At 46.1% G+C, this 144,179-nt stretch overlaps 2 protein-coding genes across 3 annotated transcripts; both read right to left on the reverse strand.

Annotated features, from left to right (window-relative positions):
• Positions 1 to 3,810: 3,810 nt before the first annotated feature.
• FRMD7 (FERM domain containing 7) lies at positions 3,811 to 67,687 on the reverse strand. Its single transcript, XM_044268948.1, has 11 exons — positions 67,517 to 67,687; positions 53,948 to 53,990; positions 51,927 to 52,005; positions 50,130 to 50,227; positions 30,111 to 30,225; positions 27,290 to 27,437; positions 26,645 to 26,740; positions 24,203 to 24,366; positions 5,609 to 5,677; positions 5,450 to 5,525; positions 3,811 to 5,022 (listed from the first exon to the last, which is right to left on the reverse strand). The coding sequence occupies exons 1-11, from the start codon at positions 67,685 to 67,687 to the stop codon at positions 3,928 to 3,930; spliced, it is 2,154 nt and encodes a 717-aa protein (XP_044124883.1). The 3' UTR covers positions 3,811 to 3,927.
• A 26,886-nt stretch (positions 67,688 to 94,573) lies between these two features.
• Positions 94,574 to 116,112, reverse strand: RAP2C (RAP2C, member of RAS oncogene family). 2 transcript variants are annotated; one of them, XM_044269204.1, is made up of 4 exons: positions 115,979 to 116,112; positions 108,746 to 109,245; positions 104,829 to 105,146; positions 94,574 to 99,878 (listed from the first exon to the last, which is right to left on the reverse strand). In XM_044269204.1, the coding sequence occupies exons 2-3, from the start codon at positions 109,016 to 109,018 to the stop codon at positions 104,868 to 104,870; spliced, it is 552 nt and encodes a 183-aa protein (XP_044125139.1). In that variant the 5' UTR covers positions 109,019 to 109,245; positions 115,979 to 116,112; the 3' UTR covers positions 94,574 to 99,878; positions 104,829 to 104,867. The 2 variants fall into 2 exon arrangements, with proteins under 2 accessions (XP_044125139.1, XP_044125138.1); XM_044269203.1 differs by lacking the exon at positions 115,979 to 116,112 and adding an exon at positions 115,837 to 115,940.
• Positions 116,113 to 144,179: the final 28,067 nt, after the last annotated feature.

The raw sequence follows: 144,179 nt of genomic DNA on the forward strand, positions 1-144,179 counted from the left end.
CAGGCCTCGTTATAAAGTGGGTGAATCCTCTGGCAGTCCATGAGATTAAATCTACTGCAGCTCGGAGCTGCCATAAATGAGCTTTTATTTGCACCAGAAAACTGGTGCAAATGAAGATAAGTGTGCTGGGCTCACTGGCCCTGTCCCCTCACTCCCCTTGCTACACCCCCTTTTTTGGAAAGTGGACACTTTTATTTTTTCCCCCCCCATAAGAAAACTGGCATCCTTAATCTGTGGGTCAATACAAATACGTTGTTACCAGATAGTTTAGTTTACTGCTAAATTAAATTTTCTTTGCTTTACCATTTTCTAACAGCCATAACTTTTTATATTTTCGGACACATTATTTTTTTTTTCTTGTACCCATAGAAATGAATGGGTCTGTGTGAAATTTGCAAAAACTGCATATCAGACATGGATACAAAATATGTTAATGAGGCTTAAAGGAGTTGTGCCATGACTAATGGAAAAAAAATTAAAACCAGACAATATACAGTACATGTCAACCTCTTTTTAACAAAGCTAGAACCAGCCCTGTACCTCACATGGATCCAGAGATCCTCATTCATTGCTCTGTTAGATTGATATCAAACAAAAAGCTCAAGGGGAGTGTCTTTTCTGCTGCAGCTAAGGGGGCGTGTCTCAGCTCTCCCTATCACAGCTCGGGAGGCAGTTGAAGGATGAAACTGAGCATGTGTGGCCTTCTCAGTGAGCAGGTCAAAGAAATAAAAATAAAAAACAGCAGGGGGCGCTATACAATACATTTTATTAAGTGGCTATGCAAAATTTTTAATTACATGCTATTACAAAAGTATTCAGATCCAGGGGCTGGTTTGAAAACTGTAGAATATTTTTCATGGGACAACCCCTTTAAGTGTTCAATATCTCTGCAGTAGCTGCACCACAGAAAGCCCGTTGAAATCAGTGTGTTGTCCGGTTGACTTGTTACCCAGGACAGTCCACGAGACTCTGTAACCACTCTCGCCAAAGAATAAAGATCCTGACCGACCGACCGACCTCTCCCCCCCCTCCCCCAAATTAAGGGGTTGTCCGAGTTATGGGGGGAAAAAAAAGATATAGCCCTGTAAATCTGATGGTCAGCGATATATAACTAAGCTAAGCAAGTTTTAGGCAAAAAAAATAAAAATCTATTTCCTCATTTCCCTGGTTCTCTTCTGGCCCTTTGTTTACATGCAATAAAAACTATCTCTGCCCCTCCCCCTCCTCTGCTAAGGGAGTGGATACAAGAGCTGCCTTGAGTGACATGTCTGCCTGCTGGGAGACTTAGCAGCATGTTGTATGTGTAGGACTACAAGTCCCAGCTGTATAATGACACTGCTAAGGGAGTTGATACAAGAGCTGCCTTGAGTGACATGTCTGCCTGCTGGGAGACTTAGCAGCATGTTGTATGTGTAGGACTACAAGTCCCAGCTGTATAATGACACTGCTAAGGGAGTGGATACAAGAGCTGCCTTGAGTGACATGTCTGCCTGCTGGGAGACTCTGCAGCATGTTGTATGTGTAGGACTACAAGTCCCAGCTGTATAATGACACTGCTAAGGGAGTTGATACAAGAGCTGCCTTGAGTGACATGTCTGCCTGCTGGGAGACTCTGCAGCATGTTGTATACGTAGAACTACAAGTCCCAGCTGTATAATGACACTGCTAAGGAAGTGAATATAAGTACTGCCCTGAGTGACACGTCTGCCTGCTGGGAGACTCAGCAGCATGTTGTATGTGTAGGACTACAAGTCCTAGCTGTATAATAACACTGCTAATACACACAGGATCTTCCACCTACCTGCAATGCTCTGCAAGACTTCTCTTTCAGCTCCTGTGCCCAGCATTTGTCTCCTCACTGCCTGCAGCTACACTTCAGCCCTGAGTCTGTGCAGCTGAAGGGGTTAAGAATCTTGGGAGAAAGCAATAAGCAGCAGCCAGCAGTGCAGGGGTGTGTGGCCAGCACAGTGATCATCACAGCTGACATCACAGGTCATGTGACCCTAAGTGAAATCTGAGAAAGGAGCCACTGCAGATAAAGTGAGTTAATTGGAAAGCTGTTACATTTGCCCAGTTAGAAACCTAGAAAGAACTAAAAAAAATAACTCGGACAACCCCTTTAAGGTCTTATCCCCACCAACATAAAGGCTCCGCACCCATATTGTGGACTGCAAACGGCAGGTTTGCAATATATGGGCACTAGCTGTATGCACTCTGTGCTGCAGATACAGACCCATTGACTGGAATAGGTCTGCGATCCGCACGATACAGCGGAATACAGGACATGTCCTGGTCTCCTTCACTCGGCAGTTCCCATTCTGGAGCCAGAGATGATTTATGTGGTGGATTTCTGGGCAGAATACGCGCAGTGTGTAGAGTGTACAGTACAATCTCATTCACAAAGATTATTATTATTTTATTTTTTTTAAACCTGCAGCTCGCAGACATTAAAATTCCCTTCAAAATCCACATGTACCTACTTACCCGCACATACCCTAAATGTTACAGCCTACAACAATGGCATTCGAGAAGACTATGAGGTGCAAGAATTTAATCGGAACACAGAGCCCCCCAACTTCAGTTCTCACGGCACATAACTGGAGCGGCAGGACTACTCCGTGTCCTACTTTTCTAAGACCTCATTCATGGGGCAGCACGGTGGCTCAGGGGTTAGCACTGGTGCCTTGCAGTGCTGGGGTCCTAGGTTCAAATCCGACCAAGGACAACATCTGCATGGAGTTTGTATGTTCTCCCCGTGTTTGTGTGGGTTTCCTCCCACGCTCCAAAGACATACTGATAGGGATCTTAGATTGTGAGCCCCATTGGGGACAGTTGGATGCTAATGTCTGTAAAGCGTTGCGGAATATAGTAGCGCTATATAAGTGCATAAAATAAATTCACATATACTGTGTTTTGTTTAGTTAAAAAGCTACAATATAAATCTGCAGCCTAAGGGCTGTGTTTTCTTACCTAGTAGAAAGTTATAGTAGGATAGTGGAGGCCATAGAAGTGAAAAAGAGAGAGGACAGCTTCATATTGATGAGAAGCTCAGCATTCACTTTTCAAAATACTGACTAGTGCCTACAAATAGCCATATATATTTGGGCAGATTTACTATCCCTGTATGTTGCATAAACGTAGACCGGCTATCTAGACCTCCACCAGATTTATCACATGGTCTCTGGCTGGAAGAGACACTAATTGCGGATTTACATGGCCCAATTTTTGGGAACAAATGTTTGTAAGAACGCTTGTTTCCAATAATCAGCCTGTGTAAAAGTGCGGCAGGTCATCCAATGAACGAGCCAAATACTCGTTTATTGGGTGAAATGACCTTTTGTGCGGACACCTCAATTATTGTTTCTGGGCAGCCATTTAAAGTCAGCATTTGTAAATGTGCCTCATCTCTAAACCAACTATTGTTTGGTTTGTTTGCAACAGAATTTTATGTCAAAATTGTGGCATAAAATTATGCCCCTTGTCAAGCCACCTTGGCAACCTAGGCGCTGTGGATTTTTCTAAAACTAGAAGTGACAAATTGCACTCAATGTGCCAATTTGTGCCACATTTTTACAAAATTATTAAACCTAGGGGCACTCGCTTTAGTAAATGTGGGCCACTCACTGTGTGCAGATGAATCTCTTATTTTGATGATTTCCATGTGTTGGTGCAGATGAAAATAGTTTAAAATACGAACCAAGGTTTTAGAAAACACTTTTATTACTGACTTCTTCTTGGGAAACTTTACCTTATGTAGAAACACATTATAGGAGGAGATCCTTTGCCTGAATTTATCTGAAACGTGGCAAATATCAAATGTGCTATCACAGTTTTCAGGGAGCAGCACAACTAGATAAATGAATGGCTTAACTTTTTAATAGATTATATACGAAGTTGTAAAATGGTGTTTAAAGGTGGACATACCCTTTAAGTGTGGAAATGTTTCCACTCTGGTTTAGGATTCCTGCTTTCCCATGCACAAATATTTAAAGGGACCTCCTCCTCTTCTTCTAACTGGAGACTACCTGAGGACAATCTAACTCTTGCCATGGGATGTCTTACATTTTTCCCAAATACAGCATAGTAATAGGGATTTATGATCTCTGATTCAGAGTCACTCGATTCAGTCCCACTGTATACATATCTTTCTGTGACTTGTGGACCTTTCTTTGAGGTTGATGGAGGAGGAGGTGGTGGTGGTGGTAACGGTGGCGGTGGAAGTGGTAATGGAGCAAGCTGATGAGGTAGTGGGCTCCTTGAGACACTAGATGTTCTGGTTAGTATAGGGTAAAGACCTAGAGGTCTGAATTCTGAACCATGAGGGAAACATTCTGATTTCACATCTGAATGACTCAAAGATCTCTTAGGATAAGGTTCTTGATTATCTTCCACGCTTGTCATTTGAGTATCTACCTGGGATCCCATGCCTGAACTACTTTTGCAACTGGTCCGTGGGTAAACTGGTTGATACCTTCTGTCACTTGGACTTCTGTTTGCTAAGTGCCCTGTAAAAAGCTTAGATTGACTGGTAAGTCGTATAATTTCCTCAACCACAGCTGAAGTTTGTGCTGGTATTGGCGATATGCCATCTGTATAGCAGTATATGTTGGGCGGACCTTTGTTGAACTTCTGTCTTGCTGAAGAGGACCCAGTACCCATTTCAATATATGTCCTTGGTGATGCAGGAATGGTCTCCCTCATGCTGCCTTCAGAAGAACTTTTGCGATTGCCAGAAAAATTGTTACTTTCCTCATAGCAAGACAATGGTCTCCTGTGTGAACACTGTCGAGACATCCCACTAGCCATGTCACCATAGCTATACCCAGGGAAGGAAGAACTGCTTTTTGATTGCTGCAATGAAATTTGCTCTACCTCCTCTGGTTTGGAGTGTGCCATCTCTGATGTAAAAATGACTTCAATGGCCGAGTTCCTTCGATTCCTATCTCCAAATGGGTCCCAGCCCACACTGTTGACACTTCTAGAGCAAGGTCTGCTGGTGTATACCAGACGCAAGTCATTGGGCTGGAAGACAATACGGCCATAGTCAGTATCTTTTCAGTGATTTTCCATTACAAAAAACATGATCTTATTTCATTGATATAGTGCTCTTTAAAGGGCCTTTTACACTGCCCGATATTCAGGCAGATTATCGCTAACTAGTGTTATTGATAATCTGACCAGTTAAAGGTGCCGCCGATTACCCGTTGAACGATGGTTGGTGTGGTCACCTAAAGGCCCCTTTACACTGTTGAATTTAGCAGATGATTGTCGGTAAAGGAAGAGTTCCTTCACAACAATAGTTTGCTCCATCGGGCCAGGTAAAGGGGCCTTTATATACAGGTGAGGTAGGTTGTCTGTAGACCATTTTTGTTTGTGCCATGACAGTATCATTGTGAAATATATACAGTAAGCACATTATGGATCGGTATGCATTTTAGAGACATGTTACCTGTTTTGCCACTTCAGTCAGGAGGTCGGGGGAAGATCTGCATTGTCTTTCATGGAGGTTTGCCTGTAAGTGTTTTCTAGAATTACAATGGAAGATAATGTTGTAAAGTGCAGTAACCAGTGACCCATTATATGTGATACTAGATATGTAGCACATTACCTCTCAAAGGGAAGATTCTTCGCCTTGCCTTTAGTCCAGGAATCAAACAACTGTATTTGGGTTCTCCCACTAAATGAAATTAAAGAGAGGAAATGTACAGTATATGATGAAATTAAAGAATTATTGTTGTACATTAAGACTTCTTATTCATTAGCGGTACAGCATTGTGCATTTAGGAGCCCATACAGTATTTAAAGGGTACCTGACTTTGTTTGCATAATGGCTGTGCTTCATTATAGAATCATAGCTGTGAAGGAGCAGGTCTTCCTTGGGCTGCGACCCCTAGTGGCCATGACTTTACAGCTTTTTTTCAGGTGGATGCAGGCAGATTTTTTTAATGAAGTGATTTAGAAATTTGCTAATTATACCATTCTCTTTCAAATTACATAGTGTGGACTTCCGGTGAGGGAATGTGCTGACGTCACAGCCCAGTTGGCAAAAAAGATGCAGTGAATAAGCTGTGCATATATAAGTGAATACCCTGGAGACATTAATAAACGATCCTTAGATGATTTGTTAAGATATGTGCAAACCTACTCATATTCTCCTGGAGGGATACATTGCACTCAGGGCATTGCAAACTGCACATATAAGGAGTAGTTATCCACGTTTCCTGTCGCAACATTGTTGAGGGGATTAGAAAAACATACAAATTCAGAAACCAGCGCAGTACCTGAGTTTTAACATTGTGGGGTTATGGTTTATTAGAGACTAGGGATGAGCGAACTCGAACTGTATAGTTCGGGTTCGTACCGAATTTTGGGGTGTCCGTGACACGGACCCGAACCCGGACATTTTCGTAAAAGTCCGGGTTCGGGTTCGGTGTTCGTCGCTTTCTTCGCGCTTTTGTGACGCTTTCTTGGCGCTTTTTGAAAGGCTGCAAAGCAGCCAATCAACAAGCGTCATACTACTTGCCCCAAGAGGCCATCACAGCCATGCCTACTATTGGCATGGCTGTGATTGGCCAGAGCACCATGTGACCCAGCCTCTATTTAAGCTGGAGTCACATAGCGCCGCCCGTCACTCTGCTCTGATTAGCGTAGGGAGAGGTTGCGGCTGCGACAGTAGGGCGAGATTAGGCAGATTAACTCCTCCAAAGGACTTGATTAACTGATCGATCTGCAGCTGTGGATCATTGAGCTGCTGATCCTCAATTGCTCACTGTTTTTAGGCTGCACAGACCGTTTGTCAGTCACATTTTTCTGGGGTGATCGGCGGCCATTTTGTGTCTTGTGGTGCGCCAGCACAAGCTGCGACCAAGTGCATTTAACCCTCAATGGTGTGGTTGTTTTTTGGCTAAAGCCTACATCAGGGTGAAGCTGTCACACCAAGTGCATTTAACCAGCAATAGTCTGTTCATTTTTTGGCCATATACAAAATCAGGGGCAAGCTGCGCCTGTCACCAAGTGCATTTAACCCTCAATGGTGTGGTTGTTTTTTGGCTAAAGCCTACATCAGGGTGAAGCTGTCACACCAAGTGCATTTAACCAGCAATAGTCTGTTCATTTTTTGGCCATATACTAAATCAGGGGCAAGCTGCGCCTGTCACCAAGTGCATTTAACCCTCAATGGTGTGGTTGTTTTTTGGCTAAAGCCTACATCAGGGTGAAGCTGTCACACCAAGTGCATTTAACCAGCAATAGTCTGTTTATTTTTTGGCCATATCCCAGTCTAATTCTGTCACTAAATCCATACCGGTCACCCAGCGCCTAAATACTAGGCCTCAAATTTATATCCAGCTAAATCTGTCCCTAGTGCTGTAGCTGGGCGAGTTATTTAGTGTCCGTTCAAGCACATTTCTTGTTCTGGGTTGAAATACAATTCCCAATTTAGCAATTTCATAATTTAGTGGTTTCTGCTATATCAGAGCTATTTGAAATCTATCCCTAAAAGGGTATATAATATTCAAGGTGCACATTGGGTCATTCAGAATAACTTCACACACACCCGCTACTGTGTATTTCCAAGTCTAATTCTGTCACTAAACCCATACCTGTCACGCAGCGCCTAAATACTAGGCCTCAAATTTATATCCAGCTAAATCTGTCCCTAGTGCTGTAGCTGGGCGAGTTATTTAGTGTCCGTTCAAGCACATTTCTTGTTCTGGGTTGAAATACAATTCCCAATTTAGCAATTTCATAATTTAGTGGTTTCTGCTATATCAGAGCTATTTGAAATCTATCCCTAAAAGGGTATATAATATTCAAGGTGCACATTGGGTCATTCAGAATAACTTCACACACACCCGCTACTGTGTATTTCCAAGTCTAATTCTGGCACTAAACCCATACCTGTCACCCAGCGCCTAAATACTAGGCCTCAAATTTATATCCCGCTAAATCTGTCCTTAGTGCTGTAGCTGGGCGAGTTATTTAGTGTCCGTTCAAGCACATTTCTTGTTCTGGGTTGAAATACAATTCCCAATTTAGCAATTTCATAATTTAGTGGTTTCTGCTATATCAGAGCTATTTGAAATCTATCCCTAAAAGGGTATATAATATTCAAGGTGCACATTGGGTCATTCAGAATAACTTCACACACACCCGCTACTGTGTATTTCTAAGTCTAATTCTGTCACTAAACCCATACCTGTCACCCAGCGCCTAAATACTAGGCCTCAAATTTATATCCTGCTAAATCTTTCGTTAACGCTGTCCTGTTGTGGCTGGGAAAGTTATTTAGTGTCCGTCAAAGCACATTTTTTGTTCTGGGTTTAAATACAATTCCCAATTTAACAATTTCATAATTTAGTGGTTTCTGCTATATCAGAGCTATTTGAAATCTATCCCTAAAAGGGTATATAATATTCAAGGTGCACATTGGGTCATTCAGAATAACTTCACACACACCCGCTACTGTGTATTTCCAAGTCTAATTCTGTCACTAAACCCATACCTGTCACCCAGCGCCTAAATACTAGGCCTCAAATTTATATCCTGCTAAATCTCTCGTTAACGCTGTCCTGTTGTGGCTGGGAAAGTTATTTAGTGTCCGTCAAAGCACATTTTTTGTTCTGGGTTGAAATACAATTCCCAATTTAGCAATTTCATAATTTAGTGGTTTCTGCTATATCAGAGCTATTTGAAATCTATCCCTAAAAGGGTATATAATATTCAAGGTGCACATTGGGTCATTCAGAATAACTTCACACACACACGCTTCTGTGCATTTCCAAGTCTAATTCTGTCACTAAATCCATACCGGTCACCCAGCGCCTAAATACTAGGCCTCAAATTTATATCCCGCTGAATTTGAATACAATACATTGGGCCAAATAATATATTTGTTGTTGTGGTGAACCATAACAATGAGAAAAACATCTAGTAAGGGACGCGGACGTGGACATGGTCGTGGTGGTGTTAGTGGACCCTCTGGTGCTGGGAGAGGACGTGGCCGTTCTGCCACATCCACACGTCCTAGTGTACCAACTACCTCAGGTCCCAGTAGCCGCCAGAATTTACAGCGATATATGGTGGGGCCCAATGCCGTTCTAAGGATGGTAAGGCCTGAGCAGGTACAGGCATTAGTCAATTGGGTGGCCGACAGTGGATCCAGCACGTTCACATTATCTCCCACCCAGTCTTCTGCAGAAAGCGCACAGATGGCGCCTGAAAACCAACCCCATCAGTCTGTCACATCACCCCCATGCATACCAGGGAAACTGTCTCAGCCTCAAGTTATGCAGCAGTCTCTTATGCTGTTTGAAGACTCCGCTGGCAGGGTTTCCCAAGGGCATCCACCTAGCCCTTCCCCAGCGGTGAAAGACATAGAATGCACTGACGCACAACCACTTATGTTTCCTGATGATGAGGACATGGGAATACCACCTCAGCATGTCTCTGATGATGACGAAACACAGGTGCCAACTGCTGCGTCTTTCTGCAGTGTGCAGACTGAACAGGAGGTCAGGGATCAAGACTGGGTGGAAGACGATGCAGGGGACGATGAGGTCCTAGACCCCACATGGAATGAAGGTCGTGCCACTGACTTTCACAGTTCGGAGGAAGAGGCAGTGGTGAGACCGAGCCAACAGCGTAGCAAAAGAGGGAGCAGTGGGCAAAAGCAGAACACCCGCCGCCAAGAGACTCCGCCTGCTACTGACCGCCGCCATCTGGGACCGAGCACCCCAAAGGCAGCTTCAAGGAGTTCCCTGGCATGGCACTTCTTCAAACAATGTGCTGACGACAAGACCCGAGTGGTTTGCACGCTGTGCCATCAGAGCCTGAAGCGAGGCATTAACGTTCTGAACCTGAGCACAACCTGCATGACCAGGCACCTGCATGCAAAGCATGAACTGCAGTGGAGTAAACACCTTAAAACCAAGGAAGTCACTCAGGCTCCCCCTGCTACCTCTTCTGCTGCTGCCGCCTCGGCCTATTCTGCTGCTGCCGCCTCGGCCTCTTCCTCCGCCTCTGGAGGAACGTTGGCACCTGCCGCCCAGCAAACAGGGGATGTACCACCAACACCACCACCACCACCTCCGTCACCAAGCGTCTCAACCATGTCACACGCCAGCGTTCAGCTCTCCATCTCACAAACATTTGATAGAAAGCATAAATTCCCACCTAGCCACCCTCGATCCCTGGCCCTGAATGCCAGCATTTCTAAACTACTGGCCTATGAAATGCTGTCATTTAGGCTGGTGGACACAGACAGCTTCAAACAGCTCATGTCGCTTGCTGTCCCACAGTATGTTGTTCCCAGCCGGCACTACTTCTCCAAGAGAGCCGTGCCTTCCCTGCACAACCAAGTATCCGATAAAATCAAGTGTGCACTGCGCAACGCCATCTGTGGCAAGGTCCACCTAACCACAGATACGTGGACCAGTAAGCACGGCCAGGGACGCTATATCTCCCTAACTGCACACTGGGTAAATGTAGTGGCAGCTGGGCCCCAGGCGGAGAGCTGTTTGGCGCACGTCCTTCCGCCGCCAAGGATCGCAGGGCAACATTCTTTGCCTCCTGTTGCCACCTCCTCCTTCTCGGCTTCCTCCTCCTCTTCTTCCACCTGCTCATCCAGTCAGCCACACACCTTCACCACCAACTTCAGCACAGCCCGGGGTAAACGTCAGCAGGCCATTCTGAAACTCATATGTTTGGGGGACAGGCCCCACACCGCACAGGAGTTGTGGCGGGGTATAGAACAACAGACCGACGAGTGGTTGCTGCCGGTGAGCCTCAAGCCCGGCCTGGTGGTGTGTGATAATGGGCGAAATCTCGTTGCAGCTCTGGGACTAGCCAATTTGACGCACATCCCTTGCTTGGCGCATGTGCTGAATTTGGTGGTGCAGAAGTTCATTCACAACTACCCCGACATGTCAGAGCTGCTGCATAAAGTGCGGGCCGTCTGTTCGCGCTTCCGGCGTTCACATCCTGCTGCTGCTCGCCTGTCTGCGCTACAGCGTAACTTCGGCCTTCCCGCTCACCGCCTCATATGCGACGTGCCCACCAGGTGGAACTCCACCTTGCACATGCTGGACAGACTGTGCGAGCAGCAGCAGGCCATAGTGGAGTTTCAGCTGCAGCACGCACGGGTCAGTCGCACTACAGAACAGCACCACTTCACCACCAATGACTGGGCCTCCATGCGAGACCTGTGTGCCCTGTTGCGCTGTTTCGAGTACTCCACCAACATGGCCAGTGGCGATGACACCGTTATCAGCGTTACAATACCACTTCTATGTCTCCTTGAGAAAACACTTAGGGCGATGATGGAAGAGGAGGTGGCCCAGGAGGAGGAGGAGGAGGAGGAAGAGGGGTCATTTTTAGCACTTTCAGGCCAGTCTCTTCGAAGTGACTCAGAGGGAGGTTTTTGGCAACAGCAGAGGCCAGGTACAAATGTGGCCAGCCAGGGCCCACTACTGGAGGACGAGGAGGACGAGGATGAGGAGGAGGTGGAGGAGGATGAGGATGAAGCATGGTCACAGTGGGGTGGCACCCAACGCAGCTCGGGTCCATCACTGGTGCGTGGCTGGGGGGAAAGGCAGGACGATGACGATACGCCTCCCACAGAGGACAGCTTGTCCTTATCCCTGGGCAGCCTGGCACACATGAGCGACTACATGCTGCAGTGCCTGCGCAACGACAGCAGAGTTGCCCACATTTTAACCTGTGCGGACTACTGGGTTGCCACCCTGCTGGATCCACGCTACAAAGACAATGTGCCCACCTTACTTCCTGCACTGGAGCGTGATAGGAAGATGCGCGAGTACAAGCGCACGTTGGTAGACGCGCTACTGAGAGCATTCCCAAATGTCACAGGGGAACAAGTGGAAGCCCAAGGCCAAGGCAGAGGAGGAGCAAGAGGTCGCCAAGGCAGCTGTGTCACGGCCAGCTCCTCTGAGGGCAGGGTTAGCATGGCAGAGATGTGGAAAACTTTTGTCAACACGCCACAGCTAACTGCACCACCACCTGATACGCAACGTGTTAGCAGGAGGCAACATTTCACTAACATGGTGGAACAGTACGTGTGCACACCCCTCCACGTACTGACTGATGGTTCGGCCCCATTCAACTTCTGGGTCTCTAAATTGTCCACGTGGCCAGAGCTAGCCTTTTATGCCTTGGAGGTGCTGGCCTGCCCGGCAGCCAGCGTTTTGTCTGAACGTGTATTCAGCACGGCAGGGGGCGTCATTACAGACAAACGCAGCCGCCTGTCTACAGCCAATGTGGACAAGCTGACGTTCATAAAAATGAACCAGGCATGGATCCCACAGGACCTGTCCGTCCCTTGTCCAGATTAGACATTAACTACCTCCCCATAACCATATATTATTGGACTCCAGGGCACTTCCTCATTCAATCCTATTTTTATTTTCATTTTACCATTATATTGCGATGCTACCCAAAGTTGAATGAACCTCTCCTCTGCCTGTGTGCTAGGCCTAAATATATGCCAATGGACTGTTGCAGTGGTGGCTGACATGAAGCCTGATTCTCTGCTATGACATGCAGACTAATTCTCTGCTGACATGAAGCCAGATTGTCTGTTACGGGACCTCCCTCCTCTGCCTGGGTGCTGGGCCTAAATTTATGACAATGGACTGTTGCAGTGGTGGCTGACGTGAAGCCTCATTCTCTGCTATGACATGCAGACTGATTCTCTGCTGACATGAAGCCAGATCCTCTGTTACGGGACCTCTCTCCTCTGCCTGTGTGTGTGCTGGGCCTAAATATATGCCAATGGACTGTTGCAGTGGTGGCTGACGTGAAGCCTCATTCTCTGCTATGACATGCAGACTAATTCTCTGCTGACATGAAGACAGATTCTCTGTTACGGGACCTCCCTCCTCTGCCTGGGTGCTGGGCCTAAATATATGCCAATGGACTGTTGCAGTGGTGGGTGACGTGAAGCCTCATTCTCTGCTATGACATGCAGACTAATTCTCTGCTGACATGAAGCCAGATTGTCTGTTACGGGACCTCTCTCCTCTGCCTGTGTGTGTGCTGGGCCTAAATATATGCCAATGGACTGTTGCAGTGGTGGCTGACGTGAAGCCTCATTCTCTGCTATGACATGCAGACTAATTCTCTGCTGACATGAAGACAGATTCTCTGTTACGGGACCTCTCTCCTCTGCCTGTGTGTGTGCTGGGCCTAAATATATGCCAATGGACTGTTGCAGTGGTGGCTGACGTGAAGCCTCATTCTCTGCTATGACATGCAGACTAATTCTCTGCTGACATGAAGACAGATTCTCTGTTACGGGACCTCCCTCCTCTGCCTGGGTGCTGGGCCTAAATATATGCCAATGGACTGTTGCAGTGGTGGGTGACGTGAAGCCTGATTCTCTGCTATGACATGCAGACTAATTCTCTGCTGACATGAAGACAGATTCTCTGTTACGGGACCTCTCTCCTCTGCCTGTGTGTGTGCTGGGCCTAAATATATGCCAATGGACTGTTGCAGTGGTGGCTGACGTGAAGCCTCATTCTCTGCTATGACATGCAGACTAATTCTCTGCTGACATGAAGACAGATTCTCTGTTACGGGACCTCCCTCCTCTGCCTGGGTGCTGGGCCTAAATATATGCCAATGGACTGTTGCAGTGGTGGCTGACGTGAAGCCTCATTCTCTGCTATGACATGCAGACTGATTCTCTGCTGACATGAAGCCAGATCGTCTGTTACGGGACCTCTCTGCTCTGCCTGTGTGCTAGGCCTAAATATATGCCAATGGACTGTTGCAGTGGTGGGTGACGTGAAGCCTCATTCTCTGCTATGACATGCAGACTGATTCTCTGCTGTCATGAAGCCAGATTGTCTGTTACGGGACCTCTCTCCTCTGCCTGGGTGCTGGGCCTAAATTTATGACAATGGACTGTTGCAGTGGTGGCTGACGTGAAGCCTGATTCTCTGCTATGACATGCAGACTGATTCTCTGCTGACATGAAGCCAGATCCTCTGTTACGGGACCTCTCTCCTCTGCCTGTGTGTGTGCTGGGCCTAAATATATGACAATGGACTGTTGCAGTGGTGGCTGACGTGAAGCCTCATTCTCTGCTATGACATGCAGACTGATTCTCTGCTGACATGAAGCCAGATTCTCTGTTACGGGACCTCTCTCCTCTGCCTGTGTGTGTGCTGGGCCTAAATATATGCCAATGGACTGTTGCAGTGGTGGCTGACGTGAAGCCTCATTCTCTGCTATGACATGCAGACTAATTCTCTGCTGACATGAAGACAGATTCTCTGTTACGGGACCTCCCTCCTCTGCCTGGGTGCTGGGCCTAAATATATGCCAATGGACTGTTGCAGTGGTGGCTGACGTGAAGCCTCATTCTCTGCTATGACATGCAGACTAATTCTCTGCTGACATGAAGACAGATTCTCTGTTACGGGACCTCTCTCCTCTGCCTGGGTGCCGGGGCCTAAATATCTGAGAATGGACTGTTCCAGTGGTGGGTGACGGGAAGCCAGATTCTCTGCTATGGAACCTCTCTCCAATTGATTTTGGTTAATTTTTATTTATTTAATTTTTAATTTAATTAATTTCCCTATCCACATTTGTTTGCAGGGGATTTACCTACATGTTGCTGCCTTTTGCAGCCCTCTAGCTCTTTCCTGGGCTGTTTTACAGCCTTTTTAGTGCCGAAAAGTTCGGGTCCCCATTGACTTCAATGGGGTTCGGGTTCGGGACGAAGTTCGGATCGGGTTCGGATCCCGAACCCGAACATTTCCGGGATGTTCGGCCGAACTTCTCGAACCCGAACATCCAGGTGTTCGCTCAACTCTATTAGAGACTATATTTTTTAAAGTGATTGAATAAAGTTTATGCTTTTAAGTAGTAATAAGTAGTGCCCCTACAGGGATTTTCGGTCTTGTGACCGGTGGAATATTGAGACTTCCGGTTCCGGCGCTGCCATGTGAAGTAGCAGCGTTCGGAGCTCCCTCTTACCGCCGGCTCTGCAGATCATTTTGTGGTGCGGGGAGACGACTGAAACCCCCGAGGGACGTGAGGCGGACATTGTTTACCAGCTCCTGGATGTCGATGGACCGCTATATCCTGCAAAGTGGTCAGAAACCCACAGGTGCGCAACAGCCAGCCTCTCAGGATGCGGCAAAGATGGCGGACAGCCAGCCGCTGCTGTTTCATGAGGAGAGCTCCCAGAACTTCCAGGGTGCTGTGACTCTAATGGGAAGCCCTGACCTTCTAGATTACAAAAAGCTGGCCATAGAAGTGGCGCTGCGCATTATGCCGGACATCCAAAAGACATTGGAGACCACCATAATGGCCTCTTTTAATTCTCTGAGAGAGGAGGTCAGCCAGACCAGCCTTCAAGTAGAAACAAATTGGGAACTCTGACTCAGTTATTCAATCGCAACAGCATGCTCTGGATTACTTGCGCTCCAAGGTTGATGACCTAGAGAATAGGTCCCGCCGCAATAACCTGAGGGTGGTGGGACTACCTGAATCTATCAAACAACCAGAGCTCCTGGACTTATGTGAACGAGAACTGCCAGAAGCCCTTGGTCTAACCCTAAGTTCACACCTGAGCGTTTTACAGCGCGTTCAAACGCGCTGTAAAACGCTCAACACATGAAAACCAATGCTTCCCTATGGGAATGGTTCTCACCTGGGCGTGTACACAGCGCGTATGATCGAGCTGTAAAACGCCCGACGCATAATCAAGTACTTGAGCTTCTTTGGGGCGTTTTGACGCGAGTTTGTGGCCATAGGACACTGCAGTCAATCACACAAACGCGCGTTTACTATTACAAAAAACACGCGACAAAAACGCGCGTAAAACGCACGTTTGAGAAACGCTCAGGTGTGAAAGCAGGGTAAATTTTTTATGCAGGGTGGAACGCACCCACAGGGTAGGCCCAGACAAAGTCCTGACCAAGGATACTATTGCAACGTCTCCTCGCAATGGAGATGGACAACCGCGCCAAGTTATATTTAAGCTCTTGGACTTTAATGATAAGGTGGCCATGCTTCGCAGCTTTCGCATGAGGCAGCACCCGATCACTCTTAGAGGCCACAGAATTTTGCGGACTTGAGGACTTGATGTTGTGAAAAAAACATAAGGCTTTTAGCCCTATTTGCACCAAGCTTTATTGTCAGAACATTCGCTTTCAACTTCTTTTTCCGGCGGTGCTGAAGATTCACCGCGCCCAGGGAAGCATAGTTACTTTTTGATCCCCCCTCTGAGGCGGAAGAGGCCATCAGCAGGATTCTTGACTCTGAGCTACATGATGTTGCCCTCTCTCCTCAACGGCCTTCACCAAGGTTGTCAGTGGAACCCATGGATCGTCGGCAGAGAGGCAGCTCACGGAACGGCTCGGGAAGGCGTTCCACAAGCAAAAGATGAAGCGGCCAGGACTTAAGTAGGAGTAAACCTGGGGGACTACTGCATTAATCTCCAGGCTGTGGTGGTAGCACACTAACCCGAGTGTGCCTCATTTCTCATGATGTTTACAGGGGATATATTCTTGTTTGTAGTCAGGAGTTTTTTTCTAGTCTACATGGGCTAGATAATCTATCCTCACTAGTTGTTATTATTAGGCAGTGTATTAGGGAGTTCCGCCAAGGCAGAAAAAAAGTCAACACCCAGATTTAGGGTAGGCAAACGTCATCTAGCCTTGGTGCCTGGCGGGTATCACCTGCAGTATTTACAGGCAGTGTTTCTGTCAGTTGCTTTGTGTATTGTGTCCTCCCCACCTTTTTCCCTACTCACCCGTTGCTCTCTGCCCGGGGATCCGTGGTCACTAGAGCTATAATGAAGATTATTTCCTGGAACATCAAGGGACTGCGCTCACCACAGAAACGTTCCAAAATTTGGCAACATGTAAAACGTTTGCAGCCTGACATAGTTCTCCTTCAGGAGACTCATCTTGATGAAAAGGATTTTTTTTTTTAGATTAAAGAAGTTTTGGGTGGGCTCTGTTTATAGATCCTCGGCCAGAGAGCACAGGGCAGGAGTGCTTACACTGCTCCACAAGCACTTTTCAAGATCGGTGATCTCGGAATCTCATGATAGTGACGGTAGATGGCATAGGTTGCTGGTTGAATTTGAAGGAGCTTCATATAGTATTTATAATGTCTATGCCCCTAATGATAACACTCTTTTTTATGCTCTTCTAGAGAACAGACTGCACGCAGACAGGACTCCTAATAGGATTGTGGGGGGTGACTTTAACTCAGTTGCCTCTGTTCTGGAAGACCGGAAAAGAGCTAAGAGGGCTAAGGGTGTGATGAGACTCTGACAGGGTCTTACAACCTTTTTTGGCCTCCACGGGCCTACATGATACCTGGCGTTCCCTACACCCTGATGATAGGGAATATACGTACTTTTCCCATGCACACAATGTCTGGTCTCAAATAGATTACCTTTTTGTGTCTTCACATATGTTCCCTAGAGTAGTCTCCTCCGAGATCCATGAGCTACTCATCTTTGATCACTAACCTATTTCCATATATTTGCAGAATACATACCCAAGAGGGACTGATTTTTTTTGTGGCGTTTTCCTTAGTTTCTGGCCAAGGATGACAACTTCAAAGATATTCTGCGAGGTTGGTGGCTGGAGTTCCAGGGGGATAATCCTCGGGGTGCATCAGATGTTTCGATCCACTGGGAAACTGCTAAAGCGGTCTTAAGAGGTCGGATAATCAGTTATGTAAGTAACTTGCGCAAAGTGGTTGCCCAGCAATATCAGGAAGCTAGCACAGCTCTCCGACTAGCGTACACTCATTTTCTTCGGACGGCCACGGCCCAGCGCAAACATATATGGCTGGCAGCTAGAAGTCATTTTGAATTGTTGGTTGATAGACGGAAGGTCATGTATCGCTCAGAGTACCAGACTGATCTTTTCCAATTTGGGAACAATTCGGGCAAAATGTTAGCGAATTTGACCAGGTGTAGAAGGGTTCCCGCGGTCATTACGTCATTAAGGGAGGAGTTTCGTATACGAACCCTAAACTGATCAACGAACTGCTAGGAAAGTATTATGAGCGGCTCTATCGGGACACTCCAGGAGTGGGGGGGAAGAGGGTAAACATTTTTTTAGCCACGATCAAGATCCCGTCCTTGACGGCAGAACAGCAGGGGATCCTAAACGCCAAAATATCTGCTGAGGAGATTCTGTACACTATACATTCTTTGCATAATGGGAAAGCACCAGGCCCTGATGGGTTTTCAGGAGAGTTTTATAAGGTGTTACAAGACCATCTTGCCCCCACCCTAGTTGAATACTTTAATCGCCTATTGTGTACGGGTAATTTTCCTGCCCATGTTAATGTGGCTTACATTAAACTGATACTGAAGCCTAAAAGGATCCGCAGGACCCGGGTTCCTATCGCCCGATCTCACTCATCAATCAGGATCTTAAGATTTTGACCAAGATCTTGACTGATAGACTGAGCCTCCTGATGCCCACCCTGATGGGTCCCTCGCAAGTGTGCTTTATAAAGAGTCGTTTGTGGGTGGCAAATATTAGAAAGGTGATAGCAACCTTGGATTGGGTTCGGCGTCGCCCCCAACCAGACACAGCCCCTATTTTGTTGGCTCTAGATGCAGAAAAAGCTTTTTACTCGCTTCGATGGGACTGGCTGGGGGCGGTGCTGGACAGATTCAGGATTTTGGGGGATATCCACTCCTCCTTACAGGGGCTTTATGCAAGCCCTGCTGCACGAATCCATACGGGAGGGTTTCTATCCCATATTTTTCCCCTTCAGAGAGCAACTAGACAGGGGTGCCCGCTCTCCCCTCTCCATTTCGACTTGGCTATTGAACCCCTGGCCAGATTCCTAGAGGACTCTGAGCTTTACTCGGGAATCACAGTAGGTAAAAAGGAGGTCAAACTGGCTTTATACGCCGACGACTTATTGCTCTTTATGTCTAACCTTCAGCAGCATCTGGGCCCCTTGATGGATCTCCTCCACCGTTTTGGGTCTTTCTCGAGATACAAAATAAATTCCTCTAAGAGTGAGGTCCTACAGTTACACACTACAAATCCCCCTTATCTTTGGATTTCACATTTATTTCCCCCCACAACTGTAAAACGACATATCACCTACCTGGGGTTGAAGATCGGTAGCCTCCCTGGTTCATTATATCAGTTAAACTACCCACCCGTTATTGTGAAAATAAGATCTGAACTGAAAAGATGGCATTCGCTTTCCTTATCCCTTCTAGGTAGGTGCCAGATCATCAAAATGATGAGCGTCTCTAAATTACTCTATCCCCTCCAAAGACTCCCGATACTATTAAAACATGCTGATGTAACTGCTTTAAATAGAGCGTTTACCACCTTTTTGTGATCTGGCCGACGACCCCGCATCTCTCTTTCAAAACTCATGCTCTGGAAACCAGAGGGAGGGGTGAAATTCCCGAACATTAGAGGGTACAATCTCTCCTGCCTTTTGAGACACATTTCTGATTGGGTATACCACACATACCATTTTTCTAATAGGGAGCTGGAGCAAAATCTAGTGGGCCCCATGGAATTTAGTGTCATGCCTCCACTCAAATCTGGCCTCGCTTCCCAGTGACATCAAAACCTCAATTTTGATAAGAGACACAATGGGAGCCTGGAAGGCAATAAGGAAAACATTTGGCCTGTCCCATTCGATCTCTACGGACGTGTGAATGAACCCTTAAATTGACAGTCCCGCTTTCCCTTTAGCTCAAAGCGCAGAAAAAAGTTTGTGCCATTTGTTATATTAAAGTGATTATCACATTTTGGGCTAAAAATTATTTTTTCAATGGGCCTTTATTAAAAATATTGAGCTGTTCTGTCACAAAGGTTTAACTGTTTTTCTAGCTGTGTGATTGGTACTTTCACTTTCACTTTGTGCTGTCATCTAATAACCCTTATCTCTAAATTACTAAAAGGTCATGAACACATATTTAAAGGGGTTGTCCGGGTATGTCAGAGCTGAACCCGGACATACCTCCATTTTACCCCCGGTAGCCCCCCTGACTTGAGCATCAGAGCAGTTCATGCTCCGATGCTCTCCTTTGCCCTGCACTTGCGCAGGGCGAAGGCAGTTTTTGGAGATCCAGTGACGTATCGGGCTCTCCATGGGGCTGCCAGGAAGCCCGGTGACGTCACCAGCACTGATGGGCGGGATTTAGTGCTGCCCTAGCCAGTAAAACTGCTAGGGCAGAGCTAAAGCCCGCCCATCAGGGTCGGTGACGTCACCGAACACACTGCTCGGCGGAGGTTTACGCCTGGCAGTGTGTTATTAAAAATAAAAGAGACCTTGCCCTGCGCGATTTAGCGCAGGGCAAGGGAGCGCATCGGAGCATGAGATGCTCCGATGCTAGCCTCAGGGGGGCTGCCTGGGTGAAAAGAAGGGTATGTCCGGGTTCAGCTCTGAACCCGGACAACCCCTTTAAGCCACATTTATATCGGTAAGATAAGAACTGAGCAAAATTACATTGGAAGGTAACCAGTCGCAGCTCAGCACCAACTATACTCAAAAATAGCAAAATGCCTATTCCTCAAAATTACGCAGTTAATTATTATGATTTATTCTTATTGTGTATTCTGCCTAATGTAATTTACAGTTTTGTGTTCATGATAGCGGAGGAGTACGGTGGGGAGTAAAGAAACTCTAGCTTTATGTTCCAAAATGAAGGGATGTTATACCATTAATCAGCACCAGTGGTGGCCCCATTTTTTATTTCAATGGGGTCCTTCTGCTTTATACAGTATAAGCCCCTATATCAGGTAGTGAGTGTATATATATATATATATATATATATATATATATATATACACATACAGGGAGTGCAGAATTATTAGGCAAGTTGTATTTTTGAGGATTAATTTTATTATTGAACAACAACCATGTTCTCAATGAACCCAAAAAACTCATTAATATCAAAGCTGAATATTTTTGGAAGTAGTTTTTAGTTTGTTTTTAGTTTTAGCTATTTTAGGGGGATATCTGTGTGTGCAGGTGACTATTACTGTGCATAATTATTAGGCAACTTAACAAAAAACAAATATATACCCATTTCAATTATTTATTTTTACCAGTGAAACCAATATAACATCTCAACATTCACAAATATACATTTCTGACATTCAAAAACAAAACAAAAACAAATCAGTGACCAATATAGCCACCTTTCTTTGCAAGGACATTCAAAAGCCTGCCATCCATGGATTCTGTCAGTGTTTTGATCTGTTCACCATCAACATTGCGTGCAGCAGCAACCACAGCCTCCCAGACACTGTTCAGAGAGGTGTACTGTTTTCCCTCCTTGTAAATCTCACATTTGATGATGGACCACAGGTTCTCAATGGGGTTCAGATCAGGTGAACAAGGAGGCCATGTCATTAGATTTTCTTCTTTTATACCCTTTCTTGCCAGCCACGCTGTGGAGTACTTGGACGCGTGTGATGGAGCATTGTCCTGCATGAAAATCATGTTTTTCTTGAAGGATGCAGACTTCTTCCTGTACCACTGCTTGAAGAAGGTGTCTTCCAGAAACTGGCAGTAGGACTGGGAGTTGAGCTTGACTCCATCCTCAACCCGAAAAGGCCCCACAAGCTCATCTTTGATGATACCAGCCCAAACCAGTACTCCACCTCCACCTTGCTGGCGTCTGAGTCGGACTGGAGCTCTCTGCCCTTTACCAATCCAGCCACGGGCCCATCCATCTGGCCCATCAAGACTCACTCTCATTTCATCAGTCCATAAAACCTTAGAAAAATCAGTCTTGAGATATTTCTTGGCCCAGTCTTGACGTTTCAGCTTGTGTGTCTTGTTCAGTGGTGGTAGTCTTTCAGCTTTTCTTACCTTGGCCATGTCTCTGAGTATTGCACACCTTGTGCTTTTGGGCACTCCAGTGATGTTGCAGCTCTGAAATATGGCCAAACTGGTGGCAAGTGGCATCTTGGCAGCTGCACGCTTGACTTTTCTCAGTTCATGGGCAGTTATTTTGCGCCTTGGTTTTTCCACACGCTTCTTGCGACCCTGTTGACTATTTTGAATGAAACGCTTGATTGTTCGATGATCACGCTTCAGAAGCTTTGCAGTTTTATGAGTGCTGCATCCCTCTGCAAGATATCTCACTATTTTTGACTTTTCTGAGCCTGTCAAGTCCTTCTTTTGACCCATTTTGCCAAAGGAAAGGATAATAATAATTATGCACACCTGATATAGGGTGTTGATGTCATTAGACCACACCCCTTCTCATTACAGAGATGCACATCACCTAATATGCTTAATTGGTAGTAGGCTTTCGAGCCTATACAGCTTGGAGTAAGACAACATGCATAAAGAGGATGATGTGGTCAAAATACTCATTTGCCTAATAATTCTGCACTCCCTGTATACAGTACAGACCAAAAGTTTGGACACACCTTCTCATTCAAAGAGTTTTCTTTATTTTCATGACTATGAAAATTGTAGATTCACACTGAAGGCATCAAAACTATGAATTAACACATGTGGAATTATATACATAACAAATAAGTGTGAAACAACTGAAAATATGTCATATTCTAGGTTCTTCAAAGTAGCCACCTTTTGCTTTGCACACTCTTGACATTCTCTTGATGAGCTTCAAGAGGTAGTCACCTGAAATGGTTTTCACTTTACAGGTGTGCCCTGTCAGGTTTAATAAGTGGGATTTCTTGCCTTATAAATGGGGTTGGGACCATCAGTTGCGTTGTGGAGAAGTCAGGTGGATACACAGCTGATTGTCCTACTGTTAGAATTTGTATTATGGCAAGAAAAAAAACAGCTAATAAAGAAAAACGAGTGGCCATCATTATTTTAAGAAATGAAGGTCAGTCAGTCTGAAAAATTGGGAAAACTTTGAAAGTGTCCCCAAGTGCAGTCACAAAAAACATCAAGCGCTACAAAGAAACTGGCTCACATGTGGACCGCCCCAGGAAAGGAAGACCAAGAGTCACCTCTGCTGCGGAGGATAAGTTCATCCGAGTCACCAGCCTCAGAAATCGCAGGTTAACAGCAGCTCAGATTAGAGACCAGGTCAATGCCACACAGAGTTCTAGCAGCAGACACCTCTCTAGAACAACTGTTAAGAGGAGACTGTGTGAATCAGGCCTTTGTGGTAGAATATCTGCTAGTAAACCACTGCTAAGGACAGGCAACAAGCAGAAGAGACTTGTTTGGGCTAAAGAACACAAGGAATGGACATTAGACGAGCGGAAATTTGTGCTTTGGTCTGATGAGTCCAAATTTGAGATCTTTGGTTCCAACCACCGTGTCTTTGTGCGACACAGAAAAGGTGAATGGATGGACTCTACATGCCTGGTTCCCACCGTGAAGCATGGAGGAGGAGGGGTGATGGTGTGGGGGTGCTTTGCTGGTGACACTATTGGGGATTTATTCAAAATTGAAGGCATACTGAACCAGCATGGCTACCACAGCATCTTGCAGCACTCTTGGCATTCTCTTGATGAGCTTCAAGAGGTAGTCACCTGAAATGGTTTTAACTTCACAGGTGTGCCCTGTCAGGTTTAATAAGTGGGATTTCTTGCCTTATAAATGGGGTTGGGACCATCAGTTGCTATTCCATCCGGTTTGCGTTTAGTTGGACCATCATTTATTTTTCAACAGGACAATGACCCAAAACACACCTCCAGGCTGTGTAAGGGCTATTTTACCATGAAGGAGAGTGATGGGGTGCTGCGCCAGATCACCTGGCCTCCACAGTCACTGGACCTGAACCCAATCAAGATGGTTTGGGGTGAGCTGGACCGCAGAGTGAAGGCAAAAGGACCAACAAGTGCTAAGCATCTCTGGGAACTCCTTCAGGTGACTACCTCTTGAAGCTCATCAAGAGAATGCCAAGAGTGTGCAAAGCAGTAATCAAAGCAAAAGGTGGCTACTTTGAAGAACCTAGAATATGACATATTTTCAGTTGTTTCACACTTTTTTGTTATGTATATAATTCCACATGTGTTAATTCATAGTTTTGATGCCTTCAGTGTGAATCTACAATTTTACAATTTTCATAGTCATGAAAATAAAGAAAACTCTTTAAATGAGAAGGTGTGTCCAAACTTTTGGTCTGTACTGTGTATATATATATATATATATATATATATATATAGTGTGGAAAACACCTCTCAGGAAATAAGTCTCAATAAACTTAAACAATTCTTACCTGTATCTGAAGTTTGAGCCTTTACTACAGAGGAATGGTTTGGGCTTACATTTGGGTTCTTCAGATAGACGGAAGAAGGCATGATACTCAACACAAGTCTTCCAAAAAGCTTTACAGGCATCTCGACTTACCATAGTGAACTCTAAGGTGTCTTTACACAAGGTCTGCACAAGACAAAAAATGAAGACATAATCACAGACAATTAATTTCTGCTAAATTTACGGAAAGATTTTTATTAAAAAAAAATGTTATCAAAAATAAGTTGCCCTCAGCCTCACCCACTTTATAACATTTCTATGTCTCAAAAAGTGGAACTGGTGCTTCAAAAATATGGTTCTCATCCTGAACCCTATATTTCTCGATGTAGACAACAGCCAAAAGTACACTGATAAATCTTCTGATTCACTTTACAAAGCTGTCTGCCTACAGCTAGAGCTAGGGGGAGCTCAGTGTATAGGAAATTATACAGCTACTTTTCTGCAATGGGAGCTGTAATCATCTCTTTGAACTGCGCTCCGCCTAGTGGTGGCTGCATAAAAATGTTTTCACATAGGGGACAGAAGAAGGAGTTCAGCCAGGATGCTGCTCCATAGGGGCTGATAGCAGTTGCGTGGTCTGCTTCCATTGAAGGTAGGCCACTGGGTACAATTTTCCTAAACTTAATAAATTACATTTCAAACCCTCATAATAAAAGGTTAAAATAATGGAACCTAAACTGAAAAAAATATTCAGGCTTATTAAAACAAAATAAATCAGTAAAATTAGAACTAATTGAAAATATTGAAGACAATAGGAATGAAAACGTTTTATTTTAGAAACATAGAAAAACAGCAGAGACCCCGGGCGAATGTATGCGATTAGCCATATGGCTGATCACTTACATTTAACCCCTCAGATGCCGTGGGCAAATGTGACCACAGCATCTGAGCGGTGCGGAGATGCGAAACCTGTTATATGCCTGTGACGGGACAGAGCCTTAAGCATGCTCCGATATCCATCACTGTTATATACCAATACACACCAGCAGATGGCAGCATTGTATTGGCATATAGTAAATCGTGTGTTCTATGATGGCAAGTTATAGTCGCCCAGGATGACTTAAAAAAAAGTTTTTACAAATATAAAAAAACTAAAGTTGAAATCACCCCCTTCGCCCGATAGAAAGATAAACAATAGAAAAAAATCATTACAGGCATTGCCAAGTTCAAAATAAGCTGCCATTTTTTGTCACTTCACCTCTCAAAAAAACCTAATAAAAAGTGATTAAAAAGTCACACACACTTCAAAATGGTTTAATTGACAGATCTCCCCACAAAACAATGAGCCCTCACACCACTACAAATACTTAAATACAAAAAAGTTTTGGGTGTCAGAATATGGCGATGAAAAGAAAAAAAATAAAACACAAGAAAAATTGTACAAGTGTACTATCATTGTAATCATACTGATCTGGAGAATGAATGTAATAGGTAAATTTTACCTCATAGGAAACATCATAAAAAAGAAGACAAACTGCGTTCATTTCCAGCTCCCACTACATCATATGCAATATTAAATAGTGTCATTAGAAAGTACAACTTGTCCCTCAAAAACCATGCCTTCATACGGTTATGTAAATGGAAAAATAAAAAAAGTTATAGCTCTGGGTGTGAAAAAGAAAAACTGAAAAATCGCAAGGTCCTCTAAGGCCTCGTTCACACTTCAGTGTTTGGTCAGTGATTTCCATCAGTGATTTGTGAGCCAAAACCAGGTGCAGCTCTAAACATAGAACAGGAGCAGATCTTTCCCTTCTACCTCATGTCTATGGAGGCTCCACTTCTGGTTTTGGCTCACAAATCACTGATGGAAATCACTGACCAAACACTGAAGTGTGAACTAGGCCTAAGGGTTAAAGGGCTAGGCCCCACCCCTTGGTGCACTGAATCCCATATTGGCCTAAATAGTTTGTCTTCTCTCATGACGAATGCTCCAACTGATTTTAACAAGTCAGTTATCATTTTGATCAGAAGGATCAACCCTACGAGGCAGTATGCTTAGTTTAAAAGGGTTGATTCTGCGGACATACGCTCTTTACATCATTTTTATTATAAGCACGCTTTTGCATTTTTGTTTTTATGTGAGTATCCATATTAAAATGTTTTAGTTTTTGTACTGGCCACTAGAACAGACACAACAGGCTAAAAGTTTCTTACTTGGCATACTTGTCAGCGTTGCTGTATAGACTGAGGCAGAATGAGCAGAGTCATCTCATTTTCATTAGAGAAAGTGGGCAAGATCATGACAGACTGTCGGCAGTACAACAGAGCCAACATTCATGTCAGTTTCCATCATTATACTGATTATACAGGAGGGACCTGTATGTATCCAAGTTTTGGATAAAAACATAATGCATATAATGAATGAAACTAAAATTACACATATGAGACATTTCATTTAACTCACATCAATATGTGGATGAAGTTTGATCAGGAAATTTTTCCTTTTGAAGCTCAGCTTCCTAATAGTGGCCCAGTTAAAGGTATTAATCTTGGTGTTTCCCTGTAATGTAAAAAAATGGTTGAGAAATGCTTTTTACGTAAAATATACAATGTTATAAGTATCCCAAGTATTCTCTGCTACTGGTGGACCATTCATGGTCAGGGCTGTTTCGTAGAAATCACAAAAATACAGTACAATGGATGTGAATGGGCTTTAGAAAACCTCCATTCAGTCACAGTGGAAACAGTCCATACAGATTTTAGAGCACTTTGCAAATTTTGGTATCCGGCCACCCTGGGGCAACCAGAGTGAAGTGCAATATTGTTCCCCGACTGAAGGTGAGACACTTTAAAACGTTATTCATCTGAAGATACCATTGGTACCAGTTTAGGGAAAAGACTACGCCCTTCTTGCGTAAACAAATACAACAGGGAATCTAAGCACAAGGACTAACACTCTGGAATGTCATGTAGATAGAGATGGGTCGGTTTTTTGCAGAAATTTTTGGAATTTAAAATAAAACTTTTGACATAAACGTTGAGTTGTCCTTTGTCAGCACTGCTTACCATTGGACTTGCGTGTGATTTTAATTATTTTTTAACCACTTACCCGTAAAACCAGAACACCCAAATGAGCCACCGCAAGGGTGATCTGCATATTCTCTCCATCAATAGCCTGATGAGGTCGTATGCCATACATGTCCAACTTCCGTGCGATGTCCAGTAGCTGCATATCCGATTCTGCTGGAGATTTTCCCCTGTAATGCAAAAGCTTTGTTATTTAATGAAAGCCTTCAATACGCTCCTTTTCCAAACTTTGATATCTTTGAGAAGAAGCCTGACTGCAACAGTAATGATCATTGTATACTATATCATGCAGATCTTCAAGATGAAGAGAATTCTTACCATCAGCAGCCTATGATCAACACAGGAGAGGAGACTTTGTACAGATATGTCCTTATTGAATAGTGGGTAGGTAAGGCTGACCAGTAGGGAACAGCTTGCTGGAGTTCTCTGGATCCGACATTAATGGATACTGCTACCTGTCTACCTGAGTAAAATGGGATCAGGCACCGCACACCGTGGTTCGTGTCCGACCGATTCCCTGCATTCTCTGCCAAAACTGACGGCCGGATCACCCTGATGTAGATGTGAAACTAGTCTAGGGGTATAGGACTTTTGCCGTTCTATTAACATAAGCAGGGTCGGACTGGGGTTCCTTGGGCCCACAGGAGAAAATTATTCTCGAGTCCCAATCCCTATATCATCATTAAGACTCCAAAGGCAGCCAAATAGTTTTTTTTCTCCTGGATCTTTAGAGCACATTATAGTATCAGACTGCCTTGGCCCACTGGAGGATCCTCTGGTGGGCTAGTCCAACCCTGAACATAACATGTTTCAAGGGTCAATCAACCACATTCAAGTTGCTAAGTGCTCATTTAAAGTACCGTTCATACGGCCCAGTGCAAAGTGAAGAGGGGATGAATGATAATTATTACGATTGCTCCTTCCCCATTCACTTTGCATATTGTGGGCAGCACATCCACTGTTTACCATGTTCCAGCACCAGAGCTACTCGGAAACAGCTAATCAGCGGGGGTCCAGGTGTTAGACTGGCTGACTTGTTATATGTTCACTTGGCAGCTGAAGACATCTGTGTTGGTCCCATGTTCATATGTACCCACATTGCTGAGAAAAATGATGTTTTAGTATATGCAAATGAGCCTCTAGGAGCAACGGGGGTGTTCTGCCAGATTTCTATAGTTTGCCGAAAGTCTATAGCGGAAGTGACGTGGTGCGCTGCGCAAGCGCACAAGCGTACTTCAGCGAAGCATTCCTGCTGCCTCCACTGGAGTAGTTCGCACACCGCGCGTGCGCAGACTTAAGGTTATAGCTTTCTTAAAGTGACAATCATCTCCATTAATCTACATGAATTTGTACCCTCGCGTGCTCGCTTCGCTCGCCACGCATCGGGCTCGGCCTCGCTGCGCTCGGCATTTGGTAAAACTAACTCTATGCCGCCATTGATAGTAAAGAAGGAAACGGATGGTAAAGAAAGAGATGGGTAGTCTCTTTCTTTACCATCCATTTCCTTCTTTACTATCAATGGCGGCATAGAGCTAGTTTTACTAAATGCCGAGCGCAGCGAGGCCGAGCCCGATGCGTGGCGAGCGAAGCGAGCCCGCGAGGGTACAAATTCATGTAGATGCTGTATTTTATTGGAGGTGACTGTCACTTTAAGGCCATGATTCGGATGATTTGTGGAAGTGCGCTTGTGCGCTTGCGCAGCGCACCACGTCACTTCCGCTATAGACTTTCGGCAAGCTATAGAAATCTGGCAGAACAGGGGCGTTCTCTGTAGGCAGTGTAAACATCATCACACTTAGTCATGTCAATAAGAGTGCAGAGGGTATAGCAGTTGCAGAGAAAGTAGAACCTCTAGGTGTAATGGCAACGCCGCCGTTTCTCCTAGAGGCTCATTTGCATTTATTAAAACATCATTTTCTCAGCAATGCCGGTACATATGAAACATGGGACCAACACAGATGTCTTCAGCTGCCAAGAGCACATGTAACAGGTCTGCCAGATTCATAGGTACAAATCTGCTGACAGATGTCCTTTAAGACATGGCCAAAACACATACATTGGAAATCATATTGGGGAAATATGTTGGGAAGATGAGAAGTGAAGATTTGCCTCCAGAAGCGTTCAATTTCATTTAAACTTCTTCCGGAATCGCTCAAATAACTAAAAGTTTATTGCTTAGGCTGGAGCCTGGAAGGCTGAGCCACTAACTTACCTAGTAGGATTCATAGCTGAAATATAAGAATTTAACAAAGACCAACATATTGGCCAAGATCTTATGAACAGATAACGTGGGAATGACTCCTCATGGAGCTTTCTTGAATCACTAATGAAGCTACAGTTGAAGTCAGCAAGGAGGGTGGGGGGCAACATGGTATGGACCACTATTGTTAACAATCACCTACATGGACCTGTTTGGATTGAAAATAATTCTCAAAACAATGGATTTCTGTTTCTTGTACTAGAGGTCATCAGTAATATTCAAGACCTTGATATAAGATGCAAGACAAGATACAATGGTCCATTACATGCATGGAAAACTACAAGAGCATTCAAATACGACTGGCCTGGGCCGACATACAAGACCACAAGACAAAGGGAGTCATTTATCAAACTGGTGTGAAGTAGAACTGGCTTAGTAGACAATAGCAACCAATCAGATTCCACCTTTCATTTTGAACGGATCCTTTGGAAAATGAAAGGAGGAATCTGATTGGTTTCTATGGGCAACTAAGCCAGTTGTACTCTACACCAGTTTGATAAATGAACCCCAGTTTTGCATTCACTGAAAGATTTGATCAATTTTTCTCATGCCATTTGGAATTGACTTTAACAAAGTTACTTACACATGGCGCTGGTAATACTTGAGGATCTTGTTGTCCAGATATTCCTGATTTGGTAGGTATTGATTCTGTTCCACATGTTTTCTAGCTGTCTCTTCCTCATAATCACCCAACTCAGCTACAATAAAAAAAAAAAAAATCTTTAGTTCTTTATAACTCTCCGTAGTTTATATGGCCCCACAAGAGTTAATATAGTACTCCAGAATAGGGAACTGCAAAAGAGTAAATTGTAATGTTAAGTCAAATATTCTGATTTACTGTATTTGTATACCCAATAGTATTATATATATAGGTTAGGGTTAATACCTTCACTCAACCCCCTTAGATTGAAAGGAGATGGACTTGGGTCCGCTGCCTGCATAGGAAGAGGAGTTGTTCTGTGCTAGCGGAGGAAGAGAAAGGACCCGCATGTGCTTACTCCTCAGAATTTGTCCAGAATTGCCGGGCTCATTTGACTATAATGGGATCTGGACGGAAACTGTCTTGTTCCCTTTATGGTCCGGCAGTTAACCGCTGCATTCGGCTATTCTGGATACTGTGAACTCTGTCAGGCTGTTCCTCTGCCGGAGCAGGTAAATGGAGATGTTAAACCAGCGTTAGAGGTGATGGTATTTACATATATACATACATGGGTGGTCAGTACAAAGAACTGAAACAGGATTTATTAATGGGGTTATGCAAAACTAAACTTTTTCTAACAGACCTCTTCAGAGTGCCTGGACCTGTGGTGGGGTTTATACTTACCTGGTCCCCACTGCTGGATTCTGGCTGCATCACCCTATGGCTGCCTCTGCAGCTCCTGTTTCTGGTAGTTAACATCCTGGTGACCTTTCACCCGTATGGCACATGACCAGGGGCGTAGCTATAGGCTCATGGGCCCTGGTGCAAGAGTTCATTTTGGGGCCCCCTACCCTCAATACCGTTTCCTAACACCACCAGACCCCTGCACGCCCAACATGCCCACCACACAGCTTCACCTCCTCCACGTCCGGCCCCTACAACTCTGCCAGACAGGAGCGGCACCACTCCATCTCCTGGCTGCGCCTGCATGCACACACGCTCTGCCTTTGCCCCCACCCTATGTGTACTTAATTAGCCGCCGGCGCCGCCCGCAGCTCACAGGTATTGTAAATCACTCCGGGCTTTTACTCTGTTTCTCCTGGGGAGGCCCGTGGGCAGTGTTCCATCTAAGCCTTGGCAGCTGCTGAGCGGGGTTAGCTCAGAGCTGGGCACAGCACCATCGAAGGTGGGCGATAGGAAAACCTAAGATAATTGTCACATCAAAGAGCATATTGTGTAACCCCTGCACTATTCTGTATAATACAGTATAATACCTGCACCATGCTGTGTAATATACAGTATAATCCCTGCACCATGCTGTGTAATATACAGTATAATCCCTGCACCATGCTGTACTGAATACATTATAATCCCTGCACCATGACGTACAATATATAGTATAGTTCATACACCATGCTATACAATATACAGTATAACCCCTACACCATGCTGTGTAATATACATTATAATCCCTACATCATGCTGTACAATATACAGTATAATCCCTGCACTATGCCGTATAATATACATTATAATCCCTGCACTACTGTACACTATATATTATAATCCCTGTACCATGCTGTACAGTATACATTATAATCCCTGCACCATGCTGTAAAATATACATTATAAGGGTACCTTCACACTTGCGTTGTTTGATTCCGGCAGGCAGTTCCGTTGCCTGAACTGACTGCCTGATCAGGCAAAATGTATGCAAACGGATGTCATTTTTTCTGACTGATCAGGCATTTTTCAGACTGATCAGGATCCTGATCAGTCAGAAAAATGCCTGATCAGTCAGAAAAATGCATTGCAATACCGGATCCGTTTTTCCGGTGTCATCAGGCAAAACGGATCCGTTTTTTTTGTTTTTTTCATTTTTAAAGGTCTGCGCATGCGCAGACCGGAAGGACGGATCCGGCATTCCGGTATTTTGAATGCCGGATCCGGCACTAATACATTCCTATGGAAAAAAATGCCGGATCCGTCATTCAGGCAAGTCTTCAGTTTTTTTCGCCGGAGATAAAACCGTAGCATGCTACGGTTTTCTCTTTTGCCTGATCAGTCAAAACGACTGAACTGAAGACATCCTGATGCAAACTGAACGGATTACTCTCCATTCAGAATGCATGGGGATATGCCTGATCAGTTATTTTCCGGTATAGAGCCCCTGTGACGGAACTCTATGCCGGAAAATAAAAACGCAAGTGTGAAAGTAGCCTAATAATCCATACACCATACAGTAAAATAAGCTGGGCACAGCACCATCGAAGGTGGGCGATAGGAAAACCTAAGATAATTGTCACATCAAAGAGCATATTGTGTAACCCCTGCACTATTCTGTATAAGGCCTCATGCACACCACCGTTGTGTGCATCCGTGGCCGTTGTGCCGTTTTCCGTTTTTTTTCACGGACCCATTGACTTTCAATGGGTCCGTGGAAAAATCGGAAAATGCACCGTTTGGCAGCCGCATCCGTGAGCCGTGTTTCCTGGCCGTGAAAAAAATATGACCTGTCCTATTTTTTTCACGGCCAACGGTTCACGGGCCCATTCAAGTCAATGGGTCCGTGAAAGAACACGGATGCACACAAGATTGGCATCCGTGTCCGTGATCCGTGGCCGTAGGTTTTAGTTTCATACAGACGGATCCGAAGATCCGTCTGCATAAAAGCTTTTTCAGAGCTGAGTTTTCACTTCGTGAAAACTCAGATCCGACAGTATATTCTAACACAGAGGCGTTCCCATGGTGATGGGACGCTTCTAGTTAGAATACACTACAAACTGTGTACAAGACTGCCCCCTGCTGCCTGGCAGCACCCGATCTCTTACAGGGGGATATGATAGTACAATTAACCCCATCAGGTGCGGCACCTGAAGGGGTTAATTGTACTATCATATCCCCCTGTAAGAGATCAGGGCTGCCAGGCAGCAGGGGGCAGACCCCCCCCCCCCCTCCCCAGTTTGAATATCATTGTGCGGCCCCCCCCTCCCCTGTTGTTAACTCGTTGGTGGCCAGTGTGCGCACCCCCCTCCCTCCCTCTATTGTTTTAATACATTGGGGCCAGTGTGCGCGCGCCCCCCCAACCCCCCCCTCCCTCCCTCTATTGTTTTAATACATTGGGGCCAGTGTGCGCACCCCCCCAACCCTGCACACTGGCCCCAATGCTATTATTACAATAGAGGGAGGGAGGGAGGGGGGTGCGCACACTGGCCACCAACGAGTTAACAACAGGGGAGGGGGGGCCCACTGGCCACCAATGAGTTAAAAACAGGGGGGGGGGTCTGCCCCCTGCTGCCTGGCAGCACCTGCCAGGCAGCAGGGGACAGTCATGTACACAGTTTTTTTGTATATTCTAACCTGAAGCGTCTCCATCACCATGGGAACGCCTCTGTGTTAGAATATACTGTCGGAAATGAGTTTCACGATGTAGATCATATCCGACAGTATATTCTAACATAGAGGCGTTCCCATGGTGATGGGGACGCTACAAGTTAAAATATACCATCGGATTGGAGAAAACTCCAATCCGATGGTATAACAGAACTCCAGACTTTACATTGAAAGTCAATGGGGACGGATCCGTTTGAAATGGCACCATATTGTGTCAACATCAAACGGATCCGTCCCCATTGACTTGCATTGTAATTCAGGACGGATCCGTTTGGCTCCGCACGGCCAGGCGGACACCAAAATGACTTTTTTTTCATGTCCGTGGATCCTCCAAAAATCAAGGAAGACCCACGGACGGAAAAACGGTCACGGATCACGGACCAACGGAACCCCGTTTTGCGGACCGTGAAAAAAAACGTCCGTGTGCATGAGGCCTAATACAGTATAATACCTGCACCATGCTGTGTAATATACAGTATAATCCATAAAGCATGCTGTACAATATACATTATAATCCATACACCATACAGTAAAATATACAGTATAAACCATACATCATGCTGTACAATATACATTATAATTCCTGCACCATGCCGTACAATATACAACATAACCCCACAGTGTAGGTGTTATACTGTATATTGAACGGCATGGTGTATGGATTATAATGTATATTGTGTAGCATGGTGCAGGGATTATAATGTATATTGTACGGCATGGTACAGGGATTATAATGTATACTGTACAGAAAATGTATGAAGGTTACACAGTGCTGGACAATATAACCCCTGTGGGATAGATAGATATACCTATATACAGCCTATACCTATATACACGCTATACCTATATACAGCTTATACCTATATACATTCTATACCTATTGTAGGAAGGCGTCATTTACTTAATGTGTGAATAAACACTGAACTGTTTAATTCAAAGACTTTGTTGTTGCCTCTATACTGCGTCCGCTAACCTGCCTACCACAGCGAATCCCCACAATTGGTGGAGGATGCAGGTTTGCAGTGAGGCTGGCGTGAAGGCCGAAATATTTTTGTTTTTACGGGCATAAAATACTGTTTGAGGGGTGCCATATACCCGTTTCTGCCAAATAATGATTGAGGGGTGCCATATACCATCTTCCACAAAATACTGATTGAGGGGTGCGATATACCTGCTTCCACAAAATTCTGATTGAGGGGTGCCATATACCTGTTTCCGCCAAATACTGATTGAGGGGTGCTATATACCCGTTTCCACCAAATACTGATTGAAGGGTGCCATATACCATCTTCCACAAAATACTGATTGAAAGGTGCCATTGCTATATACCTTCTTCCACCAAATACTGATTAAGGGCTGCGATACACCTGCTTCCACAAAATTCTGATTGAGGGGTGCCATATACCTGTTTCGGCCAAATACTGATTGAGGGTGCCATATACCATCTTCCACAAAATACTGATTGAGGGGTGCTATTGCTATATACCTTCTTCCACCAAATACTGATTAAGGGCTGCGATACACCTGCTTCCACAAAATTCTGATTGAGGGGTGCCATATACCTGTTTCGGCCAAATACTGATTGAGGGTGCTATATACCTGTTTCCGACAAATACTGATTGAGGGGTGCTATATACCTGTTTCCGCCAAATACTAATTGAGGGGTGCCATATACCATCTTGCACAAAATACTGATTATGGGGTGCTATATACCTGTTTCCGCCAAATACTAATTGAGGGGTGCCATATACCATCTTGCACAAAATACTGATTATGGGGTGCTATTGCTATATGCCTTCCTCCACCAAATACTGATTGAGGGCCGTCAATACACCTGCTTCCACAAAATACTGATTAAGGGGTGCCATATACCTTCTTCCACAAAATACTGATTTAGGGGTTCTATTGCTACATACATTCTTCCACCAAATACTAATTGATGGCTGCGATACACCTACTTCCACAAAATACTAATTAAGGGGTGCCACATACCTGTTTCCGCCAAATACTGATTGAGGGGTGCCATATACCTGTTTCCGCCAAATACTGATTGAGGGATGCCATATACCTGTTTCCGCCAGATACTGATTGAGGCGTGCTATATACCTGTTTCCGCCAAATACTGATTGAGGGGTGCCATATACCTTCTTATGCAAAATACTGATTAAGGGGTGCAATATACCTTCTTCCACTAAATACTTATTAAGGGGTGTTATTGCTATACCTTTTTCCACCAAATACTAATTGAGGGGTGCCATATACCTTCTTACGCAAGATACTGATTGAGGGGTGCTATATATCTGCTTCCACAAAATACTGATTGAGAGGTGCCATATACCTTCTTATGCAAAATAATGATTGAGGGGTGCTATTGCTACAGTGGCAGAAATAATTATTTGACCCCTCACTGATTTTGTAAGTTTGTCCAATGACAAAGAAATGAAAAGTCTCAGAACAGTATCATTTCAATGGTAGGTTTATTGTAACAGTGGCAGATAGCACATCAAAAGGAAAATCGAAAAAATAACTTTAAATAAAAGATAGCAACTGATTTGCATTTCATTGAGTGAAATAAGTATTTGAACCCCTACCAACCATTAAGAGTTCTGGCTCCCACAGAGTGGTTAGACACTTCTACTCAATTAGTCACCCTCATTAAGGACACCTGTCTTAACTAGTCACCTGTATAAAAGACACCTGTCCACAGAATCAATCAATCAAGCAGACTCCAAACTCTCCAACATGGGAAAGACCAAAGAGCTGTCCAAGGATGTCAGAGACAAAATTGTAGACCTGCACAAGGCTGGAATGGGCTACAAAACCATTAGCAAGAAGCTGGGAGAGAAGGTGACAACTGTTGGTGCGATTGTTCGAAAATGGAAGGAGCACAAAATGACCATCAATCGACCTCGCTCTGGGGCTCCACGCAAGATCTCACCTCGTGGGGTGTCAATGGTTCTGAGAAAGGTGAAAAAGCATCCTAGAACTACACGGGAGGAGTTAGTTAATGACCTCAAATTAGCAGGGACCACAGTCACCAAGAAAACCATTGGAAACACATTACACCGCAATGGATTAAAATCCTGCAGGGCTCGCAAGGTCCCCCTGCTCAGGAAGGCACATGTGCAGGCCCGTCTGAAGTTTGCCAATGAACACCTGAATGATTCAGAGAGTGACTGGGAGAAGGTGCTGTGGTCTGATGAGACCAAAATAGAGCTCTTTGGCATTAACTCAACTCGCTGTGTTTGGAGGAAGAAAAATGCTGCCTATGACCCCCAAAACACCGTCCCCACCGTCAAGCATGGGGGTGGAAACATTTTGCTTTGGGGGTGTTTTTCTGCTAAGGGCACAGGACAACTTATTCGCATAAACGGGAAAATGGACGGAGCCATGTATCGTGAAATCCTGAGCGACAACCTCCTTCCCTCTGCCAGGAAACTGAAAATGGGTCGTGGATGGGTGTTCCAGCACGACAATGACCCAAAACATACAGCAAAGGCAACAAAGGAGTGGCTCAAGAAGAAGCACATTAAGGTCATGGAGTGGCCTAGTCAGTCTCCGGACCTTAATCCAATCGAAAACCTATGGAGGGAGCTCAAGCTCAGAGTTGCACAGAGACAGCCTCGAAACCTTAGGGATTTAGAGATGATCTGCAAAGAGGAGTGGACCAACATTCCTCCTAAAATGTGCGCAAACTTGGTCATCAATTACAAGAAACGTTTGACCTCTGTGCTTGCAAACAAGGGTTTTTCCACCAAGTATTAAGTCTTTTTTTGTTAGAGGGTTCAAATACTTATTTCACTCAATGAAATGCAAATCAGTTGCTATCTTTTATTTAAAGTTATTTTTTCGATTTTCCTTTTGATGTGCTATCTGCCACTGTTACAATAAACCTACCATTGAAATGATACTGTTCTGAGACTTTTCATTTCTTTGTCATTGGACAAACTTACAAAATCAGTGAGGGGTCAAATAATTATTTCCTCCACTGTATATACCTTCTTCCACCAAATACTGATTTAGGGCTGCGATACACCTGCTTCCACAAAATACTGATTGAGGGGTGCCATATACCTGTTTCCGACAAAAACTGATTGAGGGCTGTGATTTACCTTCTTCCACAAATACTGCTGTTCCCTACAGACTTAGGGCTTGTTCACATGACTGTGCCATTTTTTGCGGTCCACAGATTGCGGATCCGCAAAAAACAGATGCCGCCCGTGTGCCTTTCTCAAAACGGACAAGTATAGACAGGACTCAATTTTTGCGGGGCCACGGAACGGAGCAACGGATGCGGACAGCACAGAGTGCTGTCCAAATCTTTTGTGGACCTATTGAAATGAATGGTTCCGTATACGGAACGAGCTCTTAGGCAGAGGGTCATTTAGAAACTGAGAGGCAGAGGAAGAGGCAGACCGTTCCACAGGGATGGTAGGGGTCGGGTAGGTGCACCAGGCCATGAGCCTAAGTGGGAAGTTGGAGAAGGTGTGTGCGATATCTTCAAAGGGCGCACCAGACGTGGTTGAGTGGCTCACTCAGCCTTCCGCTTCTGCAGCCTCCTCATCCTCTGTATCTGCAACCTCCTCACTCTCTACTGTGTGCACCCCCAAAGACAACACCACCACCACCACCATAGCCCCTCTACTCGAGTTAGAGGAATTATTTTCCCATCCATTCCCAGACCTTACCAATGCGCAGACATTCTTGGCATCGGATGAGGAAGAGGATATAGCAATGGCCCCAACCCAGCGGTCTGACGACAGTACCCAGATCAGCCCAAGGAGGGTGTTCCCCGCTGTTGCTGCCTACTCCGAGATCTCTAATGTCAGTTGTGGTGAAGGTGACGATGATAATGTGTTGATGGACGTCACGTGGGTGCCCACAAGAGAGGAAGAGGAGGGGAGTTCAGAGGGAGAGACGGAGCAGCAGATAAGGGAGGAGAAGCAGGCACATGGCTCCGCAGTGTGGGCTTTTTTTTTTTAACATGTCAGCTGCTGATAATAGTGTTGCCATCTGCAGCCTGTGCTGTCAACGCATAAGTCGCAGTAAGACCAACACTCACCTAGGGACAACTGCCTTTAGAAGGCACCTGGCCTCCCATCACCGAGCCCAGTAGGAGCAATGCCGTCAGAACCCACAAAGCCACACTCCTGACGCTCCACGTCCTGCCTCTACTCCTTCTTCTCTCTCCTTCCATTTGTCCTCTACTCCACCTTCCACCGTGCCGTTGTCGCGTTCATCTGGCACAAGGCAGGCTTCTGTGGCCCAAATGCTCAAGCGTAAAAAAATTATGACGCCAGATAATGCTCTTGACCAAACGACTGACCGTTGGCGGCTTGTCGGAACTGCTAGCCCGCCAACTACTGCCATATAAATTGGTGGACTCTGAGGCCTTTAGAAAATTTGTGGCCATTGGAACACAGCAATGGAAGGTCCCCGGAAGGAAATATTTCTCCCAGAAGGGCATCCCTGAACGTTCAGCGGCAAGTTAATATATCTCTCGCACACAGTGTCAGTGCCAAGATACATCTGACCACAGACACGTGGTCTAGCAAACACGGGCAGGGAAGGTACATAACTTTTACTGCCCACTGGGTGAACCTTCTGACGGCCATCAAGCATGTAACCCGTGGCACCTGTGTGGATTTGGTGTTACCGCCACGGATTGCATGCAGGCCTGCCTCTTCTTCTCCTCCTCCTACTCCATCCTCCGTCTCCTACTCGGCTGACTCCTCCTTTTCCACTGCTACCGCCTCTTCCGCTGCACCCCCTCCCCCCCCCCCCTCCCCCAAGCTCCTCAGAACCTATTCGACGTGTCAGGTCAAACGTTGCCATGCTGTGATGCGACTGTTGTGCCGGGAAGCCATGAGCCACACCGGTCCTGCACTGCTTTCAGCTCTGCTGTCACAGGCCAATCAGTGGCTAACCCCACTCAATTTGACAGTTGGTAAAGTGGTGTGCGACAACGGTGCCAATCTGCTGAGCGCGCTGAAAAAGGCAAAATTACACACGTCCTGAATTTAGTCGTGCAGCGATTCGTTGCAAAATACCCCAGGGTCCGAGACGTCTTGCGGCAGGCCAGGAAAATCTCTAGCCATTTTAGAAGATCTTACATGGCTATGGCTCGCCTTGCTGACGTTCAGTGGCGACACCGCTTGCCCATCAGACGTCTGATTTGTGACTGCCCGACGCACTGGAACTCCGCCTTGTATATGCTTGATAGGCTGCTCCAGCAAAAATGTACCGTTAACGACTACCTGTACGAACTCTGCGGCAGGACAAATTCTGGGGAGCTTGGTTTCTTTTCACCTCGCCAGTGGCTGATCATGCGCGATGCATGCAGACTTCTGCGGCCATTTGATTAGATCACCAAACTGGTCAGTCGCAGCCAGGGCGCCTTCAGTGACATCGTACCTTACGCCTTCTTTCTGGAGTGTGCATTGCATCGTATCATTGATCAAGCCGTCGAGGAGCAGGAGCTGGAAGATGAGGAAGTCGCAATGCTGAATGAATTCCCACGGGGGGCTACTCCATCTGAGACAAGTATGCAGGAGTCTGAAGAGGAGTCAGAGGAGAATGGTGGCTGGGGGGGAGGAGGAGCAGGAGCAATAAGAGCAGGCTTTTAACTTTTCGGGGATCCCTGGTGTTGTCCGTGGCTGGGGGGAGATCGAGGACGACATTCTCCTGGGCGATGAGCAGGAGACAGGGTGCTCCACTGTTTCCAATTGAGTGCAAATGGAGGCCTTCATGCTCCAGTGTTTAAAGAGGGACCCCCGTATAAAAAGCATAGGACCTGTCAAGGACCTGTACTGGGTGGTACTTAGACCCCCAGTACAAACACAAAATGGCGGACATGTTACCAGCATCACAGAGGGCTGTCAAAATGCAGCATTTACAGGTCTTGCTGCGAGAGATGCTGCATTCTGCTGTTGCGGGCGCTGGCAGAGGAATTTCCACCCACACCGAAACAGGTGCGGGCACCAATCCTACCGCGCCTGTAAAAAGAGGGCGGTTTGAAGATGTTTTGGTCACTTCAGATATGGGATCATTCTTGCACCCAACCCCATCGACAGCCGCCCTCTGGATCCAACCTCAGGGAACGCCTAGACCAGGGATCAGCAACTTCGGCACTCCAGCTGTGGCGAAACTACAACTCCCAGCATGCACACCTTCTTGGCTGTTCTCAGAACTCCCAGAGAAGTGAATGGAGCATGCTGGGAGTCGTAGTTTCACCACAGCTGGAGTGCCGGAGGTTGCTGATCCCTGGCCTAGACCGACAGGTGTCCGACTACATCGGGTTAACGGCCGATGTGGACGCTCTGAGAAGCGAGAAACCCCTTGACAACTGGGTGTGCAGGCTTGACCTGTGGCCAGAGCTGGCAGAATTTGCCATGTAACTCTTGGCTTGCCCCTCGTCGAGTGTTCTGTCCGAAAGGACGTTCAGCGCAGCAGGGGGGATCTTGACCGATAAGCGCTCTAGCCTAGCTCACGACAGTGTGGACTACCTCACATTTTTTTAAATGAATGAGGCATGGATCTCGGAGGAATTCAACATCTGTGATGACCACGTGTAATTGAATTTCCCCATGCCAGCCCACACATATCCGCCACCACCCAGAACAAAGACTGGTCCTTGCCTTATGTATATACAGCGGCATCAAAGGCCTTTTATGTCAGGTGAATGCCTAATTTTTGGGGCCTTTACTGGCTGACAGTTACATATTTATCCTGTGACCGCCTAATGTAGCTCCAGCCACAGAATACAAAGTTCTGTGCTGTCAGGTGAATGCCTATTGGCTAATTTTTGGGGCCTGTACTGGCCGACAGTTACATTTTTATCCTGTGACCGCCTAATGTACCTTTAGCCACAGAATACAAAGTTCTTTGCAGTCAGGTGAATGCATATTGCCTAATTTTTTGGGCCTGTACTGGCCAATTATTTTTTTTTATCTCTAGCCACATAATCACACCCTTGTCTCACTCCTCTGCCTCTCATTATGGTGGCATATGAACCGCATTCACTATAAGGACCTTCTAATGTCACAGGGTCATGTGACTGTGCCCCCACCCCGTACTGTGCCCCTCACCCCATACTGTGCCCCCTTATACCCTGCATTGTGCCCTCTTACAACAACCTGTGCAGTGCCCCTAGTTATTCCATGTACTGTGCCCTCTTATACCCTTTTATCCGGTCACGGTATGGCCGTGTTAACTGGTCACTGTACAGAGGTGTTATCCGGTCAATGTATGGCGGTGGTATCCAATAACTGGATGACCATAACTGTATCCTTTTCCCTGCCCACGCCATCCTTTTTTAGACCTTCCATGAGCAGGAAAAATATGCAGATTGCGGTGCTAAGGACCTTTGCGCCACAATCTGTCTCAGAAATACGCCTAACATAGACTTAATTCTATATAATAAATCACCACCTAATTGTATTATTATTCGGGGGTAGGGCTAATATCTTTATATTATATAGATTCTAGTGTATTATACTGTGCCCTGTATTTCCCAGTAGAAAATGATCCTTGGGAAGCACAGTCCTCATCCCTGACCACTATCAGTACATGGGAGCCTCCCCTCTCCGCCACGCTGCTCCGCTGTGTACTGGTGTTTATTCTGACGTTAGGGCTGGGTTTACATCCTATTATTACCATCCATTTAATGCATACCAAAAATGTATGCTTTACAGATGCCTCAGACTAATGTCGTACAGTGGCGTCAGTTCACCATACAGTTCCATGGTAGAAAAAAAAACTTACGTTAACATATGCATTTTTTTAATGGACTCTACAGGATACCAAAACGTGGAGTGATGCACATTTGTATACATCAAACTGATAGGAAATAAAAACATTTCTAGGCTCCAGCAGGGCCCATTTTTGAAAGTTTCCCTTTAAGATGCATAAAAATGACCCCTGATTAAAATACATATTTTTTGTGGGAATTTTTGCCGAAGATCCCCCTCTGGTATATCACTGTCCATGTTGTGGGACTATTTGTGTACTTCTAGTAAGTGTTTGCTGGCTGCAAATATGACCTGAAGGTCTTTCAGGTTCGTCTGCCATTAAAATGAATGGGGCCCACCGCGAACGTGCATTCACGAATCGTCCCGGCCGATGTTCGTCCATCACTATTGTTGATGCCCCTGAGTCAGGGGTAACTTCGGCAGAGTGGCCTGGCTCGGGGAGGAGGCCAGAACCCTGGAAACCAGCAGCTGAAGGGCCAGCAATAGGAGTGACCGCCACTTCAGTGGAAGAGGGGGAGACAACCCCGCTGAGTGTGTTGGTAGGAGACATTAAGGACTTGCTGCCGGGTCCTGGATTGGCAGACCTCAATGACTCCGGTAAAAATTTTGGAACCGCACAAAACAGGGACCCAACCTTATCCCGGGCCTGGGAGAATGTGGTAATAATTGATGGTGAACCACAAAAACCTGGGGCCGAGTCAATGTTTCCCCGTTTTGTCGTTCACCAGGAAATGCTGTATCAGGGTAAACCAACTACGGGGTGAGCATATTGAACAGCTGGTGGTGCCCAAGGCATATCGCAAGCTCGTATTGGAGCTTGCCCACCAACATGTTCTTGGGGTTCACTTGGGGTGGCAGAAAATGCAGGACCGGATACTACAGCGGTTTTACTGGCCCAGTGTGCTCAGAGAGGTAGATTTGTAAGTCTTGCCCAACTAGCCAGATAAATAGCCCCCAGCCACATTTTCAGAGCCCCCTGGTGCCTCTCCCGATTATCGAGATCCCGTTCGAGCGAATCGCTATGGATCTCATAGGCCCAGTACCGAAGTCCGCTAGAAGGCACCAACACATCTTGGTCGTCCTCAACTACGCCACTCGGTACCCAGAGGCGGTGCCATTGCGACATACATCAGCCAAACTCACAGCTAAGGAGTTAATGGAGATGTTTTCCCGAGTGAGACTACCTAAAGAAGTTCTGACTGACCAAGGGACCCCTTTTATGTCCAAGGTCATGAGGGAACTCTGTAAGTTGCTCCACATAAAACAGCTACGGACGTCCGTGTATCATCCGCAAACGGATGGCCTGGTAGAGAGGTTTAATCAAACATTAAATACATCTTATAAAGAGTGGTGTCTAAGGATGGGAGGGACTGGGAACTTCTTCTGCCCTATCTCATGTTCGCAGTGTGAGAGTTGCCCCAAGCCTCTACTGGGTTCTCGCCCTTCGAACTGCTATATGGTAGACACCCTCGCTGTCTGTTGGATATAGCCAAAGCAGCATGGGAACAACAACCCACACCGCACAAAAGTGTTATTGAGTACGTTACCCAGATGCAAGGATGGATGGAGACAGTGTTGCCTCTGGTCAGGGAGCATATGGAGGCAGCACAGAGAGCCCAGAGTAGGGTCTGTAATCGGCAGGCTCGTGTCCGGAACTTTAACCTGGATGATCTGGTTTTGGTTCTGGTACCAACCGTAGACAGTAAAGTCCTAGCTAGGTGGCAGGGGCCCTACGAGGTACTCGAGAAAGTGGGAGAGGTAAATTACAAGGTACACCAGCCGGAGCGGTGAAAGCCGGAGCAGGTGTACCATGTAAATTTACTAAAACCATAAAAAAGATAGGGAGTCTTGTACTGAAGACAGCCCACGGCCAGGTTTTGTAGGAGAAAAGGTTTAGGCTCCTCGGTCTGATGTAAGAGAAGCAGTTGCCACAGTAAAAATTGCTGACAGCCTCTCCTCTAAACAGGCTCAGGAAGCCAGGGAGTTTATTAGTCAGAACACGGATGTGTTCTCGGATCTCCCTGGACGCACTTCCATAATCCAACATGACATTGTCACTGAGCCTCAGGCAAAAGTCTGGTTAAAACCATACTGGATTCCCGAGGCACGGCGACAAGCCATCGCGTATGAAGTGCAGCTAATGCTGCAACTAGACGTCATTGAGGAGTCCAAAATTGAGTGGGCCAGTCATATAGTTTTAATACCGAAACCGGACGGGACGTTACGGTTCTGTAAAGATTTTAGTAAACTAAACGAGATTTCCAAATTCGATGCGTATCCCATGCCCCGGGTAGATGAGCTTATCGAGAGGTTAGGACAAGCCCGATATTTTTCTGTCTTAGACCTCACGATGGGCTACTGCCAGGTGCCCTTAACGGAGGCTGCCAAAGAAAAAACTGCCTTTGGCATCCCTGAAGGGCTTTATCAGTATAAAGTGTTACCCAGGGCTTTTTTTTCCTCAGAGAATAGGTGGTGGAACTCACCCCCCTCCCCTGGCCACGCCCCTACCCAGCCCTAGGACCGCCCCCTAAAACCGCCCCTTTAGAGAACAGGGATGCAAGTAAAATTGCCAGTGACGGTCGTGACAGCCAGGCTGCCAGCGCCCGCGGCCGTCGCCGCCCTAGTCCACGCATGGGCAGCGCAGCCTGGCCTGGCCTGGCCTGGCCCCTTTCTTCCCTGTTCCTGTTCCCCTAATTAGCCAATTCAATCTTTTTTAATTTAAAAATGAAATAAATTAAAAATGACCTTTTTCCTTTTGTTTCCTTTTCCTGCCTGGTGCCGCTCTGCCTCCTGACTCCTGCTCGTGCCGACACCCACGACACTAAACTGCCGCCCGTGCCTCCAGCAGCCGCCATGGGAGGTCCCGGGTCTGGGGCCACAGACAGCAATAGAGTCGGCCTGGGGGCAGGGTTTAGGGCCACAGAATCGGCGTCTCCTCTCTCACTCTCTCCCCCGCTGTCAGTGGTGGACGGGAGCTGGACGGGAGCTGGGCGGGCCTGAGCCAGTGGAGAGTCGGAGGTGCCGGAGGCTGCAGGGACTGAGCAATCATGTAAACTGTAAGTAAGCAGCCTAAGCAGGGCCGGTGCAAGGATTTTTGCCGCCCTAGGCAAGATAAAAATTGCCCCCCCCCCCCTCCCGTTATCAGACATCACATATGTTCCACCCCTTTCTCACCTTTTAAATTAAAAGAACTGCTATGCTTCCCTTATGGTTAATCAAGCTTCTTGTAGCTGTCTCTTTTTGCGGAACGGAATTGCGGACTCATACATTTCTATCCGCAATTCCGATCCTGAAAAAAATAGAACATGTCCTAATATTGTCCACAATAACGGACAAGAATAGGCATATTCTCTTAGTGCCGGCAATGTGCGGTCCGCAAAATGTGGAACGCACTATTGCCGCTGTTCGTGTTTTGTGGATCCGCAAAACACACACGGATGTGTGAATGGACCCTAAATGTGAGGTAAATTAGTTTCCAATGTAGTATTAATAACTAAACAATTACATAATAAACATATTGCATTGTCTACTTACCACCAGGACAATAAGATGATCTGGTCTCTGGCTGTAGTCTGGCTCTGGGGACTCCTTTGTCACTCTCTTCTCCCTGGTGTTACCCTTTGGTCTGCATGGTGCCCCCACCACATTCTCATGGACATTGTACTTTGTCCACAGCGTCGGTACGCATCGGCTTACCTGGATGATATCGTCATCCACAGTACCGACTGGGAAAGTCATCTACCCAAAGTGCAGGCTGTAGGAAGGCTGGACTGACTGCTCACCCAAAAAAAGCACGATAGGGTTAGAGGAGACTAAGTACCTGGGGTACGTCATCGGACGTGGAGTTGTCAAACCCCAAGTGAATAAAATAGAGGCGATTCGGAATTGGCCCCGACCTATCACCACTAGGCAAGTAAAGTCGTTCCTGGGAATGGTGGGATATTATATTAGGTTCGTTCCCCATTTTGCCACTTTAGCGGCTCTGTTGACAGGGCTCTTGAAGGGACGGAAGTCCGCGATGGTCAGCTGGAATGATCAGGCGGAAGAGGCTTTTTCCCCTCTCAAGTGGATGAGCCAGGCCAAAGAGAGGAATGCTCGGGTAACCAGATGGTTCTGGTCATTACAGAACTTTAAGTTCTCAGTGGAACACAGGGCAGGCCGGTTACAGGGAAACGTGGATGCCCTGTCCTGGGTACACTCTCTGGCAAGTGTTCACCCCCTCAGGGTTGAACAAAGGGGGGAGGTATGTACGAAGGTGCAAAGGTCCGTCGTTGATGGAAGGTATGTGTCACCGAGGTTCCTGGCCTCAGGTGTCAGCGGCAGCTAATGCTGATTGACACTTGGCTATTTTAGTATGGCTGTATAGCTGATCCGGGACGGCTCTTACTGGGAGTAGCCAAAGTGATGGGTGGGTGACTATTCCCCACTTTTCAGGCCGGGTCTTGACTGGCCTATAAAAACCCAACCAGCCATGTCAGCTGTGAGTGGATTACTCCTCTCTGACAGTAGAGCTCTGTCAGTCTCTGTGTTGGGACCTGGAAGTTTGGGCCTGGATTAAGGCCTGCTACCTTGTTGGTGTAAAAGCAGGTGGATTTTGTAATTTACTTAATGTGTGAATAAACACTGAACTGTCTAATTCAAAGACTTAGTTGTTGCCTCTATACTGCGTCCGCTAACCTACCTACCAGAGCGAATCCCCACACTATATACAGTCTACACCTATATAGTGTCTATACAAATATACATCCTATACCTATATACAGTCTACACCAATATACAGCCTATACCTATATACAGTCTACACCTATGTACAGTCTACATGGTGTAGACTGTACATAGGTGTAGACTGTATATAGGTATAGGCTGTAAATAAGCTGTATAGAATGTATATAGATATAGGCTGTATATACAGTACAGACCAAAAGTTTGGACACACCTTCTCATTCAAAGAGTTTTCTTTATTTTCATGACTATGAAAATTGTAGATTTACACTGAAGGCATCAAAACTATGAATTAACACATGTGGAATTATATACATAACAAACAAGTGTGAAACAACTGAAAATATGTCATATTCTAGGTTCTTCAAAGTAGCCACCTTTTGCTTTGATTACTGCTTTGCACACTCTTGGCATTCTCTTGATGAGCTTCAAGAGGTAGTCACCTGAAATGGTTTTCACTTCACAGGTGTGCCCTGTCAGGTTTAATAAGTGGGATTTCTTGCCTTATAAATGGGGTTGGGACCATCAGTTGCGTTGAGGAGAAGTCAGGTGGATACACAGCTGATAGTCCTACTGAATAGATTGTTAGAATTTGTATTATGGCAAGAAAAAAGCAGCTAAGTAAAGAAAAACGAGTGGCCATCATTACTTTAAGAAATGAAGATCAGTCAGTCAGCTGACAAATTGGGAAAACTTTGAAAGTAAGGGCTATTTGACCATGAAGGAGAGTGATGGGGTGCTGCGCCAGATGACCTGGCCTCCACAGTCACCGGACCTGAACCCAACAGAGATGGTTTGGGGTGAGCTGGACCGCAGAGTGAAGGCAAAAGGGCCAACAAGTGCTAAGCATCTCTGGGAACTTCTTCAAGACTGTTGGAAGACCATTTCAGGTGACTACCTCTTAAAGCTCATCAAGAGAATGCCAAGAGTGTGCAAAGCAGTAATCAAAGCAAAAGGTGGCTACTTTGAAGAACCTAGAATATGACATATTTTCAGTTGTTTCACACTTGTTTGTTATGTATATAATTCCACATGTGTTAATTCATAGTTTTGATGCCTTCATAGTCATGAAAATAAATAAAACCTCTTTGAATGAGAAGGTGTGTCCAAACTTTTGGTCTGTACTGTAGGTATAGGCTGTACATAGGTGTAGACTGTATAGGTATAGGCTGTACATAGGTGTAGACTGTATAGGTATAGGCTGTACATAGGTATAGGCTGTATATAGGTGGAGGGCATGATGCTGCAGAACACAAGGGCCCTTGTCAAGGCAAGGGGTGAAACCACTGGCAGGAACACACCATCCCAGTGATAGAATATCACTGGGATGGGATGGTGTGTTCCTGCCAGTGGTACTTTCACAGTTTCCCCTTGTGTTCTGCATCATTATGCCCTCCAGGACTGTCCTCAGCATACTTAAGTAGCAGGCAGCTCTCAGTCTCAGGAGAAGTCTAGCCGCCGCCAACGCCGCCTCCGCGTTACCTCTCTTTGTGCACTGCTGCTCCTCCTCTTCGGTCAGAAAAAGAAGGAAGCTGCAGTAGCAAGGGAGTATGTGGGTGTCGCCCTGCTTATCACGCACACAGAAGGAGGAAGTTTGGAAGAACTCATCACTAGTGTGGGCAAGTGTGTGGGCATTTTGGAAGCAGGGTGAGCACTGAGCGAACTTATTAAACTTGTGAGCGGGGGCACAATAATTGTTGCGCGGCCGCACACCTGCTCAGCTTAGAGGAACACTGCTCGTGGGCCCCCTTGACTTAGAGGCCCGGTTGCAATTGCGACCCCTATAGCTACGCCACTACACGTGACCCAGTGACAGGTCCCTGCTGTGTTCGCTGACGCCCATCAACAGGATGTTGACTCCCAGAGACCCAAGACCTGTGGAGGCAGCCCTGGACAGATGCAGCCGGAATCCAGCGACGGGAACCAGATAAGTTTGAACCCCACCGAGGGTCCAGCCGTTCTGAAGAGGTCTTTTAAAAAAGATTAGTCTTGGATAACGCCCTTAATTCTCAGGACTTACAAAGAACCAGGGGACATTCATTATGTGTGGAGGAAAGGAGATTTAGTCAGCAATACAGGAAAAGGTCCTTCCCGATAATTGCCTGCTCATCAGAGGAGGTGAGAGCTGCATTTACATGAGTGATTGTTGCTGCCATCACTTGTCTACATACAGATTTGTTGTTTGTGGGCAGCAGATCCCTGTTTTCACAGCACAATCTGCTGCCCAGTAACAGTGATTTATGTATCAGCATAAACGATGAATTAATCTGATGAACAAGCATTTTACATGGGCCGATCATTTGTACTAACATTCATTACCGATAATAATCGTCTCATGTAAAGGCACCATTACAGTATTCAAAGTGTGGAATGCTCTACACAGGGGCGTAGCTATAGGGGTGCAGAGGTGGAGGTCGCTACTGGGCCCAGGAGCCAATTTTTGCCTCAGGCAGAAGGAAGGCTATGTGCTTCCCTACCCCTGGCCACAAAGCACTGAGAGAAGGATGTCTTGCACCGGGGCCCATGAGCCTTGAGCTACGCCCCTGACTCTACAGTAAGCAAGAAGATCATCTTCCAGGTTTATTGTACACCACCCCCTTACTTTTCTTGTCCCAGGGCCTTTTTTAAAATCCCTCCAATCCAAGTGCTTAAGTCTGCGTGACCTCGGGAGGACACTACTCCTAATTGACAGCTACACTTAATAACCACCACCATATTTTTAAGTCATAAACGTAATCTATATAGAATTGCTTAATTTTTTTAACTTGTAAATGAAGTTATTCTGGCTGCACCCAGCTCCCACTCAAGGGGAACTAACTGCCTACAATTTATACAGGTTATATTAAACTCAGTGGAAACTGTATAAATCTGTTTTCAATGAACTCCCCCTAGAGGCAGCTTTAGGTAGTAGCTATGATTTTTATCACAACAAGCAGTTAGTTCACTTTCCATCTACCACATCAGACATGTATTCTTTCGCTATGGCACATATGCCACTGCTGACATCTCCACCTGCATGTCATCTTCCATTTTAATTTGACAAAATATATACTTATTCAGATTCGGTTATAATATACAGGAGCGGTATTGTACTTACCCTGAAGTATGTAAGACATCATTAGGGCACTACTGTTATCATTACAAGGTAATTTCCCAGAGGCTAAATCCTTTTTAATTTGAAGAGCGAAGAGATACCTGCAAATGTAGGACCATTAGTAGACACATATCTGGTGCTGGGATTGGGGGGTTGTAAGGTTTGGAGGCATAAATATTACAATACTGGGCAATCCACTCAAATAATCCCCTGCAAGGGACACAGACCTCGCCATAGTTGCTCTTAGTTCTGCATATGGGACACATTATAGATGCCTATAACAAGGGGTCTACAAGCTAGGTCTCTCCAGCAGATGGCTAACTACAACCTTCAGTATGCCATGGAGTCAGTGCATGCTGGGCGTGGTAGTTACATCACAGTTGGGCAGCTACAACCTGCAGACCCTTTGTCATTGACGGACTGAAGAGAAATTTTGTTTGCAGAGGGATATGTCTGTATATTGGGTGAATAATTGAAATTGTCTCTCCTTAGCTCAGTGCACACTTCATTTTTTTTTCTGTTAGGTTTCCATGTCTTTTTGACATGTCATAACATAGAGCAGGGATTCTCAACCTGCGGACGTTCAGCTGTTTCAAAACTACAACTCCCAGCGTGCTCTAATAGCTGTAGGCTGAGAATTGTAGTTTTGCAACAGCTGGATGGCGGCAGGTTGGGCATCCCTGGCATAGAGGGTTCAATCTTCATCTATTAGAGCCAAGGTCGGCTAGCCGCAGTGTCTCTTATTCTAGAAGACTCAACACATCCACATGTTATAGACAGTCCACTGATTACGATGGACACTGTAATATTTCATTCACCCCAGGGGCAGAATGGGAACTTTAAGTGGCCCTGGAAAAAATAGTAAAAGTGGCCCCGTTTTGCAGTTGGGTCCAAATTGATGAAAGGCAGGGCCAGCCATACCATATTGCAGCACATTATACCACCCCCACAGTCCATCAGAAAATACTGCCAGCAGCACAAAATACATCCCCAAAAACTTACACTGGCCGGCCGTGAGGAGGGCCCAGGCGGCCCCCTGAGACATTTCCCTGTAAGATCTAAGGCCAATCTACCCCTACAGAGAACCTGAAAACTGTTCCTTCACAGATAACTACTGATCTCTGGGGGTCCGGTGGGGATTTCTTTAAAGGGAATCTTCCACCATTTTATGCTAAGAAGCAGGGTCACTTACTTTTCTTGTCCCAATCATTTTCCTAAAACCCAGCAGCTCTGGCATTAGCGAAGTGCTGGATCGACTTAATACATTGCATGATCATACTTACCAACAATTTAGTTGGTGAATTCTGGGTAAGTTCTGCCCCTGAAAAACACCCCAAACATGGCCAGGACAGCCCACTTAGGGACGGTGCTTATACTAGCCCCACCCATTTTTGGCCCAGGAGTCTGAAAATCGAGGCCAGTTGATAACTATGCATGACCACAGGAGTCTTGATATTTATGAGCTCCTGGATTCCACTCCTCCACCACCACTGATTGATAGCTTTCTTACTATAGACAGCGTAGGAAGAAAGCTGTCAATCATCCACGAGAAGGCAGGGGCGGCTGCAGTTCCTGAATATCGGGATATCAGCACTTGCCTCACACCGGAGGTTCTCCCCAGGAATTTTATGAAGACCACTGGGTCATAAATAAAGTATAAGTGACGCAGTATTTCAGTCAGGAGCTCTGATACCAGTTCAGGCTGACCACAGATGAGCAGAACTTTCCATCACACTGGAAAATGTCACTTATATCTAAGGGTGTTGATGGGAATTCACAGATGGAAGGAATGATGATTACCTGGTCAACTCTCCCCGCAGCTGCCCGGGGTCCACCGGGAAGAATTTCACCATGAATTTGAATATTGTTTCTTTAGGGTCTTAAAAAACAAAATCATATATTATTTAGAGAGAGAATTCCACACATCTGTCTGTTTAGATAAACCAGCCATCCCTAACATTACAACCACTGCAGGTGAAGTGAATATTACTGATTTTCTTGCTACTTAAGGGGTATGATACGGTAAAACAGGCAGCGAGTGATTCATCAGGTCTTGAAGTTGATGTGTTGGAAGCAGACAGTGTTCCACAAGTCCAGTCCTCAGGGCCCACCTACCGGCTATGATTTGAGAATATCCCACCGATTAAATACCTGTGGTAAGTCCTGATGCACTGACACTAATTATATCACCTGCTCAATACTAAGGAAATCCTGAAAACATAATGGGCCCTGAGAACTGGAGCTGAGGAACCCTGGTCTAGATGACTTGGGCCCGAATATCTCAAAAGTGGCAGATCTTGTGGGGTGTTCCCAGTATGGTGTGGTTAGTAGCTACCAAAAATGGTCTGAGGAAGGACAAGTGGTAAACCCGCGGCAGGATCATGGCCGTCCAAAGATCACTGATGCACATCGGGGACAAACGCTATTCCATCTGGTCCAATCCATTAGAAGAGCTACCGTAGCACAAATTATGTGATAGAAAGCTGCATATCTGTAGGCTAAGCAACAAAAATTAGTGAAATTAATTTCCTTTAACCATAAAAATACTCTTAATTAAACATGATTAAAAATAATAATTTCATCATGATTCATTTGCAATAATATCCATGGGGAATACACAGCAAATTTCACCACCGTATCACCCCCGATCTAATACGTACTAATATATAACTTGTGCCGTCTACAAAAGTTATACAGATGGGACTTTCTATTCACAAAATGTTGACCTGTTGTAAGTAGCAGTAACATGAACCCAAATACAGTAGATATAGGCGATATACCGCCTCTAACCTCTAACCTATACTGTGCTCTGCTAGTCCTTACCTATTCTATAGCTGTCCGTGATGTGAAAATAACAATACACTATAAAAACTATAATAATATCATACCTAAATGTGATGGGGATGGTAATGAAACGCTCCTCGACGTGCGTTTCGCGGTCTCGCTTCCTCAGGAGGAGAGGACTAGCAGAGCACAGTATAGGTTAGAGGCGGTATATGCCCTATATCTATTTGGATTCATGCTACTGCTACTTACAACAGGTCACCGTTTTGTGAATAGGCAGTCCCATCTGTATAACTTTTCTAGACGGCACAAGTTATATTTTAGTACGTATTAGATCGGGGGTGATACGGTGGTGAAATTTGGTGTGTATTCCCCACGGATATTATTGCAAATGAATCATGATGATATTATTATTTTTAATCATGTTTAATACAGAGTATTTTTATGGTTAAGTGAAATTAATTTCACTCATTTTTGTTAGATGAGTATAAATTATTGAGTGTTCCGATTAGGCAAAGTGCTATTTGATTTTGGGCCTATTGTGGTGTTAATTATATCTGTAGGCTAGTCAAAGGTCTTGTGAAATTCAACCCTCAAAGGGTAAAATTCCCAGAAAAGTCATATAAAAGGGTTCTCCTGGAGTCCCATATTGATGGCCTATCCTCAGGATAGGTCATCAATATCTGATCAGGAGGGGACGATTGCAAGGACCCCTGACGATCAGCATGTGACATGCTCACAGCATGACAAGTACAGTGCCGTTCATTGTATATTGTAGCCCAGGCCTATTCACTTGAATGGAACTGAGCTGCAAATAGAGCATGTGACCCATGAAGATGACATCACTGGCCTAGGAAAAGGCCATGACGGAACCCCACCGATCAGATATTGATCATCTATTCTGGAGGTCAGACCATTAATACTGTACTTCCAGAAAACCCCTTTAATGTCATATGAGCCAGTGATACAAAATAGCCTTATATTACACAAGCCATTGAATGACAGTAGAGCCATATCTGCACAGCGTTAAAACTTACTTTTTACCTGCTTGGTTATTGGTTTCAGAAGTCCCAGCCAAACCTGAAATGTCAAAATTCCACTGTTTTAAACCATGTTGTATGATACATGTATTTCAACTACATGAACAAAGTATCAAATCAGCGCTGTCACTGTCAGACCATTGAACTGACACACCCAGTTACAATGTATTCACCATTTTCCAAGAGGAATAACAGAGGAATAGGGATGAGCGAACTCGAACTGTATAGTTCGGGTTCGTACCGAATTTTGGGGTGTCCGTGACACGGACCCGAACCCGGACATTTTCGTAAAAGTCCGGGTTCGGGTTCGGTGTTCGTCGCTTTCTTCGCGCTTTTGTGACGCTTTCTTGGCGCTTTTTGAAAGGCTGCAAAGCAGCCAATCAACAAGCGTCATACTACTTGCCCCAAGAGGCCATCACAGCCATGCCTACTATTGGCATGGCTGTGATTGGCCAGAGCACCATGTGACCCAGCCTCTATTTAAGCTGGAGTCACATAGCGCCGCCCGTCACTCTGCTCTGATTAGCGTAGGGAGAGGTTGCGGCTGCGACAGTAGGGCGAGATTAGGCAGATTAACTCCTCCAAAGGACTTGATTAACTGATCGATCTGCAGCTGTGGATCATTGAGCTGCTGATCCTCAATTGCTCACTGTTTTTAGGCTGCACAGACCGTTTGTCAGTCTCATTTTTCTGGGGTGATCGGCGGCCATTTTGTGTCTTGTGGTGCGCCAGCACAAGCTGCGACCAAGTGCATTTAACCCTCAATGGTGTGGTTGTTTTTTGGCTAAAGCCTACATCAGGGTGAAGCTGTCACACCAAGTGCATTTAACCAGCAATAGTCTGTTCATTTTTTGGCCATATACAAAATCAGGGGCAAGCTGCGCCTGTCACCAAGTGCATTTAACCCTCAATGGTGTGGTTGTTTTTTGGCTAAAGCCTACATCAGGGTGAAGCTGTCACACCAAGTGCATTTAACCAGCAATAGTCTGTTCATTTTTTGGCCATATACAAAATCAGGGGCAAGCTGCGCCTGTCACCAAGTGCATTTAACCCTCAATGGTGTGGTTGTTTTTTGGCTAAAGCCTACATCAGGGTGAAGCTGTCACACCAAGTGCATTTAACCAGCAATAGTCTGTTCATTTTTTGGCCATATACAAAATCAGGGGCAAGCTGCGCCTGTCACCAAGTGCATTTAACCCTCAATGGTGTGGTTGTTTTTTGGCTAAAGCCTACATCAGGGTGAAGCTGTCACACCAAGTGCATTTAACCAGCAATAGTCTGTTCATTTTTTGGCCATATCCCAGTCTAATTCTGTCACTAAATCCATACCGGTCACCCAGCGCCTAAATACTAGGCCTCAAATTTATATCCAGCTAAATCTGTCCCTAGTGCTGTAGCTGGGCGAGTTATTTAGTGTCCGTTCAAGCACATTTCTTGTTCTGGGTTGAAATACAATTCCCAATTTAGCAATTTCATAATTTAGTGGTTCCTGCTATATCAGAGCTATTTGAAATCTATCCCAAAAAGGGTATATAATATTGAAGGTGCACATTGGGTCATTCAGAATAACTTCACACACACCCGCTACTGTGTATTTCCAAGTCTAATTCTGTCACTAAACCCATACCTGTCACCCAGCGCCTAAATACTAGGCCTCAAATTTAAATCCCTCTAAATCTCTCGTTACCCACCGCTGTACTGTTGTTGCTGGGCAAGATATTTAGTGTCCGTCAAAGCACATTTTTTGTTCTGGGTTGAAGTACAATTCCCAATTTAGCAATTTCATAATTTAGTGGTTTCTGCTATATCAGAGCTATTTGAAATCTATCCCTAAAAGGGTATATAATATTGAAGGTGCACATAGGGTCATTCAGAATAACTTCACACACACGCTTCTGTGCATTTCCAAGTCTAATTCTGTCACTAAATCCATACCGGTGACCCAGCGCCTAAATACTAGGCCTCAAATTTAAATCCCTCTAAATCTCTCGTTACCCACCACTGTACTGTTGTTGCTGGGCAAGATATTTAGTGTCCGTCAAAGCACATTTTTTGTTCTGGGTTGAAGTACAATTCCCAATTTAGCAATTTCATAATTTAGTGGTTTCTGCTATATCAGAGCTATTTGAAATCTATCCCTAAAAGGGTATATAATATTGAAGGTGCACATAGGGTCATTCAGAATAACTTCACACACACGCTTCTGTGCATTTCCAAGTCTAATTCTGTCACTAAATCCATACCGGTGACCCAGCGCCTAAATACTAGGCCTCAAATTTAAATCCCTCTAAATCTCTCGTTACCCACCGCTGTACTGTTGTTGCTGGGCAAGATATTTAGTGTCCGTCAAAGCACATTTTTTGTTCTGGGTTGAAGTACAATTCCCAATTTAGCAATTTCATAATTTAGTGGTTTCTGCTATATCAGAGCTATTTGAAATCTATCCCTAAAAGGGTATATAATATTGAAGGTGCACATAGGGTCATTCAGAATAACTTCACACACACGCTTCTGTGCATTTCCAAGTCTAATTCTGTCACTAAATCCATACCGGTGACCCAGCGCCTAAATACTAGGCCTCAAATTTAAATCCCTCTAAATCTCTCGTTACCCACCGCTGTACTGTTGTTGCTGGGCAAGATATTTAGTGTCCGTCAAAGCACATTTTTTGTTCTGGGTTGAAGTACAATTCCCAATTTAGCAATTTCATAATTTAGTGGTTCCTGCTATATCAGAGCTATTTGAAATCTATCCCAAAAAGGGTATATAATATTGAAGGTGCACATTGGGTCATTCAGAATAACTTCACACACACCCGCTACTGTGTATTTCCAAGTCTAATTCTGTCACTAAACCCATACCTGTCACCCAGCGCCTAAATACTAGGCCTCAAATTTAAATCCCTCTAAATCTCTCGTTACCGCTGTACTGTTGTAGCTGGGAAAGTTATTTAGTGCCCGTCAAAGCACATTTTTTGTTCTGGGTTGAAGTACAATTCCCAATTTAGCAATTTCATAATTTAGTGGTTCCTGCTATATCAGAGCTATTTGAAATCTATCCCAAAAAGGGTATATAATATTCAAGGTGCACATTGGGTCATTCAGAATAACTTCACACACACGCTTCTGTGCATTTCCAAGTCTAATTCTGTCACTAAATCCATACCGGTCACCCAGCGCCTAAATACTAGGCCTCAAATTTATATCCCGCTGAATTTGAATACAATACATTGGGCCAAATAATATATTTGTTGTTGTGGTGAACCATAACAATGAGAAAAACATCTAGTAAGGGACGCGGACGTGGACATGGTCGTGGTGGTGTTAGTGGACCCTCTGGTGCTGGGAGAGGACGTGGCCGTTCTGCCACATCCACACGTCCTAGTGTACCAACTACCTCAGGTCCCAGTAGCCGCCAGAATTTACAGCGATATATGGTGGGGCCCAATGCCGTTCTAAGGATGGTAAGGCCTGAGCAGGTACAGGCATTAGTCAATTGGGTGGCCGACAGTGGATCCAGCACGTTCACATTATCTCCCACCCAGTCTTCTGCAGAAAGCGCACAGATGGCGCCTGAAAACCAACCCCATCAGTCTGTCACATCACCCCCATGCATACCAGGGAAACTGTCTCAGCCTCAAGTTATGCAGCAGTCTCTTATGCTGTTTGAAGACTCCGCTGGCAGGGTTTCCCAAGGGCATCCACCTAGCCCTTCCCCAGCGGTGAAAGACATAGAATGCACTGACGCACAACCACTTATGTTTCCTGATGATGAGGACATGGGAATACCACCTCAGCATGTCTCTGATGATGACGAAACACAGGTGCCAACTGCTGCGTCTTTCTGCAGTGTGCAGACTGAACAGGAGGTCAGGGATCAAGACTGGGTGGAAGACGATGCAGGGGACGATGAGGTCCTAGACCCCACATGGAATGAAGGTCGTGCCACTGACTTTCACAGTTCGGAGGAAGAGGCAGTGGTGAGACCGAGCCAACAGCGTAGCAAAAGAGGGAGCAGTGGGCAAAAGCAGAACACCCGCCGCCAAGAGACTCCGCCTGCTACTGACCGCCGCCATCTGGGACCGAGCACCCCAAAGGCAGCTTTAAGGAGTTCCCTGGCATGGCACTTCTTCAAACAATGTGCTGACGACAAGACCCGAGTGGTTTGCACGCTGTGCCATCAGAGCCTGAAGCGAGGCATTAACGTTCTGAACCTGAGCACAACCTGCATGACCAGGCACCTGCATGCAAAGCATGAACTGCAGTGGAGTAAACACCTTAAAACCAAGGAAGTCACTCAGGCTCCCCCTGCTACCTCTTCTGCTGCTGCCGCCTCGGCCTATTCTGCTGCTGCCGCCTCGGCCTCTTCCTCCGCCTCTGGAGGAACGTTGGCACCTGCCGCCCAGCAAACAGGGGATGTACCACCAACACCACCACCACCACCTCCGTCACCAAGCGTCTCAACCATGTCACACGCCAGCGTTCAGCTCTCCATCTCACAAACATTTGATAGAAAGCGTAAATTCCCACCTAGCCACCCTCGATCCCTGGCCCTGAATGCCAGCATTTCTAAACTACTGGCCTATGAAATGCTGTCATTTAGGCTGGTGGACACAGACAGCTTCAAACAGCTCATGTCGCTTGCTGTCCCACAGTATGTTGTTCCCAGCCGGCACTACTTCTCCAAGAGAGCCGTGCCTTCCCTGCACAACCAAGTATCCGATAAAATCAAGTGTGCACTGCGCAACGCCATCTGTAGCAAGGTCCACCTAACCACAGATACGTGGACCAGTAAGCACGGCCAGGGACGCTATATCTCCCTAACTGCACACTGGGTAAATGTAGTGGCAGCTGGGCCCCAGGCGGAGAGCTGTTTGGCGCACGTCCTGCCGCCGCCAAGGATCGCAGGGCAACATTCTTTGCCTCCTGTTGCCACCTCCTCCTTCTCGGCTTCCTCCTCCTCTTCTTCCACCTGCTCATCCAGTCAGCCACACACCTTCACCACCAACTTCAGCACAGCCCGGGGTAAACGTCAGCAGGCCATTCTGAAACTCATATGTTTGGGGGACAGGCCCCACACCGCACAGGATTTGTGGCGGGGTATTGAACAACAGACCGACGAGTGGTTGCTGCCGGTGAGCCTCAAGCCCGGCCTGGTGGTGTGTGATAATGGGCGAAATCTCGTTGCAGCTCTGGGACTAGCCAATTTGACGCACATCCCTTGCTTGGCGCATGTGCTGAATTTGGTGGTGCAGAAGTTCATTCACAACTACCCCGACATGTCAGAGCTGCTGCATAAAGTGCGGGCCGTCTGTTCGCGCTTCCGGCGTTCACATCCTGCCGCTGCTCGCCTGTCTGCGCTACAGCGTAACTTCGGCCTTCCCGCTCACCGCCTCATATGCGACGTGCCCACCAGGTGGAACTCCACCTTGCACATGCTGGACAGACTGTGCGAGCAGCAGCAGGCCATAGTGGAGTTTCAGCTGCAGCACGCACGGGTCAGTCGCACTACAGAACAGCACCACTTCACCACCAATGACTGGGCCTCCATGCGAGACCTGTGTGCCCTGTTGCGCTGTTTCGAGTACTCCACCAACATGGCCAGTGGCGATGACACCGTTATCAGCGTTACAATACCACTTCTATGTCTCCTTGAGAAAACACTTAGGGCGATGATGGAACAGGAGGTGGCCCAGGAGGAGGAGGAGGAGGATGAGGAAGAGGGGTCATTTTTAGCACTTTCAGGCCAGTCTCTTCGAAGTGACTCAGAGGGAGGTTTTTTGCAACAGCAGAGGCCAGGTACAAATGTGGCCAGCCAGGGCCCACTACTGGAGGACGAGGAGGACGAGGATGAGGAGGAGGTGGAGGAGGATGAGGATGAAGCATGGTCACAGCGGGGTGGCACCCAACGCAGCTCGGGTCCATCACTGGTGCGTGGCTGGGGGGAAAGGCAGGACGATGACGATACGCCTCCCACAGAGGACAGCTTGTCCTTACCCCTGGGCAGCCTGGCACACATGAGCGACTACATGCTGCAGTGCCTGCGCAACGACAGCAGAGTTGCCCACATTTTAACCTGTGCGGACTACTGGGTTGCCACCCTGCTGGATCCACGCTACAAAGACAATGTGCCCACCTTACTTCCTGCACTGGAGCGTGATAGGAAGATGCGCGAGTACAAGCGCACGTTGGTAGACGCGCTACTGAGAGCATTCCCAAATGTCACAGGGGAACAAGTGGAAGCCCAAGGCCAAGGCAGAGGAGGAGCAAGAGGTCGCCAAGGCAGCTGTGTCACGGCCAGCTCCTCTGAGGGCAGGGTTAGCATGGCAGAGATGTGGAAAACTTTTGTCAACACGCCACAGCTAACTGCACCACCACCTGATACGCAACGTGTTAGCAGGAGGCAACATTTCACTAACATGGTGGAACAGTACGTGTGCACACCCCTCCACGTACTGACTGATGGTTCGGCCCCATTCAACTTCTGGGTCTCTAAATTGTCCACGTGGCCAGAGCTAGCCTTTTATGCCTTGGAGGTGCTGGCCTGCCCGGCAGCCAGCGTTTTGTCTGAACGTGTATTCAGCACGGCAGGGGGCGTCATTACAGACAAACGCAGCCGCCTGTCTACAGCCAATGTGGACAAGCTGACGTTCATAAAAATGAACCAGGCATGGATCCCACAGGACCTGTCCGTCCCTTGTCCAGATTAGACATTAACTACCTCCCCATAACCATATATTATTGGACTCCAGGGCACTTCCTCATTCAATCCTATTTTTATTTTCATTTTACCATTATATTGCGATGCTACCCAAAGTTGAATGAACCTCTCCTCTGCCTGTGTGCTAGGCCTAAATATATGCCAATGGACTGTTGCAGTGGTGGCTGACATGAAGCCTGATTCTCTGCTATGACATGCAGACTAATTCTCTGCTGACATGAAGCCAGATTGTCTGTTACGGGACCTCTCTCCTCTGCCTGGGTGCTGGGCCTAAATTTATGACAATGGACTGTTGCAGTGGTGGCTGACGTGAAGCCTGATTCTCTGCTATGACATGCAGACTGATTCTCTGCTGACATGAAGCCAGATCGTCTGTTACGGGACCTCTCTGCTCTGCCTGTGTGCTAGGCCTAAATATATGCCAATGGACTGTTGCAGTGGTGGGTGACGTGAAGCCTCATTCTCTGCTATGACATGCAGACTGATTCTCTGCTGACATGAAGCCAGATTGTCTGTTACGGGACCTCTCTGCTCTGCCTGTGTGCTAGGCCTAAATATATGCCAATGGACTGTTGCAGTGGTGGGTGACGTGAAGCCTCATTCTCTGCTATGACATGCAGACTGATTCTCTGCTGTCATGAAGCCAGATTGTCTGTTACGGGACCTCTCTGCTCTGCCTGTGTGCTAGGCCTAAATATATGCCAATGGACTGTTGCAGTGGTGGGTGACGTGAAGCCTCATTCTCTGCTATGACATGCAGACTGATTCTCTGCTGACATGAAGCCAGATTGTCTGTTACGGGACCTCTCTGCTCTGCCTGTGTGCTAGGCCTAAATATATGCCAATGGACTGTTGCAGTGGTGGGTGACGTGAAGCCTCATTCTCTGCTATGACATGCAGACTAATTCTCTGCTGTCATGAAGCCAGATTGTCTGTTACGGGACCTCTCTGCTCTGCCTGTGTGCTAGGCCTAAATATATGCCAATGGACTGTTGCAGTGGTGGGTGACGTGAAGCCTCATTCTCTGCTATGACATGCAGACTGATTCTCTGCTGACATGAAGCCAGATTGTCTGTTACGGGACCTCTCTGCTCTGCCTGTGTGCTAGGCCTAAATATATGCCAATGGACTGTTGCAGTGGTGGGTGACGTGAAGCCTCATTCTCTGCTATGACATGCAGACTGATTCTCTGCTGACATGAAGCCAGATTCTCTGTTACGGGACCTCTCTCCTCTGCCTGTGTGTGTGCTGGGCCTAAATATATGCCAATGGACTGTTGCAGTGGTGGCTGACGTGAAGCCTCATTCTCTGCTATGACATGCAGACTAATTCTCTGCTGACATGAAGACAGATTCTCTGTTACGGGACCTCCCTCCTCTGCCTGGGTGCTGGGCCTAAATATATGCCAATGGACTGTTGCAGTGGTGGCTGACGTGAAGCCTCATTCTCTGCTATGACATGCAGACTGATTCTCTGCTGACATGAAGCCAGATTCTCTGTTACGGGACCTCTCTCCTCTGCCTGTGTGTGTGCTGGGCCTAAATATATGCCAATGGACTGTTGCAGTGGTGGCTGACGTGAAGCCTCATTCTCTGCTATGACATGCAGACTGATTCTCTGCTGACATGAAGCCAGATTCTCTGTTACGGGACCTCTCTCCTCTGCCTGTGTGTGTGCTGGGCCTAAATATATGCCAATGGACTGTTGCAGTGGTGGCTGACGTGAAGCCTCATTCTCTGCTATGACATGCAGACTAATTCTCTGCTGACATGAAGACAGATTCTCTGTTACGGGACCTCCCTCCTCTGCCTGGGTGCTGGGCCTAAATATATGCCAATGGACTGTTGCAGTGGTGGCTGACGTGAAGCCTCATTCTCTGCTATGACATGCAGACTGATTCTCTGCTGACATGAAGACAGATTCTCTGTTACGGGACCTCTCTCCTCTGCCTGTGTGCTAGGCCTAAATATATGCCAATGGACTGTTGCAGTGGTGGGTGACGTGAAGCCTCATTCTCTGCTATGACATGCAGACTGATTCTCTGCTGTCATGAAGCCAGATTGTCTGTTACGGGACCTCTCTGCTCTGCCTGTGTGCTAGGCCTAAATATATGCCAATGGACTGTTGCAGTGGTGGGTGACGTGAAGCCTCATTCTCTGCTATGACATGCAGACTAATTCTCTGCTGACATGAAGACAGATTCTCTGTTACGGGACCTCTCTCCTCTGCCTGTGTGTGTGCTGGGCCTAAATATATGCCAATGGACTGTTGCAGTGGTGGCTGACGTGAAGCCTCATTCTCTGCTATGACATGCAGACTGATTCTCTGCTGACATGAAGCCAGATTCTCTGTTACGGGACCTCTCTCCTCTGCCTGTGTGCTAGGCCTAAATATATGCCAATGGACTGTTGCAGTGGTGGCTGACGTGAAGCCTCATTCTCTGCTATGACATGCAGACTAATTCTCTGCTGACATGAAGACAGATTCTCTGTTACGGGACCTCTCTCCTCTGCCTGGGTGCCGGGGCCTAAATATCTGAGAATGGACTGTTCCAGTGGTGGGTGACGGGAAGCCAGATTCTCTGCTATGGAACCTCTCTCCAATTGATTTTGGTTAATTTTTATTTATTTAATTTTTATTTTAATTAATTTCCCTATCCACATTTGTTTGCAGGGGATTTACCTACATGTTGCTGCCTTTTGCAGCCCTCTAGCCCTTTCCTGGGCTGTTTTACAGCCGTTTTAGTGCCGAAAAGTTCGGGTCCCCATTGACTTCAATGGGGTTCGGGTTCGGGACGAAGTTCGGATCGGGTTCGGATCCCGAACCCGAACATTTCCGGGATGTTCGGCCGAACTTCTCGAACCCGAACATCCAGGTGTTCGCTCAACTCTACAGAGGAATGTAGAGTCCGAGAAAAAGATGTTCTAGAATTGTTCTTTATGCAGAATGCAAATATTATAGTGTATCCCTAAGGCCTCTTTCACACAAGTGTCACGGATTAGGTCCAGATGCGTTCAGTGATAATAGCATGATTTTGGTTGCGTCTGGCGTCCATTTTGTGTGCGTTGCGTTATTCCCGTGCGGATTGCATGCGTTTTTAACGCGTGTGGAAAAAAACGGATCCATTCTCTAGATTCACCTGTTACTGCAAACACATATAAATACCCCCAGCAGGCACAGTTTTTTATTGACAGCTCCATTTGTTTGGGGAGTTTTTGTCGCGTGGTCGGTGTGTGTTTGTTATTGGATTTCCCTTTGCAGGATGTCCACTTTCACCGTATCATCCACTGACCATGCGTTCTTGCACTGGTTGGTCTTCCGCTGTTTTGGAGAGCGGTGAGAAATGATTGAGGAGGAACCGGATGTGGGTGCATCCTATCATTTCGCAGCGGGCCAGCAAAGGGCAATTTGTTGGTTTTTACTCTGACCTCCGAGCGCACCCTGTTTAGTTCTAGGATTATTGCTGCATGTCGGTGGCTACATTTGATCGGCTTTTGGGGGAGTTGTGGCCTGCCTTGACTTTCCAGGACACCAACATGCGGTGGAGTGTGTCACCGGAAGAACGTCTCATTATTACTTTAAAGGGCTTCTGTCACTCCACTAAACTCATTTTTTTTTTTGGTCTCCCTAAAATCCTTATGCTGCGATTTCTCAATATATAGGGCTATTACTCTGTTTGGTTCAGTAGTTCTATCAAAAAACTGACTTTTATATTATGCAAATTGCCTCTCTAGCAGCAGGTAGGGCGGCTACCTGCTGCTAGCAGCCGCATCCTCCATTCATAATGACGCCCCCTCCTCATGTTGATTGACAGGGCCAGCGGACGCGCTCGTCCTCTGACTGGCCTTGTCTGCGTTTTAAATCTCCCGCCGGTCTTCAGTTGGCGCAGGCGCACTGAGTGGAGGACGCTCTCTCGGCCGCTCCATCCTCAGTGCGCCTGCGCCGATGACGTCACATGTACACCCGACGCAGGCGCACTGAGGATGGAGCGGCCGAGAGAGCGTCCTCCACTCAGTGCGCCTGCGCCAACTGAAGACCGGCGCGAGATTTAAAACGCAGACAGGGCCAGTCAGAGGACGAGCGCGTCCGCTGGCCCTGTCAATCAACATGAGGAGGGGGCGTCATTATGAATGGAGGATGCGGCTGCTAGCAGCAGGTAGCCGCCCTACCTGCTGCTAGAGAGGCAATTTGCATAATATCAAAGTCAGTTTTTTGATAGAACTACTGAACCAAACAGAGTAATAGCCCTATATATTGAGAAATCGCAGCATAAGGATTTTAGGGAGACCAAAAAAAAATAATGAGTTTAGTGGAGTGACAGAAGCCCTTTCAGGTAAGACTATATTATCAGACTCATACATGAATGACCCACTGTTTGCCAATACATAGCAGTTTGGTCTATGGCCTGTGTAAGCAGAACTGTCCCTCTTCTATGTATAAGTATGTAATAGTAGTACACATGTATTGTATATAGTGCATTATAAGTAAGAAAGTGCGTGCGCTTTTGGGCCGGCCACTTTGTATAAAGTCACTTGGTGTTATACCAAGTCATTTATTAGTCACACCAGAATAAAGTTCCGCGGGGGTTAATCTTTCTAATCCTGGCTGTAATGATGAGGATACGTCACCTGTCTGTATCTGGTAATGGTCTGGAAGTTGATGTAAAAGTTAAAGTATATATCAAGATAAAGTATTTAGTCCCAATCTTGGAGTATCGCCTAATGGTTTTTTTTAACTTGCTAGACACATTGCCATTAAAAACGACCTTTCACTCCTATACAAACTAAAAACTAACTATACCTGTGGGCAGAGCGGCGCCCAGGGGTCCCCCTGCACTTACTAGTATGCCTGGGCGCCGCTCCGTTCGCCCGGTATAGGCTCCGGTGTCTCAGCTCCGTCTGTTGTATTGGACTGATTTTTTGTAGGAGGCGTGTCCCTTGCTGCAGCACTGGCCAATCGCAGCGCACAGCTCATAGCCAGGCTGAGTGGCTGCATCCAGAAGGATTCCGAGAGCCGATTTGATTCTCGGGACTCGTTCTGGAGGCAGCCAGCGCAAATACGAGGCCAGACTACAGGCATAAAAGTCAAACTCATCCTCCTGCCAGGCTCTCGATAAATAATCAAGCACATGGGTGTTGATGAGAGACTCGGCAGGAGGGATTGCCCGTCGTCTGGCCCGGCTGGGTAGAGCCAAAGGAGGGTGGGGAATTGCCTCCAGAAACCGCTGGTGGCCTGAAAGGTGCCGTGCTTGTTCCTGGGGCATTCTCCGCCTGTTCTATGGGGCCAGTGTTGCGTGAGAATCGCAGAATATAGAACATGCTGCGATTTTAACACAACACAGAAGTGATGGGTGAAAAACAACGCTCATGTACACAGCCCAATTTAAATGAATGGGTCTGGATTCAGTGCGGGCGTAATGCATTCGCATTACGCATTGCACCCGCGCATAAAACTCGCTAGTATAAAAGGGGCCTAAGGGCTTATGCACACGACCGTATGTATTTTGCGGCGCAAGAAACGGATCAGCAAAAAATACAGATGATGTCCGTGTGCATTCCTTGTTTTGCGGAACGGAACAGCTGGCCCCTAATAGAAAAGTACTATTCTTGTCCATAATGCGCACAATAATAGGACATGTTATTTTTTTTTCCGGAACGGACATATGGAAAGGGAATGCACACGGAGTAACTTCCGTTTTTTTGCGGTCCTATTGAAATGTATACAGTCCGCAAAACAAAAAACGGAACGGACACGGAAAGAAAATACGTTCGTGTGCATGATCCCTAAAAGTGGGATTTTTCCAGAGCTCAGCTCCAGAATACCATAGCTTCTAAGATGTTCTGCTGCTCTCAGATACAGATTCCCTGCCCTCCATCAATGAAAAGCACTTCCATGTCTTTGTAGTTTTCCTGTTTTTTTCAGTGAGTGCAGAGATTCGGAGCAGTTACAATGCAGTAGCCATGTATAGGGAGAAAGAGGCATTTTCCTAATAGACAGGAATACTTTCAATGAATCTGTACATGCGAGGAAAGCCAAAAAGGGCTGATTAGGAAAACCGAGGGCACAGTGCTCAGCACTAAAGTTCTAACATGGCATAGTTGTTCTCATGGATAGGCACCCTTCAAGTATTGTGCACCTTGTTACCTTTTTTTTTACTGCAGAGGATGTGTGTATTTTGCTCCTTTTATAGGGAGTCTCATCTGAAAAATCACTTCCCTGGTAAGCATAACGCCTTGTCGGGCTGGCTCCCTGTATAACAGACATACCATTCTGTATAAAATCCATTCCTGCAATGTGGAGAAATTCATCTTTTTACCTTTATGCTCATGAGGACTCAAGTGCACCATAGGCGTGGTTGCACCATTCGGTGCACAATTGCTCTGCTACTTTTACTGCCCCTCCCCACTCTGCTTTGATGGACAGGGCCAGGCTTCCCCTGCGTCATCACTCCTGGCAATGAAAACCCACACCTGCGCTGACTGTTCAAACTTTGACGCATGCACAGTACACTCGATAGAGGTCATTCCAGGACTGTTCTGCGCATGCACATTGTTTGGACAATCAGCACTGGTGCAGGGTGGATTTCAGAGCGAAGAGCAAAGCGGCAGGGGAAGTCTGGCCCTGTCACACAAAGCAGATTGGGAGGCGCTGGGAAGTGAAGGCAGCAGAGTGATGGTGCACCGAAAGGCTGCGGTGCACCCATTCCTTTTAAAAGATTTATTTCTCCACATTTTTTTATTTTTTATATTTTACAAAGAAAAATATGTTTGTTGCATGGAGAAGCAGCCCTACCAGGCATTATGCTTAGAGCGGACATTCCCTGTAGATAAGAGATCTGAGACTTACTTGGTAGCCGTTGTTATTCTTGAATTCCAAGCCAAAGTATTCTTTCTCGGTCAGGTTCAAATGACTGCAGCTCATATTGAACAATTCTTTTCCAGGAGCTTTTTGCTGCAGAATAATAAAACAATGTATTGACAGAAAAGCTGCATTTTGCTTTACATTTGGCCATTCCATTAAAACTTTTCTCCGTAAAGGGAATCCGTCACCAGCGACTGTCTGGATAGGCAAATAGCTGCGGTTCACCTGATTAAAATGCTGATTTTCTCTTGACGATCTGAGGCTCAGTTTACAAGCTATGATACTTTTCCCTAATATGCAAATTAGGCGTTTGGTGCAATGAGGGTGTCGCTGTAGCTCTTGTTGCACCCAAGCTCCACTCTTTTCTGTGGCCAGCCCCGCCCTCGCTGCTTTGATAGACAGGGCCAGGCAGTGGCAGAGCAGAGAGAGAGGGACTGGCCACAGAAAGGAGCGAGTTTGGGTGCAACAAGAGCAATGGTGACGCCCTACCAAAGGCCTTTACACTGCCCAAACAGCTGGCAGATCGTGGCTATAAGGCATTCGCAGGAAAGCTCGTTGGCAATAATCTGCAGATGTAAAAGTGCTGCTCATTTCCTGATGAATGAGAAAAACATGCATTCATCGGGTAATTGGACTTTTCAAGCAGTCACCTAAATCATCGCTTGGAAGCAGCAGATCATATAAAGCCTCTGCTGTCAGTAAACAATGATCATGTATGCAGGGATGTCAGACTCGTGGCCCTCCAGCTGTTGCAAAACTACAACTCCCATCATGCCTGGGCATACTACAGCTATCAGGGAATGATGTAGTTGTAGTTTTGCAACATCTGGAGGGCCATGAGTTTGACATCCATGATGTATGGGGACAAGCGATGGCATTAGTGATCTCTCCTCCTCATACTGTGGAGGAGATCACTGCATATAAAAGCTTCCTTCCTGACAATCCTGTGCTCAGTCGAGCAGTGTAAGGCCTCATGCACACGACTGCGCCATGATTTGCGGTCCGCAAAACAAGGATGCCGGCTGTGTGCGTTCCGCAAATATGCGGAACAGAACGGGACGCCCATAATAGAAATGCCTATTCTTGTCCGCAAAATGGACAAGAATAGGAACGGAGCAGCAGATGCGAACAGTACATGGACACAGACCGCCTTCTTCACTTCAAAGCCCAGAACGAGCAGGAATTTACATGAATGAAATACAAGTTTTACTAAAATCTTTCCCGATAAAACTATATATCAGTCTGCTCAGCTCCTCCTGCTCTATAACCTGTCGCCTGCAGCTCAGACACAGTGTTCAATGTGACAGGGTCCCTTTAACAATGCTACTAGTAGGTTAAATTACAATTTTATAAGGTACAGATCATCCCTTTAAAATATTTAAGTATACAGGTGAAACTCGAAAAATTTGAATATCGTGCAAAAGTCCATTTATTTCAGTAATGCAACTTAAAATTAGAATTTTGTGAAAAGCTTCAATATTCTAGGCTCAAAGTGTCACACCCTAGTCTGCTAATTAATCCATACCCCCTGAGCAAAGGGTACCTCGAAATTGTGACTTTGTGGTTTTCATAAGCTGTAAGCCGTATTCATCCAAATTATAACAAATAAAGGCTTGAAATATCTCGCATGTAATGAGTCTATCGCATATATTAGTTTCACCTTTTAAGTTGCATTACTGAAATAAAAGAACTTTGCACAATATTCTAATTTTTCGAGTTTCCCCTGTATGGCAGACAACATGAGTAAGACAGGGCTTGCTCAGGGTACATGTGCGCCTCCAGTCTCCAACACTCAAAGCATAAAGCATGTTTACTCAGATCATTAATGGTCCCCCAGTGGACCCTAGCTTTTGCCCAGGTATGCCCATCGGTAATACTAGTCCCAGTGGGGTGCATGCAAGCAGTGCTTTGAAAATGGACTGCAACACGCCAGACCTGCAGGGTATGACGAAGTGAGGTCACGGTTATGGGCAATCGAGGGTACTCACTATATTTGAAGAACCCTGGGCAGGCGCGTGGCAGTGAAGGAGAGGTAGACACGGTTCCTCTGGGGGCACGCTCCGTAGATAGGGACCAGGCCTGATGTTGGATGAGGTGCCCTGGATGTTACGGGTATTTTGTGTGCCTGGGGCAAGGTCCCTGTGGTATTCGTGACGCCAGTGCCTTTGGACGGTGGCACGCCGGTTGGTGGTTGGAATGATGGAGGTACACACGTATATAGTGAACCAAACGTAACTTTACTGAACAATCCAACTTTGTACAGCAGGTAGGAGTACAGTCTTTCAAACACAGTTCCACAAGGAGGCTTATTCACAAAATGGCAGGCAATATTCATGCAAGATACGCAGAGGGTAAACTTCACAAGCACTCAGCAGCAGGTTGTACCTTTCCTCAGAATCAATGTACAGTGTCCTTTCTAGAACCCCTGCTCTGGCTTTATCTCCCAAGGCCCGGATGCCTAAAAGGGTGGCTTAAATCCTTGGTTACTATCTTCCTCAGGTATTAGATTCTTGCTACACTTTTCTAATGTCCTCTGCCCATCAGGGTTACTTAGCTTACCCTGGATCGCCTTCCCCTGTAAGGTGGATAACTGTGGGTTTCTCTCAGGAGGTTGGGTCCTGTGACTGGGGTGTCTTCAGAGCTAACTAAGGCTCTCTTGTTCTCAGGCAGGCTGGAGCTTCTCACTAGCCTCCTGGACATCACTAGCAGCCAGGGCTATCCAGCTGCATGTCAGGAGCAGGCTTTTTAACCTCTGTCTTCTCAGACTCCTGACTCTGCACTAACTCTCCCTGTCTGGGCCTGGACATTTATACTAGGGGCTCCCTATCTCCCTCTAGTGTCTGGGATGTCTAACTACACCCAACTAGGCCTGCTGTTGCATCATACAGGGGTACATTGCATATAACAACATATTAAAACATACATTAAATGCAGAATTAAATATGACATTTCTGTTCCTTGTGAGTAGGAGTAACGCGCACACCAATTGACCCTTGTGTAGTGCCCACCCCTACCTAGTGGGACACTACAGGACTACCGTTAAAGGGCATCTGTTGGCAGATTTGTACCTATGACACTGGCTGACCTGTTACATGTGCACTTGGCAGCTGACGGTATCTGTGTTGGTCCCATGTTCATATGTGCCCGCATTGCTGAGAAAAATGATGTTTTAATATATGCAAATGAGCCTCTAGGAGCAACGGGGGCGTTGCCATTACACCTAGAGGCTCTGCTCTCTCTGCAACTGCTGCACTTTAATAGAACCAGATGCGATGATGTTTACACTGTCTGGTCTTGTCAAAGTGCAGAGAGAGAAGAGTCTCTAGGAGTAACGACAACGCCCCTGTTGCTCCTAGAGGCTCATTTGCATTAATTAAAAGATACATTTTCTCAGCAATGTGGGCACATCGGAACATGAGACCAACACCGATGCCTTCAGCTGTCAACAGGTCAGCCTGTCACAGGTACAAATCTGCTGACAGATGCCCATGTTGGAGGGTCCTCCAAATCTGCTTTCGCATACCCCTCCATCCTCTACTCCAGAACGCTATTGAATGCTTTTAGCCAAATTAATTGTCATATAATAAAAATAAAGGAAGCGGAGCTGGTAAAATGCTAATGTGAAGCAATTCTGGAATTAGCATGTGATGAATGATGTTAATTCCATTGTCTCCTAGGACGGGTGGGATACATCGGGGTGAGGAGCTGAGCTGTTTGTTGGTATAATGAGTATAGCAAGTCTCCGAAAATCAAGAGCTGTTGGATAAGATTACTATGCTTTGTGTTCAGCCTCTTCTCCAGTGACAGCCTAATGGTGTAATGGTAGCTTGCCGTGCACAGTCATGCTGGTTCCTGTCTAAGTGAAGACAGCCTCGTGTAATTAAAACTATTCAAATGCTCTCCAATTAAACATCTCATGTGCTGCATTCTGCGGGCATCTTCACAAAATGAAGACATTACCAACCAAGTACTGCAAAAAAAATGATAACAAATAAAAAGGAAAAGACTGCAAATTCGTTTAAGCGTACAATGGTCCCATGTATCCCACGTGTATATAGCCATGAGAGTTTACCTCCACCATAGGCGTTTTAGACATTGCAGGCTTCTTCTGGAGGATTTCTACAGTAAGGTCTCTCAGTCTAATAATGGCTACATGAGAGACATTTTACTTTGAAAATCCCAGGTTGGCTCCATTTTATTTTATTTTTTATGATATTGGTATTTTCTTAAAGGGCATCTGTCAGCAGATTTGTCCCTATGACACTGGCTGACCTGTTACATGTGCGCTTGGCAGCTGAAGACATCTGTGTTGGTCCCATGTTCATATGTGCTCGCATCACTGAGAAAAATGATGTTTTAATATATGCAAATGAGTCTCTAAGAGCAACGGGGGCGATGCCGTTACACCTAGAGGCTCTGCTCTCTCTGCAACTGCTGCATCCTCTCCACTTTGACAGGGTCAGGCAGTGAAAATGTCATCACTGCCTGGTTGTGTGAATCAAACAGCAGAGGGCACGGCCGTTGCAGAAAGAGCAGAACCTCTAGGTGTAACGGCAACACCCCCGTTGCTCCTAGAGGCTCATTTGCATATATTAAAACCTCATTTTTCTTAGAAATACAGGCACATATGAACATGGGACCAACACATATGTCTTCAGCTGCTAAGCGCACATGTAACAGGTCAGCCAGTTTCATAGGTACAAAGCTGCTGACAGATGCCCTTTAAACATAGTTTTCAAGTTTTCATAAAATAATCCCTATGCTCTGTATAATGAGGTTTTCAGGATTTCTACTGGAGGTCACGGAATGGTAACAGTAATGTGATTCGTAAGGCCTCATACACAGTCGCCAACTGACTCCCTCTCGGCTTCACCATACACGTTTGGGTGTATTCTAAATCCGCTGCTAGACAATTCTATTATTTCAAAAAATAATAATTCAATTTTCCCCAATCTTTCCCTCCCCCAACATCATCTGTCAGGGGAAGGTCGGGAGCTCCCCGCACACATTAGAGGGTCAGCCAAAACCAACCATCTAATGTGTATGTGGAGCATTAAACGTTTGGATGGCTTGCTATAGTACCGTACAGTTATCAGAGCCCTACGCCTGTGCGATCATCACGTGACTCAGTGATATCTCGCTTGCAGCACACGTCACTGCTGCAGCCAGTCATTGGCTGCAGCAGGCACATGTGGCCCCCTGTTCTCTCTAGGAGTTGACAGGCAGGGAACCAGAGTGCAGCAAACTGGAGGAGCAGGAACCTGGCATTCTGAAGCAGGTAAAGTATGCTTTCCTCCACAAGTCTGATGGGGATGGGGGGTGGCCCAAAAGGGACAGCTTCATGGGGATATCCAGTGGTTGGCTTATTATATTACTCGTAACTGTCTGTCTTACGGAAACAGTCGAGCAGGCCGGCGCTCTGCTGTATTCATAACTCATTTTCTAGTGAATGGGCGCGAACAGTGTAGTAGAGCAAGCTATGCTGCTTCTATAAGTCCCAAAGTTATGAAAGCAAAAACGGGGGGGGGGGGGGGACCTGACCTGGGTAAAGGTGATTGTGTAATATATATGTGAAGTTATGGAAGCAGCAGTACTGATCCATGAGGACACAATCATTATTAGTAATTGTGGCCTTGCTGCATGGCTTAGGGCTCACGCACACGACCGTATGCATTTTGCGGTCCGCAAAAAATACGAATGACGGATCCTCAAAAAATACGGATGACTTCTGTGTGCATTCCGTAATTTGTGAAGCGAAACAGCTGGCCCCTAACAGAACAGCGCTATCCTTGTCTGTAATGCGGACAATAATAGGACATGTTCTATTTTTTTTGCGTAACAGACATACAGAAACTGAATGCACATGAAGTAATTTTTTTTTTTTTACGGACCTATTGAAATTAATGGTTCCATATACAGGCCGCGAAAAAAATAAAAGGAACGAACACGGAAAGCAAATACGTTTGTGTTCATGAGGCCTTCTAGGAAGCCTAAAGTTGTCTGAAATCCAGCTTCTGCCCCATCATTGACCCTGCCTGCAGCTCTGCTTCTTCAGATTGGCTGTTGTGCATAAGCACAAGCCCACCATCAGCTCGCTGCAAATACAGTGCAACGTGGTCTCCATTACAATAGCTTGAAAGGCTCAGGTATCCAATAGGAGCGGAGAAAGACACAAAATAGCATGGAAGAAACACGCCTTAGCAGGGCTTTTGTGAGGTAGAGGGCAAGTGGAAGACAGTAGGTGACAGAGGGCGTTACGGGGGGAGAGGGGGCACAAGCTTTCTGTGGCAGAGATAACACCAAGGGTCTACTATTCACATGTCCGCAAAATGGGTCGGCTTCCGTTCCGCAATTTTGCAGAACAGGTGCGGACCCATTCATTTTCAATGGGGCCGCAAAAGATGCGGACAGCACACAGTGTGCTGTCCGCATCCGCACTTCCGTTCTGTGGCCCCACAAAAAAGAATAGAAACATGTTCTATTCTTGTCCGCAGCCACGGACAAGAAAATTGATTTCTATAGCCATTGAGTTATTATATAAAAAGTATCTGTATAGCGCCACCTTCTGTTTGTTCTTTTTTCTTTATTTTTTTTGTTAATTTTGCTGAGCTGGTCGAATGCGCTCAGTTTAAATGTTCAACTGCCACCAGAGATATTTTTTGTTAGAAGCAATGGCAGTTACAGAGAGAGAGTGCTGCAGCAGAAAGGGCACGCTCCCTGAGCTGCCAGCATGAAGATAATCTAGCAGAGCAGGTGAATGTGGAGATCTCTGGCTCCATGTGAGGTACAGGGCTGGTTCTAGCTTTGTTAGGCTGAATTCACACTTCAGTTAATCAGTTATTTCCATCAGTGTCCGCAACTGCGGACAAGAATTAGCATTTCTATCATAGGGCTGGCCGTTCCGTAATTTGCAGACCGCAAAACGGATACGGTCTAAATGAGCCCTTAGAACGGTATTGTCATGTACTATATGATGTCTGGTTTTCATTTTTTACATCAATCATGGCATAACCCTTTTAAAGTGAAACTACTGTATACAGGACTCACTGCAGGGCTCAGCAGCAGGACAGACCCTTCAGTAATATTTATGGCCAGGTCCCTGATGGCAGTAGGGTCAGTACTGCTGTCATGGTGGCCCTGGTGGTTTATAGTTTGTACAGTAGTCTCTATTCGGGTTCAGAGCTGAACCCGGACATCCCTCCATTTTCACCCCGGCAGCCCCCCTGACTTGAGCATCAGAGCAGTTCATGCTCCAATGCTCTCCTTTGCCCTGCGCTAAATCGTGCAGGGCAAGGGCATTTTTTGGAGATCCGGTGACGTCACCGGAACTGATGGGCGGGATTTAGCGCTGTCCTAGCCAGTAAAACGCCTAGGGCGGCGCAAAAGCCCGCCCATCCGAGTCGGTGATGTCACTGAACACACTGCCAGCAGAAGTTACCGCCCAGCAGTGTGTTATTGAAAACAAAAGAGCCCGTGCCCTGTGCGATTTAGCCCAGGGCAAGGGAGCGCATCTGAGCATGAGATGCTCTGATGCTAGCCTCAGGGGGGCTGCCTGGGTGAAAATAAGGGTATGTCCGGGTTCAGCTCTGAACCCGGACAACCCCTTTAACTATGTAAAGTACAATGTAGTTTTAGCTTGTAGGACACTTTTTCCCCAACCAATGGTGAAGAAGCCACGTGTGGCTCTTGGGTCTCATGGATTTGGCTCCCTGGTTGTTGCCAACTGGAGATACTACTAGCACCAGAACTTGGTGCTATGGTCAAAAAAATGTATATCGCTGGCAGTGAACACTACGGTAAGAAGTGACATAGTTTGGGTGGAGTGTTGGTCCGACCGGCTGAATGAGAATGACCTAGTCATAGGTTGTACATAAGATAATCCGATATAGAAAAGATCATGTTCGGTGTGACCTACATAACTGTCTAAGCTGAACAGAGCCAGGTGAAAGATCTTATGATGGACAATACCTTGGAGGTAAAAGGTGAGTGGCTTCCAGACATTTCTGAGACTGCTCATTACAAGATAAACCATAGAAATGGACAAGTAAAATCCAACTACTTTTGTCTTCTTCTTCCATAAGGGCTCTTTCACACGAGCGGATGCTGTGCGGGTAATCCGCTGCGTGAAAGACAGCCAAGCCCTGCTCCGGACAGCAAAGACACGGAACATTAACATGATTGATAATTCTCCTCGACTCTCTCTGATCTTTTTGCTACAAAATCACAGCGAGATAAAGTTGTCACCGTGATTTTGAAGTAAAAAGATCACAGAGAGGCAAAGAGCATTATCAATCATGTTACTGCTCCGTGTCTCTGCTGTCCAGAGCGGGGCTTGGCTCTTTTTCACGCAGTGGATTCCACGCACAGCATCTGCTCGTGTGAAAGAGCCCCAAGTCTATTGCCACCATGAATCTTAGCCAGAGAAAGGGAACAATATGACCCATAGTTCTGGTAACTCAGCGAAGGAATAACCTAACAATTATTTGGAATAAAAAATAAATAAAGTCCAAAAAGGGATCAAATGCGTAAAATAACTAAAGACCTATTAGTTGCCTGTTAAACTCTCGCTGCTTCAGTGCTCCTCATTGTTCTTTGTTTGGCTGCTGTGATGATGTGAACACACGCCAATAAGACTGCTGCAGCCAATCACTGGCCTCAGCAGTCACGTGTTATACACCACTGAAGCCAGTGATTAGCTGCAAAAGTCAAATGGGTAGGTGGGCACTTGGCTGCAGCAAATAAAGAGCACCCGAGTTGCAGCACTCTGGATGTTGAGCTTCAGTAAAAGGCTCACATGCCTTGTTCTGTAGAGATCACTTCCCAGCAGTCATGGCATTATCATCACAGGTAGGATTACCATTAAAGGTAACTACTATAAAACTGGAGGCAGGTAACAGGATCAAACCCCTGACGCCTGCTGATAGTCACGGCTTACCTCCTCCCCCTCCCTGCACATTGACCACTGCACAGATTACAAGCATGCACTAAAACCATCTCTAGACTACAGTCCATGTGGGTCCTAACAGCACAGACCCGCCTCCTGCTCTTCTCATCTTCCCAATGGTCCTGACCACTGGGGTAGCTGTGACCTGCTTCCTGCCGGCAAGGCCTCTCCTCCTCCTCCAGTAGGGCGTGCACGATCCCTCTGGCTCTTAAAGGGCCAGCACTTGCACATCCTAATGGTTCCTAGTAGTTTCATGCCCACTGCCATAACATGTGCCCTAAGTTGATGATCCTTTTAAGAACTAGCACTCACTTTCCATTAATTCAGCCAATGAGGCTCCATATAATTGAACAATATTTACAAAAGTTTATAAAATAGAAAAAAGAAGCATTGTGAAGTCCATCTATAGAGACCTGATGCCGGCTTCATGTCTACATAACGTAGACAGGCGATTCTGAGCTTGAGATGGCCTTGCGGTTCGCCCAACGGTCGTTTTTCGTGGCGAATTTTGCTAGTTCGCGATTCGCCGAACATATGGCGATATTCGTATGCGCCATATTCTTTTGCATTGCGCTGAACTTTGACCCATGACACATCCATCAGGTGGTACAGGACAGCCAATTGAGACGTTTCAGCACATGGACATACCCCCTACCTTATAAATAAACCTGATCTGGCCGCCATTTTACATTCAGTGTTTTGCCAGTGTAGGGAGAGGTTGCTGTGTGGAGCAGGGACAGGCTGTTAGGGGACACCAAACGTTAGCTAATAGGGCCACAAAAGTCCTTTTAAGGACTGGTATAGGTGTGCTATCTATAGGTGGGAAATACTGAGGGGTGTGAAATACTCATAATATACTTTATAACATAGAAAGTATATTATAGTGCATTTGTATTGTGCAGCAGTTGTGTGCGGTTCTGCTGCGATACTGCAGGTATATAGAGGGGCAAACGTTATTGGAACAACTATTTGCAACAAGTGCGATATACCTGTTGCCCCCCAAAAAACTGATTTAGGGGAGCGATATACCAGCTTCCACAAAATGCTGATTAAAGGGAGTCTGTCACCTACATAACATGTTTTAAACTGATGATATGGATCTGCCTCCCACAGATCCATAACACTGATAGTACCCATGTTTAGTTTTTCAGAGCCTCCAAAGTACCTAAAATGATGTTTTAAAAATATGCAAATTACCTGTGGCAAGTGCCCAGGGGCGGAGAGTGTGCTGAAAGTGCCCAGTGCTCCCCGCCTTACTTCCTCCTGAATCCTCCCCTCTGTATCGTTCGGCCAGCCCTGTATCCTCGCGGCGTCATTCTCATTTAAAACTTTATTTTAGGTACTTTGGAGGCTCTGAAAAACTAAACATGGGTACCATCAGTGTTATGGATCTGCCTCCCACAGAGCTATATCATCAGTTTAAAACATGTTCTGTAGGTGACAGACTCGCTTTAAGGGGTTTGATATACCTGCTTCCATAAAGTACTGATTAAGGGGTTCTATATACCTGCTTCCACCAAATATTGATTGAGGCCTGCGATACACCGGCTTCCACAAAATACTGATTGAGGGGTGCAATATACCTGCTTACACCAAATATTGATTAAGGGGTTCTATATAACTGTTTCCACAAAATACTGATTGAGGGGTGCGATATACCCGCTTCCACAAAATACTGATTAGGGGGTTTGATATACCTGCTTCCACAAAATATTGATTAAGGGGTTCTATATACCTGCTTCCACCAAATATTGATTGAGGCCTGAGAAACACCAGCTTCCACAAAATACTGATTGAGGGGTGCAATATACCAGCTTCCACCAAATACTTATTGAAGCCTGCGATATTCCTGCTTCCACAAATACTGCTCTTCTCTAGAGACTTTGTCAGAGGGTCATTTTGAAAAGGACAGGCAGAGGAAGAGGCAGGCCGTTCCGCAGGGGTGATAGGTGGTCCCCGCTGTTGCTGCCTACTCCAAGATCTCTAATGTCAGTTGTGGTGAAGGTGACAATGATGAAGTGTCGATGGACGTCATGTGGGTGCCCACAATAGAGGAAGAGGAGGGGAGTTCAGAGGGAGAGACGGAGCAGCAGATAGGGAGGAGAAGGAGGAGAAGCAGGCAGAACTCGCAGTGCACAGGAGGCAAAAAGCAGACTGCAAATGTATCTGGAGCGAGCCATCCACCACGCACGGTCATATCTTGCGCTGGCAGGATGCCAGCACATGGCTCAGCGGTGTGGGCTTTTTTTTTAACGTGTCAGCTGCTGACAATAGTTTTGCCATCTGCAGCCTGTGCTGTCAACGCATAAGTCGCGGTAAGCCCAACACTAACCTACGTTCAACCGCCTTAAGAAGGCACCTGGCCTCCCCTAATCGAGCCCAGCGGGACCAACGCCGTCAGAACCCACAAAGCCACACTCCTGGCGCTCCACGTCCTGCCTAACGCCGGATAATCCTCTTGCCCAACTGCTGACCGCTGGCTTGTCGGAACTGCTAGCCCGCCAACTACTGCCATATATACTGGTGGACTCGGAGGCCTTTAGAAATATTGTTGCCATTGGCACACCGCAATGGAAGGTCCCCGGAAGAAAATTTTCCTCCCAGAAGGGCATCCCAGAGATATATGGCCACGTTCAGCGGCAATTTAATATATCTCTGGCACACAGTGTAGGTGCCAAGATACATCTGACCACAGACACGTGGCAGAGAAGGTACATAACTTTTACTGCCTACTGGGTAAACCTTCTGACGGCCATCAAGCAGGTAAACCATGGCACCTGTGTGGATTTTGTGTTACCACCATGGATTGCATGCAGACCTGCCTCTTCTTCTCCTCCTCCGTCTCCTCCTCGGATGACTCCTCCTTTTCTATTGCACCCCCCAAGCTCCCCAGAGCCTATTTGACGTGCCAGGTGAGACGTTGTCATGCTGTGCTGCGGCTGTTGTGCCTGGAAGCCAAGAGCCACACCTGTCCTGCACTGCTTTCAGCTCTGCAGTCACAGGCCGATCAGGGGCTAACCCCACTCAATTTGACAGTTGGTAAAGTGGTGTGCAACAATGGTGCCAATCTGCTGAGCACGCTGAAACAGGGCAAAATGGTACACGTCCTGAACTTAGTCGTGCAGCGATTCGTTGCCAAATACCCCGGGGTCCAGGACATCTTGCGGCAGGCCAGGAAAATCTCTGGCCATTTCAGAAGATCTTACACGGCTATGGCTCACCTTGCTGACATTTAGCGGCGACACCACCTCCCCATCAGACGTCTGATTTGTGACAGCCCGACGCGCTGGAATGTCACCTTGTATATGCTTGATAGGCTGCTCCAGCAGCAACGTGCCGTTATTGACTACCTGTTCGAACTCTGCAGCAGGACAGGTTCTGGGGAGCTTGGTTTCTTTTCACAGCGCCAGTGGCTGCTCATGCGCGACGCATGCAGACTTCTGCAGTCATTTGATGAGATCACCAAACTGGGCAGTCGCAGCCAGGGCACCATCAGTGACATTGTACCTTACGTCTTCTTTCTGGAGCGTGCATTGCGTTGTGTCATTGATCAAGCTGTTGAGGAGCAGGAGCTGGAAGATGAGGAAGTCGCAATGCTGAATGAATTCTCAGGGGGGCTACTCCATCTGAGACAAGTCAGCAGGAGTCTAAAGAGGAGTCAGAGGAGGATGGTGGCTGGAGGGAGGAGAAGCAAGAAGAGCAGCCTTTGAGGAGGACTTTAAACTTTTCGGGGATCCCTGTTGTTGTCAGTGGCTGGGGGGAGGGGACCGAGGACGACATTCTCCTGGGCGATGAGCAGGAGCCAGGGCGCTCCACCCCTTCCAATTTAGTGCAAATGGGGGCCTTCATGCTCCAGTGTTTGAAGAGGGACCCCCGTCTAAAAAGCATAAAGGGCAAGGACCAGTACTGGGTGGCAACGTACTTAGACCCCCGGTACAAACACAAAATGGCGGATATGTTACCAGCATCACAGAGGGTTGGCAGAATGCAGCATTTCCCGTCCTTGCTGCGAGAGATGCTGCATTCTGCTGTTGCGGGCGCTGGCAGAGGAATTTCCACCCACAGTGAAACAGGTGCAGGTACCAATCCTACTGCACCTGCAAGTACAGTGCGGTTAGAAGATGTGTTGGTCACTTCGGATATGAGATAATTCTTGCAGCCAACCCATCGACAGCCGCCCTCCTGATCCAGGCTCAGGGAACGCCTAGACTGACAGGTGTCTGACTACATCGGGTTAATGGCCGATGTGGACGCTCTGAGAAGCGAGGAACCCCTGGACTACTGGGTGTGCAGGCTTGACCTGTGGCCAGAGCTGGCAGAATTTGCCATGGAACTCTTGGCTTGCCCCTTGTCGAGTGTCCTGTCCGAAAGGACGTTCAGCGCAGCAGGGGGGATCGTGACCAATAAGCGCATTCACCTAGCTCACGACAGTGTGGACTACCTCACATTTCTAAAAATTAATGAGGCATGGATTTCAGAGGAATTCAACACCTGTGATGACCACGTGTAATTGAATTTCCTCATGCCAGCCCACACATATCTGCCACCACCCAGAACAAAGAATGGTCCTTATCTTACGTTTATACAGCGGCATAAAAGGCCTTTTCTGTATGCCTAATGATTGGGGCCTTTACTCCACTGGCCTGCAGTAAAATTGTTATCCACTGACCGCCTAATATACCTTCAGCCACATAATCACTTGTTCTTTTATTGTCAGGTAAATGCCTAATTTTTGGGGCCCTTACTCCTGTGGGCTAAAATAAAAATGTTCTAGGCTCCAGCAGGGCACATTTATGAGAGTTTCCCTTTAAGACGCATAAAAATGGCCCCTGATTAAAATATATATTTTAGGTGCAAATTTTTGCCATTGACCCCCCTCTGGTATGTCACTGTCCATGTTATGGGACTATTTGTGCACTTCTAGTAAGTATTTGGTGGCTGCAAATATGTTTAAGGTTCGCTTGCCATTAAAGTGAATAGGGCCCGCCGCAAACACGCGGTTCGCTAACATTTGATCGCGCATTCGCGAAACGTCCCGGCCGATGTTTGTCCATCACTATTCCGAGCATACTGTGCATACATGCCACATTTTAGCAAAGATTGTAAAATTGCTTTACAACAGCCACATGGGCCATAGACAAAATGGTCAGGAGGGGATCCTATTGACTTCTATGGGAGAGTTCTCTAGACCTGCTCTGTGATCTGTGCAGAGGTTATTGTAAAAGGAAAGAATAGATAAGATGTTGTGAATGGTGGATCCTGTCTTATCTATACACAGAGGTGATATCATCACAGGCGGGATTAGAAAGACAGATAAAGAGATGGCTGCAGTAAACTGATCTGTACAGACCAAGAAGTGGAGCCAATTATTAGGCTTAATGTCCAGTGCGAAAACTGCAGGGTTTTATGGCCTTTGTTTAAATATAGATATTGACATAGAAAATTAAAAATAACCATCATTTTTCAAAAATATATGTCCAACATTAAAATATAATTAGGTCGTATTTTGATGACACATTCCTTTAAGGGCTCATGCACACCAACGTATTTTTTGTCCTGGTCCGTTCAGTTTTTTTTGCGTAGGCAGAACCTTTCATTTCAATGGGGCCACAAAGAAAACAGCAATGATTCTGTGCGCATTCTGTGTCTGCATGTCCGCTCCACAAAAAAATACATGTCCCATTCTTGTCTGTTTTGCGGACAAGCACGGACGTCACATGGATTGGTAAATTACCATTTCTGCACCCTGCTATTATCTCTAATGGGCTAACAAAACGTCATCTTATGTATTTTGCTTAGGTCCACTACACTGTGCATTTCTAATGTTTGTAACTTTTATGTTCCCATGTAATGTGCCTGGTTCACCAGCAGGTGGAAACACAGTAGAGCTATAGTTAGGTAGAATGGAACCTTCCATTCCATTCTAACCTCCACCCTGGAGAGAAGTGGGCTACTCCCACTTCCTGCAGGAAGGGTGGGGACTAGTTCTAGTTAGTCTAGCTTATCCCCTAGGGCAGCGGTCCCCAACCGCCGGGCCGTGGCCCAGGACCGGGCCCTGGAGGATCGTTTGCCGGGCCGCGGCGATCAGGGCCGTCTTTAACTCTGTACTAATGAAGCGCTTTCATTATGGAAGCGCTTCATTAGTACAGAAGGACCAGGAAGTGGTGAAGGATCTGTACTCACCACTTCCTGGTCCTCGGCTCGGCTATCGGCTGTGCAGGGCTGCGCACAGCGTGAGGTCGCTCTGTGACCTCACACTGTGCGCCGCGATACACAGCCGACAGCTGAATGAATGAAGAGGATCGCTATGGTGACTAGGAGCAGGAGAGGTAAGTGTTTTATTTTATTTTATTTGCACTGGGGGCTGAGGGCTGACCTGGGGGACATTGGGCAGACATGAGGGGCTAATGGGGGACATTTGGCAGACATGAGGGGCTAATGGGGGACATTGTACTGACATGAGGGGCTAATGGGGGGCTTATGGCTGACATGAGGGGCTAATGGATGACATGGGGGGCTTATGGCTGACATGAGGGGCTAATGGGGGCATTATGGCTGACACGAGGGGCTAATTGGGGGCTTATGGCTGACAGGGGCTAATGGGGGGCTTATGGCTGACATGAGGGGCTTATGGCTGACATGAGGGGCTAATGGGGGCTTATGGCTGACATGAGGGGCTAACGGGGGCTTATGGCTGACATGAGGGGCTAACAGGGGCTTATGGCTGACATGAGGGGCTAACGGGGGCTTATGGCTGACATGAGGGGCTAATGGGGGCTTATGGCTGACATGAGGGGCTAATGGGGGGCTTATGGCTGACATGAGGGGCTAATGGGGGCTTATGGCTGACATGGGGGGCTTATGGCTGACATGAGGGGCTAATGGGGGGTTTATGGCTGACATTAGGGGGGTTTATGGCTGACATTGAGGAGGTTTATGGCTGACATTGAGGAGGTTTATGGCTGACATTGGGGGGGGGGGGGGGGGTTTATGGCGGACATTGGGGGCTAATAGATGGCTAAAGGTTTGGGGGTCTGATCTGAGGTCTGATTAACATTGGGGGTCTGATTGCTGGTCTGACCTGAGGTGTAATGAAAAATTTTTTTTTCTTATTGTTCTCCTCTAAAACTAGGTGCATCTTATAGGGTGAAAAATATGGTACAGTGCAGCAGAGACCATAGTCAGTTTATATAGTCGTTATATAGTGTTATATATTTTAATATGCACCTTGTGTTTTGTTATGCGCGTGAATCGGTCAGCCCCGCCCACCCCCTAAGCCCTGCCCCAGAACCCCCGCCCCCTTTACCCCCCACCCGGTCCCTGGGAAAATTGTCTAGCATGAAACCGGTCCATGGTGCAAAAAAGGTTGGGGACCACTGCCCTTGGGGACAGGTGTGCAGGGGCATGTCTCTGCTGGACGTGCCCAAGCCAGCCAAAGCACCCTAAGCTCTGCTGGCCATGGAGGCCAAAGCTTAGAGCCTCAGAAGCCAGGAGCATAGTTCCTTGGCCTAATCTAGAGACATACCATACAAAGAGAAGTGCAGCAAGCGGAAGAAGCAAAGCCATACAGTCAGCACAGCAGAGCCAGAGAGAAACAGATGTAGCAGAGACGAGTTTGCCTGCCAGTTTTAATGCTAAAGCCTGCTGGGACTAAGACAAAGTCTGTAAACTGTGTTTGAGAACGTGTATGCAAAGTAAAGCTGCTGTTCAACTACATACAAGGTCTGGACCCAATTTGTCTTCAAATCCTTCAATTATTCCCCCTATTTATTGCTTTGGAGCCAAAGCCTGGGGTCCAGCCGTATCCAGGTAGGAGCACCGTGACACACATAAAAGGGACAGTTTAGGCGGCACTATACCACTCAGCATTCCTATACCTGGGTCACATTACATAGAGGGTCCTAGGTGGAGGCGTCTGTTGCAGATGGTTTTTTTTGTGGATCCATGTTTTGCGGACCGCAAAATACATACATTCGTGTGCATGAGCCCTAACACAGAGAAACAATGCCATCAGATACAGGAGATTGTGTCAAAAGCTAGAGAGAGGCATGACTATACAGAAGTATTTGTACGTTCCTCATCCGTGCTCTGTCTCAATAACCTTGGTTGCCATTGCTTGCCCACTAGATGTGCCCTAGACAGGAGAACATCCCAGGCCTCAATCAATTATACTCATTCAGAGAAACCCTACAAGTAAAGCGTGGGGGGGTATCAAAAGTGGTGTAAAGGAAAGCTGGCTTAGTCGCCCATAGCAACCAATCAGATTCCTCTTTTTTTTTTTCAGAGCTCCTTTGAAAAATGAAACCTTGAATTTGATTGGTTGCTATGGGAAACTAAGACCGTTCTCGTTTAGGCTACTTTCACACTTGCGGCAGAGTGATCCGGCAAGCAGTTCCGTCGCCGGAACTGCCTACCGGATCCAGGAAAATGTATGCCAACTGATGGCATTTGTAAGACTGATCAGTCTTAAAAATGCCTGATCGGTCAGAAAAATGCATTGAAATGCCGGATCCGTCTTTCTGGTGTCATCCGGCAAAACGGATCCGGCATTTTTTTCACCTTTTTTTCTGGAAGGACGGATCCGGCACCAATACATTCCTATGGAATAAAACGCTGGCTCATTCAGGAAAGTCTTCAGTTTTTTGGGCCAGAGATAAAACCGTAAAAAAGATTGAACTGAAGACATTCTGATGCATCCTGAACGGAATGTTCTCCATTCAGAATGCATTAGGATAAAACTGATCAGTTCTTTTCCGGTATAGAGCCCCTAGAACGTAACTCAGTGCCGGAAAAGAAAAACGCTAGTGTGAAAGTAGCCTAAACACATATTTTGATAAATCTCTGTTTAAAAACGAGCTGGGAACTGGATGAAGAGTCCATCTTTCTCTGTATTCTGTCTTATTTACAGGACACTCCCCGTTTGTGTCCCTGTAGAGACACCGGCAGTATGAACCTGACGGAAGGTTCCCTTTAAAATCACTAATTCCATTTTTATAGGATCCATGATTGATATTATAGGTTCTTCATAATCCACAAAAATCTATTTTTTCCCTCCCTCGAGTTCTCTCACGTCAGTTAGGTGTTCTGAGCTCCGTGCCTAAAACGCATGCCAACAGCGCAGGCGCTAATCTCCATCTCCCAAACTGGATTTGTCTTCATGAGGCAGATTTATAAATCTTGAGTCTGATGTTATAAGTCTCAATTCGTTCATTAACCCCTCAGAGCAGCATTCACACACACCCACACACCATTTGTGTCGTAATACAGTCAATGCACAGGTGGACGTCTCCATGTGAAAACCCTGAGGTTGCCTTGGGCAATTCTCCCTTTTATCTACCCTCCATTCATGCTGTCTGCTATCCGTCACCAAATGGATCAAATGCCTGCAAGTGAAGGGTCGGATGTGTTCATCGTGTGGAAGAATAACCCACGAGCGGGAGCCCTAATGGAGCCATTAGCTACAATAACATACTAGACCAATAGTCAAAGCAACCGAATATAGGTCTGTAGTGTGTGCATGAGAAATATTATACACTAATATATATATATATATATATATATATATACACACACATATATATATATATATATATATATATATATATATACACACACACACATCTATCTTTCTATCTATAAAACACAAATCAGTTAGTCCAGATAAATGTTTTACAGATGTAGCAGAGCTAAATTGGTCATTTCACTTTTTTGGGCCGTTCAGTTTGGCACTACCTCTACTATACAGAGGCTTTCCTTGCAGTCCTATGCCAAAACGACATACATCACAATGAGTTATGACAAGTAGTTGTCACACACGTCGTTACTACATCAAAATAAAGTAGTTTTTTTCATTGATGTAGCACTGCTGTTTTTACCTTATACGTTTTTTTTTTTATATACATCAATACAACCCTAAAGAGTTAAAGATGACAAATTCAGCTCTGCTTCATCTGGATGTCAAGAAGTAACAGATGTATTCTTTTTCACTATAATCCACATGTCTTCTTGCAGAAATTACAGTAACGTGATCTATATATAATAATTATATTTAGTGATACTTTATTTTGGCTGATTTGGTTGTTTTTCTTTTTCCAGTAAATTCCACTCTACAGGGCGGATGGTACATAAACCGACGAATTATGAAGACATTTTACATTGTAATTTACTAGCAGGTCAAAAAGACAAAGGGTCAGCAATGGATAAAAGGCATCTCGAACGTCATAGACATATCAGGGTATTCCTGTTGTATTAATAGAAAATGATCAAAAATCTATAAACTGCAGACAAGATCACAAACCCCCAATATCAGCCCCATAGTATATGCTATATAATACAGTAAGCGATGTACTTACATCCACAACAAAGGTCTTCTGAGAGTCATCCAGGAATTGGACCTTCAAGTGCAGCATCCTGGTGTGCAAGACAGAGTATGACCTGCTTCCAAGAAGTGCAGCTGCTTGGAAGAATATGTAATGTCACAGGCTTCTGCAGCCCAGCTCCCACCGAAGCAGCAGCTTAGGGTTTAGATCCCCTACATAGAGAAAAGCATTTGCAAGTAACACCTAGCACTTCATTCCCTGGACTGTAGATAGTTTTTTTCCACTTTTACTTCATTTTAATCTATGCAGTGTAGAAAAAAAAAAAAAAAAAAAGAAGGTCACTGGAAACCACCGATAGGCTGCTGTTGATGGATCTGATATGTGTATACTTTGAGCACATAATATTGTAAGAGTACAGTCACACAGTCAGGAGTGGATCATACAAGGAGAGAAAGTATTAAGGACAGATAGGTCTTCTCCTTTTGAATTTACTCCAGGCTTTGGCTTCCAAAACTGCATCAGGAAACCTGACCGTGTGACCATACCTTAAAGGGAACCTGTCATCTGGATTTTGGGTATAGAGCTGAGGACATGGGATGCTAGATGGCCGCTAGCACATCCGCTATACCCAGTCCCCATAGCTCTCTGTACTTTTATTGTGTAAAAAAACCGATTTGATACATATGCAAATTAACCTGAGATGAGTCCTGTCCCTGAGATGAGTCAGGGACAGGACTCATATCAGGCTAATTTGCATATGTATCAAATCGGTTTTATTACACAATAAAAGCACACAGAGCTATGGGGACTGGGTATAGCGGATGTGCTAGCGGCCATCTAGCATCCCATGTCCTCAGCGCTATACACAAAATCCCGGTGACAGGTTCCCTTTAATGCTATGAATTGGCAATGGGTCGGGTTGGCTCATTAACATATTAAAACTTCCTGTCATTTTGATTCATTAACAAACAAATACCAATAAATGGGGGCATTGTCTTTATATCAGTCAGAGATGAGCTGAGCTGTCTTGGTTAGAAGATCCTGGCTATAAGATGGGCACACAGGGAAGATATTTTGTCTGGTTTCCCTCGAACTTTCAATAAACATGAATTTTCGAGCCGACCAATGGTAATACGCGATGCCAGACACTTAGGCTTATCTCCTGGCAGAACAAATGGTGAGGCGTGAAGTCCAGGGATGGTTGCAAAGACCCCATATACAGTTGCAAGAAAAAGTATGTGAATGAAATGGATTTGTGCACAAATTGGTCATAAAATGTGATCTGATCTTCATCTAAGTCACAACAATAGACAATCACAGTCTGCTTAAACTAATAACACACAAAGAATTAAATGTTACCATGTTTTTATTGAACACACCATGTAAACATTCACAGTGCAGGTGGAAAAAGTATGTGAACCCTCGGATTTAATAACTGGTTGAACCGCCTTTGGCAGCAATAACTTCAACCAAACATTTCCTGTAGTTGCAGATCAGACGTGCACAACGGTCAGGAGTAATTCTTGACCATTCCTCTTTACAGAACTGCTTCAGTTCAGCATTCTTGGGATGTCTGGTGTGAATCGCTTTCTTGAGGTCATGCCACAGCATCTCAATCGGGTTGAGGTCAGGACTCTGACTGGGCCACTCGAGAAGGTGTATTTTCTTCTGTTTAAGCCATTCTGTTGTTGATTTACTTCTAGGCTTTGGGTCGTTGTCCTGTTGCAACACCCATCTTCTGTTGAGCTTCAGCTGGTGGACAGATGGCCTTAAGTTCTCCTGCAAAATGTCTTGATAAACTTGGGAATTAATTTTTCCTTCGATGATAGCAATCCGTCCAGGCCCTGATGCAGCAAAGCAGCCGCAAACCATGATGCCCCCACCACCATACTTCACAGTTGGGATGAGGTTTTGATGTTGGTGTGCTGTGCCTCTTTTTATCCACACATAGTGTTGTGTGTTTCTTCCAAACTCAACTTTGGTTTCATCTGTCCACAGAATATTTTGCCAGTACTGCTGTGGAACATCCAGGTGCTCTTGTGCAAACTGTAAACGTGCAGCAATGTTTGTTCTGGACAGCAGTGGCTTCCTCTGTGGTATAGTCCAATGAAATCCATTCTTGTTTAGTGTTTTACGTATCGTAGATTCGCTAACAGGGATGTTTGCATATGCCAGAGACTTTTGTAAGTCTTTAGCTGACACTCTAGGATTCTTCTTCACCTCATTGAGCAGTCTGCGCTGTGCTCTTGCAGTCATCTTTACAGGACGGTCACTCCTAGGGAGAGTAGCAGCAGTGCTGAGATTTCTCCATTTATAGACAATTTGTCTTACCGTGGACTGATGAACAGCAAGGCTTTTGGAGATACTTTTCTAACCCTTTCCAGCTTTATGCAAGTCAACAATTCTTAATCGTAGGTCTTCTGAGAGCTCTTTTGTGCGAGGCATCATTCACATCAGGCAATGCTTCTTGTGAAAAGCAAACCCAGAACTGGTGTGTATTTTTTATAGGGCAGCTGTAACCAACACCTCCAATCTCATCTCATTGATTGGACTCCAGGTGGCTGACACCTCACTCCAAATTGTTCTTGGAGATGTCATTAGTCTAGGGGTTCACATACTTTTTCCACCTGCACTGTGAATGTTTACATGGTGTGTTCAATAAAAATATGGTAACATTTAATTATTTGTGTGTTATTAGTTTAATCAGACTGTGATTGTCTATTGTTGTGACTTAGATGAAGATCAGATCACATGTTACGACCAATTTGTGCAGAAATCCATATAATTCCAAAGGGTTCACATACTTTTTCTTGCAACTGTACATACTGTCAGCAGGTCTTGTTGAAATCAGTGGGATCATCCAGCTTAAGATCAGTCTACAGCCGATAACATGTAGGTAACTGGACTGATGAATTAAGAAGAAGAGTTTGTGCACAATAATACAATACATAAAGATTTTGTCTAACAAGAGCACCACAGCACCTTTTTGGAACAAAGCAGGAGACACAAGACACTATAGTCTCTATAATTTGAAGGCCTAGATTTTCAGATTGCTCTTCTACCTAATATCTTCCCTCAGTTCTGTTCAGTCTATTTGACGTGTACTTTTCTCTAAACACCAAAGTCCTAAAGTGATCAAATAAATATGGTGAAAATCTTAACCCTACATTCATCCAATGTGGTCATTGTGACCTGTGTACTTTAAACAGACTCATGAAGCCCTCATAGGAGTGACACACTGTTCCAAAGTCCAATCTTTAATGTGGAACTTCAAAACCAAAGCAAACAGATTTTAAAATAAAGTGATTGAGGGTCTTCTCCAAAGTGAGCGAGCTAAAATTTCTCATAAAGTTTCGAATATCTCGAGAAAGACCATCTTACCTTGATCTGATATTGCTTTGATCCTAGAGTCTATCTGAGCAGCAGTGGCCAAGGGCCATAAACCAGGAAATCTAAAAGTCCATGGGGTTTTCCAGATAAGAAAATATTCTTGGGTTATTGGATTCTTCAAAGGAAATGGTGACGTATTACATCTCCATCCTTGTAATGTCACCGCAGGAATTATGTCTAGGGCTTTCTGCTCTCACAAAGGTTGCTTGACTCTCTTACCCAAGCCATCTGAAAGGAAGCTACTGGCAGAAATGACCTATCAATTACTATCAACTTATGTTAAACATACAATACAATATCCCTAAAATACTGCAGTTTTCATGATCGCTATTGAACCCTTGCAGTAGTGGGACACTTTGTTTTGTAGACATCAATTCTCTTCATGTGTTGTGTACATTGTGAATTAGGTCAACATTCATCTGGATTACTATGGAAGGTAACTGTCACGGTGGGGAGTGGGGGAACCCCCCCCACCGTATAATGTATGGCAGTCCGACAAGCAACTAGGCCAGAGGCTGGGATAAGGGAGCAGGTCACCTCCTATTGCTTCCCTAACCCATATCAGCGGGCTTGAATGGGAGGACGGCTCATATCCAGGAACCCAGGAAAGGGCTGAGACGACCTGTTCTTCCAATACACAGAAGCACAGGAGTCTCAACCGGCCTAAATGCCAGGGAAAAAGTAAAGACCGTATACAGCTACTGGATCGGCAGGTAAGCACACAGAATAACCCACTTTCCTGCCGCAGCCACAACGACTGGAACCCGAGCATGAGTACAGGTGCCCACACATCATACAGGATATAGTGCAAACAACCACACCCAGGTATCCAGCACACCAACTACTGCCTGGACCCCCATGCAAACAGGATGCATGGCGGCCCGAGGCAGAGCTGCATACAGACTTGTAGTTCCCCCTCTGGGGGACATTGCTGAGACCTTGATGTTCCACAAGGTGGCCCTCAAGCACTGGGCAGATGGATTAAGACGGACATGAGCAAAGTTTCAGCGCTAACAAAGGCTAGAGGACAACTAACTTCAGCCTTTAAGCCACAGGTTACATAAACCTAGTGGCCACACCCAGCCCGGGAGTTAACCCCTCCAGAACAAGACAGGGAAGGAACTAAGCTATAAGGGGAAGTGCGCACACATGCAGAGTAAACGACACGTTGCCCCTGGCAATCGCATGCACGGCAAACAGCAACAAGATCGTGACACCGCCATGACAGTAACACTTTCATTATAAAGTTAGAGCCAGACAACACAGGAGCCACCACTGACAATAAGTGATGTTCACAACTCATCTCTTCCCCCTCCCTGCTACACGTCAAAAGCATGCCCACAACACTCCCCATAGAAGTTAATGCATTGCTTTCTTTGCATTTTAGGTTTATTGTAATTAGCAAAATAAATAGTTTTCAGATATAAAGCTTCAACTTCCAGGATGCTGTGGACAGAGGCGTAGCTAAAGGCTCATGGGCCCAGGTGCAAGAGTTCAGCTTGTCCCCCCCCCCCCTTCCCTCCGTGCTTTTTGGCCAGGAGCAAAGGAGCACATAGTCTTCATGCAAAATTCTTGACATAACCCCTTTCTTCCAGCCAGAGGTGTAACTTGACCAGCATGTACCTTCTTTAATACCGGTGTCTTCTTATGCAACACAAGGGTCTTTGGGCCCCCTCAGGCTCCTGGGCCCGGTAGGGACTGCTACCTCTGCACCCCCTATAGCTATGGCTGTGGATACTTGTTCACATATCTCAGGAATACTGAATCCTTATCTGCAGAATCCTCCTTCAATATCTTGGGAAGAAGTGCCATCAACATCTCCATTTTTAGGTGGATCAAAGCCATCAGATAATCAGTTCAAGAAACCCCTTTCTTTGCGACAAACCTCATTCCAACAGAGCAGTGTCTTCCTCGTGGGCCGAGGGTGCTGTGGCCCCATTATGTGGTCAAGCCCACATACCTTCTATCGTCATTAAAAGTTACATGCTGCCTCCTTTCAAGACTACATTCATTATGACTGGTTAATCATGACAAGACATACGTCCACACATGACAATACAATACGTCCACACAATACATACTTTGACTGGAAAACCATTTCAACAAATGTTACAGCTTCTACCAGATGTTTACGCCATTTCCACTGTATATTCAGAATCTGGAATCTGCATACAGCATGTGACATGCATGCTGCTGCGCAGGATGAAGTCTGCAACCTCTCCCATGCATTTTACTGTGCACCTGTCTCTCTCTAGTATCCAAATCACAATATGGAGATTATATATATATATATATATACACATACACATATACACATACATATATATATACACACATACACACACCCACACATATATATACATACACACACACCTAAAGAATTATTAGGAACACTTGTTCTATTTCTCATTAATGCGATTATCTAGTCAACCAATCACATGGCAGTTGCTTCAATGCATGTAGGGTTGTGGTCCTGGTCAAGACAATCTCCTGAACTCCAAACTGAATGTCAGAATAGAAAAGAAAGGTGGGCTACAACAGCAGAAGACCCCACCGGGTACCACTCATCTCCACTACAAATAGGAAAAAGAGGCTACAATTTGCACAAGCTCACCAAAATTGGACTGTTGAAGACTGGAAAAATGTTGCCTGGTCTGATGAGTCTCGATTTCTGTTGACTTTGGTGTGTTGGACAGATCTAAATTCCTCTCAATGAATGAGGGGAATAGAGAAATAGGAGAGAAAAGGGGCGCACAATAGGGTAGTATGTATATACAGATACAATGATAATATCATAGGAATTGTGAAGGCTCACCTTTTTTGGTTGTACAAAATTTAGGCACAACGCTATTGAAGGCTTTAAAGTGATGAGACTTATCTTCCGGAACTGCAGCCGCAGATTGTGAGTGCTTTTTGATGGGATGTCCAGTCCCACAAAAGGAAAAAATGGCAATAAGAGAAATTCTGCTTGGCGCAAGTCCACAAATGGAAACAGTCTCACAAGTATGGTAGTTCTTCTTTAATGGAAACGGTTTCCATTTGTGGACTTTCGCCGAAGCAGAATTTCTCTCTTATTGTCGATTTCTGTTAAGACATTCAAATGGTAGAGTCCAAATTTGGCGTAAACAGAATGAGAACATGTATCCATCATGCCTTGTTACCACTGTGCAGGCTGGTGGTGGTGGTGGTGTAATGGTGTGGGGGATGTTTTCTGGGCACACTTTAGGCCCCTTAGCGCCAATTGGCCATCGTTTAAATGCCTCGGGCTACCTAAGCATTGTTTCTGATCATGTCCATCCCTTCATGACCACCATGTACCCATCCTCTGATGGCTACTTCCAGCAGGATAATGCACCATGTCACAAAGCTCGAATCATTTCAAATTGGTTTCTTGAACATGACAATGAGTTCACTGTACTAAAATGGCCCCACAGTCACCAGATCTCAACCCAATAGAGCATCTTTGGGATGTGGTGGAACGGGAGCTTCGTGCCCTGGATGTGCATCCCACAAATCTCCATCAACTGCAAGATGCTATCCTATCAATATGGGCCAACATTTCTAAAGAATGCCATCAGCACCTTGTTGAATCAATGTCACGTAGAATTAAGGCAGTTCTGAAGGCAAAAGGGGGTCCAACACCGTATTAGTATGCTGTTCCTAATAATTCTTTAGGTGAGTGTATATGGCATCTAACAGATGAAACTATGTGGTCCCTAACCTGGCATCAGACATGTTACAAGACCTACTGGCTGCTGACAAAAATTTGTACAGTCATGGGAGAAAAGAGTAACTACCAGTTTAGGTGTCTGCTGCAGTTCCTTTAGTGCCAATTCATACTAGGCCCAGGAAACTGCTGCATCATAGCGATTTATGATCGTCAGTTCTTATCGGATTGCGGGTTTGTTGTACTCTGCTCATATGAGTAGAGTACAGAACAACAGACCCGCGATCAGATAGCAACTGACTATCATAAATCACGATGATGTAGTCAGTACAGGTCAGCTAAACAGTGGTCGGACCCGGAGATGCGGGCGACACATACGCCGTCTTTTGCTTAGGATGGGGCTACATGTCAATCTTGGCCATGACCAAACTTCCCTGTGTAGCAGTGCAGCCATTGAACTGGCAGCATGACTTAAAAGTGGCCACGATCATGTCCACAGAATCACACAAAATAAAAAAAATACTGCAGCGATCTTCTATTTTTGCAATTCCGGGGTTGCAGCAACTTGAGAGAGTCATGCTGTAAAGTCACCACACTACTTTTATATAAAAAAAAATTTTATAGCACAAACAAAAAAAACAAAAAACAAACAAAAAAAAACAAAAACGGGCACATTTCAGAAATGGTACGAAATAAGAAAAACCACAATGATATATACTCAATGTCATTAATACATATTTATTTCATATATATATATATATAAAAAATAATAATTTACAAACGGGTGAATGGTTGGGTTCTGGGTTGCTTTACAAAATGCCAAAACAGGGTATACCCTCAGATTTTCCAGAGCTGTCTAGATGTTCCGGATATCTTCATTTGCATTACACCAACTACCTGATTAACAAGAAATACATAAATGTCCACATCTGAGGCTTAGTCAAGTAGTCTTCATTTGTAATGCGGTGCCGCAGTTAAGACAATACATCTGCTGCTGAAAATTTCAGTCCGTAATAGCAACATTAGCATGCAGGCTGATCGGGAAGCTTGAAGATTTGGTCCAAGTCTCCCATCCGATGTGCTGAATAAACCATTAATTCCTGAATGTACTGAAAACCAAAAGTCATTTTATCCAACGTTGTAACACGTGCTCAATAACCAATCAAAAATAATCCAGACAGAAAATAATAACCTTTCCTTGAGGTTTTTACCTTTTTTTAGTTACAAATTGATATTTCTCATCTCCTAGGAAATTAAATAAATAAAAGTTTGCTGTTCGTTACCTTCCATGTGCACCTGCAAGTTAATTTAGAATCACTAATAACCATTAAAATATTTTAGCTAAATCTGGTATTAATTGTGCTTGCACAGAAAGTAAGGGCACCTCCTTCAAGCACCGTAAGAGTCTGAGCCCTCTGCTTTCTGTTCCTCAATAAAAACAGGAAAGGATACCAGAATTATTATATTTTTTTTTTTTAAGCAAGTTCTGATGAAATCTTTTACGAAGAGAAAGTACTGGGAGAGTAAAAAGAGCTCAGAGCATAGTGTGACGGAGGCCTTCTAGGTGGTTCTACAACAGGATAGGAAAACAGTCAACTTACACCTATTGATTTATCCTACATGTACAACGGTTTTCCTTAAAGGGGTTGTCAATACTGATGACCTATCCTCAGGATAGATTATGAGTGTCTGATCGGTGGGGAACCAACTCATCCACGTGGCACTGTTTAAAAGGAGGAGGACCAGGGCTTCTTCCTAGGCCAGTTACATGTTCATCGGTTACATGGCCTAGGCACAGCTCAGGCCCATTCAAGTGAATGGGGCTGAGCTGCAATACCTAGGGCAGTATACTTGGTAAGCTGCAAGGAGGCTACAGCAAAACAGCTGATCGGCAGGGATGACAGGCGTAAAACCCCAACCAATCACATACTAATGACCTATCCTAAGGATAGGTCATCAGTATTAAACACTCAAAACAACCCCTTCAAGGGGTTGGCCCATGATCATCATAAGATAAAGCATAAGCGTCCGATTAGTGAAGGTCCAGCCACTGGGGCCCCCTGTGAATGAAGCAGTAGTTTTCCTGGGTGACTTCTACGGGACTGATCGAGATGACTGGACCTCCAGCTATCATACAATTATCAACTCTCCTGGAGATGGGTGATAAATGTTGTTTGTGGGGCTGACCCCTTTGATTGCTAGAGGTAGGGGGCTTCTTAAGATGAGAAAATAAGTTGAACAGAATTTCAAGGTAATTTTTCATGCTTTCTTCACCTTGTCCTGGGACATCATGCAGGAGGTTTAGATGTGCTCAGACCCAACATTTTCTACTGTTACTCATCTTAATGATGAGGAGATGACAACTATCTGGGTCATGGAAATGAGGCCGGTTGCAATAGAACATGAAATCACATAGGATTGATGACGCAGCACTTCGAGAAACCTCCCATCAATCTAACCACGTTAAAGGATGAGCAAGCCAAAACACAAAAGTATTTTTTTTTTTAATAGGTCACAAACATTTTTGGGACATATTATTAAAGAGGTTGACTAGTCAAAAGAGACCCATTTTTTTAAATAGCCTATTAGCAAATTCTGGTTGGCCCTCTATTAGCCAGGCCAAATATGGTACAAACAGGTTATTTTCTTTGGAGGACCAGACACACCCATGCATCACACAAACACAAATTAATAAAAATGGCAATAGTGTAATGCATCATTTCACCTGGGGAGGTGCTGCTGGCAACTCAAGCTCCTTTCCCCACAGATCAGAGCTGATCACTGGGGGTTTCAATGGAAGACCCTTCTAACAAGGATTTTTAAGGCATTAGGAACCCATTGGGAACCAGTATAGCCTCTTAACACTGTTTTCCTAAATAATTCTATCCCTGGCTTCCTTCGAGAATGTGTACCCAATACATGGTTATCATATACAAAATTATTGTTGACAAAACATTTGGTCACAGTCTGCAGTAACAGCTCATCATTAACATGTTCACTGGGATAGAAAAAAATTATGGGTTATCCATAATTTTAAAAGCCTAGTAAAACTGCCTGAATTGGAAGAGTAAATCTACACTATTACATATAACACATGGTCTATATACCAATTGACACCGCTATGATGTAAATGCCATGAGAAAAAAGTAATCTGCCCCCTCCACCAGAAAGAACGCCTTTGTAGTCCAAGGACCTGTGTCAGCACATTTGACTAGGGCTGGACTGCAATACTAGACAAGGCCCATGGACAAAAATGGAGGCGTTTTTAGGAAAGTAATTGTAGCAAAGTTAGGGGTACATCACAAAATGCAAAAAAGAAAAAAAAAATGGTATGTATGTATATAAAAAAATTACAAAATGAAAGAGCAGAATAAAACGAGGGCACTCCGCGTACAGAGAGAATTTACTGTCTGGCCATGCATCCTGCAGTCCAGATATGCATCTTATAGCACACAAGACTAAAATTGAGGAATGTCAACGCACCTCAGCAAGTAAAAATACATATTCTGTGTATAAAAGACAAAAAGACTGCAATGTTCATTTCAGTTAAGTAGATGACAAAATCTCGGCCACTCCCATGAAGTTAAAGGGGTATTCCCATCTCAGACATTGATGGCATAATGTTAGGATAGGTGTGCCACACTGGGACCCCCAAATTAAAGAGAGCAGCTGCACGTGCCCGGCCACCCTTCATTCCCTGCTATAGGAGTTGCAAAAATGTTTCTGGCAGTTCCATAGCAGCGAATGGAGAAGTGGCCAAGCAGGTGTATTGTGCCCTCCATTTAGCGCTATAGGAGTCCCAAATAGTGGAGTACGCACACACTCGTCTGTTTTCGGAACCCCCATAGCAGTGAATGGAGAGTGCCACGCGCATTCACAATGTGCTTGCCTATACTTCGGGGGCCCTGTTCTGGACATAGGAGCAGGTCCCAGAGGTGGGACTCGCACCTATCTGACACTGATCCTAGCAAGATTCCCAAGAAGTCTGAGATGGGAGTACCCCAAGGGTCTATTCACACGTCCGTATGAGTTTTGCGAATCCGCAAAAACCCAGACCCTAGCAATGTGTGTTTCGCATTTTGCGGACCGCACGTCGCCGGCACTCTCATAGAAAATGCCTTTTCTTGTCCGCAATTGCAGACAGAAATAGGACATGTTAAATTTTTTGGGCGAAGGGGAGCGCGGATCCGCAAACGGGGATGGGGACCGTACATGCCGGCCCTATTAAAAATTAACTGGTCCGCACCTGTTCCGCAACATTGCAGAACGGATGCGGATGTGTGAATGGATCCTAAAGGTGCTCAGAGCCTCTGTTTCCTACACACTTTCCAGTATTTTTGACAGCCATAAGTGCAGCCTGTAGCGCTATTTCCACCATCGATGATTCCAGAAAGGTGAAAGACCCCTGTAAAGTCAATTGGGTTTGTCAGAATTTGCCGGTGTCAATTTGAAATTGGATTTCATAGCTCCGTTATGAACAGAAGCCATCACGCCAACAGTACCCTCGCCTTATTTCCCAAAAGTTGACCATAACTAACTTCACCAACTCACTGAGCTAGCCTTTTTGCCAATAAAGCAACTGTTTGGAAAGGTACACGGGATAAAGGACTAATGTGTTACAGTTTTAAAGTAAATTTCTAAAAAATAAAATAAAAAAATAAAAAACAAACCAATCCCATAAGTAATAATGAAGTATCAGTAACAGAATGGCGGAGGCTTAAAGTGTAATTAAGGTTTTATGTTCAAGTAATCTGAAAACAATCAGGTAAACACCATGAAAGGCTTTGGCTGTGTAAAGCACATTTGGCTAATCTCTGGAGTGAAAGGTGTCCAGGTTGCGTCGTGTTTAACTTGGGGGTAGGAGCGTGTGAATGACGGCACAAAGCGACAGGTGACTAAGATTCAAAAATATAGTTTCAATAAGTGTATTCAACAAGACAACTATAATAAAACTAGAAAACATAAAATCATTTTATTTGTATTAGATCTGTATGTGCACAGGTGGGGAGGAAACTTGCCTGAAGCTGGGTAATATTAGAGATACACAGGAAGTTAGCAACCCATATCTACGCAAGATTAAAAAACACAAAAAAAACCAAAGTCAATGGATTTTTTGTTTGGGGGTGGGGGGCAAGAAAAATAAAATACTCAGGATACATTTGAGTCCTAACCACTAGGATTCCAAATGGGGCCAATACAAACCCATCCACTAACTGTGATGCACCAAAGGAGGAGATTTTTTTTATTTTTCACATCTCCTGTGGTTATGTTCCTCTTTTTTTTTTTTTTGTCAAAAATCATCAGCGGATACAGCAGGGACTTTTCTCACCTGCTTGTTTGGCTTCCAACATAGTTTGGACCCAACAAAAACCCAGAACTTCAGGTCCAATGTCGTTTCAAGCAGCTTCACTTGATACCGTGAAAATCGTAAACATAATCTCGAAAGCATATACAAGCCATTGTCAGGAAAAAAAATAAAAAATCTACCGTATGCACACCTTCAATGCGAGGGGCAGGCAACGCAAGGTTAAACACCGGCCCCGTTGGCACCGAAGGGGTTAGGAGCAGACTCGAGGTATTATACAGAAATTAACCATTCGATTAAGGCTCGAAATTATCCTCTGTTAAAACGGTCTTCTAAAAAGGCATAAAGTAGGTAATACTGAGTTTAAGTATTTAATAAATACAAGATTCAGAAAATGATTAACTATACTGATTTAAAAAAAACAAAAACAAAAAAACTCCCCTAAAAACGAGACCAAAATGTTGCATATCAGCTGTTAATAGGAACATGGGAGACTAGAAAAAGGAGAGGGAAAAGAAGAAGTTTTTCTTTGAACTTAGGGTAAACGTGCTAAGCACAGCTGCTGATGGCGAGGGAGCGCGCGGGCCGCACGCCCCCTCTGAGCGGTCGATGAAAGGTATGGCAAATGTGCTGTTGTGCAGTCAGGTTTATCAAGGCTCAGAACTGCAACCTGGGCTGTAACTTCTTCAAAGCCGAAGCTGTGCAAAGTTCCTCTGAGTTATCTGTAGAGAGAGGAGGAAAAATCTGTTACAAGGAGAACAAGGACTGCACAGACACAGAAAACGGCGGACACCCCTGAGGAGCCGGTTATCTCAGCCATGCTTTAAGGGGCTGGCACCACAAAAATATTCTAGTTTCAAAACCGGCACCTGGATCTGAATACTTTTGTAAATGCAAGTAATTAAAGGGAGTCTGTCACCAGCATTTCACTTTAACCCTTCCCACAGCTCCCTAGCATGCTTACAGTTAATCAAAACATTACCTCTGGCATCTTTCCTGCTCTTAGAAATCCATCAAAAATGATCTTTATAAGATATGCAAATGAGGTCTCGCAAGTGCCCGGGGGCGGCGTTACTCTCTTAGGTGCCCTGCTTGCTCAGCCTTTTCATTGCGTTCCCCCCCCCCCCCCCCGCCTCTTCCTACCCTCCGCCCGCCCTTCTACGAACTTGTTATTCTGCCGAGATCCCGCGCATGCGCACTGCGATGCCCATTCCTTGTACGGCATCACAGTAACTATTGCGCATGCGCCGGCTAACGACGCGAAAACTCAAAGGAGGCGGTCCATCGGCGCATGCGCGTTAATTACTGTGATGCCGTACAAGGAATGGATATATCAGCGCGCAGGATATCGGCAGAATTACAAGTTAGTAGAAAAGCGGTCAAAGGGAAAGGATGGGCGGGCGGAGGGACGCAATGAAAAGGCTGAGCAAGCAGGGCACCTAAGAGTAATGCCGCCCCCGGGCACTTGCGAGACCTCATTTGCATATCTTATAAAGATCGTTTTTGATGGATTTATAAGAGCAGGAAAGATGCCAGAGGTAACATTTTGATTAACTGTAAGCATGCTAGGGAGCTGTGGGAAGGGTTATTCAATAAAATGTATCTGTACAGCGCCGCCTGCTGTTTATTCTCTGTCATGCTCACTGAGGTGGAATTACATTCTCAGTTCCATCCTTGAGCTGCAGTAAAGGACACGCCCCTCCCCCCAAGCTGCAGTAAAGGACACGCCCCTCCGTGTGCTTTCCGTTTCCGTATGTTCGTATTTCCGTTGCGCAAAAAAAAAAATAGAACATGTCCTATTATTGACCGCGTTACTGACAAGGATAGGAATGTTCTATTAGGGGCCAGCTGCTCTGTTCGCAAAATACAGGAGGCACGTGAACGTAATCCGCATTTTTTGCAGACAGCAAAATACATACGGTCGTGTGCATGAGGCCTACCTAAGGCCCGTTTCACACTTGCTTTATGGCATTCCAATTTTGAGATCCGGCAGAGGATCTCAAAACTGGGCTAGTGGGGGACAAAAACTCGCTGCAAGATGCGAAAACAGAACAAACCGGCTCCGGCATGAAAATCAATGTAAGGTCCCTTTCACACGAGCGTGATTTCCGCGCGGGTGCCATGCGTGACGTGAACGCATAGCACCCGCACTGAATCCTATTTATTTCTATGGGGCTGTGTACATGAGCGTTGTTTTTCACGCATCACTTCTGCGTTGCGTGCAAATCGCAGCATGTTCTATATTCTGCGTTTTTCACGCAGCCCTGGCCCCATAGAAGTGAATGGGGCTGCGTGAAAAACGCATTGCATCTGCAAGCAAGTGCGGGTGCGATGCGTTTTTCACTGATGGTTGCTAAGAGATGTTGTTTGTAAACCTTCAGTTTTTTTTATCACGCGCGTGAAAAACGCATCAAAACGCATTGCACCCACGCGGAAAAAAACTGAACAACTAAACGCAATCGCAGACAAAACTGACTGAACTTGCTTGCAAAATAGTGCGAGTTTCACTGAACGCACCCTGAACGCATCCGGCCCCGCTTGCTCACTGACTTGCAATGACTTTTATACTTGTTCAGTTTAGATTTAATACAACCGGCTGAAACGGATGCATCTGGATGTGACAGACGGATGGCACCGACCCATTTAATTCCCTTTTTGAGATCCTTTGCCGGAATGCCACAACGCAAATGTCTGTTAGAAAGGCTGACATGTACTATAAGTCGGATTTTATTATTAAATGTTTTTTACATTAAAAAGGGGCTGTCTCACTTCAGCAAATGGCATTAATCATGTAGAGAAAGTTAATACAAGGCACTGACCAATATATTATTATCCATATTGCTTCCTTTGCTGGCTGGATTCATTTTTCTATCACATTATACACTGCTCGTTTCCATTGTTACGAGCACCCTGCAATCCAGCAGCGGTGGCCATGCTTGTACACTATAGGAAAAAGGGCCGAGAACGCAGGAGCACGCATAGGCTGGTGCTTTTTCCTATAGTGTGCAAGCACGGCAACAGCGTCTGGACTGTAGGGTAGTTGTAACCCCTGGATGAGCCATGTATAATGTGATGGAAAAATCTTACATGCACTTTTTGGTCCGGATTTGCTGCATTGCAAAAGGTTAAATACGCGATTTGTCTAATGGGATACACTTATGTAGTACGCTGAGGTTTTTCTGCTTGAGAATCCGCACATAATCCACAACATGTGCAGGAGATAAGATTGGCCCCTGAGAATAAGGGCCCCTGTTAATCGAGCAGTGGCGACGCTTGCACGCATCATTCAGCTCTATGGGGGTAACAGAGGTGGCCGAGCGCTTGTACTCTGCCATCTCCAGCAGTCCCATAGGGTTGAATGGAGTGGTGACTGTCTGCCACTCCAAACGGGGAGCATGGGCCTCAACAGTCAGACCCGCGCCAATTAAACACTTCCCTATGAGAAAACTCCTTTAATACGCAAATCATCACCCTTCGACATCATTAATTACATAGAACATCACAGGTGGCGAGCAGCTCCAGGCAGGTTACAGAGAAACTGGTTTTACTACAGCCATTAAGTATTTTTAAACTGGGCAAGCACCATATCCACAAATATTACGCCACACCTTTGATTCTTAGCGAAATATTTACATATCCGTCACGTGCGCTTTACAAGCAGCTCCCAACGTTAATACTAGACTGGCCCTAGATGCCATGGTGGCTGGCATACACAGATGCCAACGTAATTATCACCGGCAGGGCTGCCAGCTCCCTATTCAGCAGCTATCATTTTCCTCCATAGAGATGGGCAGTTTTGACCAAGTTGACCAGAAGTGTTGACAGAGGGATCACGACGGCCAACGCGTAGAAGAACGACTTCCTGCCAACGGATTTCTACCTCTATGGCTGGCATAAAAACAGAGATTATGTAAGAAAAGCAGGCAAATAAAGTGCAAATAGAAGAGCTGGAAGGGAAAGGAAGTTCTGGGTAGACGGCCTCCTCACTCCTCCTTCCCAAATGTCACTACACTGCTTTAACCCTGTTTAGTCTTTCTTAAAGGGGATGCCTAGTTTAAAAAGGGACACTAACATCAAAAATTTAATTATCACAAAATAACAGCCGGTGACGGGATCGCGCAGTAACAAGGAGCGCACGGCAGGATGTCACTCGAAGTGAACAGAGGACGGGTAAGGACCGGGCTTAGCCTGACTTGAAGCAAGGAGGCCGCTGCCCCATTGACTTCAAGCTTGCTCTGAAGATCGCGCAAATGGAGATTAAAACAGCGTTTTTATAAAGTATGCAGCAACCGATGGAGGAATGAAACACATGATTATGAACACACCGGGGGCGACTGTGAGGTGATGTCCATTTTATGTGTGTATTGGAGGTGACAGGTTCCCTTTAAAGACTATAGACACCATTGGAGACAATTTTTTTATTATTGCATTGCAATTATTTTGAGCTTAAAGGGGTTATCCCACTTCGTTTTTTTATACTTACCTGCTGCCACCGCGAGTTCACTTCCTGGATTCTGGCTGGGGGCCGGCTTCATCTTAATTGAAGTCTTCTCCCGGCCGCGCCACGCACTGGACTGAACGCGCACGCAGCCGCGCATGCGCCATGGTGACTTATTCCTGGCCAGTATAGTACAGAGCCGGTGTGCGCGTTCGCAGCTCTGTACTATTCTGGCCGGGAAGAAGAAGTCACCGTCTCGCATACGTGGCGGCGTGCGCGTTCAGGACAGCGAGCGGCCCGGCCGGGAGAAAAGAAGGAGTCTTCCTTGCAAGCGCGGCCATCGGGATTTTGGAGAAGAGCGGTGGCCGTAACCAGGGGAGAACGAGTCACAACAATAAGGTAAGTGGGGATGAATTTTATCCTAAACGGTGGGAATTTGTTAAATCAAGTATATTTACAAAAATGATCACTGTCAAATCATTAACAGATTTAACTGATCATTATGATGGGATAACCCCTTTAAATATTTTTTTCTTCAATAGGTCTTTATTATAAATGGCGAGCCCCTTTCTTCTTACAGCCTTGAGATTCTCTAGTAGCATGCTCTGTGTTTTTACTGTTTCCGGCTCCTTATCTCTGACCTTAAAAAAACTCATTATAGCTCAATTTTTATCTTACTGATACGAATGTGGCTTAAATAGTGTTTATGACCCTTTAGTAATTAAGGAAAGGTTTATTAGATAACCTGCACCATTCACACAGCTAGGCAAACAGTTGACCCTTTGTGACAGAACAGCTGAATATTTTAAATAAAGACCAATTGAAGAAATTATTTTTAGCCCAAAATTAGTAAAATGCAAACATAAACAATTGCCCCAAAAGTGTAAATACCGTAGCAGCATCCAGTATGTTCATTGCCCGTTATATAGGTGCATCAGTCCCTGTCCCCAGCGGGGCTCACAACCTCAAACACAAAGACACCAAGGAGAATTTCACAATGCGAACAGTCACTCTATGGCTTTAGACAACTTTACTGTGACCTGCCCGTAGACTGCAATAGCCGAATATACACTGTATGCCATTAGAGTGTCCTCTTGGCTTATCTTTGGCCACGGAAGGGAACTTAAAAACATACATGGCCTCCTGTAGGAGCGGCTACCCACTGACTGCCAAGATATGGCAAGGACCAGGGTGAGCTAAAATATCCATGAAAAGAAATGCTCTTCAAACCAACCTGCTCTTTATGGCCGTCTGTGAGGTCCCTCTGAGTGTCTCATTGAACAGTGCACGTTGTACAACACTGATCCTGTTTCTCAGGCAATGAGGCATAGTTCATTTGCCTGACGATCTCTGCAAACAGTTCGTCCACCATTGTCTTGCTCTTAGCAGAGGTCTCCATAAACGGACAGCCCCACTCCTGAGCCAGAGAGCGGCCTTCTGTAGACATGACTTCTCGTTCAGATTCCAGGTCAACCTTGTTCCCGACTAAAATAAGAGGGACTTTTTCATATCTCTTCACCCTGACTATTTGGTCCCGCATCGGCTTTATATCCTGTTTAACAACAATAAAGAGCAATTTAGAAGTTACACGGATTCGTCATGTATTAACTGATCTATATACAATACTATATGTACAAACAGAAGACTACAGGATATCTAGAATTCCACAGTGATCCAAGATGGCAGTCCTAACAGCCCTGTGAGACCAGTGATGACAACTAAGGGCCACCATGATGGTTTTTATGGCAATAACCATCCAACTTTTGCAGACTTAAGAAAAGAGAAGGTACTTTGCAGTCATACTGCATTGAAATCAGGTCCTTCATACCTGAGACAGCAGACGAACTGATGGTGGTTCTGACCACGTCTGCTCTTCCACACCTCTGATCACAAGAGGGAATGGATCTTGGCACAATGGAGAAGGTACTGTATCCCAATTCATGCAGAGATCTTTTCCTCTCTTTTGATCAAAAAAAGTTCTATGGGAGAATCTCCTGAACGTGTTGAGTCAAGGGTAGAATTCAGTCGAACCCCTTGAGATATAAAATTTACATGAACACAAATCCAGCGTACTGAACCTGCTGAGAACTAGAAAGACGTCTTGTTACTCATAACTATTGTATTCAATCTGTTTGAAGGTTCTGTGAGCATCTCAGGCGTTACAGCCAAACCCAGCAAAGTAAGAAATGAAAGGTTTACAAAGCCGCTCCACAACCTACACCTCTGAACAATTTACGGGAGGAAAGAAGAGGATGTAATTACCATTGATGTGGCTGTGTCATATGTAACATTGGGAGACCAGGATCTGCCGACAGTCAAGGCGGCCATATGCTTGAGCGAACAAATGGAGGAGCCAAGTGTGCATTTTTATTTCAATAGGAAGGGAACATTTTTGGATGTCACTGTAATAAGGAACCTTCAGAGTGAATAGGAAAACGCTAGCGCTAAACTGTCGTACGTGAGCCTCAACATTATATGGGACTTTTTATTTTTCGATTTAGAAAAGCGAAATGAACTTTACCCGCTTTACTCATATGACTAATTGTGCCGTGCACGGAGGTTGCACAACATAATGATTCATAGAAATCCATAACACAGGTTATGGTTATATAGCAACGTGGGAAAGAATTTTTATTATTAGGCCAGACACAGACAAGCGAGTTCAACGTGAGAAACTCGCAGCGTGTGCCAGTGCGAGTTCACGTTCTGGTCTCTGCTCCTCTGACAGGATTGCACAGCGTTCTAATAATTTATAAGACCGTGTCCCTGCGAGACCTGGAATCTTTATTATACTGACAACATTATGTCAGTGTAATTCAGTAGATGCCAGGACCCTCAGGGTCACACAGTATTAAATCATTATAATGCTGCACGATTCTGTCGGAGGAGGTCAGAATGGGAACTCACGCTGCCACACGCAGCGAGTTTCTCACATTAAACTTACACGTGTGTGTCTGCCCTTAAAGCATCACTCTGGAGCACACCGCTTGCAATCACAGACATCTCTCCTTTAATCACATTTTGTGGTTGATTACTTACTAAATGAAACCTTAAGGGTGGCTGTATACAGTGCAGATTTATGTGCAGAGAATGGGCAACAAATCCCCACTATTTATCATGTTTTTGGTGCATTTTTCGTACAGAATTTCCACAGATCATCAAAAAGGATGACATCTCCATAATAAAGACACAGCAAAAATTGACATGCTGCAAAATCCACACAGCAGGTCAAATTCTGCTTCCAAGAAGAATGCAAAAAGTACATCAGATTTGTCTCATCTCATACACTTATGCACGAAATCTGTGCGGAAAACCCCCCTGAAAATCCACAGTGTGCAGCTACCCTAAAGCCCCACGGAGCAGCCGATCAGCAGATGCACAAGCAACAGCTCGGTCATCGGCTGATGGACATCTTTCATCAGGATGTGCTGCCGACTATCGGAGGGAGGACTGCAGCAGCAATCATTCCGCCCTCAATCAAAGTTTTCATCGGCCTGTGTGATCAGACCTGTGCAAACGAGCGCTGATAGACTATTATTATCCATTGGCGATCGAGCAGTATAATACCACCCTTAGTGCAAGTTCCGAGTGTGCATGGTGTCTATGTGAATGTATATTCTGGATCTGGAATAAAACTAGGAGTTTCATCTTTTTCTTAGTTTTGAGCCGTTTAGTTATGTTCACAAAATCGGAAACATCCTGAAATCTTCCTTGAACCACAGCAAACGTTACCTTTTTTGCCTTCAGGCAACTTTTTCAAAAAGCCGATCCCCCTACATTCTCCCATAGACGTCAATGTAAAGTTGCACATTCTATCACAGACCAATGATCATTTTTCTACAGGATGAATTGGCCTTTGGACAGTTGCCTTGTATTGTAACGCGTTTCCTCACAGGTGCAACTGGGTCCGCAGCCTCTCTGTACAGGGATCTTAAAAAGGAATATTTCAAGAGAAATGAGACTCCCAAACCGCCACCAACCTGTTATCCGTAGCCGTGACAGGTTATCAAAGATGTCTTTCTACTTTTTGGCAAGTTTGGCATCATGAAGTTAACAGCCTCTCTGGGTTCCAGTGACTGTGTAATTTCATAGTGGAGCGGTTGTCCCGAGAAGTCATGGTCCCTGGTCGTCCTCCAGGCTTGACATCTCACAGCTGGGTACTGGCATCAAATTCATCTGTGCTGGATGAGGTGGTTTGTAAAGATATAGCAGACCCCCGGATCGTCAATCTAGCTAGAAAGGGGACCTGCCAGCATAGCCTTTTTTGTAGAGGGGGAAACCAACTCTTCCTGGACATTATACAGCATATAAAGTACTTTTCCTAAATATGCCAAACCTGCCAAGGGTCAATCTGTCACTGCCATAGATAACATGGTGGCAGTTTGGGGGCCTAGTTCCAATTAAAATTAAAGGGGTTGTATGGTTTCCTATACTGATGACCTATCCTCAAGATAGGTCATTAATATCAGTTCAGCAGGGTCCGACTCCTGACACCCCCCGGCACTCAGCTATCTGAAGAGAATGCAGCGCTTGTATGAACACTGCCTTCTCTTCACCGTTAACCTGCTCGGCGGCGAGCAGGTTTAATTGCAGTTCCTCCAACCGCATTCACATCAATGGGAAGAAGCACACAGAGTGTGACTGCTCCTTCCCATTGAAGTGTATAGGGTTGGGGAAGCTGTAAACAAACAGTGAAGAGAGCAAGTTAACAGTAAAGAGAAGGAGGGGCTCGTACGAGCGCCGTGTTCTCTTCAAAAAGCCGATCGGCAAGGGTCCAACCCCTGGCACTCCCACGATCTGATACGGATTACCTATACTGAAGATAGGTCATCAATATAGGAAGCCGGACAACCCCTTTAGGCTTTGGCTATATGACGACTTGTGGCTGGCACAAGATTGTACATCACAACGAATGATAGTAAATGCGGTGAAGTTACCTCTACTGCAACACGAGTCGTTAGAAATCCAAACCGGCTAGATTTCAGCACGACGTTAGTCACCATCAATAGTTGCAGTTTTAGCAGCACAATACTGCAACCTTATGTCAGGAGGCCACAAGTCACCATGTAGCCCTTGCCTAAATATTGCTGTTCTAAGAATGTGACTTCTCTTGAAATTGGTGCATAAGTCAACTTCAAAGCATGTACTTACCTGGAATGACTGCTGATTCACCAAGCTATACACCAAGATGAAGCCCTGCCCGTTCTTAATGTACAAATCCCTCATGGAGGCAAACTGCTCTGTGCCAGCCGTGTCCAGGATCTCCAGCACAGAGGGTGAAGAGTCCACCTCAATCTCTTTACGGTAGAAATCCTCAATGGTGGGGTCATATTTCTCGATGAAAGTGCCCGTAACAAACTGTACAGTCAGGGCCGATTTCCCAACCCCTCCGCTGCCCAACACCACTACTTTATATTCCCTCATGGACCCAGAGAGGCAAACCGCTCATGCACTACGTCACAATGGGGATGGGGGGCGCTAGTGTGCTGGATGGGGATTGAAGGCGGTCATATCCTCCTGCCCGATGAAGTGTCTTCTGGAGGGGGATTTCTTAGGTCAGAGACGATCTGTGGTTGTAAACTTGGACTAAGTTCAGTCAAGTAGCACCAGGAGAGGAGAAGCAGCGGGGTCCCTCCAGATTTCAGTACTCACTGCATGCAAGGAAAAGAAATACAGGTTAGAAAACCACTTTCACCAATTTAGATGACAGCACACGTTTCTATGTGTTTAATAGGGAAAACAAAACGTAAGAAAAGGACACGTAATAAATGATGCGCTATACACCGATCGCATCAGCACCGCGGCCCCTTCATACAGCTGATCTGCAGCGGTGCCAGGATTCAGAACCCCCACCAAACTGATATTGATGACCTATCCTCAGGATAGGTTATCAATATCTACATCCGGTACAACCCCTTTCAAATTTGCCTATGCAAGGATCCACAAAAACGTGCTTATAGGCCAGTGACGTCGCGTTAGTCAGTCATGTGGCCTAGGCACAGCTTAGCCCCATTTACTTGAGCTGCAATACCAAGCACAGCCACTGTACAATGTATGGCGCTGTGCATAGCATGCTGTGATGGGGCCGCAGCGCTCTCAGAAGCACCGCAGCCCCCTCAAACAGCTAATCGGCAGGGGTGCAGAGAGTCACACCTCCACTGATCAGATAACCTTAAGATAGGTCATCAGTAAACACTAAGAATAAAATAAAAAAAAACACCCTTAATGGCCCAAGGCGCTGATCGTTCAGCCACAGCAATGTGTGAAGATGGAGTCCAACGTCAGACCAAGGCCCCATGCACACAACCGTATTTTTGGTCCGCATCCGATCTGCATTTTTTTTCAGATTGAATGCAGACCTATTCATTTCAATGGGGCTGGAAAAAATGCGGACAGCACACCTCGTGCTGTCCGCATTTGTATGTCCGTTGCACAGTCCCGCAAAAAAGTTAGAACATGTCCTATTATTGTAGGTTTTGTGGAACGGAATTGGCATTACTACAATGGGTCTGCATAAAAAATAAATAAAGAGCAACATGGACGTCACCCATATGTTTAGGGATCTGTGTTTTGCAAACGGCAAAATATATATGTCATGTGAATGCCGCCTAAAGAAGGAAGCGCTAGCCTTATGATTTTCCCTTCCGGCCATCTTTGCTAAATAGTCTGGGCAGAGATTTACGGTCTACTGGTGCGGCCTTAGATCTAGTACAGAAGCAAAAGCCGCGGCCACGGTGGAGACGTCCATGGAAGCACTAGAAACACAAATACTAGTACAGTCACCTGAAGGGATCCCTGTTACTCATGCTGCCCAATGCCAAGAATCCAGTAATTGCAGACTGTGGCTTGTGTCTATCATTTTATAGACAGGACACAGGCTGCCATAAACAGCACAGGCCATGGAGGGAATGTGAACAGCCTGATCCACAGGGGGCACTTTATGAGCCTTCCTGGAATTTAAAGGGGTTGTGCAGTGGTGTAGTATGGATGTCATATCGCCAGGATAGGTCATCAATAACAGATTGGTGGGAGGCGACTCTCGGCACCCCGCCGTTCAGCTGTTTGAAGAGGCCACGGTGCTCGTTCCCCTTCAAGGTTTAGGCTACTGTCACCCTGGCGTTTTGGTTTCCGTTTGTGAGATCCGTTCAAGGCTCTCACAAGCAGTCCAAAACGGATCAGTTTTGCCCTAATCCATTCTAAATGGATGCGGATCCGCTCAGAATGCATCAGTTTGCCCCAGTTCCGTTGGCTTGCAGTGTTTTGGTGTCCGCCTGATGATGCAGAGGCAATTTTCACCGACAATAGAAAACGGATCCGTCCCTCATCGACTGGAAGTAGGTGTAAATGATGTAAAAATAAATGAAATAAAAAATAAAAAACTACTCCAGCCAGGAGCATGGACTGCTGAAGGTGCACCTAATTTATAAAGGAGTGCATGCCTAGGCGCATCTACCACCAGCAAAGCCAGAGCAAAAGGGGAGTAGAAGAACGGTGTAAAAAGCTGGTCTTTGTAAATGACCCCCATTGTCTTGTAAGGCTAGCTCAGCGGAATGTAATGGCTTACTTCAAGTACCTTTTAATCCATATGCCAATGAGCCGTTAAGTGCACCCTTTGGTTCCATATATGGGCCACACAATTTACTTCAATGGGTCCGCAAAAGAGCGGAAATGACTGAATTCCGTTTCCGTATGGCCGTTCCACAAAAAGTATAGTATACAAAAAAAAAACAGATGCAATACGTAAATTTTTATGGACCACAAAATACATACGGTCGTGTGCATGAGCTCTTAAAACGATGACAGGAATGGGATATCCTGAATCACACATTATGTTAAAGTGAAGACAGGCTCTGGCTATGCTGGGCCCCTCGCCCGCACGACCTTTAACCAAAAGATCTCCCAAACTGGTCAGAAAAAGTTGCAAAATAATCACAGCTTCACAGATGAACCTTCAGAGCCAAGTCAGCAAAGAGAAAGAGGAACCGACGGGCTGAAAACAACTGGAAACTTTAGGCTGTGTTCACACTGACGTGGTCCGTGGTGGATATAATGGATTCTTAAGGGTACATATACACAAAAGTGTAGATCAGACAGCAATCCCACACCACAATCTGCACATGGCCGTATTGCGGCCTACATACGGCGGGTCCGGCCGTGTGCACTCTGCATCATGGATGCGGACCTATTCACTTGAATGGGTCCGCCGACCCGGAGATGCAGTGCGTAAGCACGGATCGGAAAGTTTTTTTCTGGCCATGGCTCCACACCGCAAAAAAAGTACTGCATGCACTACTTTTTTTGCGGAACATCGGATGCAGAACCTATTCAAGTGAATGGGTGCACGATCCGCATGTGGCTATCCCCCCCGGTGGGTGCCCGTGCATTGCGGACCGGGCCAGCACATGGTCGTGTGCATGAGCCCTCACATGTAGATTTTGCGGGGGATTTGCCCCTGAGTGCATCTGCAATAGAAATTCACATATACAACTGACACGCATCTGCATCGCAGGGCATATTCCACAGGGAAAGTTTTTGCACCGTGTACATGAGATTTATGAGAATCTGATCTACCTAGCTGTATTACTGTATTACGCTCTGATCACAAAAATCTGGGCATAATCTGCACTGTGTGTATGTAGCCTAATGAATCCCCCTTTCCTACTACAAAGGGCTTGTTCACATCTGCATTGGAGTCCTGTGTGTAGCTGAAAAACAAAAACGGATTGACGTCAAAAAGGGGTCTGTTGAGCTGTGTGTCAGTTGGGTCTAATCAGCCAGTGTTTCATGTATACCCTGCCAGATATATAGGCAGGTAGGGGCCAAAATGCGGATCACAAACATACCTTTATTTCAGGTCCAATTACACTGTAAAATCCACTTTTATAAATATGCAAATGACCAAACGGAGCACTCGGAGGCGCGCTTATTCCTTCTGAGCACCGCATCTCCCACACCGCCCTGCATGTAATAAAAACGCCCCCCATTCCTTTGATTGACAGCGCTAGACTCACTGGTTTAGCACCGAAATCCCGTGCGTGCGCACTCCAACGCATGACGGCGCGTGCGCACTACACATGCACCGTGGATCTCAGCAAGTCGTATTCCTCTAGTGCGCACGCACCGTCCTACGTTGGGATTTCTGTTTTCGTTTTTTTACTAAGGCTACATTCGTACTGGCGGCAGCATTCTCCTGGATCCTTGCTACCGCGAGTGCACCGTGCCGCCGGAAGTCCGGCCATAGCATGGCAAACATGCTGAGAGGCGCCCGGAATAAAACTACGTCATGTTGTAGTTTTATTCTGGCCGCCTCTTGGCATGTTTGCCGTGCTGCGGCCGCACCTCTGTTTGCCGTGCACTAGCACGGATCCGGCAGGCTAGTCCCCTCACCGGAATAGCTGCTAGTGTGAAAGTCGCCTAAGCCATCTAATGTATACGGCCCATCTCCTGGATTGCTTGTGAGACTTCCAATAAAAAGGAAAAAGCCTAGTAGAGCAGAAAAGTCTCCAGCAATGGTGAGGAGGTCTGAGGAGCAGGAAGTGAGCCCCCCGGCCAGCGGTATGAAACGCCTATTATACTGTTACAGATCAGCGAGTGCGGACCCACCGTGCCAAGTAACTGGTTTGCCAAACCCTAAGGCCCCTTTCACACGATTGAGTATTTCACGCGGGTGCAATGCGCGATGTGAAAGCATTGCATCTGCATGGAATCCGGACCCATTCATTTCAATGGGGCTGTGTACACGAGTGTTGGTTTTCACACATCACTTGTGCGTTACGGGAAAATCGCAGCATGTTCTATATTCTGCGATTTTCAAGCAACGCTGGCCCCATAGAAGTGAATGGGGCTGCGCGGAAAACGCACTGCATCCGGAAGCAAGTGCGGATGCAATGCGTTTTTTACTGATTGTTGCTAGGAGATGTTTGTAAACCTTCATTAATTTTTTTATTTTATTTTTTATCACGTGTGTGCAAAACGCATTAAATCCCACTGCACCCGCGCGATATAAACCTGAACAACTGAACGCGATCGCAGATGAAACTGAACGAACTTGCTTGCGAGATCGCACATTTTTCACTGAACTCATCGGGACACGCTTGTCGGCTAGGGGCCTAAGGGCGTTATTCCTGCGCTCCCCTGGTATTCACCCATTAACCCCTGTACAGGGATGCGGACTTTGCTGCAGGGGTGTAATCAAACCGTTACCTCTTGGGATGGTCCCGATGTACTTAGCGCCGACTCTCTGAAATAATAAACTCTGGTGCGAGCATCAAGATGCCCAGGAACTAGAAAACACACAAAAACCGCAGACACGGTCTGAACAGGCACTAGAGCGCAAGTCTCTGGGATCCAGATAGCACACAAAAACAGGCAGGCTGCAAGCGGAACCGAAACGCCGGACTGGGCGACTAAAACACAAACTGAATTGGGGACCAAACAAGCGGTGTGACAAAGACTGAGGGGTCATTTAATAAGACTGGCCTTTTTACACCAGTCTTAGATTCCCCCGTACACTGCTGTAAGATTTGGTTTGCGTCTCATCATAAAATACGTGCCTCTGCAGCAGTCCGTGCCTCTGGCTGGAGTAGTTTTCTCCCATTTATACCAGTTTCCAGGCGTAAAGGTTAGTAAATTTGCCCTCGAGAGGCCCCGTCGAGTCCAGCTGTCAAACACGGCGTAAAACCAGATGTGCGCAGCCATTTTTTTATGACTAAAAAAAAGTTGCAAGTTCCATGATAAATGACCCCCACTGAACACAGAAGGAAGACACGACAACAGACCAGACATACAGACTGGCACGGACAGGACGGGCAAACCGAACGGGAGCACCCAAGAGGCGGGATACACAGACAGGACATATAGCTGGGGGCACCCAAACTGAATAAGGCATTAACCCCTGCAAAACCAAAGAAGGAAAAGATACATGGCACCGTTCACACCCACAAGAATCGAAACTTTCGCACTGGTGAACTGCCGTGCCGAGAAATGGTCACAACCACAAGTACCCGGCACGTGTGAGTGGGACAGTGACAAACGTGAACCGTCATACCGAGAAATGACCCAAGTTTCACACCACAAGCACCTGGCGCGAATACACACACAGCACCTGTGAACCCCATCCTAACGTATATCCGGTGTTTGCAAATTCTGTTGAGGTAAAAACACACGGTGCAGTCAAATTGCTGCTTTTTTTCTACCCGCGATTAACAAGAAGCTGCAGTAAAAAAAAAAAAACTGCAAAAAAAATAAAAATAAAAAAGACAGCACCAAGTGGACGGACCATGTTAGAAGCAGTTTGAGGAAAAGCGCCTAAAGAAAACCAGAAGGCCTCATTCACACGTACCCATTGATTTTTATGTGTCTGCACTTTTTTTTTTACTACCGTGGGTCAGTTAAAAAAAAAAAAAAGTTAAAAATCAGAGACCTGCACTATTTTGGACCAGGCATGCCCATTGAAGTCTATGGGACAGTGAAAAAACAAGGATGGCATCCGTGTTGCGCCTGACCACGGGTAGACACAGACCAGACATACACATTGCCACGGACTGGAGATTCTCTGGAAATTAATATTCAGCTGAGCAGCGTCCACGGATGTCAAACAGACACGGAAATGTGAGCGAGGCCTAAGGCCTCACGCAGGCGGCCGTGTTTTTCATCCGGGTGCACCCTGCTTTTCCGGCTCATTTCTCAGGGCTCTTCTTCGGATCCGCGTGTTACGCGGGATAGCCCACTGACCCATGCTTTTCTAGGGGGCCATGTGTAACTTTTGTGGATCCACAAGTTACAGAACATGTCCCATTCAGGACCAGATTGTATATATCAGGGGTACCTGTCACCCCCCCACCCCCACCTGGGACACAACCCCTAAACTATGCCAGGCTTTCACGGCACAGGTAAACGCTATATTTGGGGCCCACTATGTGTATATGGCGGCACTCTACAGTCCTGGGGCTCATACTATATACATCATATAACATAAAGGGCAGACTGAACCATAAAGTGCAGGGCTGGGGGGGGGGGGCAGTACTATAAGAGCTGTAACATTTAGGGGGTCCGGTATATTATGTACAACAGCCCCCCACACCCTGCTATCCTAGGGGCTCATGGAATATCCAGTTATCAATGAGGCGAGGGGCATATATAAACAATAGGGGGAGAAGGGTTAAAATGGAGCTGCCAACAGCACGAGAACTGGGGTACAACACCACAAGGTGCAGTCCTATTGGGGGGTGCAATATACAGACCAAACCAAACCAAAAGTGAGGAGGAAGGGGGGACGATCATCATTCTGCATGTACAGCCCCCCTCCTTGCAGCCTGCGGTAGTACATCCCACATAACGACCACCACGTCCAGCTATGAGGATCCATTGCCCCGCACATCTCACCTCTCCGGCGCTCAGGGTGGGTCCCGGATCCTCCGGAGCTCCGGAAGTACAAGCCGCTGCTCCAGCGGATGTGGAAGGGTAGCGGCTAGTTCCTATCATCTAGAAGGACCTGACGTCACGGGGTGGGGTCACATGATCGTGACGTCAGCGCGGTGCCTGCCTGGAGATGCTTACGGTTACGGGAGGGAGATTCGAACGGCGGAGCAGGCGTCTGTGCAGGGGCTCCGTGCGGCTCTCTGTGTCGTCTTCTCCAGTCACTGCTCGGCTATTATCGGCAGTGAATGGAGAGCACATCCGGGCAACCTCTATAGGACCGCAGGAAATAGCGGAGCCATCAGAACTCCCATAAAAGAGAATAAAGGGCGACCCTCCCTGCAAATTGTTCTCACTCCCTAAATTCCTCTGGCGTAGTTCGCATTAGCAGAATTGATAACCTCACCGTGAATTATTCCTATATGACTTGATTTGGTCAACTGAAATATTAAATTACTAAACCTATTTCTAAAGTCCGTGTTTTCGCAATCCATAGGAAACTGTGGAGCAAAGATGAGCGAATCAATTGGCCCATTGAAGCCGATCTGCACACCTGCGATGGGGCGTCCCCAAAAGCTGAGGTCGGACATCTCGCACCTGCGCAGCCGCTCCGACTAGCAGTGCAGAGGCTTTGCTTCCGCAAACAGTGCAGCCACTGTTCACGTGCTGCTACTTGGAGGCGTAGCGGTGCATGCGCAGTCACTGTTCACGTGCTGCTACTTGGAGGCGTAGCGGTGCATGCGCAGTCACTGTTCACGTGCTGCTACTTGGAAGCGTAGCGGTGCATGCGCAGTCACTGTTCACGTGCTGCTACTTGGAGGCGTAGCGGTGCATGCGCAGTCACTGTTCACGTGCTGCTACTTGGAAGCGTAGCGGTGCATGCGCAGTCACTGTTCACGTGCTGCTACTTGGAAGCGTAGCGGTGCATGCGCAGTCACTGTTCACGTGCTGCTACTTGGAGGCGTAGCGGTGCATGCGCAGTCACTGTTCACATCCTGCTACTTGGAGGCGTAGCGGTGCATGCGCAGTCACTGTTCACGTGCTGCTACTTGGAGGCGTAGCGGTGCATGCGCAGTCACTGTTCACGTGCTGCTACTTGGAAGCGTAGCGGTGCATGCGCAGTCACTGTTCATGTGCTGCTACTTGGAAGCGTAGCGGTGCATGCGCAGTCACTGTTCACGTGCTGCTACTTGGAAGCGTAGCGGTGCATGCGCAGTCACTGTTCACGTGCTGCTACTTGGAGGCGTAGCGGTGCATGCGCAGTCACTGTTCACGTGCTGCTACTTGGAGGCGTAGCGGTGCATGCGCAGTCACTGTTCACGTGCTGCTACTTGGAGGCGTAGCGGTGCATGCACAGTCACTGTTCACGTGCTGCTACTTGGAAGCGTAGCGGTGCATGCGCAGTCACTGTTCATGTGCTGCTACTTGGAAGCGTAGCGGTGCATGCGCAGTCACTGTTCATGTGCTGCTACTTGGAAGCGTAGCGGTGCATGCGCAGTCACTGTTCACGTGCTGCTACTTGGAGGCGTAGCGGTGCATGCGCAGTCACTATTCACGTGCTGCTACTTGGAGGCGTAGCGGTGCATGCGCAGTCACTGTTCACGTGCTGCTACTTGGAGGCGTAGCGGTGCATGCGCAGTCACTGTTCCAGTAGTGGAAGCAGAGCCTCTGCACTTGCGCTGCTACTCGGAGATTGTCAGGGCTGGCCAAGATGTCTGACCCTGTCAATCAAGCGGCAGGGGGGCGCAGTGGCGTGCCCAGGGTGTTTGGCACCCGGGACGGCTCCTTTCTCTGCCCCCCCCAATACTTGACCACATACCTCTGACATCTAGGGACATCTCCTGTCTTGTAGACCTTCTCTCTCCTCCTCCGTTTGACCCAGACCGCCATGACAAATTATTTCAGCCGCATCTCGTCTCTACAGAGTTTGTAACACAGACATTAGAATTCTAAATTTTTCCATCAACCTCCCATCCTGATGTCCCCACAGTGTCATCCTGTTGCCACCCCCAATACTGTGCCCTTTGTGCCCCCCAATGCCCCAGGTACTATACTGCGGAAAAAATAGTGACCCCAGTAGACATAATTGGGGTCATTTATCAAACTGGTGTAAAGTAGAACTGGATTTCCAAAAGAGCTGTCAAAGCCAGTTCTACTTTACACCAGTTTGATAAATTACCCCAAATAACTTATAGGGCCAGATTTATCATCAGCTCAGGTCAGAATAATGGAGTGAAAAAGTCCCAAAAAATGTCCCAAACGCTAAAACTGCGCACAAATTTGCGACTTTTTTCTGCTCTGCACTAAGCTCGCCAGTTTTCAGAAAGTGGGCGTGTTTTCTTATGTAAATGAATCTCTAGACAGATTTACTATTGGGACTAGTTAAAAAGTCGCAATTTCACTCCAGTGAGGACCATGCTTATCTTATGAGACTTTTTAATAGAACATGCGACTTATTCATAAAAACGTGCGACTTTTTCGTTAAGATGTGCGACTTTTGTAAAGCTGCTTACTGACGGATAAACTGCTACCGTCAAACCACATTTATTACAGTCTTAAAGGGCCGATCATAAATCTGACTTGGCTAAAACTGACTTTAGCCATATGTGAAAGTGGAGTGAGCTGTCAGAGTCATGATAAATCTGGCCCATGGTGTCTACAGCAGCTATGATGTCCCCTAGAGTGCCCCCAGTAATAATACCACCCTATATTGTGCTCCAGGTAATAATCCCTGTATAGTGTCCCCAGAAATAATAGAAGGGCCCCTACAGTGTCTCCCCACTTAGTAGTGTCCTCCATGCTGCCCCCCACACAGTAATTTCTCCCACACAGTAGTGTCCCCCACACTGCCCCCCACACAGTAGTGTCCACCACACAGTAGTGTCCCCCACACTGCCCCCACACAGTAGTGTCCCCCACACAGTAGTGTCCCCCACACTGCCCCCACACAGTAGTGTCCCCCACACTGCCCCCCACACAGTAGTGTCCCCCACACAGTAGTGTCCCCCACACTGCCTCCACACAGTAGTGTCCCCCACACAGTAGTGTCCCCCAAACTGCCCCCACACAGTAGTGTTTCCCACACTGCCCCCCACACAGTAGTGCCCCCCACACAGTAGTGTCCCCCACACAGTAGTGTCCCTCACACTGCCCCCCACACAGTAGTGTCCCTCACACTGCCCCCACACAGTAGTGTCCCCCAAACTGCCCCCACACAGTAGTGTCCCTCACACTGCCCCCACACAGTAGTGTCCCCCAAACTGCCCCCCACACAGTAGTGTCCCCCAAACTGCCCCCCACACAGTAGTGTCCCCCACACTGCCCCCACACAGTAGTGTCCCCCACACTGCCCCCCACACAGTAGTGTCCCCCACACTGTCCCCCACACAGTAGTGTCCCCCACACTGCCTCCACACAGTAGTGTCCCCCACACAGTAGTGTCCCCCACACTGCCCCCCACACAGTAGTGTCCCCCAAACTGCCCCCACACAGTAGTGTTTTCCACACTGCCCCCCACACAGTAGTGTCCCCCACACAGTAGTGTCCCTCACACTGCCCCCACACAGTAGTGTCCCTCACACTGCCCCCACACAGTAGTGTCCCCCAAACTGCCCCCACACAGTAGTGTTCCTCATACTGCCCCCACACAGTAGTGTCCCCCAAACTGCCCCCACACAATAGTGTCCCTCACACTGCCCCCACACAGTAGTGTCCCCCAAACTGCCCCCACACAGTAGTGTCCCTCACACTGCCCCCACACAGTAGTGTCCCCCACACTACCCCCCACACAGTAGTGTCCCCCACACTGCCTCCACACAGTAGTGTCCCCCACACAGTAGTGTCCCCCACACTGCCCCCACACAGTAGTGTCCCCCACACAGTAGTGTCCCCCACACTGCCCCCACACAGTAGTGTCCCCCACACTGCCCCCCACACAGTAGTGCCCCCCACACTGTCCCCCACACAGTAGTGTCCCCCACACTGCCTCCACACAGTAGTGTCCCCCACACAGTAGTGTCCCCCACACTGCCCCCCACACAGTAGTGTCCCCCAAACTGCCCCCCACACAGTAGTGTTTCCCACACTGCCCCCCACACAGTAGTGTCCCTCACACTGCCCCCCACACAGTAGTGTCCCCCAAACTGCCCCCACACAGTAGTGTCCCTCACACTGCCCCCACACAGTAGTGTCCCCCAAACTGCCCCCCACACAGTAGTGTCCCCCACACTGCCCCCACACAGTAGTGTCCCCCACACTGCCCCCACACAGTAGTGTCCCCCACACAGTAGTGTCCCCCACACTGCCCCCCACACAGTAGTGTTTCCCACACTGCCCCCCACACAGTAGTGTCCCCCACACAGTAGTGTCCCCCACACTGCCCCCCACACAGTAGTGCCCCCCACACTGTCCCCCACACAGTAGTGTCCCCCACACTGCCCCCACACAGTAGTGTCCCCCACACTGCCCCCACACAGTAGTGTCCCCCACACAGTAGTGTCCCCCACACTGCCCCCCACACAGTAGTGTTTCCCACACTGCCCCCCACACAGTAGTGTCCCCCACACAGTAGTGTCCCTCACACTGCCCCCCACACAGTAGTGTCCCTCACACTGCCCCCCACACAGTAGTGTCCCCCAAACTGCCCCCACACAGTAGTGTCCCTCACACTGCCCCCACACAGTAGTGTCCCCCAAACTGCCCCCCACACAGTAGTGTCCCCCACACTGCCCCCACACAGTAGTGTCCCCCAAACTGCCCCCACACAGTAGTGTCCCCCACACTGCCCCCCACACAATAGTGTCCCCCACATTGCCCATATAGTAATTTCCCCCCCACATAGTAATCCCTACCATAATAATTTGCCCCCACACAGTATCCCACTATAGCCCCCCCCCCCACATCCTCCTGTGTGCACCCCCCCCTCATGTCCCCCAAAGTTGGCACATAAAAGAAAAAAGCTAAATACTTACCTGCGCTTATAAATAAAATACTGGGCACTCTCCAAAATATATGTACCTCACAGTTTATTAGATAGCATAGGCAAACAATTCCTAAAACACACATATTCTTAAAAGTATTAATAAAAATAGATATAAAATCTGGGTAGGTCGTAAAATATATGTCAAGAGCCTTGGGTGATGATAGCCTCCAAACAATGGGAGTGAAAATGCTTGATGTAAATGTCCGTTCAACCTTAGTTGGAATAAAGTCTATATTATTATTGCAGGTACACGGAACCCACGATAATTGTGTCCTCCAAGCAGAGAAACAAAAATGCAGCTGGTGAATTACAGTGATTGACGTCCCGCTGTTACTCACTGTTTGGTTGCAATACAAGGTTCCGCTGCTATGCCAATGCCTTTAGGAGTTGTAATTCGGATCGGTATTCAATTCGACCCTTTCCCCTCACTGTCTCTCAAGCGCCGCTCTATAGATGTGAGCTCCGGCGCTTGTTGTATTTGTCGGTTCCCTTTTCAGCGCTGGATTTTCAGTTCAGATGAGCGTCATGCGCCCCTCTAGTGGATCTGTGTCAAAGCGCCTCGGGTCTCCGGTTTAGACAGGGTTAGCTTGGGGTATATGTAATCCTTTGGCTGGCGAACTCAATGTCCATAGGGGGATTCTTTACACCAAACGCGTTTCGGGGTCCTTTGTCACCCCTTCCTCAGTGGTAGTGAGGCCCCCTTCTGACTTACTCTTTATAGTTGTTGGTAATTGGATTACTGACGTCTGCTGTGTGATTTGGGCTTGCTTTACAAAACCTGGTGTGGATTTCAAACTGCCCATTTTTCCGTATTTTCTCTCTTTATTTACCCTGTTGAATTTTTTTGTAAAGGGAATCTTATCCATTCGTTTACTGCAGAGTAATAGTGTTCAATAACAGTTATAATATAACTATATTTTATTTCAATGCATTTACTTTGTCACAGTTCATTTTAATACATATAATTGCAGATGTATCCTTTTTATCGTGTTGCATCTGAACTCCAAAAACAAACCGCTAATCTTTCCTGCGACATTCATGCGGTTTTGTTCGGGTTCACTACTAATGCCCTTACCTGCGCTTGCTCGCAGAATCCCGGCACAGGTGCGCGCGATGACGTCAACACGCGTGCCTGCGCCAGGATTTCACTACCGCATAGGCTTCAGGCAGGGGCAGGGAACTATGCGCTCCGCTCCCTGCCCCACCGCAGTATGTGGGTGTCAGCACTTCAGCAATGAGCACTTTCATCTGTATTGATGGAAGCGCTCATTACTTCTGGGCCTGCTGGCACCCCTGTGAGAGCTGGCACCCGGGCGGACCGACCCAAGTGGGCACGCCCCTGGGGGGCGCGTCCACAGCTATTGGGGACACCCGGTCGCAGGTACAGAGCTCGGCTTAATATGGCAAATTGATTCGCTCTTCGCTACTATAGAGGTCATTTCAGGTATCCTTGTAGTTATGATTTTGTATCTATATAGATTTTATACCTATTGTATATGTTCTTCTCATGGTATGTCAGAATTTTATTTCATTTCTGTGCTGTTGGTGCATTTCTATGCGTTTCCGATTCCTGAATTTTATGCATTTTTAACCCCTTGCTGACAAAGGGATTTTCCGTTTTTGCATTTTCATTTTTTTTACTCCCTGCCTTCTTGGATCCATATTTATAATTTTTTTTTATTTACATGGCCGTATGAGGTTTTTTTGTGCAGGACAAGTTGTACTTTCTAATGTTATATTGTATAGTATGTAGTGGGGAGCTGTTATCACGGAAGGTGTGCAGGAAACTAGAAAACACAAAATGAATATACGACTGACTGGATCCAAAACTAAGGAACAAAAAGGGAGAGCCCTGCATCAGACCTGGCTCTCTCCCTGACTGCTCAGCCTATGCGAAAATCCCAATAGTAGATGATCGCATATCCTCGTACCTCGACTGTATAACACCTGAACACCCTATAATAGTGAGGGGACACGACCACCGGCTCCCTACACTAGATACGGAGGGAGTCAGGGTCACCTGGGATCCAGCAAGCAGAAAAACACAAATGAATGAACAAAACTTATCTTGTAGAAGACTCAGAAGTAGGAACAGCATGCACACACTCCAGGAAGGAATATAAACCGCAAAGTGATGCACTATGGGAAAGGATTTAAAGGGATGCAATCAGTGCAACTACATGACAGCTGAGAGAGGCTAACGAGATGAGAAAATGAAAGCAAAACAAAGGAACCTCAAGGAGGAGGTTCTAGACGTCTGTCAGAGCTTCTCAGATGTCTGGTGGTGACAGCTGTACAAAATTCCAAATGGGGTGAAATTGGAAAAAAAAACACAATTCCCCCACAGTTTTATAGATTTTTTTTTTTTTTACAGCGTTCCCTATGTGGTAAAACTGACCTGTTACTTTCATTTTCCAGGTCAGTTAAATTACGGTGACACTACATATGTATTGTTTTTCTAGCGTTTTAATACTGAGATAAAAAAAAAATGAAAAAATTATTTTTTTCTTTTCATTTCCATACACCCTGTTCCAAATTATTATGCAAATTCTATTTAAGTGTCGGAAAGATTAAATATTTTGTTTTTCAGTTTAACTCATGGATGGCCTTGTGTCTTAGGGCTCTTTTGATCACTGAAAACAATCTCAAACTCCTGTGATAATTAGATTAACAGGTGAGCCCAACTTAAGGAAAAACTACTAAAGAAGGGTGTTCCACATTATTAATGAGACGGAGGCCGATGCCCATAGGATTGTATTGGGCATGCGCCGGATCTTGTGAAGTCGGAGACAGTAGTAGCCGCCCAGCGAAGTGAATATTGATGAGCTGGGCGGCGCTTTGAAAACGGCAGTTGGGGGCGGCTGGCTGGTCGCAAGTGGAGATGAAACGCCGCCCCTTGGGCAGATTGAAGACGCTTCACCCAGGTTATAAAACTTCGGTTTACTGTATTTATAAGGTGGACAGGGGGGATACTTAGATGATTTTAATACACTTTAGAAGACCTGTACTGTGATATATATATACCTAAATATGCTTATTGGGCCTGTCAGTGTCCCTTTAATGGAAAATAGAGATACAATTTTAAAATTTCACTTTTTTGGCAGATTTTCCATTTTAATAATTTTTTTCCAGTTACAAAGCAAGGGTTAACAGCCAAACCAAACTCAAAATTTATGGCCCTGATTCTGTAGTTTACAGAAACACCCCATATGTGGTCGTAAACCGCTGTACGGGCACACGGCAGGGCGCAGAAGGAAAGGAATGCCATACGGTTTTTAGAAGGCAGGTTTTGCTGGACTGTTTTTTTTGACACCATGTCCCATTTGATGCCCCCCTGATGCACCCCTAGAGTAGAAACTCCAAAAAAGTGACCCCATTTTAGAAACTAAGGGATAGGGTGGTAGTTTTGTTGGTACTAGTTTAGAGTACTTTTTGTGAGGCAAGGTAACAAGAAATAGCTGTTTTGGCACCGTTTTTATGTTTTGTTACTTACAACATTCATCTGACAGGTTAGATCATGTGATATTTTTATAGACCAGGTTGTCACGGACGCGACGATACCTAATATGTATACTTTCTTTTTATTTTGTAAGTTTTACACAATGATTTCTTTTTTGAAACAAAAAAAATCATGTTTTAGTGTTTTCATAGTCTGAGAGCCATAATTTTTTCAGTTTTTGGGCAATTACCTTGGGTAGGGTCTCATTTTTTGCGGTATGAGATGACGGTTTGATTGGCACTATTTTGGGGTGCATATGACTTTTTGATCGCATGCTATTACACTTTTTGTGATGTAAGGTGACAAAAAATGGTTTATTTAGCACAGTTTTTATTTTTTACGGTGTTTATCTGAGGGGTTAGGTCATAGGATATTTTTATAGAGCCGGTCGATACGGACACGGCGATATCAAATATGTATACTTTTTTTCCCTATTTTTTCCCTATTTTTTTTAACTTTATTTGGGGAAAATGATGTTTTTGTTTATTTTTACTTGAAACGTAAAATTTTTTGGGGGGGGAAACTTTATTTTTTCAACTTTTTTTACTTTATTTTTTGTCCCACTTTGGGATTTCAACTTTTGGGGGTCTAATCCCTTTTACAATGCATTCCAATACTTCTGTTCTGGCTGGATCCCACAGGCTCATCACCGGAAGGCAGCGCGATGCCTTCCTTAGACATCGCGCTGCCTTCCATGCCATCGGGTCCCCCCTACAGCCGCATGGGGACCCGATGGCACCGCCGCCCGCAACCGCCGGATAAGGTAAAAGCCGCAAACTGCAGGTCTGAATTGACCTGCGGTTTGTGGCGATCGCCGACACTGGGGGGGGGGGGTCACAGGACCCCCCCCCCCCGGCATTGTGACAGGATGCCCGCTGAATGATTTCAGCGGACATCCTGTTGCGATTAACCCCCGCCGTGCCGCAATCGCGATTTAAACTTAGGACGTACCGGTACGCCCTGAGTCCTTAAGGGGTTAAGGGTCCTTTCACACTAGTGGCAGGACGGATCCGACAGGCTGTTCACCCTGTCGGATCCGTCCTGCCGCTATTTCGCTGTGCTGCCGGACCGCCGCTCCGTTCTTATTGACTATAATGGGGACGGGGGCGGAGCTGCGGCGCAGCATGGCAGTGCACGGCGAAAGGCCGCCGGACTAAAAGTACTGCAGGTCTGACTTTTTAGTCCGGCGGCCTTTCGCCGCGCACTGCTATGCTGCGCCGCAGCTCCGCCCCTATTATAGTCAATGGGGATGGAGCAGCGGCACGTCGAAATAGCGGCAGGACGGATCCGACAGGGTGAACAGCCTGTTGGATCCGTCCTGCCGCTAATATGAAAGTACCCTTAGGGTACTTTCACACTAGCGGTTTTCTTTTCCGGCACTGAGTTCCGTCCTAGGGGCTCTATACCGGAAAAGAACTGATCAGTTTTATCCCCATGCATTCTGAATGGAGAGAAAACCGTTCAGGATGTCATTAGTTCAGTCTTTTTGACTGTTCAGGACGGAGATAATACCGCAGCATGCTACGGTTTTTCTCTTCGGCCAAATAAACTGAACACTTGCCTGAACACCGGATCCTGCATTTTTTTTCCATAGGAATGTATTAGTGCCAGATCAGGCATTCAAAATACCGGAAGGACGGATGCGCAGACCGAAAAAAAGGCACTTTACTGCATTTTTCCGACTGATCAGGATCTTGATCAGTCTTACAAATGCCATCAGTTGGCATACATTTTGCTGGTGACGGATCTGCTTGAGTGTGAAAGTAGCCTAAGCAGAGCACTATTTTCAAACAATATGGGGAAGAAAAAGGATCTCTCTGCTGCCGAAAATAGTGAAATGGTTCAATGCCTTGGACGAGGTATAAAAAAACATGAGATACGGTATTTCAAAACTTAAGCGTGATCATCTATTAAGATATTTGTGGCTTATTTGGAGCACAGACGCGTTAGTGCAGATAAAGGCACATTGAGGAAGCTTTCTGCCAGATCCATGCATCGGATCAAGAGAGCAGCTGCTAAAATACCATTACATAGCAGCAAACAGATATTTGAAGCTGCTGGTGCCTCTGGAGTCCCACGGACATCAAGGTGTAGAGTCCCCAGAGTCTTGCAACTGTGCATAAACCTTCTATTCGGCCACCACTAACCAATGCTCACAAGCAGAAACGGCTGCATTGGGCAGAAACATACATGAAGACTAATTTTCAAACAGTCCTGTTCACTGATAAGTCCATTGCAACCCTGGATGGTCCAGATGGATGAGTAGTGGATGGTTGGTGAACGGCCACCCTGTTCCAACAAGGCTGCGACCTCAGCAAGACGGTGGTGAAGTCCTGTTTACTGATGAGTGCCGTGCAACCCTGGATGGTCCAGATGGATGGAGTAGTGGATGGTTGGTGAATGGCCACCCTGTTCCAACAAGGCTGCGACCTCAGCAAGGCGGTGGTGAAGTCCTGTTTACTGATGAGTGCTGTGCAACCCTGGATGGTCCAGATGGATGGAGTAGTGGATGGTTGGTGAACGGCCACCCTGTTCCAAAAAGGCTGCGACCTCAGCAAGGCGGTGGTGGAGTCATGTTTTGGGCCAGAATCATGGGAAGAGAGTTGGTCGGCCCCTTTAAGGTCCCCCGAAGCTGTAAAGATGGCCTCTGCAAAGTATGTGGAGTTTCTGACTGACCACTTTCTCCCTTGGTACAGATGGAAGAACTATGCTTTCCATAATAAAATCATCTCCATGCCTGACAATGCACCTCATGCTGCAAAGAATACCTCTGCACCAATGGCTGCTATGGGGATAAAAGGAGAGAAAGTCATGGTGTGGCCTCCATCCTCCCCTGACCTCAATCCTATTGAGAACCTTTGGAGCATCCTCAAGAAAAAGATCTATGAGGGTGGGAGGCAGTTTACATCCAAACAGCAGCTCTGGGAGGCTATTCTGACATCTTGCAAATTCAAGCAGAAACTGTCCAAAAACTCACAAGTTCAGTGGATGCAAGACTTGTGAAGCTGCCATCAAATAAGGGGTCCTATGTTAAAATGTAACGTGACGTGTAACGTTAAAATGTTTAAAAAGTTAAAATGTTGTTAAAAGTTTGATAGAAATAGCTTTTGATTTCAGAAAATATGCTGCAAACAGAACAAATGACAATTTTCCGTTCTTTACAACCTATAAAGTGTTTTGAAACGTACTGTGCGTAATAATTTGCAAAGTGCATTGTACGTTTTTTATGTTTAAAAAAAAATACTGTTATCATTAGGAGGTTTGTTCAATAAAATTAGAATTGTACTCTTAATAGTTGATAACATAAGAATTATGCTGACTGTTATTTACATCAATTATTTAGGTAAAGGAGAAAAATATAATTTGCATAATAATTTGGAACAGGGTGTATTCTGACCCCTATAACTTTTTGCAGTTATGTTTAGAGAGTTGTATAATGGCTTATTTTTTGCAGGGCGATCTGTACTGTTCATTGATACCATTTTGGGGTTTGATCACTTTTTATTTGCCATATTTTTCACCCCATAAGATGCATTTTTATGGAAGCACTCATTCGTACTGGAGGACCGGGAAGTGGTGAATGTAGCGCTCCCCAGGAAAATTCCTTGTAGGGTCTATGGCTAGTTCGCTCCTGAATGTATGTGTGGCTGAGGGGTACACGTGTAGAGGCAGTGTAATGTTTTATGGTTGAGAGGTGCGTGTGAAGGGGCACTGCAATGTGCGTACAGGTGGGGGGTTGCATGTGAGGGGGCAATGTAATGTGTGTGTAGCTGGGGGTTGTATGTGTAGGGGCTGTGCCGGGCGTGTATGGTGCGCAGCACATGACCCAGTGTTGAGCACTTGGGGGACACATCACTGCTATGGCCAGTTATTGACTGCAGCGGCACATATGACCCCTGTCCGTGCGCAGGGAACCAGAGCACAACAAACAGCAGTGGACTGAAAAAAACTATACCAAGTGTCATAGGAGAGGGAGAGCAAAAAAGTTTAAAAATGCTGGAGAACCCCCTTAGGGCGACGGCTTCACAGTGATTTAATGTGCAAGTGCAAGCTGGGCCGAGAGTGCATGTATTTTCAGTGGGGAAAGGGTAATAAGCAGTTTCCAAAGGGTATGGCAGCAGCTTATCTCCTGTGGGAACAAACCATTGGGCATGTTTAAATCCAACATGCCGAATTTCTTTTCCCCATGACTTCTCCTGTTAGCGCATAGACCTGATTTCCCCATACAATTCTATCATGCCTTAAAGAGAACTTCCCTTACGTCCTACCAGCAGCACAGATGGGGTTAACTGCCCCTGTGGACTGGTAGGACCGGCGGAATTTTTAATGAGCCCAAGAACCAATAAACGATCTTCAGCTCCCTGAAAGGGAGGAGATCACCCCCCAGCCCACCGTGTTTTTTTCTGTCCTTTGGACAGGTGGACTGGCGTATCGCTCCCCTTCTGGGAGCTGAAGAGTGCTTAAGGGGCTCTTTTTTTCCATCTTTAGGAAATTGCCCTTTTTATTGCCTTTATTGCCTTTATTTTAGGCGTTATTGCGGATACAGGTTACCGTCGGGGGAGGGGTGTTCTCCCCCTCTCTTTTTTCCGCTTGATTCGGCGTCTTTTCGGTGTTCCCCCCTCTCCTTGCCGACAGGTGTGCGGCACCGTGGGCGCCGCCATCTTCCGGAAGTGACGTGCACTAGGTGCGCTACGTCACTTCCGTTTTTTTCGTCCGATGCGGTGGGGTTTAGTATAAATCTCACCGCTCGTTTTTGCTCTCCTCATAAACATCCTGAAGGTTCCGGATAGCCTGGGGATACACATAGGGTCAATTTGAGCCTGGTATAGGCTCTATTACTTCTCTGGGCTGGTTCCGATTGAGGCCCCGCACAGGGGGTGGGGTTTCCTCTTTTTAAGCGCCCAGAGCCTGTCATTCAGTGCTCTGGTTGCACCGCTTTCACAAGCTAGCTCCAGAGTTTCCCTGTGCTTGGATATATATTCTAGATAGTATATCGCTTGGCTTGTTTTTTTTTTCACAGCTCTATTTTCCTCAGTGCTGGTGGGCGCCCATATGGTCTCGTTTTCACCTCCACTTGGTGTTTGTAGGTGTTATGACCTGTTTGTTCTTTTTCTTACAGTTATGGCTTCCCCTAAGAATTCTGATCAGCGGAAGTCTGCGGCCAAAAGGAAGCATTTGGCCTGTTACGAGTGTAACACACCTCTGGAGGACAACTGCCTTTACTCAAGGTGCGAGAGTTGCCGCACACAGTCATCCACGGAACCCACGATGCAAGAGATGTTTCAATGGACAAAGACCTACGTGGATGATTCCATTAAGGGAGTAGTGCGCCTGCTGAATGAGAGGCTACCAGGATCCTCTCAGACTCCCATGGAAGTGGCTGCACCGGTCGAGAGACCTACTCCCTGTTCGGTGGGGTCTTCTTCCGAGGAAGAAGAATTAACTTCTTGCTTTTTTCCCCCAGAGAAAACGCAGAAGTTGCTGAAGTCCATCAGGTCGGGGGACCAGGATGTTGACATGGGGGAGTCCTCCGATCCCGCCGGACGGACACAGAGTGTCTTTAGAGCGGATGACACCCTCCTCTCTGTGATGCGTACAGAGTGGAGAAAGCCTGAGAAAGGCCCAGTCCTTACCAGGAAGTTTAAGCTCATGTATCCGATGGCTAAACCCTTGGTGGAATCGTGGGGTTCCGTTCCCAAGGTAGACATGGCAATAGCCAAGTTGTCCAGGCGCACTCTGGTCCCTGCAGACGATGGGTCTAGTCTGCAGGACCCTCTAGACCGGAGGGCAGAGTGCACCCTTAGAAGGGGTTACACGGCGGCTGCTGCCTCCGCATCAACATCAATTGCGGCCACTGAGGTAGCCTCCTTTTTACGCTCCAAACTCAACCAGATCCAGACGGACGTGGACCAGAGCGTTTCTAGAGACGACATCTTGGCAGCCTTTAAATCAGCCAATCTGGCTATGGATTTCTTGGTCGATTCCACCCAAATGCAGCTGAAGCTGGCCGCCAAGACTATGGCTCTGGTTTCAGCTGCCCGCAGACTGCTTTGGCTGAAGCCATGGATCGCGGACAACGCGTCCAAATTCAATCTTTGCGGGCTCCCCTTCGAGCCGGATAGGCTGTTCGGGTCCAAATTGGACAGAATCATGGAGGGACTCTCCGACAAGAAAGGCAAGAGTCTCCCCCAGCAGCCCTTTCGGGGTCGCCCCAGGCAGGATAAAAAGGACGAAGGCCGTTCAGGGCAGCAGGCTAGGCGCAGAGATTGGGGGGGGCCATCTCGTAGATTCTCGAGATGCCCCCGCAAACCCACCAGGGAGGCAAAACCCTCCTGACTATGGGCCTCTCCGAGGCTCTTGGATAAGCCCTGCTGCCCCTGCAGTATCTCCTCTAGATTTTCCCGTACCCCTCCCCCAAATTCCCGTGGGGGGCCGTCTCTCCCACTTCAAAGACTTTTGGGCCCAGCAAATTGCAGATCCCTGGGTTCAGGATATAATTTCTGCCAGTTACCGGGTAGATCTCATCTCCCCCCCTCCGGAGAGATTCATCACCACGCGAAATTTCGGACCTGCCAAACAAAGGATCCTAGAATCCTATATTCAGGACTATATCTCCAAGGGAGCCCTGGAGGAGGTGCCGGCAGGGGAGAGAGGCCTAGGGATTTATTCTTTAGTGTTCCTGGTTCCCAAGAAGACGGGAGATCTCCGGATGATCATCGACTTGAGATTCCTCAATCGATTTGTAAGGAAAACCAGGTTTCGGATGGAAACCATAAGGTCAGTCAGCCAGATCCTCAACAATGGAGATGTCATGGCTACTCTGGACCTCAAGGATGCGTACCTTCACATCCCGATCCATTCCGCTTCCCGGAAGTTCCTCAGGATCTCGGTCCGGATTTTACGGGTTCGCAGGCACTTTCAGTTCGCCGCGCTTCCCTTCGGAATCTCTTCTGCCCCCCTTATCTTCACCAAGGTAGTGGTGTCGGTGGTGGCAGCTTTGAGACTTTAAAGACTGACCATTATTCCTTATCTGGACGATTGGCTTTTCATAGCCTCTTCAGTTCCGATCCTTACCCACCATCTTCAGATCGCAATCTCCTTTCTCCTCCACTTGGGCTGGATTATCAACTGGCAGAAGTCGAATGTGAGCCTATTGACTTCAATCCATTATTTAGGATACGTGGTCGACTCTGTGGAGATGTCCCTCCAGTTGACTCCAGAAAGGAGAGCGCGGATTCAGGACCTGGCAAGGGTCCTTTATGTCCCTCGTCGAGTCTCCATCCGGACTCTCATGAAGATGCTGGGGCTCATGTCAGCGGCTGCGGACGCAGTCCCTTGGGCACTATGGCACCTCCGTCCTCTTCAGTCGGAGGTCTTACACTTATGGAACGGCAGCCCTGCGGGGCTAGATTCCCTGTGCTCCCTGTCCGGTCAAACCCGGAATTCCCTCAGATGGTGGTTTCAGCTACCAGCAGGGAAGTCTATGACCCAACCAGCTTGGGTCATATTGATTACAGACGCGTCCCTTGTAGGCTGGGGTGCTCACCTGGACGGATCCCCAGTACAGGGATCTTGGTCTCCTCTAGAGCGGCATCTTTCTTCCAATCTTCGCGAGATGCGAGCTATCCGGCTAGCCCTCCTTCACTTTGCCCCTCAGATTCGGGGCAAGGCAGTGAAAGTCCAGTCAGACAGTATGACTGCGGTTCTCTATATAAACAAGCAGGGAGGCACAAGATCATTGCCCCTTCTGTCAGAGATCGGGGTAATTCTTCGGTGGGCAGAAATGAACCTTTCCCATCTATCTGCCACTCATATTCGAGGCTCCCTCAATATGATAGCGGACCGCTTAAGTCGAGGATTACTGACCATGGAGTGGTCTCTGCATCCGGAGATCTTCAGGCAGTTAGTTCACAGATGGGGTATGCCAGAGGTAGATCTCATGGCAACCAGGTTCAACGCCAAGGTGCTGAGGTTCTGTTCCCTGTACAGGGAAGACAACCCCCTGGCGATAGATGCTCTGTCGATACCGTGGAGGTTCAGGCTGGCTTACATCTTCCCTCCGTTTTCCATGATACCGAGGGTATTGATGAAAATCCGTCAGGATCAGGCCTCGGTAATAGCCATCATACCGTTCTGGCCCAGGAGATCCTGGTTTACCCAGCTTATTCAGAGGAGTCGGGGACAATACTGGAGACTCCCCCCGGAGCAGACCCTGGTGTCGTGGGACACTCATCTCTGCCCAGATCTGCACAGGTTCAACCTGACAGCCTGGAGGTTGATCAGTCCCTTCCCAACATAGAAGGGCTTTCCGAGTCGGTCCTGAGAACTTTGTCGCATTCCCGAGCAGAGTTTACGAAGAAGGCCTACTCCAGGATCATGAGAATCTTCATGTCATGGTGTGATTCCAAACAGGTGGCGTCTGCAGATCCGCCCCTTCCTGCGATATTACAATTTCTTCAAGATGGATTAGATAAAGGTCTTTCTCCAGCTACCTTGAAGGTACAGATTTGTGCCATCTCGGCCTGTCTCAATAGGCCGCATTCTCGGGACCCACTCATTAAACGCTTCCTGAAAGGAGCTAAAGGCTAAAGCCTACTATACTGAAACCCATTCCCCAGTGGGATCTTTCAGTAGTGCTCAGGGGGCTAGCATCTCCCCCCTTCGAGCCTTTGGAGGAGGTGGAATTCAGATTTCTGACTTTAAAGATGGTTTTTCTTCTGGCTGTAGCTTCAGCCAAAAGGATTTCTTAATTGCAGGCTTTCTCTGCAATTCACCCCTATATTATCTTCCTACAGGACAGAGTACTCCTGAAGTTCTTACCCTACTTCAGGCCTAAGGTGCCTACCTTCCAAAATATCAACCAGATAATCTCCTTACCAGTTTTGTTTTCAGCCTCCTCCTCTGATACTCCAGCAAGAGACCCGCTGGAAATTTCAAGGTGCCTCCAGGTCTATGTGGATAGATCCAGAGAATTCAGGATAGATGAAAATCTCCTTATCCTGTTTGCCGGTAAGTCTAAAGGCCATAAAGCGTCTAAAGCTACCATTAGTCACTGGATCAAGGAGGCCATTAGGGAGGCCTTCGTCTCCCAATCCCTAGATCCTCCGGAGTTTGTGAGAGCCCATTCTACTAGGGCTATCTCCACCTCTGTTGCGGAAGGAAGACTTCTTCCCTTAGAGTTGATCTGTAAGGCGGCCTCCTGGAGCTCTGAGTCAACCTTCATCTCCCATTATAGGATAGATGCTAGGATGGCAGAGTTTTCGGCCTTTGGGCAGACAGTTCTTAGTTCTGCCAGGCATGAGGACCCTCTCTAGGGGATTCTTCTTGCTATCTCCCCATCTGTGCTGCTGGTGGGACGTAAGGGAATCGTTAATTTCTAACGATAATTTGTTTTCCCTTAGTCCTAACAGCAGCACACAAATATCCCACCCTAAATACATTATGCTTGTTAAAAACACGGTGGGCTGGGGGGTGATCTCCTCCCTTTCAGGGAGCTGAAGATCATTTATTGGTTCTTGGGCTCATTAAAAATTCCGCCGGTCCTACCAGTCCACAGGGGCAGTTAACCCCATCTGTGCTGCTGTTAGGACTAAGGGAAAACAAATTATCGTTAGAAATTAACGATTGTCTCCACACTATGCAGTGCAATCTGCTGGCACCATGTTATAGAGCAGTAGGAGCTGAGCAGATTGGTATACATTTTTGTGGGAAAAGATTCAAGAAAACTTGTAATTTATTCATTTATATCTCAGCTTTTTCTGCCTGCTGTGAATATCTATCGGTACAGGGGGAGGTGTTATCAGTGACTGACAGCTATATCTGTATACACATTTACACAGAGAATGTTATCTATCGCTGATAACACCTCAACTATATACAACTATCAGTGACTGACAGCTATCTCTGTATACATACATAGGCTTCATGTACACGACCGTATGTATTTTGCAGTCAGCAAAAAACGGATCCGCAAAAAGTACCGATGACATTCGTGTGCATCACGAATTTTGCAGAACGGAATAGCTGGCCCCTAATAGAACAGTCCTATCCTTGTCCATAATGCGAACAATAATAGGACATGTTCTATTTTTTTGCGAAACGGAAATACAGACATATGGAAACGGAATGCACATGAGTACCTTCCGTGTTTTTTTACGGACCCGTTGAAATGAATGGTTCCGCATACGGTACATAAAAAAACCGGAACAGACACAGAAATAAAATACGTTCGTGTGCATGAGCCCTTATACAGGGAATGCTATCAATCACTGATAACTCCTCCCCGTGTACAGCCATCAATGACTGACAGCTATCTGAATACACACTTACACAGAGAATGCTATTAATCACTGATAACACCTCCCCCTTGTACAGCTATCAGTGACTGAAAGCTATCTCTAAATACACATTTACACAGGGAATGCTATCAGTGACTGACAGCTATCTCTGTATACATACTTACACAGAGAATGCTATCAATTACTGATAACACCTCCCCTGTGTACAGCTATCAGTGACTGACAGCTATCTCTGTATAAACACTCCCACAGAGAATGCTATCAATTACTGATAAAGCCTCCCTATGTACAGCTATCAGTGACTGACAGCTATCTCTGTATACACATTTACACAGGGAATGCTATCAGTGACTGACAGCTATCTCTGTATACACACTTACACAGAGAATGCTATAAATTACTGATAACACCTCCCTGTGTACAGCTATCAGTGATTGACAGCTATCTCTGTATACACACTTACACAGAGAATGCTATCAATTACTGATAACACCTCCCTATGTACAGCTATCAGTGACTGACAGCTATCTCTGTATACACATTTACACAGGGAATGCTGTCAGTGACTGACAGCTATCTCTGTATACATACTTACACAGAGAATGCTATCAATTACTGATAACACCTCCCCTGTGTACAGCTATCAGTGACTGACAGCTATCTCTGTATACACACTTACACAGGGAATGCTATCAGTGACTGACAGCTATCTCTGTATACACACTTACACAGAGAATGCTATCAATTACTGATAACACCTCCCCTGTGCACAGCTATCGGTGACTGACAGCTATCTCTGTATACACACTTACACAGAGAATGCTATCAATAACTAATAACACCTCCCCTGTACCAATATTTTTTTTAGGGCTGCAAAAAAGCTAATATTTAAATGCATAAATTACAGGTTTTACTGAATCTTTCCCTATAAAACTATATATCATTCTGCTCATCTCTTCCTGCTCTATAACATGGTGTTCTCATATTGCACTGCATTTTGTGGTGACAGCATCTCTTTAATAGAGTAGCCATTCATAGCTCAGATCTGACAGCTAGATGATCGCTTGCTTTGTATATTTTCCCTGAATACAAAGTAGCAGTTGGCATTCTTCTAAGGGTTCATGCACACAACTGTATGTATTTTGCGATCCGCAAAGCACAGATATGGATAAAATACGGATGACGTCCATGTGCATTCTGTATTTTGCAGAACGGATCACTTGGCCCCAATAGAACAGTCCTATCCTTGTCTGTAATGTGTACAATAATAGGACATGTTCTTTTTGCGGAACGAACATATGGAAATGGAATGCACAAGGAGTAACTAAAATTTTTTTTTGCGGACCCATTGAAATTAATGGTTCCGCATACGGTCCGCAAGAAAAACGGAACGGACACGAGAAAAAAAATACGTTTGTATGCATGAGCCCTAAGGGCTCTTGCACACAGATGTATTTTGTTTCCGTGTTCATTAAGTTTTTTTCAGATAGGATGTTGACCTATTAATTTCATTTGGTTCTGCAAAATATGCGGACAGCACACCGCGTGCCGTAGCCCCGCAAAAAAGATAGAGAATGTTCTATTATTCGTTTTGTGGACAAGGATAGGCATTGTTGCAATGGATCCCCCAAAAAAATGATGCAGTATAGATGTCACATGGACGTCATTCGTATGTTTTGCGGACCGCAAAATACATACCGTCGTGTGCATGAGCCCTAAGGGAGGAATGCTCCTTGACCTTTTTGCAGGTCTTATAGGCCAGGTAACGCTCCCTGGGAAAATGTATATTCTGATTAACTCTTTCAATAGAAAGAATGCCAACTCTGTAGTGCCACCTAGTGGAAGAATCTACCCTTTAACAGACTTTGCAACATGACTTCTGTGAGGCCTTTGAAAGTGTAGGGAGTCCTTGGGGGGACAAGTGTTTTGCACTTTTTACATTTTATTCAAAAAATCGAATATAATTGACAATAGTAATGCAGCTTTAGCATGTTCTGCATTACAGAATTTAAGAACAAAAATTGTGACACTTAGGGCTCATGCACACGACCGTATGTATTTTGCGTTCCGCAAAAAACGGATCCGCAAAAAATACGGATGACATCCGTGTGCATTCCGTATTTTGCAGAACAGCTGGCCTCTAATAGAACAGTATTATCCTTGTCCGTAATGCGGACAGTAATAGGACATGTTCTATTTTTTTGCAGAACGGAAATACAGACATACGGAAACGGAATGCACACGGAGTAACTTCTGTTTTTTTGCCGGACCCATTGAAGTGAATGGTTCCTCATACGGTCCGCAAAAAAAAAACACGGAACAGACACGGAAAGAAAATATGTTCGTGTGCATGAGCCCTTAAAGGGGTTATCCAGGAAATGATAATGATAACCTATCCTCAGGGTAGGTCATCATTATCACATCGGTGGGGGTCTGAGTCCTGGCATCAGCCGCTTTAGGGAGTCGATGCAGTCAGCGGAGCTCTGGTGAGTGCTGCAAACTACCAGCACCTTTCCGAGGACAGCGCCGTACATCGTATAGTGGCAGTGCTTAGTATCACGTTCACTTTATTGGGGCTGAGCTGCGACTTGGCCATGTGTGCGGTGACGTCACATGGCGTAGGTAAAGGCCTCGGCGCTCAGAGAGCGCCCAACCTCTTCTACTAGCTGATCGGCAGGGGTACTGGGATTTGAAGATGACAGAGGATAGGTCATCAATATTTTTTCCAGGACTAAGAGAAAAGTGCCCCGTGCTGTCCCCACCTTGCCAACTTTAAAAATGTACAAGTCGCAGCTAGTCTGATGAAGCTGTCCCCTTTGAATGATGACCCACAGGTTTTTGTAAAAAAACCTATCATTGTCCAGAGGGGCAGCATGATGAAGCCCTTCACCAGACTCATCTCAATTGTTTTTTTTCAGGGTTAGTTGAATTTTTCAGTGACACCACTTTGCGGCACCTCCTATAACTTATTCATCACTTTTTATTAACACTTTCTGGGGGATGGAAAAAAATTGCATTTACACCATGTTTTTTTTTTTTTTTGCAAGATTGACCTTTTTTCACTTGGAGTTATTTTCCCCTGTTTTATGAAGTAGGATGAACAAAAACAGCAATTCTGACGTTGTACTTTATTTTTTAACGTTCACAACGTGAGTTAAATAATGTGATAATTTAATGGCTGGGTCCTTACAATGCGACAACACCAGTTTTTTTATTTTTACTTTTTAATATGACATTTTTCATAGGGGAAAGGGGTTCCACTAGTGGAATTGAACTTCTAATATACTGATTGCCCATATAATACACTGCAATGCTTAAATATGAACCAAAAATAGAGAAAATTCAGCCCGTTTATAACAGAAAATGAGAAAAATATCTCATACTAATTAACTATCATATATTAGTGAGCACATGCCTATGGCAAACAAACACTATAAATACCTATGAAAGACTGCCAGACCGCATGAAATCAATAATAGTCTTTATTTGCAAAATTCATACAGATAAAAATGTAAAAACAAGTGCAGGGACATGGCGACATCAACTGGAAGAGGACACAATGGCAACAGTTCATACAAGTCCAAAAAGTGAAATCCTAAATAAAGTGCAAGTGCAAAAAATGTAGCCAAAATCTATATGCAGGACAGAATCAATTATCCAAAGTGTGTCTCCTCCAGGTTGGCACCAACACCGACGCGCGTTTAGGCGAACCACTACACTGTGATTCTTGGGTATGACAGTTGTGACACGACCAAGATGGCCATGCAGCGGACCCCTAATGGATTTGAAGTCCAATCATATGTAAACTTGCCATCCTTTAGAGGACCACCTCTTTAGAAGATCATTTTTCAATGCAATATTGGGTGGTCATTTCCTGTACGTGTGTGTATCATTATAGCAGACTTGAGCACTAGAAGCATGGAGAAGTATTGTCACTGGATTTAAAATGGCTGTATTTTATCAAGATCTACTAACACCAAACCTGGCCACTGGGGACATGGAAGAGGTCCTCAGAAGTTCCGTTCACATTGGCATAATGGCTTCCTTAAGAACTCAGTAATTTTTAATGTGGCACTGTTATAGGATGCCTTCTTTGCTAGATCATCAGATCATGGAATTTCTAATCTGCCCCATCTAGTGTAAGCACTATTCTTGTAAAGGTGAACTATCTCGGAGTAACAACAGGTCAGGCATGAAGTGGTAGACCACTCAATCACACGTTACGGAACTACCGAGCAAAAGTATGTAGCCCTTAAAAACAACACTACAGAGTTTCAAACTGTTTCTGGGAGTGACATCAGTACAAGAACCATGTAGAAACTTAATGAGATGGGTTTCCATGGTTGAGCAACTGCACACAAGATCACCATGCGCAATGCCAAGTGTTGGCTGTAGTCATGAAAAGCATGGAGGCCACTGTACTCTGGAGCAGCAGAAACGTGTTCTGTAAAAGGATGAATTACATTTCACTACCTGGCAGTCTGAGGAGGAATATGGGTTAGGCAGATATGCGGAGAGCGCTATCTACCACTATGCCTACTGTAAAATTGGTGAAACAGGAAAAATAGTGGGGGGCTTGTCACGTACGGGAACCGCCCTGTTACGTGACCCGGGTGCGACTGCCAAGGGTCGATCTATTTCACGCACTCCATCTCTCGCGCCCCTACACACCGGCCTCAGATTGACCCTCGATCACACCCTGAAATAGCCTCTCATGCACCCCAACACGCTGCCACCATCTGTGACATTTAAATCAATACACTGTTTAAGAGCTCATAGCAAACCCCGCAGCGCCTCAGTCACAAGCAGGCTCACAGTGGCACAGGTCACACGTATAGCAAACACATGGTCACGCAAATCGCACTCATACACTTAAAAAATGGAGGTTACTGGGCTTGTTCAGGGCACAAGGCAAAAGCATTAAAGATGTGCTTTAAAGGGAGTCTGTCAGCAGATTTACCCCTTTTTAACAGTTGCCATACCGCTGTAGCCGCAACACAGATGATTAACACAGTACCTTTATATGCTTTGGTGGACTTTTAAATATGCCAAAAACGAACTTTGATGAGGGCTCGCAAGTGCCCAGGGCGGAGTCCACCGGGTTGGAGCCCAGGCAGCTCTGCCTCTTCGGCTCTTATCACCGCCCAGCCTCCTCCTCTGCCCGCCTATCTGTTGTCTCTCCCCCTCAGCGAGATCCCGCGCCGACGCGATGACTTCCTTGGCCGGGGCATGCGCACTGCGATGCCCATTGCTGACACGGCATCGCAGTAGCTTATGCGCATGTCCCGACCAAGGAAGTCATCGCACATGACCGGTGTGGTTGTCCCAGAAGGTGAGATACTGGTTATGTGGTACTGTGCTAATCATCTGTGTTGCGGCTACAGCGGTATGGCAACTGTTAAAAAGGGGTAAATCTGCTGACAGACTCCCTTTAAATGTACTAAAAAGGTACAGTAGTTAGTTATAAAAAGTTAAAAGAAATAATACATACATAAATGTGCACAAAACTGTATAAAATGAAATGGATAAAAAGCAGAATTGTGTGGTCAGAGTTCCTTCCGGGTTCCGGGGACTGGAGGAAAGTGGAGCACAACCCAATGTTGATGGAATCCCCATATTGTGTCAAAGAAATGTTCCCAATTGTTCATCTTTATCCCCACTGGGCAGAGGGTGGAGCGGAGAGGAGTCTCCCTCCTATTGTGTCCCAGCCTTCTGGGATGGACCTCAGTACCTGTGCATGCTCCACCTCTCTTAGTCAGCTGGCAGACATGAAATATTAATAAGACATGGCTTCCCATCCACACTAATAGGTATTCGGGCCCCGACATGTTTTAATAATGTATATATTATCAGGCCCATCGTTCTGATATCACACATGACCGGTGTGGTTGTCCCAGAAGGAGAAGAGGGATGTTTAGACCCCCTACGATGCCCACATGACACGGAATGCATAGAGATGAGTTATCGCTTATGAGATGTTTTCTTCATCCTCTGGCACCACTGTATTTGAAAAGCTTCTGGACCCCCGCTGGGTGAGGTACCATGCTGCCTGAGTGTCTGCATTTCCAGGAACCATCTTCATTACCACTTGCAAAGGGACAGTTTTTTTTAACATTCAGGTGATAAACAGATTTCCTCCAAGGGCAGTGCGTATTCCACCTGCAGACCCAGACGGAACGGCACGTACAATCACAGAATGGCCTGAACATATATGGGATCACATGACAGGAATAAAACATACACAGATAATCAAAGTTATGAGAATTGTTGTCCATTTCTCACAGGGCTGTTTTTCAGGATTTGGCCCCTTATTTCCAGTGATGCGCAGTATTAATGCTATGACATACAAAGCCAGTTTAGACAATTGTTGTATTCACAGTAATAGCCATGATAAAACAAGGTATACAGAGTGAAGATATCATAGATAATAGTGGTGTCCTAACCAGAATAAAGTAATTACTAGAAAGAGAACAAGGACCCTTAAAACATCATGATTTATTGAATCAGTACTAAAAAGGGGACCTATAGTTAAAGGTGACCAATAGGACAGCCCATATGCCCAATCAATGAAAAACAGGTACGATATATATCTGATTCTACTAGATACCAGATCAGAGTATCGCTACCAACAAAACAAAATGAAAACAAAAATGAAAAACAAAAAAGTGGGAGGGATAGGGAGCAGAAAGTAAAGGCATAAATGGGTGAGATATAGGTCTGGGGGTATTTTCCCTATGCAGACCCTAGCATAGCCTCAGCCTGGAGACAACCCCTGAAGGTGGGATTACTCCGTCCACGTGCCTAAACCTGATGGGCCCTGGATATCCCTACCACCTCAACTCTATAAAGATAAATCCTCCCGACGCGTTTCCTCCACCGTAGGTGGTACAAATTGAGTAAGGGTACTTTCACACTTGCGGCAGAGGATCCGGCAATCTGGACGCAAACAGATGCATTTGTGAGACGGAACCGGATGCGGATCTGTCTCACAAATGCATTGCAATATCCATCTCTCCGGTTGTCATCCCGAAAAACGGATCCAGGTATTTTTTTTTTCACAGATTTAATGGTCTGCGCATGCATGGACGGAAAGAACAGATCCGTTTTGCCGGAATACTTGGGGCATTAATGTATCTTAATGGAAATTCCGGCAAGTGTTCAGGATTTTGGGCGGAGAGAAAACTGCAGCATGCTGTGGTATTTTCTACGGCTAAAAAACGTAAGAGGGACTGAACTGATGCATCCTGATGCATACTGAATGGATTGCTCTCCATTCAGAATGCATTAGGATAAAACTGAAGCGTTTTTTACCGTTATTGAGCCCCTAGGACGGAACTCAATACCGGAAAACAAAAACGCTAGTGTAAAAGCACCCTAAGAGGTCAAACAATAGAAACAAAATGATAATAAATTGTATTATAATACTTATGGTAGACGATAAAGCAGGAGCATACAAAGGGACCTTGGTGATATCTGATACAGCATTTCACATGTTACCAAAGTGGATGGAAGATACTTGACACGGCGGGGAGAGGGGAAAACTCCCCACTGTGCAATGGCAGTGGCTGCAACGCCAGATAGCAGGGCACAGGGAGCTAGTCACCACCTAAAGTAACCCTGAGCTCTCCCTGGACTCCTAGCGCATGAGCCGCCTCAGATGGTAAGGGGGCTCATGCTCACGAACCTAGGACCCTACTATCCCTGTAATACCCTAGGCCTAATGACAGGGCAGAGACCACCCATTCATCCTACACCACGGATGAAAAGGTGTCTCCAGAGGCCCAGTGGCAGACAGGAAGCAAGACCATGGGATAAACAGTATGGCAGGTAAGTTACACAGCAACATAACTATGCTATCCACACTTACCTTCCATAGCCAAGATAGAATGCGACTCCAGGCTGGGAAAACCACAGTCTTGTCTTCGCTTAAACCCCTCTGGGAAAGCACGCCCCTTTCGGAGCCAAGACACCACCAGAAAACCTCCAAACACCAACCACACCAATACAACATACACCAGGTGGGGGAGGAAAACAGAGACACACCAGAGGGGACACACATCCAGGGCAAGGAAACTGTCACAGCCAGATCTCTGAGAAACTCTGACAGACGTTCTTCAGTACCTCTTGCTTGAGGTTCTTTTGTTTTGGTTTCATTTTGTCATCTCGTTTCCCTCTCTCAGCTGTCATCTAGTTGCACTGATTGCATCCCTTTATATCCCCTCCCATACTGCATCACTTTGCGGTTTATACAACTTCCTGGATTGTGCTCAATGCTAGATGCTGCAACTGCTGGTTCCTCAGTAAGTCTTTTCCTTTATTTGTATTTTCCTGTTGGCTTGATTCTAGGTGACCCTGACTCCCTCTGTATTAAGTGCAGGGAGCCGGTGGTCGAGTCCCCTCACTATTGTAGGGTTTTCAAGTGTCACACAGTCTAGGTACGAGGACATGCAATTTTCTATCATAAAGATCTTTGCATGGGCTGAGCAGTCAGGGAGAGCTCTAGGGCTTTTATAGGGCTCATCCATTTGTTCCTTAGTTTGGGATCAAGTCAGTCGGATCTATATTTGTGACTTCTAGTTTTCTGCAACACCATCCGTGACATTATAAACGGCCAAAACCATCTTAAGCATGGATCCAGTTTCAGCCTTGATTAACCGCGTGCAGGGTCTTTCACTGTAGGTAGCAGATCTTCGTAAAATTGTCTCTCAGTTTCTGGTTCTGCTTGCGTTCATGGAGTTTGTACTGAGCCTAAGATCTCGCTTCCGGATGCGTTCTCCGGGGGTAGTGAGAATTTTGTTTGTTTTAGCGAGGCTTGCAAACTCAATTTTCGCCTACTTCCCCATTCCTCTGGTGATGAGGAGCAGAGGGTGGGGATCATCATCTTGCTGCTCAGGGATAACGCTCAGTCTTGGGCCTTTTCACTACCGGTGGGGGCACGGCCCCTCCGATCCGTGGATGAATTTTTTGTAGCCCTGGGTCAGATATATGATGATCCGGACCGTATTGCTCTGGCTGAATCTAAACTGCATCTTTTATGCTAGGGTAAACAGTCCGCAGAGATATACTGTTCAGAATTTCAGAGATGGGCAGCTGATTCTGGTTGGAATGATGCTTCACTCCGAAGTCAATTTTGCCATGGTCTTTCAGGGGGAATTAAAGATGCATTTGCCTTTCATGAGAGACCTGGCTCCTTGGAGTCTGCCATGTCTCAGGCTGTTCGTATTGACAGGCGTCTTAGAGAGATAGGAGAGATCACTCCTTCCTGGAATATTCAGTCTAAGGACAGTGGGGCTGTCTCATTCAGTTTGCAGGGGTCTCAGTCTCTCTCAATACCCTCTGAGGAGGAACCCATGCAGCTGGGTTTTCTTGCCTCTAATAATGGAGGATTCA

This window comes from Bufo gargarizans, chromosome 9, assembly GCF_014858855.1.
Source record: "Bufo gargarizans isolate SCDJY-AF-19 chromosome 9, ASM1485885v1, whole genome shotgun sequence".
In the NCBI taxonomy this organism is placed as follows: Eukaryota; Metazoa; Chordata; class Amphibia; order Anura; family Bufonidae; genus Bufo; species Bufo gargarizans.

What these genes read in the sequence shown, in the direction of transcription:
- RAP2C (XM_044269204.1), bottom strand. Translation starts at nt 109,018, where the DNA reads ATGAGGGAATATAAAGTAGTGGTGTTGGGCAGCGGAGGGGTTGGGAAA. An exon ending in TGAATCAGCAGTCATTCCAG is followed by an intron (nt 105,147 to 108,745) that starts GTAAGTACATGC and finishes GTTGTTAAACAG; the next exon opens with GATATAAAGCCGATGCGGGA.
- FRMD7 (XM_044268948.1), bottom strand. Translation starts at nt 67,687, where the DNA reads ATGGAATGGCCAAATGTAAAGCAAAATGCAGCTTTTCTGTCAATACAT. An exon ending in AATAACCAAGCAGGTAAAAA is followed by an intron (nt 52,006 to 53,947) that starts GTAAGTTTTAAC and finishes TTGTTTTTTAAG; the next exon opens with ACCCTAAAGAAACAATATTC. An exon ending in AAGAATCTTCCCTTTGAGAG is followed by an intron (nt 5,526 to 5,608) that starts GTAATGTGCTAC and finishes TTGTAATTCTAG; the next exon opens with AAAACACTTACAGGCAAACC.